The 135,000-nt window shown below is 47.4% G+C and overlaps 6 protein-coding genes across 12 annotated transcripts in view; 2 read left to right on the top strand and 4 right to left on the bottom strand.

Annotated features, from left to right (window-relative positions):
- Positions 1-28,476, bottom strand: part of atp2a3 (ATPase sarcoplasmic/endoplasmic reticulum Ca2+ transporting 3) — a 42,230-nt gene extending 13,754 nt beyond the window's left edge. For 2 of the 3 annotated variants that reach the window (XM_026998601.2, XM_026998602.2), the window contains exons 1-8: positions 28,108-28,476; positions 17,689-17,706; positions 16,753-16,835; positions 12,451-12,555; positions 11,727-11,865; positions 7,517-7,597; positions 7,193-7,278; positions 5,675-6,139 (exon numbers count right to left, since the gene is read on the bottom strand). In XM_026998601.2, coding sequence (XP_026854402.2) covers positions 5,675-6,139; positions 7,193-7,278; positions 7,517-7,597; positions 11,727-11,865; positions 12,451-12,555; positions 16,753-16,835; positions 17,689-17,706; positions 28,108-28,225 — 1,095 coding nt within the window. In that variant the 5' untranslated portion in view covers positions 28,226-28,476. Of the gene's footprint in view, positions 1-5,674; positions 6,140-7,192; positions 7,279-7,516; positions 7,598-11,518; positions 11,700-11,726; positions 11,866-12,450; positions 12,556-16,752; positions 16,836-17,688; positions 17,707-28,107 lie in introns of those variants that run through there. The other variant, XM_026998603.2, reaches the window with a different exon arrangement.
- Positions 28,477-53,408: 24,932 nt separating this feature from the next.
- On the bottom strand, positions 53,409-88,211 carry zzef1 (zinc finger, ZZ-type with EF hand domain 1). 2 transcript variants are annotated; one of them, XM_035526975.1, is made up of 54 exons: positions 87,473-88,211; positions 85,223-85,367; positions 84,595-84,789; positions 83,904-84,087; positions 83,309-83,508; positions 82,760-82,970; positions 81,960-82,076; positions 81,467-81,645; positions 81,042-81,140; positions 80,680-80,771; positions 79,666-79,811; positions 79,343-79,457; positions 78,973-79,191; positions 78,785-78,876; positions 77,748-77,956; positions 77,066-77,199; positions 76,917-76,987; positions 76,725-76,839; positions 75,718-75,877; positions 75,096-75,217; positions 74,756-74,875; positions 74,449-74,615; positions 74,243-74,324; positions 73,331-73,532; positions 72,455-72,606; positions 72,084-72,327; positions 71,882-71,961; positions 71,709-71,799; positions 71,076-71,583; positions 70,798-70,962; positions 70,551-70,670; positions 70,174-70,335; positions 69,905-70,034; positions 69,235-69,373; positions 68,747-68,912; positions 68,387-68,649; positions 67,981-68,150; positions 67,624-67,783; positions 67,236-67,375; positions 66,860-67,146; positions 66,082-66,256; positions 65,490-65,622; positions 64,892-65,091; positions 64,476-64,811; positions 64,221-64,321; positions 63,930-64,065; positions 63,072-63,431; positions 62,668-62,811; positions 62,066-62,228; positions 61,444-61,542; positions 60,578-60,734; positions 59,098-59,248; positions 56,868-56,939; positions 53,409-55,652 (listed from the first exon to the last, which is right to left on the bottom strand). In XM_035526975.1, the coding sequence occupies exons 1-54, from the start codon at positions 87,893-87,895 to the stop codon at positions 55,572-55,574; spliced, it is 9,084 nt and encodes a 3,027-aa protein (XP_035382868.1). In that variant the 5' UTR covers positions 87,896-88,211; the 3' UTR covers positions 53,409-55,571. The 2 variants fall into 2 exon arrangements, with proteins under 2 accessions (XP_035382868.1, XP_035382867.1); XM_035526974.1 differs by having other exon boundaries at positions 64,476-64,814.
- An 85-nt stretch (positions 88,212-88,296) lies between these two features.
- On the top strand, positions 88,297-90,199 carry LOC113570183 (neuferricin). The gene is made up of 4 exons (XM_026998432.2): positions 88,297-88,696; positions 89,153-89,293; positions 89,561-89,747; positions 89,850-90,199. Exons 1-4 carry the CDS (start codon positions 88,438-88,440, stop codon positions 90,025-90,027), a joined length of 765 nt encoding a protein of 254 aa, XP_026854233.2. The 5' UTR covers positions 88,297-88,437; the 3' UTR covers positions 90,028-90,199.
- A 136-nt stretch (positions 90,200-90,335) lies between these two features.
- On the bottom strand, positions 90,336-107,669 carry ankfy1 (ankyrin repeat and FYVE domain containing 1). Of its 2 annotated transcripts, none has more exons than XM_035526976.1 (25): positions 107,621-107,669; positions 105,356-105,560; positions 104,842-104,960; positions 104,536-104,671; positions 104,045-104,168; positions 98,417-98,566; positions 97,854-98,019; positions 97,534-97,738; positions 97,385-97,453; positions 97,044-97,243; positions 96,825-96,922; positions 96,476-96,686; positions 96,256-96,354; positions 95,983-96,136; positions 95,692-95,860; positions 95,478-95,596; positions 94,752-94,908; positions 94,235-94,435; positions 93,764-93,940; positions 93,148-93,295; positions 92,930-93,020; positions 92,652-92,776; positions 92,280-92,426; positions 92,046-92,136; positions 90,336-91,925 (listed from the first exon to the last, which is right to left on the bottom strand). In XM_035526976.1, the coding sequence occupies exons 1-25, from the start codon at positions 107,628-107,630 to the stop codon at positions 91,793-91,795; spliced, it is 3,504 nt and encodes a 1,167-aa protein (XP_035382869.1). In that variant the 5' UTR covers positions 107,631-107,669; the 3' UTR covers positions 90,336-91,792. The 2 variants fall into 2 exon arrangements, with proteins under 2 accessions (XP_035382869.1, XP_035382870.1); XM_035526977.1 differs by lacking the exon at positions 107,621-107,669 and adding an exon at positions 105,916-107,614.
- Positions 107,670-109,373: 1,704 nt separating this feature from the next.
- On the bottom strand, positions 109,374-116,717 carry ube2g1a (ubiquitin-conjugating enzyme E2G 1a (UBC7 homolog, yeast)). Its single transcript, XM_026998583.2, has 6 exons — positions 116,541-116,717; positions 113,273-113,375; positions 112,818-112,915; positions 112,036-112,214; positions 111,696-111,823; positions 109,374-110,250 (listed from the first exon to the last, which is right to left on the bottom strand). The coding sequence occupies exons 1-5, from the start codon at positions 116,584-116,586 to the stop codon at positions 111,737-111,739; spliced, it is 513 nt and encodes a 170-aa protein (XP_026854384.1). The 5' UTR covers positions 116,587-116,717; the 3' UTR covers positions 109,374-110,250; positions 111,696-111,736.
- A 1,813-nt stretch (positions 116,718-118,530) lies between these two features.
- On the top strand, positions 118,531-130,924 carry spns3 (spinster homolog 3 (Drosophila)). 3 transcript variants are annotated; one of them, XM_035527586.1, is made up of 13 exons: positions 118,531-118,800; positions 119,680-119,976; positions 120,073-120,138; positions 120,887-121,023; positions 122,917-123,068; positions 124,048-124,114; positions 124,694-124,836; positions 125,323-125,475; positions 125,762-125,951; positions 126,168-126,233; positions 126,419-126,517; positions 126,621-126,792; positions 129,945-130,924. In XM_035527586.1, the coding sequence occupies exons 2-13, from the start codon at positions 119,763-119,765 to the stop codon at positions 129,995-129,997; spliced, it is 1,512 nt and encodes a 503-aa protein (XP_035383479.1). In that variant the 5' UTR covers positions 118,531-118,800; positions 119,680-119,762; the 3' UTR covers positions 129,998-130,924. The 3 variants fall into 3 exon arrangements, with proteins under 3 accessions (XP_035383479.1, XP_035383478.1, XP_026854377.2); XM_035527585.1 differs by having other exon boundaries at positions 119,736-119,976; XM_026998576.2 differs by having other exon boundaries at positions 118,532-118,800; positions 119,739-119,976.
- Positions 130,925-135,000: the final 4,076 nt, after the last annotated feature.

Below are 135,000 nucleotides of genomic sequence, written 5' to 3' on the forward strand. Positions count from 1 at the left end.
CCCCACACGCCAAATCTGTTTAGGGAGACCGTGTTTCATAGCATTTGCGGAAGGAAGCAGATGAGATCATGGGGTTTCTCCTCTATGGCCTTGTCCTGAGCGGTTTCGGCCGCCGTTGTTCAAGTGTGACAGCTTATGCCCCCACTTAGGTCCAGAGCCTAAATGTTTCTGACCAGGGAAGCCAGTACTTTGGGAGGCTCCGAAGTCGGAAGGTCCTGAGGAGGGGTGGAACCGGAGAGTGCACCGAGGAGGAGCCGGCGGGCTCCTGGCAAAGGGGAGGCGGAGCTGTGGAGAGGAGAGGTGGAGCTAGGCAGCTTAGAGGCCTGTGGACCCTCCTGTTGGTGAAAAGCGCTGAGTGCAAAATCTGCCTCAACACAGATGGGCGCGAGAGAGAGAGCGCGAGAGAAGAGACCTCTCTTGACCCCTACCAGCTCAGGGTAACAGGACCCTGCTTCTTTCCTACCATGCTACCAAGATGACGAGCAGGGCGAAGCGACTTAAAGGACATTCTAAAGCACACACGGACACACAAAATCATAGCCCTCATCCTCACACACACCGAGATGCCCACTTTGTTTCTCCATTTAAAAGGCTCAATTAAAGTAGCCTGATTGCACAATTAACAAAGGAGCCATGCAGTAAAACTCTGTCCCTTAGTGCCTGAAGGTTGGGGTCTCTCTCTGTCTCATACACACTTCTCAACTGCAAGCAAAGCTTTAACTACACTAATTTGGAAGGATCCGCTATGAGGAGCCAGGCTGGGTTCTGCCCCACTGTCCCTGAAATGACAGCATTATTGAGTTAGCGTCGCTAATAGGGGAAAGAGGACATCTTGCAGGAACCATATGTGCTTTCCATTCAAACATGCTCTATAAAACATTCCACGCTGCTACAGTAACAAAAGACATGAGAAAGAAAACACAAGGACTACCCCCAAAGAACCCAACACGTGCTGATGTACATGCCAGCAGAACAATGTCGCATTTGGGGAGATTTTATTTGATTTCACACACACACACACAGCCATAGCATTAAAACCACCTCAGTGGAGGCTCTGTGGATTGGACTTGTTTTCCAAGCACATCTCACAGATGCTTTATGGGACAGATGCTTGACTGAATGCCAAGTCAACACCTTGAACTCAGTCATGTTCCACATTCCTGAATGATTATCAAACTGGTTTTAATGTAGCTAATCAGCATCTATATACATAAAAAGAATAAAAAAAATAAATTATGCTTCACCCTGCCACCATCCTGCAGACAGGTTCTGGATCATCTCAGAGGCCCGTGTACCATCTGCATCTTGGGTCTTGTCATACGACACATGCCTACTTCAGTCGGTTTAGTGATGAGTGCCTCTGTGCTGTCCTTCACTTCTGCCTTTTCCAGACATTGGTAGGATTGTCTTACATCATCTGCTATCTGTTTCTCCAAACCAAAAAGCTCATTTGTCCGTCCCAACGTCCTGCCTGAGCTTTGCGGCTGGGGGTCGCTATGGCAACAGATGCCTGCGTGTCAACCAGCGTTTTGCGGTTATGTAATGATTAGCAGACAGATACGAGTTTGATGAAGTGCGTGGCTGTCTGTATCTGTGTGCGCGCATGCGTGAAAGTAAGACTACACACACGCGCGTGTGCTGCCCCTGCATCCCCTGCAGAGATGCTGTTATGAAACCTAACAGAGAAAGAAGAGGAGGAAGACGAAGGAAGCACGTGAGCCGAAGAAGAGGGTCACGTGAGGGGAGGAGACGAAGGAAGAGGGAGGTGTGGGAGGCACTTCGGGGAAGGAGGAGCAGCGTGGAGCCCACTGTTCTGCGGGTGCTGATGGGAGAGGACTGAACTGGCCATCAGCCGTCCATCCTGAAATGAGATCTCGGAAATGTATGCGGTGCTGTTAAAGAAATACAAATACACTGCCAAAAGTGTATGCCAGCAGGCCCCCGCACGGGCAATATCAAATATAAAGGTCACCTTCAAGTTATCTGCGCACGGTCGTCACACACACACACTGCTGGAAAATGTCCCCCCGTTTTACACTTGGGCTTTCCCGGGATGGCTGAGGTGCCAGCGGAGTGTCCGGGAAGCGGCAGAGACACGAGACAAAGGAAAAGGAGCAGAAATAGCAGGAGAGAAGGGAGTGAAAGAATGCCAGGATCCCCTGAGGACAGGAGAGCGCGTGGTGGGGGCGCAGAGGTAGCAAGGCGGAACAGCCGCAAACAGGACAGTAAGTGCCCAAACAGCCTTCTTAGTGATCTCCAGCCCAGGGGACATTTGCTTTGAGTTACGACTGGCCGTAATTTGGTTTGAGCTAATAGTCAAGTAAACTGAGCACACAGAGAAATAAATGCAGGGCAGGCACACATCCAAAGGACACCCTCATTTGCATGCTTGCTGACAGACAGACAGACAGACAGAGACAGACAGAGTACATACAAATAAGATGATAAACCCTTAAATGATTTCCTCATGTGCCACTCATCACAGGGGTTTATGTATGTGTGTGTGCACGTGTGCCAGGTATCACTGTCACCTGTGACAGCATGAAAGAGGTGAGACCATGACAGGAGAGCGAGCATGTCAGACAGCCCCACGCCTCTCTGAGCGGGAACACCTGCTTCCTGGTAACCATGGCAAATCACTTCAGAGGCTCCATTTAATCAAATTATAATCAGTTCAACAATCTCAATTCAAACGACAGCAGTGTTGACACCAGACACGTGTCTCACGTCACCCAAAATGAGCATCTGTCTCATAAAACAACTGATTTTTCATTTAACATGTTACTTGCTCTTCTGACATGTTCTAGACACATGCACGCACACCCCTCCTGCCTAAACCACACACACACACACACACACACACACACACACACACACACACACACACACACACACACACACACACACACACACACACACACACACACACACACACACACACAGCTATCCATGGGTGGGAAAGCACTAGTGTCCGGGCGGTCAGTACGGGAACAGTGCTGCTCTAGCAGTGCCGGGAGGTCGTGTTGGGTCAATATTTACATCCGAGCAGTGGGCCTCTTTCCGGAAAGTTCCCAGCACTCGAGGGAGATTAAACAGGTTTCGTACACAGGGAACTCCCTGCTGTAAAACACATGGAGGCCTAGGGCAATCCCTCGCACTCACTCACTCACTCTCTCTCTCTCTCTCTCTCTCTCTCTCTCTCTCTCTCTCTCTCTCTCTCTCTCTCTCTCTCTCTCTCTCTCTCTCTGCCTCTCTAACATGCACACAAAATGACAAACACACACCTCAGGGTATTACAATAGGCAGACAACATTTTCTCCTACATGACTATGAACAAAGCACAAATACACACCAACTCCTTCGCCCTCCCTCCGTTTTTGCAAAACAGATAATCAGCGCGTATATGAGCATGCACATATCAGTGGCAGGGGAAAAACAAAACAACAACAAAAATAAACAAACAAAAAAAATGTAAAATGTAATCAAGGGCTTTCCTCTTGGAACCATAAAGGTCACATAAATTCACAAGAAGTAAGCATGTGTGCATGTGTGGGCATGTATGTGTGAGACAGGGTCTGAGAAACATCTGAATGGGAGGGTAGAGGCAGAGAAGATCAAACTTGAAACCAAAAGTTAATTCTCAGAATTTTGCCTCAATTCTTCCTTTCAGATCTTAACAGAAGCGATTTCAAGGAAGAGACGTTATTTATGAAGGTTTAGAGACGACGAGAAGCCGATCTCCAGAGCCTCTCTTTGCTACCCTGTCTACTGAAGAGAGAAATTGTTCAGCAAAAATAACAATATTTTGTACTGCAGAGGCATGCCTCTGTGTGTTCAGGCTCTCCACACACGTACACATGAACACAACTTTGCTGTAATATTGACTGTCATCACAACTGGCTATTGCAATACAAACATCACAGATCACTGTGATATGCAAATCCTGACCAACCAATCATGTTCCTGACAGATGCTTTGACCAATCACAGCATTCACTAAATAAAACTCATTTAAATAATTTTGGTCATCATTCTGCAGGTATGTTTATCCCGAGTCAAATCAGGGGTGTGTTTTTGAACACTGCATAAAGGGTGTGTATCACTGCAATAGCAACAATCACAGGTTAAGACTGGGTGAGGTTTTGATTAGAAGGGGATGTAGAGTGTTATAACAGGTGTAATTTGCAGCAGGTGTTATAAGAGTGACACAGCAGTACAGCTGAAGGACCGTTGGACTCGGGTACCACAGTGACTTGTGCTGGTCCCAGTTCTGTGTGCATCCCTGCTCTGTGGGAATGTTTGCAGATCCCGGGAAAGCAGCTGCTCTGTGTTCCAAAATAGCAGCACTGCAGAGAGCAGCGAGTCTCCAAGAGGTGCCGAGGGAATCTTGGGGGATGCGGTAGCTAGGGCGACCGCAGGCTGTACGAACGCAAAGCACACGGGGGAAGTGAGGGCAGAGGTCAACGTTCAGATGGGCTGGCATCGACTGGAAACAGCTAAGATTTAATCCATGCTTACAGACTAAAGACTGGCATAAAGTCAATACTCAAAAGCTTACCCACACACCCACACATACCCACCCATACCCACACCCACCCACCCACCCTATTTTGTACCTTTAAAGGGGACATATTATGGAAAATAGGCCCAGTGCTTGTGTACATCCATTTGGGTATCTGGAGTGCCTACCATCTCACAAACCATCTGTGAAATCAGACAACCCAATCTGTTATGTGGGCGGCCTACGAGGGCTAAAACATGCCGTTCGGATTTGGTTCCCCCCTCTCCGTCAATAGAGGACCCATCAGAATGACCCCGCCCCCATCTGAATATCTCTGCCCACAGCTCAACCGCCTTTGTGAAAGTTTGCCATTTCGGAGCCGCCAGCGTTGTGTCGGAGCTGAGAATTAAACAGGGGGAACTGCCCTGGTTGGCTGCACAGACACGCACAAACTGCCACATCAGCCCCACAAGCCTTGGAGGACAGAAGAGCTGAGTGGGGAAAGTTTATTTCTGATGGTAACATCACGGCCACAGTCAGCAGAAACCTGGACATGAGTTCTAACCACTTTGTGTCCGACTGCCTTTCTGCCTTGGGTCAGTACATCATAGCCCTGGCAACAAAACATTTTTATTATTAAAACTTTTTCTTTTTTTTAAGAGGGATCATTACTAGCTGTCACGTGAGAGTAAAAGATACTCCACTCAGGTGTGCTCCACTCAGGTGTCTAATAAGGGGTTGGCAACGTTAGCATGTTGTGCTTTATGTCTGTCTGTAATTTGGCAAACAGTCGTGCATTGCAGTGTGTAGGCCTGTATGTAGGCACGTATGTAGGCATGTGAGCAGACACCTGACCGCAGAGCAAACTGAGTGTTGTATAGCTGCAGGTTCTTGCCCAGGGTCTGACTCTTCTTCAAATGCAGCTGTTTCAGTAGCCTTGTTTCTCCCAGGGCCCACACTCAACAGTGCTTACGGGTACGTTTTACAGGCCGACAGCTGCAGACTGTAGTCAAAGGTCATCTACCCGCTCATCTCTGGCTTCAGAGCGGCACATGCCGGCTTCGGACCGGATATCTTGCTAACTAACCCCTGCACAGGACACCGCCTGCTCATCCTGTAACGGGGAGATGCGTCTGCGCTGAGCCCCGCCCCCAGCCCCGCCCACGCCGCTCACCCTGCACACGGACATCTGGTTGGTGGTGAGCGTGCCCGTCTTGTCGGAGCAGATGACGGAGGTGCAGCCCAGCGTCTCGACGGAGGGCAGCGAGCGCACGATGGCGTTCTTCTTGGCCATGCGGCGGGTGCCCAGCGCCAGGCAGGTGGTGATGACGGCAGGCAGGCCCTCAGGGATGGCGGCCACGGCCAGCGCCACGGCGATCTTGAAGTAGTAGATGGCCCCGCGCACCCAGGAGCCGCCGTGCACGGGGTCGCCGAAGTGGCCGATGTTGATGACCCACACGGCCACGCAGATGAGCGAGATGACCTTGGAGAGCTGCTGGCCGAACTCGTCCAACTTCTGCTGCAGCGGCGTCTTCTCCTGCTCCGTGGACGCCATCTGGTTGCGGATTTTGCCGATCTCCGTGGAGACGCCCGTGCAGACGACCACACCCACGGCGCGCCCTGCCGCGATGTTGGTGCCCTGTAGCGACAGAGGAGGGGTGGCACACGCACACAAAACACACACACACACATATGAGCAGTTTTTCCCAAGCCTTATTTACACTTTCCAGATCACTTGTATGGAAACAACAGCAATGTCAGAAATTCCTCAGTGCCAACGCACTTATTTCACTGGGAGTCTTCGTTCCCTGGGCCTGTGCTACTGGCCATGACATCATTAGGCAGCTTTTTCCAGGGAAGGCTATCTTTAAGAGGGGTGATGTGTTGGGAAATGCAGAAACCAGACTATAAAAAGCACCCAAATGGTTTAGGGACTAAAACAACTAAACAGAGGCATGCTCAGTCGATGTGTTCCTGCCAGGTGCAGAGATTAAAAGGTGTTCCCTTGGCTGTAATTGACCCTAACGCCATCCTGAGCGGACGGAGTGTAGTCCTGACTCGGGGATTTCAGCGCAAGCCCAAGAGAGAAGCAGGAGAGCGTGATGAATTTAGACTGGGAGCAAGAGAGCACTGACGTCTCGTGGTTACGCTGCACCATAATGCTATCTGCAAGAGGGAGGGGGGGAGAGGGGGGGGAAGGGGTGTGGGGGAGAGAGAGAGAGAGAGAGAGAGAGAGAGAGAGAGAGAGGGGGGGGGAGAGAGCGCGAGAGAGAGAGCGCGAGAGAGAGCGAGAGCGTGAGAGAGAGCGAGAGATGGCGCTTTGCGTTGTATAATGCAGGATTTGAGAGCAAATTTGGTGGTGGTGGTGGTGGTATGAGTGGGAGCGAGAGAAAGCGCTCCAACTGGGAAATTCTCAAAGGAGAAAGTGACACAAAGAACACGTGCCTGGATGGAAAGAAACAATGAAGCACAACAATTCATTGGCATATTAAAATACAAGTACAATTATGTGTGTATATTAAAAATGGGGAAAACAGTGCTTGCCTAAATAATTGAGAATGGTAAGGTTTGTTTGAAATATTGATTATAATTTTGTAACAGATTCTTTATGGAATACTGAGCAATGTGCTCACATGCATGCAAGCATGCACTCGCACACAGCTTCTCCCCTAAACAGGAAGGAAGTGCTTACAGAAAAAAGCATATTCTTCTTATCTTGATTAACAGCTCGAGGATCAGGCACAGGGTCCGTGTGTTTGATGACAGACACAGACTCGCCTGTTAAAACACACACACACACACACACACACACACACACTAAATGTTTCAGTATATTTACTTGGCACATGAGGTAGCAGATTAAGAACAACTAAAAATCTGCACTACACTTCACAGTACAGGTTTGAGAACAGTTCTAAATACAAACAAGAAGTAGGCACAAACACAGATGTAAACAAAAAGGTTGTAGTAAGGGGGAAAAAACCCAAATACAAAGTTTTGAAAAACTGTGGGATACCTGTGAGGATGGACTGGTCCACACGGAGCGTCGTGGATTTTATAGCCACGATTCGGATGTCAGCCGGGACCTTGTCCCCAACTGGAAAAAACATACATGAGCATGAGTCTGTGGGCCCGGCTCACGTTCAGAGAACACATTCATTACCTTACCAGAATTCTGGGAGGAAAACACACAGTGCAGCGAGCTTAGGTAGAAGGAAAATCACGGTCGTTACAAAACAGCTCGTTTCCAAATCAAAAGGATTGATGGAAGCTCATAAAGCAGCGGAGCCGTGGAGCCACGAAGCGGAACAGTTCCGACACCGCTCTGGAACACGGACGCTCTGAGAAGCGCGCGAGAGAGAGGAGAGAAAGCAGTCTGGCCTTCTGCAGCCCTCCAAAACCAGGCGCTTGCTTCTACACCTTTTGGCCACACGGTCCGGATAAATGTTGGATTGGGGCGGGTGGCTCAACCGAAAAATCACGGCACGCGGCGGGTCAATACTGAGCTGATGAAGGGGACCACTCCAGAGGGTAGAGAGAGAGAGAGAGAGAGAGAGAGAGAGAGAGAGAGAGAGAGAGAGAGAGAGAGAGAGAGAGAGACACACACACACACACACACACACACACACACAAGAGGTGGAAAGTGTCAAGATGGGCATCCTGGAACAACAGGAGAGAGTCAATATCTGTTATTTCTTGTCTTCTGTTTCTGGAGAGTTGCTGCCTTTTGAGGCATTCGGGGTGCTTTGAAAACTTTAAAAATGGCATTAAAAAAAAAAAGCCATTAAAAAATTAAAAAAAAAACATTTTAAAAGTCATCCTTCAACTTCCTGTGGTTATATGTAAAGAATACGTCAAAGAATCGATTCCCTTTTGCTGATTGTGTCTGCTCAGATAAGGCCTCTTATCTCCCCAACCCTGAACCAGTTGTCTTCCGCTGACACATTTTCTACACTCGAACCCTTGGGGTCAAAAGATGCGGCGGGATCGGCTGCCATGTGGAAACGGCTTTCGGCGCTCATGACCTTCGGATGACCTCCACGACCCTGCTGGCTAGGCCTCTGACAGCTGTCACCCCGTCAAGTGCTCAGTCGCAGGGGCGGGGGGGGGGGGGAGTGGAGGCACGTCTCCCGCTGATCCCGGGGACGGGCCCGACGCCGTCGCGGCAGCGTCTGCACAGGCTGCTGCAGCTAGGCCGTGGGACAGCGCGCTGCGAAACCCTAGGCAGATTGGAATTGCGAGAAAACGGCGGAGGGATGGGACTGCCGTGCTTTCCGCGGAGGACGGGGGGAGTTTAGCCTCTCCGGAGCGTTAGGGGAAGACGAGTGAAAGAAAGGCCTGTGCCTCACAGACGCTGCAGTGTAGAAGGCAAGGCGACCTCTCTCCCACGCCACTTCTTTGCCCCGCTCGCTACGCTCCCTGCCGAGCGCTTGCATAATGCCGCTATTATGCGCGACAGCGGTACTCCTCACGACCCCAGCCTTCCCCACACCCACGCCGTTGTATTGCCATTCCTTCAGTTGCCCCTCCGGCCGCAGGGATGCTCCTCCGAGCATGGGGCAGAGGGGTGGAGTGGGGCAGGTCTGAGAGGAGTCTCCTGCTTCCTGCGCAATCCTCCATGTTTCCGCTCTCTTTTTTTTTTCCCCTCTCTACCATCTCGGTCTGTAAATGTCTTCTTTTAACACTTTCTCCTTCCCTCATCTCCCCTCCCATTGTCTCGCTCTCGCCACCCTCTCGCCCTGCCTGCCTCTGCCTCACACTGCCCCGTGCAGCCAGCCCACCAGCCGGCACGAATGCCTTCAGAGTCCATCTAAGTGCTAATGTAGCCCGGCTAGAACGGCACAGACGGAGCCAAATGCGCGCGGGCTTCACACCTGGCAGGGCGCCAGGAGGTTCTGCCCTTTTTTGGGCGAGAGGGTGGGGAAAGCACTCGGAGGCGGGATTTTTCCTGCAGCGGTGGGCAGAGGTTTCTTTTGGAAACGGAGTGAAGGGCGAAGCCCTCCTGGAAGAAGGCAAGAGGACCAGTGAGGTGAGAAAGCTTGTACACAACTGCAGCTTTCAGGCGGATGCCACCGGCCATAACACGCACAGGCACGCGCACGGCTAACTTTTCCAGAATAGCAAGAGGACAAACAAATAAATAAATAAATAGATAGATAGATTGATTGATGACTCTTTTCCAAGAGGCAGAATGATGGAGGGAAACTCTCATCCCAGAATTCCTTTCCCTCAGGCCTTGTAGAACTCGGCTGTCCTGGCGTCTGTCCGTGCCTGAAAAATGGAGCCTGAAGGAAAGTTCCATTATGGATGACCGCGATACGAAGAGCAGCGCGGTCAGGAGTGGGGGGCGGAGCTGGCCTTGCCGGAAACAGATTTACACATGCGGTTCGCTTTGTGTTTTTCGAAAATAACAGCAACGGTTTCCGCCCGTGCCGACACACACATTTATACTGCCAAGCGTTCCATCGGAATGCTCGCCCAATCATAGCCGGCTCTGAGGCGGTGACGGGAAGCTCAGATGGGGGACGATGGCGAGTATGGACGTGTGGCGATTTTCCGTTTTCCTTCGTGCCGCCTTTGTTTTGTTACCAATTGTTAACGGGTTCTAAAACCGGGAACTCTTGGGGTCAAAAGCGCCCGTGGTGTCCCAGACAGGTAAGGGGAGTCTGGTGGCTGTAGTGTTGCTTTCGGGGCAACAGTGGCGGAGCGTGGGGGTGTGTGTGTGTGTGTGTGTGTGTGTGTGTGTGTGTGTTCGCTGCCTCTGGAATGCGGGCTTGTCCCAGCAGAGTTCTGAGGGCCAGACCAGAACAAAGAGAAGCTTGTTCCTGCCATAGAGGGACAGGTAACAGCCTGCATTTCGCTCTCTCTAGGACTCTCTCCACCACTTCTCATCCTCTCATCCTGCAGCTCGGCTCACGTGTCCTGCCTGTCCCCTCTGCTCGTCTTACTCTGCTCCCCCTCTCTTGTTTTCCTCCTTTGCGATTTTCCTGGTTTGCAGCGTCTCAGGGCTGGACTGTCTCACCCTCTTTGCCTCCTCAAGATGAAATGGAGGTTGTTGGCAAGTTGGTCAGTTTTAAGGCTAGGGCCTGTCTACGGCGTCTAGCGCCTCGGGCCTGTCTACGGCGTCTAGCGCCTCGGGCCTGTCTACGGCGTCTAGCGCCTCGGGCCTGTCTACGGCGTCTAGCGCCTCGGACCTGTCTACGGCGTCTAGAGCCTAGGACCTGTCTACGGCGTCTAGAGCCTAGGACCTGTCTACGGCGTCTAGAGCCTAGGACCTGTCTACGGCGTCTAGAGCCTAGGACCTGTCTACGGCGTCTAGAGCCTAGGACCTGTCTACGGCGTCTAGAGCCTAGGACCTGTCTACGGCGTCTAGAGCCTAGGACCTGTCTACGGCGTCTAGAGCCTAGGACCTGTCTACAGCGTCTAGAGCCTAGGACCTGTCTACAGCGTCTAGAGCCTAGGACCTGTCTACAGCGTCTAGAGCCTAAGACCTGTCTACAGCGTCTAGAGCCTAGGACCTGTCTACAGCGTCTAGAGCCTAGGACCTGTCTACAGCGTCTAGAGCCTAGGACCTGTCTACGGCGTCTAGAGCCTAGGACCTGTCTACGGCGTCTAGAGCCTAGGACCTGTCTACAGCGTCTAGAGCCTAGGACCTGTCTACAGCGTCTAGAGCCTAGGACCTGTCTACAGTAACCAGAGTAGTGTTTAAGTGTGCGTACACAGGTATAGGTGTTTGAAAAAAGCGATGCAGGGTCTATTTTTAGCTCCTTGCGTGCGTGTATGTGGTGTTATCCGGCGTCCAGGTAGTGGTGGCCAGTAGGCGTGAGCATATGGAAGGAGGGAACAGGCTGGAAACACAGAGAGAGAGAGAGAGAGAGAGAGAGAGAGAGAGAGAGAGAGAGAAGACTGTGTCTACACACACACACACACACACACACACACACACACACACACACACACACACACACACACCCCTGCTGCTCTGCCAGGCATTCTCCTGCACAGGAAGGGCACTTACATAAGGCAGTCTGGGATATTCCTGCTCTGTTTCCAACTCTGCTGTTGGCACACGCACGCACACGCACACACAGGGGGGGATCTGCAGGTAAACACCCGGTGTTTGTAGTGATTTGCGATTGGGGGTGGGGTATGGGAGGAAAGAAGTAGGATGCGTTGTGGGATTGGCTGTTCTGGCTGGAAGCCACACCCCCCACAACCCTGCTCACCCGCCACCTCCACGATGTCTCCAGGCACGATGTCGCGAGCCTTAATGCGCTGCACAGCCTTGCGATTCATGCGGAACACTTTGCCCATCTCTGGCTCGTACTCCTTCAGCGCCTCAATGGCGCTCTCCGCGTTGCGTTCCTGCGTGCACGCATACACACACACACAATTTTACTCAGCATCGTTATTGTCATCTGCTCAGTGATCCGTGTTATCAGTACATCACTACAGATCCAGACTGTAGCTTTGGTCCATGCCATGATGTGGGCACCCATTCAAAGTGCCGGCGCTCACCAGTTCCATTTTTCTGTCTGCAGAGGAATTAATTCAGTTTATTGTTCAGCGCCGAGCCTTTGTACGCGCTGCCGTCCGAGTGCTTGCTAAACAAACAGTGGGGGCAGAAGAGGGGAACGGACCAAGATGGGGGCTAATATTTGTCTTCTGGGGTGACGGACGCATGTTTTCATGAAGCCATAAAGATAGCGGGGCACGCCCAAGAGTGTGTGCTGCGCCATAACCAAACAGGGTGCAGATAGGGACGTTAGTGCTTGCACATTTCACGCTACTGACTGCTTTGGGTGTATTTGTGAAAGGCAAAGAAAAAACAGAGCTTTGTCTTAACACGACAACGCAAAAGGGCTTCTCTTTCGGCCTTACAGAGAGGGCATGTGACAAACGCACTCTCAAACTTCTCCACCAAACACGCACTCGCGCACGCACGCCTACCTGCCATACTCCAATGACGGCATTGGCGATCAGGATGAGGAGGATGACGATGGGCTCCACGAAGGCTGTGGTGGACTCCTCCCCTTCCTCAAACAGCGCCAGCACCTGACAGGCAAAGCACGAGACGTCACTTTCTTATGGCGCGGCCTGCGCGGACGGGGACGAGCCATGCGGGGCTCCCCCAGACTTCTCTGCGAGACTTCTGGAGAAGACATGTGAGGTTCATATCCATCTGTGGGGCTTAAAGGAGGTTCTGTGGACCTAAACCAAGGAAAGCCTGAATGAAGGAATGAATACACAGAGAAGTAAATAAAGACAAACAAACATTCATATTTTAGATCTAAAATACAAAATGGGCACCTTCTAAAAGGTAATATTTTTATGGGCCAAGGAAATTTAGGATTTTCACTATGGGGGTCGGCCTACAGTATGCAGGTCCTTCTCACTGAAGAAGGGATAATAGCAGTGTGTGTACTTGACACCCTGGCCAGCTACCATCACATTCACTAACTGAAGGAGACTCTCGCTGTGGCGTACCCAACTGAAAAATGAATTCTCACTATAATTCGGCCAGGTTGGCCAACGTCCTCTGGTAAACCATCTTGAACTATGAGAAGTGTGCCTGGCTAAGCGCTAGCCTGTAGCATACAGGTTTTGTCCACTGTAGTTGCTTTTTGAGGACTGCTGAGCTGTATTTTGAAATCTAAACAACAATTTAAGGTTGTGTAAGGAACACACACACACACATACACACACACACACACACACACACAAACAAACACAAACACAACATCGTCCTCCTAGGGGCTGGTGTAAGGACCCAACATGCACAGCCCGATTCACATCAGAGCCTTTAAGCCTGTACTTAATCGTGCGCTTTTTTTTTCTCGCCGCAAAGCCAGAAACACAAAAGCCTGATCGTGTCCCTCCTCCACGCGTGCACCAAGCCAGGTGGCCTGGGAAACAGGGACGAGGTCACTCCAGAGGGGCAGCGAAGCGTGCGGTCCAACTGGCCAAAAACACGCTGCTTCGGCCCGGCCTGGGAGCCCTCGGTCCGTCGGTTTAGCGAGTTTTATGGAGGCAAGCATAAGAATTCCGCTTTTTTTTTTTTTCATACATGCAGGCATTGGGCAGCTCCTCCAACAGCCTGTGCTCGCGAAGCTCCGAACCTGATTGGCCAGCAGGCCGGGTCTACCTGCCAGCGGCAGCAAGAGGAGCAGTGTGGGTTCGGTGTCACACACTCCTGGCACCTGCCAACGCTGGGAGCCAAGCCTGGAGCCAGGGCAGCCCTCCAACCAGATGGGCAAAGACCTTTCTCTCACTGGTTAAGCTCTCAAAAAAACTTGAAAGGATATGAGGATATGAGAGAGACAGCGAGTGAGCGAACCACAGGGAGGGAGGGCAGATATAGTGTAATGATTGTAATGCATGTCATACGTAAATATACTCATCATGCCGGCTGATCTGCTGTTCTCAAAGGCGTTTCTGTGGTAATCGTTTTCCTATGTCCCAAAAGGACCTCAACCTTTATGATCTCTGCCTCCATCCCTCTCCTTAAACGTCTCTCTCCATTTCTCTCTGTCCCACTGGCTCTCTCCATCATTTCATTGCCCATCGGTGGACACTGAGAGACTCGTCAAACAGGAAGGGTGAGGGAGGGCAAACCCGCGAGGCAGGTTAATTTAAGAGAGAAGAAGAGAAACCCATGGAGATGCACATACCCAGAAACAGAGAGCGCCAGTGGGGTGGGGAACGCTGGACACCCCAACTCAAAGCGCAGGCGTCACCCAGTGGAGTGGGGTGGAACGGCCAGAGGGGTGACTTTACAGACGCTCAGAGGCGGCAGGACGGCGCTCATCCTCCTTAACCAACTATTTAGAAGAAATACAGTACCAGTCAAAAGAATATTTTTTAAAAAGTAGCCTCACAGTTCCTCAGTGAGACTAGAACACTGAACTCATGTCAGCTTGATTATATATGTCAAGAAGAAAACTGTAAAGTCTAAAATACAACATGCACTGGAGTCCCATCCTCTCCCCCTCCCTCCCTCCCTCCTTCCTTCCTTCTCTCTACCCCTCTCTCTCTCTCTCTCTCTCTCGCTCGCTCTCTACCTCCCTCCCTCCCTCTGCAGAGAGCAGCTCACACCTAAAGCCTCCTTTGGGTTGGGGGTGGGAGAAGCACTGGCCCATCTAAACCATCCTCTCCGCCTTTCAAATACAGGAAGTGCACGCACTGTCCAGGTGACCTTTTACACCACAGCACGCTCTGCCCAGTGCATGTGTGCTCTCCCAGGCCAAAACATATCGCCTCCGTGGTTCATATAATGCATTACCAATACATAGATGAGATCATCAGAGACAAAGATGAAGTCGTCTATGGCATATGACTACATTACAAAAAAGGATCCATCCACACGCTTTCGTTCGCTGATGCGTCTGAAAGCGCATAACAGAAACTGACAAACCCTGGCCCTGCCATCGTCCTGGACACCAGAACAGAACCGAGCTCACGGTTCACAGCTTTCAGCATCGCTGCAGGTCAGCTGTTTTTTGCTGACTCGCGGTGTTCTTGTATGGAGGTAGAGAGCACAGGTTCGGGACTGGATGTCTGCACCACCTCGGCAGGAGTCCCGTCTTCCGTTGGAACTGCCTGTGCTTTCAGAACACGGCCTGCCAGGGTGACTCATGCCTGCACATCCACAGTTCGGAAGGAAAATCGCTCAAAACAGTTCAAACTTTTTTGTCTGTGCCCAGCCCCCGCCCCGGTCGCCTAGTTACCAGTGTCTTTGACCTTGCAACATGCAAAACGTCAGGGGAGCAGAATGCAAAACATTTTAATACATTCAAAAAGGCACACAAATGAGTACGGCGAGTGGGCAGGAGCCTGCGCCATCTTTCTATCACGTGTTTGCTTTTGTAGAACACATACTGTGTACATACGCACATGCGCAAACACACAACACACGCACACACGCACACACACTATCCATACACACGCACACACACTATCCATACACACGCACACACACTATCCATACACACGCACACTTATGAACCACTCCAACATACTTGTGCGGGATACCCATGTGTACTTTAATAGGAGCACAAAGAGGTCGACCTTTCACTTCTGTATGGAAACGGAGCGGAGGCCTTCCTCTGACTGGAATGAAACGTGGCTGTACGTGCATGCCCATTCGCGCATGCGCGTCTCTGCTGTAACGTGTTGAGCTGCGCTGAGGTACAACCCCCCCAGCCCCACCCCCACCCCCACCCCCCACATTCTCTCAGCCAATGTCAGATGGAAAGTTCATAAATAGGTGAATTTGTAAAAGGAGGATAGGAAAAACAGACCCCACAAGTGGGTTTAACGAGTCGGGGCTTCGGAAAAGTCTGCGGCCTGGGTCAGTGGAGTCTAATCGCGCTTCTGTCTCCCATTAATACAGCAAAAGAGACCCACCACATGGGGAGGGCCAATTAACCCAGCCCTAGCGCAGCACAGCCAACGCTGGAGCAGAAAGACGGCCAGGCGGGCCTGAAGCGGCATCCGGATCGGCGGTGGAACTGCTTCAGAACACGCCAGCGCTGTGAAGGTGAAGTTTTTCTCCCCCTCCCCAAAAGTGGCATGTTGCGCACTAAATCCAGATAGCCTCTGCGTTGGTCTCGGATATGGAGAGCAGGAATGTCACTGAGCGGAAAAAAAAAAGGATTCTCTCCCTCCGTCTCCTTCCTCTTATTCCAGGCGTGCCTGTATTCGGCGGAAAAACTGGCCCGAGCGTGACGGCGGGGTATGTGGGTCAACGGAGCCCGAGCTGAAACGTGGTGTCCCAAAAGATGATGGCTTCCCTGCGCCCTCTGAGTGTATTAAAAGGTTATTAAGTAGAACTACCTCACACAACACTCATGTGCGTGTGCCGGGCAACTAGACAGACAGACACACACACAGACAGAAAAACAAAAACAGACACAGAGAGACAGACGGGTTTATTACTGTCCCTGGCTACCCCTCTGTGCTCATTAAGGCCCTGTGGCGTGTACATGATTACACACTTAAGCAAATTGGAGGATTATGACAGAGCTTGTCGAGGGACGTGATTGCGGTTAGTTGCTGCTTCTAGAGACGCGACTCCAAGAGCCGAAGGGAGGATTAAAGATAGGTGGAGGAGGAACATGATCAGCACTGAAAAGAGTGATGGAACAGGAGATAGAGAGCACCTGGTTAGAATAAAGCAGAAGAGAGAGAGAAAAGAAAGATTAAAGTGAATAAGAGCAAGAGTGAGGCGCAGAGGAACCGAAGGATACTTACAAACGAGACGCAGGCAGCCAACAGCAGAATCCTGACAAGGAGATCCTCAAACTGCTCTACTACCAACTCCCACAGAGACTTCCCTGAAAATGGAGAGCGAGAGATTACCCGGTTGGGGTTCGTTTTACTTCATTTAAGCCAGTTCATTCCTTCAGGTGATCTCAGTCTGACCAGTCACTGTGTGCTCAGAGGCTCAACCGGAGCTCAGCGCTGCGTGGAACAGACTCGCCATGGGTGGGGGAGAGATCAAAATGAGAAAAGGATCAGTGGGGCTTGAATTGATCATTTGGATGGCTACGATAGGCAGTGGCCTCGTGCCTGACGCTAAATGTGAAATGGCCATTCAAGGGGAGAGAGGAAAGAGCACGAGGATGTCAACGAGAGAACGAGAGCGAGTTATCCTGGTCTCCTCCTCCACAGAGGGTAGAGGTAAGTCTGTGGGCAGTAATAACACATTGACTGTATTAGTCATTAACTTTCAGCTAGACATTCCAGTTTCTGCAGGGCATGCGCACGTGTGTGTTTTATTTGAGATCATCTATGTCTGCATCTGATGGTCTGAAAGTAATCAGCTCTAGGGATGCCACAATTCCAATTCATTTATTTCCCCACTTGTTTTGTAGAAACCTGACATATTTAAACATTCCTGGATACCAAGAAAGCATCTCGGTGAGCTTTATCCATTTTTGGAATTAACGGCCTCTCGCTGAGGTCTTGGGCAATACGTCAGGCTCGGCACCGACAATGCGGATTACAGAGAAAGTGTGAGGACTGTTCAGAAAGCCGTTTCTTACAGCTAAAGTCGAGTGGGTGGCTGAGGCACACAACTAAGCAGTGTGCATCACTTTGTAGTGAAATACAGCCTTGGCCCGACACAAAACTGAGCAGCTCATGAAGGGGCAACAGGAACAACATGATGGAAAGATCAATGTTTACCTTCCTCTGCCGGGAGCTCTGTCCGTCCAGAGGATGATCCGTGGAGGAATGAGAGAGAGAGAGAGAGAGAGAGAGAGAGAGAGTGTGTGTTAGCAAAGTCACAATGAATGGGCTGTTCAAACATCACTGTTTATTGCCAGCATTTGTTTGTCGTGTCCGATCTGCGCCGAGCTTACTTATCCGCTGAATGAAAGCTAATTACACGAAGACATACAGCACATAACTGATCCGGCATAAAAGATGAGGGATTATCGGTGGGATTACAGCAGGCGGATCCTCCCAGCAGCCCCTCCCTTCCCAGAATAAAAGGGACAGAAACTGCTTGAGGGTGGCCATTACTGACTCTTCCCTTGTAAGGAATTACTGTTTCAAAAACAAACACAAAAACGTGTGCTGGTAGAAGATCAATAGTAATTGTGGTTCTGAATAATAAGGAGTTTAATTCCAAACCACAGCTCTAAAGATCACCAGAATTTCAGTCAAGATGCTACTAAAGGAACCAAATTTTCACTGATCCGTGGTCATGAATAGTTATGAAAATTAGAATCGCTCAGCGACCAGCGGCCACGGGTTAGCGCAGCGACCTTTGGTCTTCCTCGCCAACCTGACCCCAACCTCAACCTCGGGCCATAGTCACAGGAACGGAGCAGGTCTCACCCCAGTAGGCCACAGCCATATTTCACCCACTCTGAATCGCGTCATTCTCCCGGAGAGCACGGGGACGGTGGCGCTGTCTAACAGGCAGTCTGCGCGGACCAAATGTGTGGCCTACACACTGCCGTTGAGTCACTTCTAGAAGGTTCTGGCGCGCGAGCGTGTGGGAGCTGCCGAGCAAGTGTGGTGCGGGGGAGGAGCCGGGAGGAGCTACGGAAGGACGGAACGCGCGCAAGCTCGCACGCGCCTGGCATTACAAAACCAACGGGGCCGGTCCCGTGCCATCAGGTCTCCTAGGAGATCTGCCTGTGGAGAAATGGCACCGTGTGTCTCAAATGTGTTCCTCACCAGGATGCATAACCAGGGGAAATCGTTCATAACCCACCCTCACACACCCTATAATTGCAGTCACATTACCTGTCCACACAGCTAATTATAGAACCAATCAAAATCACAATAAGATATAAATGAGCCCGTTGCCGTTATATTCCCAAAGCCTTGCAGTTAGGCACTCTGAGTCACCACCGTCTTCTGCTCAGTGCTGCCCACAGGTGTCGGGAACTTGTTGTGAAGGCTCAAGTAACGCATCAGCTGACAGGGTCTCTGCCGGCCCGACAACTTGCAGGCGCTTCCGTGAAGTGGGGTATTCACCAACTGTACTGAGAGTACTTGGCACAAACAGACAGTTGATCTGAGAAGACAGAGTTGGCTGCTTCCGTTACATCGGCTGGCCCAAAGGAGCCCATTCAAATCGTGTCCGATATGAACGGGTTTGTAGGGAATACAAAGGAGGGCTTCTGAAGACCACCTGAGGTTCACCTGCACCTGAGTGCAAGGGTGTAAATGTGCATATTTAGGTGACGCACCTATTTGTGTTTGTTGAACATTTTAATTATTTGAATTTGTACAGGGGGGACGACTTCCTCATGGGGTTCACCGGAGATCATGCATGAATAGCCCATGATGAGCCCTAGTGAAAAATCCTTGGAACTTTCCCAAAACTTCCTGTGTTCCAATGCTGTGCACGTGTGTGTGTGTGTGTGTGTGTGTGTGTGTGTGTGCACAGACTAGGTAGCAATGCATCGATCGTCCACTGATTCAGCGTACATATGGTGTGCATATGCGCATCTACACTGTGAAACTACACAGCTAAAAAAAAAAAATGTTTGAGTTTATTAAAATATTCAAAATATCTCCATTGCTTCCCTATTGAAAGTACACATCTTAATATCTTATGGTGCTTTTCATTAATGATCTTAATAAATCTATGTATTAAAAAATGAATTGCCAAATATCAAGTTGTGGCCTTACAAATGGAATCCCAAAGAATCATCTATGATTTACAGCTCTAATGTGTACATGCTCAGGGTTAGATATCATTAGTTTCCCAGCTCTAATCCAACTGGAAAACCCCCAAACACACTGATGAGAGTCAAGGTTTCTTTTTGTGTGTGTTTGTGAGTATCTATCTTTGCGTCTTTCCCTCTCTCTGACTTGCTCATCCTGCCTCTTTGCCGCACCCTCTCTCCCTCTCTCTCCCTCTCTCTCCCTCAAAAAACACATACGAATCAAACACACTATGACAGCTAGAACACAGTCATACTGTAATGTCTGCAAACTGAGGTTCTTCCAGACACAGACACACACACGCGCACCCCCAACCACACCAGATGGGCAGCAGGCTGAGATGCATGTGCAGTGGAAACCAAAACAGCCCATGACAGGAAAACCTGCTGTATGGGAGTAACTCAAAGGCCAATCAGCACGAACACGTTGCCACAGAGACCGCCCACAAGAGTGGCCCTTCAAGACTGCACTTTCCGCCGTCGCTCGCCTTCTGAGACACGACGAACACAACCACGAAGGTGGGGGAGACGCGCGTCCACGCTGAGGTCCCGAAAGTATGTCCTCCCCTTCGGTTTTCCCCCCACGAGGCCGTCCGGTAGTGCCAGGTCGACAGAGAGACGCGGCGCGGATACACTTTGATAAACAAAAGGCTGCCCTCCCTCTGCAAGTTGCTGAAACCAAGAAACCTGGATGATGAGATCAACGTTTGTCAACGCGAGCAAAATAAATGCTTGTCAACACCGGCGAAAATAAATGTTTGTCAACACAAGCAAAGCCGTGACGCAGTCTCATTTGGCAGCGCTGCATGTCTTTAGCCTTGGGCTCCACTTCCAGCATGCGGTTACGTAAGAACCGAGCGAAGAGGCCACTGGTCTGCAGTGGAATGAAAACATCTACTGCACTATCAGCATATCCTCCTATATATCGGTAGCAGGAGAAGGAGGGAAAGGCTGTCCCACCCCCCAGGTGTGTGTGTGTGTGTGTGTGTGTGTGTGTGTGTGTGTGTGTGTGTGTGTGTGTGTGTTTTACAGGACCTCCCTGGCATCAACGGTCCTTTTCCACTCATACAGGAGCAGTTTCATCTATTTATATGACAAACCGCACAGAAATTGACAGCGAGCGCAGTGCCTTGTCTTGTGCAAGGCTTTTAACGAGAGACATGCCGGCTGCAGTCTGAACTCTGGAGACAAAGAGAGGCTTAGTAAAAGGGAGGAGGGGCCGAGTGGGGTTTCCCACCCGGAATGTGCCAAGGATTCCCTCAAAGTCATCTGGGCCTGGTCAGCCTCCGACAGCCCAAGCAAATTCCAGCGTCCTTACTTCAGACGGCCTTCACTCTCACGCGTGCGCGAACACACACGAACACGAACACGAACACACACACACACACACACACACACACCCCTCTCTCTCTTTCTTTCTTGGTTGCTCTCTTCCTCCCTCCCTCTGTCCCTCATGAAAACAAAGACCAGCTTGTTTACACACAACCAAGCACAGGCAGAGGCAGAGAGGGAAACACTTCCTGGAAACAGTTGCCAACAACACAGGGCTCTGAACAAGTGTGCCCAGGGAAGCAGCGGTAAACGTGCTGGGCTTCGGAGCTCACCCACACACCTCCACCACCACCACCCCCGCAAAACCACCCATTGCTAACGCGCCTCACCACCTGTCCATTTCCATGTATGCAAATACAAAATAATCTACTGCTGACTTTTTCATATTCATAAATAATCCGTGTGAAAGGAAGAGGGTTTCACTTTCTAAGGTGCAATCCAACATTCAAACAGGCCCGAGATCAAAAAGACCAAATTTACCAGTAGCCTAGTAGCTGTTCTGAGATCAGATCTTACATATCATCTATTCTTATTGTTGTCAAACACTGCCTGCAAGGTTAGGCTGATCCACAATAGGAAACAATATTTAACTTAATTTAAAAAAAAAAAAAAGTTGCTGATTTCTCTCCTCCACTCTCAAACATAAATACGTTCATAAATAGTTTTTGAAAGCTGTCGCCATGACAACTGGGCTTGTGGCATCGCCTCCCTGGACATTATTGGACGATGGCCCATTGTGGTGGCGGTGGGGGTTGGTTTGTTGCCTGAAATAAGCCATACGAGAGCGTACGTAGTGCTGAAGAGCGGACGTGCTCTTCACCCCCGCCTGGAGCAGAGCTCCGAGCACTACGCCAGTCCCGCGCCACTGCAGCCACGACAGCTAGAGAAGCCGCTGCCACCAACGCGGGATCAGTTTCATAATCCCGTCTCATAATCTCATCCTAGCAGCTGGCGACGCCAAACCGAACGGCTCCCTTTGGCGTGGGAAATGGCGGGAGTTGCGGAGGGGCGACTGGGGTGGCAGCGCACAAAGGCAAATGTTTTTTCCCGCGAGCACCAGCCGCAATCGGGTCCATCTTCAGCGTCGGCACACCGATGGTCACGAGGAGCTCGGAGCGGGTCTCTTCCAAGCGGTGTGAACACATGACCCAGCTAAAGGTAACCATAGAAACAGCCTTTAATAGCACGATCTTGGTGGGGGGGGGGGGGGGGGGGGGGGCAGTTTGGGGAGGTTCATGTATTTCTGTGTGGGACCCCTGAAGCTGGACCCCAACCATGTGCTCGATTCCAGCATACGTGAGGAATGTATAAAACATTAGCATTAACGGAACACTGATAATGTGTGGAAAGATGGGTGGAAACAGAAAGACAGAAACCAGGTCTGTGTGTTAAAGAATGAAAAGGAGTCCAGATGCAGTGCGTCTTCTAACCTGCCCAGCCGCCTGGGAGGCAGAGGGCTTTGGTACTTTGGTTCACTAGGACTTTGTCAGCCAAGAGGTGTCGGATGGCCTCGTACTGTTCTCGCATACATTTGTTGCTGTGCTCTTGACTCCTTCCTTACTTGACCAAGTGAAATACTCGAGTGCAGACCAGGAAGTCACTGCGCCTCCAGAGAGACGTTACATGAGACAATGCAGCTAAAAGCGATGCCCAAATGTCAAGTCTAGTGCTGGAACTTAATCTAAAATAACCCTGCTGAAGAGCACACCAGGTGTGAGCTACCCTGTTCTGACTGCACTGGTGCCATATTTTGGCCTGCCAATGAAGGGGGCTTTTTCAGTGCTTGGCACCCTGAAGGTGTCTCCCTCCTGAACACAGGGGGCATCCTTCTGATGCAGGCGGAAGCCGAGGTCGACCTGAGCCATTATGCAAATGAGCGTGACATGAGCTGACTTGCTATGCCGTTTGAGGAAAATAAAAGCTCCGAGGCACAGAGCCCTGCATTCAAACCATACTCAAAACCCCACCAGTTCTAAGTAGTCATCTTGCAATTGTGAGTAAACTCAAATTTGACAATTATAACTACACTACATACTCAAAAAATAGTTAGCATTAGTATATAGTATGCAATTGAGATGGACCCCTGGTTCCAGACAGGGAAACTTTCGGGCCTGCGGACTGGAGATTATAGCCGGTGCCACCTTAAGAGGCGCTTTAAGGACTCTTTTGTTCCTGGATCTGAACTGACGCTACAGCACTCCACCCTCCCACCTTATCCAGGATATTTACATTAACATTTACATTAGCAAGTTTATGGTACAGTAAAAAGAGAAGAGGGGTCTCTCGCCCAGAGGGACAGGAGCTTTGCTGAAGTCCGCGCAGGAATGGATACGGCTCAGGAGTGGCCGCTCTAAGAAGCCAAATGGTGCAGGCCAGGATCACCTGTACTCATCTGTACTTACACATGTCTGTGCCAGACTCGCTCTCCAAGGGAAAACATCTGAAACAACAGGAATAGTACATGCGTGCACGAACGCATGCATAAACACCGAAGTTTGTTAATTGCTGTCAGTAAGGGAATGTAATGAGACTCACTAATTGGTATCAAAAGCAAAAGCCTCAGTAAAAAAATTCCGAAATTAGTATATATGCAAGCATGTGCAAGGCCGACAGTCACACGGCTCTGCACACTAGCAGATTACTGAGGGGAGGGGAGCCTATTACAAGGCAAATTCATTGGTGAGAAAGAGCATACAAGTTGAAAGAAAGATGTATATCACATGTATGAGCACACATCAAGTGCCAGCCTTGCTACATCTATCCACACACACACACACACACACACACACACGTACGCACACACACACACACACACACACAGTGAGTCAACAGTTTGCCAGGAGGAGGTTGTGATGTCTGCAGGGGTAGGAGGCGAGAAGTGGAGATGAGTGACAAGTTAGCACGCCTGCCCGCACTCCCGAATAAAGGCCCAAAATTAAACTAGAGGGGGAAAAACCCCATAAAACAGAGCTCAGGGATACATGGATGGATGGCCGAGGGCTGGCGGAGCCATGTTGGAGCTCACGCAGACGTGAGCTAGAACCACCAGCGCAGCAGAAAAAAACCCCACAGGCCTACGCATGACTTCCGTCTCCTCCACGCCACACCACTCCTTATCGCTCAGCGGCAGTGTTTATGAGCTGGGGGGTGGGGGGCCAGCAAGAGAGCGCGAGAGAGAGCGAGAGCGAGAGAGAGCGCAATACTGCTACAGTTGGCGCTAGAGAAGCACGCAGTGATGATAAGGGCATCTGTGGTCTAGTGCAGGAAACAGCAAGAGTGCGTGTCGCTTGAAGTTCCAGGGCCCGCTCATTACCCAGCATTCCAAGGCCAGCGAAGCAGACGGGATCGGGGCGGATCCGCTCGGCCCCGCGCACACGCAGGCGCGCCCGAACAACACTCGGACGAGACGCTAAACACGAGCGCAGATGCCCGGGCGTGCGAGCGCACGCACGCGCAGGCGCCTTCGCCGCAGAGAGGCTCCAGCGGCGGGGCGGGAGGCAAAAGGCGGCTGCGTAAAATTCACACCGCAACCATTGCAGTTCGCAAACATCCTCTGCACAGAGTCCCCAGAATGCAGCTGCTGCCAGCCAGAGAACTTCTGCTTCCTCTGACAAGCACGCGCACGCACACACATACACTTTACACTGTGTGTCTCGGCAGTCAAGAACAGAGGTACAAAGCTGCTAAGGCCGCCCTACTTACATGGCAGATTTACTCAGAGATGGGAGGAGAACGCAGGAAGAGAAGACATGACTGAAATGGACGAAAACCCAGACGCCGCTGCTTTTCATCACAACAGTTTCGTTCAACAGTTCAGGTAGCAGCTGGAGTAACGTAGTTTTATTCAAGTCCACACTGACGATGACAACAGAGCCAATGGACTTGCCTGGAAACGTAACCGCAAATGCATTTTACTTTCCATCCGTCGGCGTGGCTGAGAGTCAAACACCAGACACTGCTACCAAAACGTCACAACCCATCCACAGCCTCTTGGTACCGACCAAACCATGACAGCTGCCACGCAGAGAGCAAGCGGTCCGCCTCCAGCTAGCACGGCCCGCCCCCGGCCAGTTAGAACGTCTCGCTGCATTTATGAGGAGCCAAGGGGTAGAGACCCTCGGACCGAAAAACAAGCAGCTAGTTATCCGGCGGGCTGCTCAGATGGGTTTGTGCTCAACAAACATACCAGGAAGGGAGCAGGGCGTAAGGAGGAGGCCGAAGGAATGGAACTAATCACGCGCATGAAATCTGACAAGGTGCAGCCTACATGATGTGGTATTGTCCATTTCAGTTATCTACCAGAGCGCAGCTTCTGAAGCGTAAAACACACGAGATCCGCACCAGGCTTCAACAGTCGGGGGCTCGGCCCCACTGACGGACAAAATGATCCCGGACTGGGGGGGGGTGTTCAAGCCAGGCCCCGCGTTAATTAGCCTAGAAGGACAGCACACAGCGTCTGCACACATGGGTCCTTGGCAAGAATGGGGGGGGGGGGGCACAAAGCCCACTTAATGGTCCTAACACTCTAAACAAGTATGTTTACAGATCAAAAAATACGTGGGCGCTAATATGTACTAACGATTCATCGTATAGTGGTAAACAAAACAGGCCTGCTTGTATTAACGACATGTCACGGTGTCAAAAAATAATCACTAAAAAGGGTTTGCAACAGATATGCTTTCTGCCCACCTACCCACCCACATGTGTACATACACACACACACACACACACACACACACACACACACACACACACACACACACACACACACACACAGTCTCCTCCCCCTCCCTGTCTCGCCAGCTTTGAACACAAGCACTCTGAAACTCGAACCACATGCATATAAACAAGTATCTACAACACCAAACAAAACCCCTTAAAAAAACAAGACTGACGCTTAAGGCTCATGCAAATGGACTAATTAGGGAAACAAACCAACGCAAAGAAACCACTCTGTTCTCCCCTCCGCACTGGCCTAGCGAGCAGCCCAACGGCCGGTACGGAAGAACCTGGACGTGTCGTTGTGGTTCCCACGTTGCGAGCTCGAGGGCGCGTAATATCGCTAGGGTATTCCCTGCGGCGTTCAGCCCGCAGCGCACAGCGGCAGGAAATCGACAGCTCAAAGCGAAAAAGAGACCCTGTCTGCAGCAAGACGCTGCTTTTTCCATGAAGTCACCGGAGGCCTTAGCATGCCCCTGGGGAAGAAGCCTTACTGCCGTCTGGGAACCGGTCCGGCGCTCCCATGACTAAACAGCTGACCTGAAATCAGTTTTGTCCTTTGGCTCGTTATTATTAGGAGCAGCGGTTTGGGCAGGGCACGCTGAGCCTCCCTGGGTGCACTGAATGAGGACACGCGTCGAAGCAAGGTGTTAACTGAAGGGGAAGTACGTGTGTGTGTGATGAATTAATGAGCGCGGCGCTTTACCGAACACTTCACAGCATGCGGGGCGGGGGGGTCGAGCCTTAACGTAGCGACCTGTGGAAAGAGCATCTGCAACTGTCTATAAGGGCACGTAACCATACGCATGACTTACTGTTTACAAAGAAAAGGCAGCCGTACACACGCACGGACACACGTCTGCCATGCTGGGCGGTTTACTGCCGTATGGTACACACACACACACACACACACACACCACATACTGTCCAGCTGCGCACTAGCTCAACGAAAGCACCCAGTGGAATTCTGCGACGAGGCCAAAAAAAGAGACTTTTACAAGCATCTTACTCCATATAAATTATGACAAACGACAATACCACAACACACCAGTAACACAATGACTTTTTTATTCAAAGATCAAGACATTTTAAACTGCTCGACTTGTTTTTCATTCCACGAATTAGAACCAAACTAACGCGTGGGTTTTGGACCAAATATAAGAACACCCTCATATTTGTTTGCGGGACGCGCAGTCTCAAGGCGTTTGACAAAGTGCAACCCGTCTCCGCGACAGCAGGATGTAACCTGAAACACACTGTTGCTCTGCGAGCACTCGTAATGCCGCGCTTGAGGAAGTGGAAAACGGGTTGCACAAGTTTGTCAGTCACAGGTGCATCATTCAGCTCTTTATCTGCTGTAAAAAATAAAACAAAAAAACAACACACACACACTTCTCCGTTGAATGGATATCTTTTCGCCGGACTTAAAGCGCAAAAATGCTTTTACAGATGAACGCGGTATGAAAGTCAGGGGGTCAGGGGCCACATGACTGTGCTCTGACTGCCGAAGCATTTATGGTGTCACGACGGACACTTTTCCTTCGATTTAGCCATCATGCAGGTATGACAGCACGGCAAATCGCCTTCAGCTTCGCAGGCGTTCAAACCAGTTATCACACAATGAGAAAAGGGAAAACGCCTTCTAAACGTCAGGGGTAATATCCAACAAGTTATCCTTCCTCCACGTTGAAAAATCATAAGCATTCATGGGGAACATCTGGGATTTGCTTCGGAAATATTAACTGTATAATCTAAGGGTTTCAGCCGGGGAAGCGTTAAAGGAATATAACTCGAATATATCTGCCTATTTTAAATAATATTTGGCATCGCTTAATCTTAACACGTACTGTCTGGAGCCAAACGTGTACGGAAGCTTCGCCGATGTGCCTATTAATTATTAAATGATGAATGAAGTGGTTCAAGACATCTCTAGGAAAAGAGAAATACACCACAAACAAAAGCCAGGAGGAAACTTCGGAAGCAGATTTTTACATTGCAGCCTACCGCACGGCTTGGGCGTACATGATGATCTGTCGACACCTTATCATGTGTGGCTGAGTAATTCACGCTCACCACTTAAGCTTCACTGACAGTTTGCTATAAAGTGTTTATGCAGTCTTTCACTCATTTAGCTACAAAAGCCTTCTTTTAACTTAATAAAAAATAAGCATCGCTTGAATCAAGACACAAAAGGCTTCGCGCAGAATGTTCTTCCGTGAGAAGACACCCGACTCTGAACTTCTTTCCCACCACGTAGATTAACAAGATTACGAATGCATTTAGGAAGTTAATTGCTTCTTATCAAGTCGAATAGTTATAAATTATCATCAACATACGACCAGTCAGAAACAACCAACAAATAACTCACCGTTTGGTCCATATTTTTCCAGATTATTCTTTACTTGTTCAGGAGTCAGTCCATTGTTTTCGTTCACGTTAAAGTTTTTTAAAACTTCGGCCGCAGGTTTAGTGTGAGCGTTTTCCATTTCGGAGAATCGTTTACTTCGAAGACTTGAAAGGCATGTATTTACGAATAAGTATAGCGCCTCTGACGCTTTTAAACGAATTAGTTTGAAGCAAACAGTGGCCACAGAGGTCCGTTCAAGACCGCCAAGCGGAGGTGGGTCGGCGAAGACTTCCACCTGCACCCTTCTGCAAGCCGTGGCTTTCAAACCGTCCTAACGAGTGCTGCTTCACGCAGAGATGCCTGCTGCCGGAGCGCTGCTGTTGCGCTCGCCACTCCGTCGGAAGGTGTGCTTCGGTACCGGGCTCCGCCTCCTGCTCGCGACTGACAATGCTCGAGCGGTCCTCGAGCTCCCATTGGCTCGCGCTACCTGAACTCCGGGGCAGCTCATAAAGCTCACAGCATATTTGACTCAAAATGCGCTTATCCATGAACTCGGATAAACAAATTCGAGTGCGAATAATGGCAAGAAAAGAATGAACGTAATTTCAGAAGCATGGTTTTTTTTGTTTTGTTTGTTCGGTTGTTTGTTTGTAGCTGACGTCGGAAACCGTCAAGTTTGGCAGTGCTTGTGCGTTGGACGTGACGGTGCAAATGCTTAATGTATTAAGAGTGCGCGCGCGCATATTCAGTGAGCTCCGCAGGGTTCTTCAAATATTGCACCGTATTTACACATAATCATAAAACCACACGATTACATTCTTTCGAATTTTAAAAACGCAGATTCATAATTAGTTGTCTAACAAAACCTAATACAAAATATAAAAAACAAAAAATAAATATTGTGGGCAGTGTGACGTTTCCTCCTTTTACATAAGCATGAGCATTTACAAGCAGATGGTAGATACACCACTGTCGTTTAAATCATTTAATTTTATTGTAGCTATGGCCCTATTAGTAATGTTGGCTTAGCGGTTACAGTAATTTAGAATTTAGCTGGAAGACCTTCAAGATAAGGGACAGTAACAGAACCTTGCAACACAATTCAGAGGGATGGGCAGAGGAGCCTTAGTGAAAGTGGTAAGTGAGAATACACATGTACTTTACACAAATGTCTGGAGTGAGTGGTTCTGAAACAAATCAAGACATCCCATCTTCTCATAACCATGTAGTACGTTTCAAGAACAAGTTGCGGTCCTGAATGTGAAATGTGTCATCAGTGACCTGAATACAGGAGGATATAACCTACTTGCCATTACTGCACCATGAGACATCTTCAGTGGCCTTCACACTCCAAACCTTAGGGCCATAAACCAACATGTTAGCAGCAGTACCGCCACGGTTTCCATATGACCCAAAAGTGTTCGAGCCATATTTAAGGACCTCTGTATCGTTGGGTAGATTGGAACCATGGTTCTAATGTTTCTGGTCGCATTTCAAAGGACAAAGGGCGAGACGATCTGGAACTGGAGTCCTGATACACCTAGGGCAAGCTAGTCAGGTCGGAGGGCCTCGCCTTGCTGGGGACCGCAGAGAGGAGACACAGAGAGGACAGGGTGCTCTAGTTCTCTTCTGCCATGAAGTTTGTCCTCTCTGCACACTCCATATATGGCCCAAATACTTGACCCCTGTGGGTATTACATGAAGTATTAAACTCCTGTCCCACAGCACAGATGGGGAAGGATGTGAATTAATACTTTACATTCTATAAAGAAGTGAAATATTACTGAGGTGGTGCCTCAGAAACTGGAATACCTTTCAGCCTTGCAACTGATCCAGGAGGGAACATGGCATGACATTACCACAGCAAACTACAGCGAACTACAGCGAACTACAGCTCACGAGCGGAACTTCTGCCACTTCCAGACTCCTTGTCCATGGCAATACCTCGGATGTCAAATAGGCTTCGCTGCAGCCCCTGCAGCGGCTTGCCTGCTGGCCCCTGTTCCCCATCACACAGCAAAGAGAGGGAACACAGTGTCGGGCTGCCTGTGCTTGTGTGCCGTGACGTCCCTGATGTACGCGCAGCCTAGTTTCCCTTGTCATTCTACTGCTGTGCTTTCTCACACCCCAGGGGACTATATTTAAAGCTGGCCGAAAAGCGAACAGCTTTTCGTCTGCTTCTATCCAGGTCATTTCCGACTCAAGCTCAGACCCAAGTGCTCTGAGCAGAAGCTGCCCTGCACTCATCTAAAACCAGCTCCCTCTAAACGCATCTCCGAACCTCCGTATCAATAAAGCAGAAAAATAGGATAATTCATTTCAATGTATTTTTGGCGTAGCCTCAAACGTGCTGCCAGGAGATATGGCCATATGGAGTCAACCTTATGGTGCTGTTTGTTTGGTTTTCAAATAGGTTCCAGCCAAATCGCCTTCACTGAGACAACCAAACGAAGATGCCACAGACCCACCTCAGGCGTCAACCGATCCAGACACAACTTATCCAGCGTGTGTTCATCTAGACGCTGCTGTCTGCTGGGATTCAAGGCTACTCTTATGTCACTGGAACATGCTGTCCCTGTCCCGTCTAACACCAACATAAAAAAATCTCTTTGGTGCTAAGACAGACTTGTGTCTTCAGCACAAAGTGTCCTCAGCACATCTTAGTGTCTGTTGCCATCCCAAGCATGCACCATGATTAATTAGTTTGTTTTGGGCTGAAGACCCTCTTTCGGTGAGAGCCCATGGAGGGTTGGCTGGAGATCTCCGTGGGACCGGTCGAGGAGCAATGCGATGATGTCAGACAGACAAACACATGCACCCTCCTGGACAATGATCTTGACAGGATATCGACAACACAGTCACCAGCATCCTATTACTCATGCATGACAAGCACCCAAGTGGAAAGATGACCTCCGATCAAAAATCTATCTAAAAGCATAGAGGGAAATAATGTAAAATCTCCCTTCTGTCCTTTTTGCTGTTGGTTAAGTAACTCCAGGCATCTCAGTACTTTATATGAATGCATTTGTGTGCTTGAGGTGGTTCTGATAGACTGCAGAAACTATACAGTATGCAACCCCATGACACATGACTGAATCCAGATGAGCCGTTACTATTATCATGTCAATGTGTTAGTTAAAACACCTTATAGGTGTTAGACCTAAACTCAAGCTCCTTCACCAGGAACATGAACCAAAGGGAAATCCTCGAATGCCAAAGCGCTTACGGAAAGGAAACCCCCCACCCCCCACCCCTTGCTCAGTGATTCTGTAGAAATGTGTGTGCATATGTGTTTCACCACACTGACACACAATGGCGGTCTGTCCTGCTCCAGACACGGCAGAGTTTCCATTTAGTCTCGAGTGCCTCCTTAGTGCATTTACCTTCACCTCAGGCCTCTCTCTCTTTCTCTCTCTCTCCCTCTCTCTCTCTCTCTCTCTCTCATTCTTTCTCTCTGCATTATGGAAATCACACCATGTTCTGTGCAAGTACAAATATTTCCTTTTTCTCTCCTGCTCTCACTCTCATTTTTTATATAATAAACCCCCAACTAAACATCGCTCGTCTCATTTTGTCCATTGGCCCTGGCAGTTTGTATGTCCTAATAACAAATGGTCGTCTGGAAAATGATCTTGAATAATTTGAGTTCTTATTTCGGGGTACTCTGTTCAGCACACATGCGGTACGGTTTGAACCTCCCCTTCATGTGCCACCAATCTGCTATCGTGTTTCCACCAATCTGCAGTGATCTCCTTTGTTCCATGGCAGACACCATGCTACGTCTCCGCCACTGACTTTGACTCAAGGAGATGAAGAGGGGGACTATCCCTCAGATAGCAGCAGCCAAACCTGACAGAGCAAAGCAGACAGAAAGTGCGGGAGGGGGGTAGCGAGTAAACGAGGGAGAGAGGTGGGGGTCCACGGTTAATGATTAGAGAAGAAGCAAAGATGGAGTATGTGTTCAGGGGATATTAGAAAAAGGGCAGGGTTCTCTTTTCTTTTTCTTTCTTTCTCTCTCTCTCTTTATCTATCTTTCTGCCTCTCTACCTCTCCCTGTCTCCCCCTCCGTCTCGCACGCCCAGGTTGCCAGCAAGCTGCGTCTGTGACGCAGCAGACATTTCACAGGACAGTATCGAGGGAGGTCAGTGTGTTGTCTATCAGTTTACCTGAAAAGACTACAAAAATTAGAGCGAGAATGGCAGGGAGACAGAGATAAGGAGGAGGAGAAAAGACAGAGACAGAGAAACATAAATAAGAAAGATAGACAGGGAATGAGACGGGGATGAGAGAGAAACAGAGACAGAGCGAATAACAGGAGGGCATGAGAGAGGCGGATATTTAGAGGGATGTTGGTGTGAATCGCAGAACAGCATCCATTGGCTGGCAATAGTGGGATCCAATCATCTTGCAGAGTTTGAGCCAATCAGCTATCACAACACCAACTCCTTCTGACTGAATGAGACTCACACATTCTTTATTCAAGAATCATGAAATGAATTGAGGAGAGGAAAGAACAGAAAGGCAGATCACTTCAGTGAAGTAATTAACAGTACAGTGCCCTCAATTCTCTATTTCTGTGCCATCTTTGCTCTGCAAGAGAATCAAATTCACATATGCATCTGGCACGAAGCAACCAATAGCTGTGTCTAAATAGTAGTTTTTTAGATAGTACAGGAATATCACATCCAAAGGGCTCTTAAACATACACATACAAATCACCTGCAAGGCTGATATCTTACACACCATTACATATATGAAGATGAGTCACACATTTATGATGTGCCAGTTTTTGTCTGTTGTCTGAGTGGTTAATGGACGGTCTACAATGGGCTAATTTTCATGCACCGAAATGCATTACCTTCTGAGAGCATGCCAGCCACATTTTCCAATGGAGTTACATCTCAGGCATGTGGCCTGGAGTTATGTTAGCAGCATGCGTTGAGATGTTTTGCAACACACTCCTCCAACACCTCTCCCTGAAGACTGCAAAGAACAATACAAGTTCTTGTACCAGCACAATATGAAAACTGCACTGCAGAATAATGCGTGCTCGCACACACACACACACACGCACACACACGCACACACACGCACGCACACACAATGAGACACCTTAGTCCACATACTGAATTTTCAGTTTGACACCACCTTTATCTGTTACATTACCATCAGACTACAGCATCCGCTATGCCCTCGGCATGTTAGTACACATCAAAAAATGTCTGTGATAAATTTCACTCCTGATGCACAAGGTCTCCATAAATAAATCAATACCAATCGATCAATCTCATCACCGGGCGACGAGCTGTGAACAAGAGTCCATATGAGAGGAATCATTACCACACTGCAGGTGAGCTCACTGGCGACAACGGTTCGTTCCTGATCAGCAGTCTAAAAGTTGCACGTGCAGGACAGCAGGCACCGAAACCGCGAAGGACGACACAACACGAAGAGCTCTTCCAGTTATCCCTGCGCGGCACGGCGTGGATGAGACGTTATCGTGCAGTATGAATCGAAATCTCACGTCTCTCCATTCATCCGCTGGCCAATGAGGTAAGAAGTCAAGAGTTAAAAGTTTTGTCGTTCCGCCTTTGCTGTCATCGCTCTTCTTTCGAACTAACAGGCCGCGGGCGCAGGAGAGGGCCGTTTCACAGAGCTGTGACTTTGGGTCATTTCAGATGAATAGCCCAGGACATCTCATTACCCTCTCGCTAAGATTTTATTAATGGTGGCTAACCAGCTAAGTGTTCGCGACGGCCAGGGTTTTGCTGGCACGTGCTCTGCTGAAAGAGTCACTACCACGAGCGAGTCTGGTTTCCTGCTGTGGCCTTTTGCTCACTGATTCTTATTAAGATCCTGATTTTAGGAATAGTGAAGTTATTTCTGAAAGAACACAAAGCAAACAAAGAAGGCATAGATCTATATTTTTATGTTCCACTGAACAGTGACAGCTATAGGGAAAAGTGTGTGCGTGACAGAGAAAAAGAGTCTATCAGACAGCAGAAAAACATGAGCGATATGAACACCTGAAAGTGAACGAATGAGAAAAAGGATGTTAGCCTGCATGGTGGAATTCAAATAGAGCCAAGGTGGCAGGAAAGATGCTGAGAAAGGGAGAGAGAGAGAGAGAGAGAGAGAGAGAGAGAGAATTTGAATGAGAGAGGGAGAAAGGGATTGAATCCAAACAGGGCAACGCTGATGGCCAGGATCACCCTGACAGCATAGTAGTGTGTTAAAGAACAGGATTGGGGTAAATATCGATCTTCTACATCAGACAGGTCTTGATTTACAAGCAGAGGCTACTTACTCCAGCCGGACCCTTTCCCCCGCGTCTCTCGGCCAGCAGCGATCGCAACAGGAGAGCAGCCTGTCAGAAATCCTCAAAAAGCAAGAATGTGGACTGCCCCAATTCTGCAACAAGGTCTATTGAAGAAACTCTCTTCCATCTCCAAATGTTCTCTTGGCCTACAGTCCTCAACATAACAACCGGCCATATTTCTGTAAACCATTACTCATTTTCCGTGCAGCCTTTTAAGAAATATTTACAAACAAAAATGCAGTCGTGCAGAAGATCCAACTTCAGATGAAGATTACTACAGATTAGTGAAAAGGCAAGTTCTTGGTGCCCTGCATCAAATAAAATGGCTGCCATGTAGCTATTGCACACATTGTCACACCAGTTTTTCCATGTAAGATGAAATGAAGAGCATACGTGTGTTCAGTGTGATTTAGGGAGACTGAGAGGCTCTGCAGGTGGGGCTCCTTCCCCCAGCCGCTCCTCACAGGGCTTCTGCCAAAGCTGAGAGTGAAATGTCTGTCTGTGTAAGAGGAATGGAGGGAGAGAGAGTGAGCAATAAATAAATTCATTCTTATGCTGTTTACGCATGGGCGGAGAGGTGCCATCACTGAAAGCGTAGCGGCATAGTGCCGAATATGACAGTGTCACTTTTCTCCCAGAAGACTTTGCATCAGTTAGCCCAAGGCAGGCTTCTTAAGGCCAGCTTTTAAAATGTCAAAACAAGCCTGATCAGTTCAGACAATTCAGTACAATCATCCTGTGACCTGCTTTCTCCAGGTTTACATGAGGTTTAAGTAGTTATTAGGACGGCTGTATGCTTCAGATCCCCTTAAAGGTGGCAGACGTCTCCAGAGTCCATCAATGTACAAAGCGTACATACAGAATGTACAGTACAAGTCTACTGGAGATGCTTCACATGCAGCTGGACATACTACTTCGTGTACAGGTAATTGTTCATGGCAGATATTTGCTTGCAGTCTCAGGTCAACTGGACGCAGGTCAACTGGACCACTGTCTTCATTGCCCTCCTACTTACTGCTTTATTCCCGTTAGCAAAGTGTCCCCACTGTCCCTACTCAGTATGGGGTAGCTGAGTTTACCGGGGGCCGACGCGGTCACTAATTACCCTCCCCCTACCATTGATTACCTGCTCCAAGAGCAGAGCATGCTCTCCTGAGTGACCCCGAGTTCACCCCTGTCTGTGATGAAGTGCCCTATGAAGGGAGCATGCCTGAGAAACCAGTGCTGCACAGCAGCTGCTAATGCTGCTCCCTCTTCCACACGTTTAGTCCCTTCATTACTCTTCATCTTTTTTTACTCCCACTCTTCACTGTCACCATGTCTCCCTCACACCAAACACAGCGAAACCTCTGTTTAATGAACTCGCACTGCGGTTATGACCCTCTTGCAGTGTTCCTTGGGAACAATGATCCAGTTAATTCGCCGCTGTTGATTTCCTGGCCAACCTTCGTGCCGTCCTCGTCGCAGAGCTGCCTAATAAGGGCCAGATGGCTTCTCTCGCCACAAGAGTCTTCCTCCTTTCCTGCCCCTCTCTGTCGGCATAGAAACTGCAGAAAGCAACAGTTCCTTAATGATCTGGGCAAACTGATCACAGATCAGTTGCAGCTGCAGAGCAGCTGCAGTCTGTGCCCTTCCAGGAAGCCTTAAGGCTAATGTCTGTGGCTAGCTATCAAGACACAGATTAAGCCTAGATGCATTGTGTCAATGGGGTTTATCTGTAGAACATTGCGTAGTGTACTGCTATTTTCCTCGAGTTCTCTAGATATGTGGGTCTGTACGCATTGTATATAGGCTATGGATTATGCTACTGGCTGTAAAGTTGTTACGGTGCCCTGTCGGTGTGTTTATTTCTGTCCCCTCTTGAGGGAGGGACTGGGATGTGTAAAGGTGACTTTAGTACAGAAGATGTAAAGATGCAGCTTTGCACAGACAGGATGAAACATAGCATGATGTGAGAGGAGAGAATTTAACCTAGCTGACTTAAACTAGCGAGATGCTTCATGAGAAGTACTTCTGAAAACCACCCAAAACGAACCTCTGAGCGTTCACGGTCCTTCAGAACAGTAGGAGGTTCTTGGCTATTTGTAGGCTGTCCATCAAACAACGGTGGTAGAGAAGTGAATGTGAAGTAGTAATAAGGGAAAATGTGTCCGTGTAGATATTTCTGTTTCTCTTCCAATAGCTGGAGGTTTTTGAAAGACTATTCAGAAGGGAGCATGAAACAGCCTTTAGTGCTTATTAAAACACTCAAAACATAAAGGAAAGTCCTCACACTTCACTATAAACTGGTTATTGGACAGTATTTAGTACTTGCAAAGCTGTGAAAAGAACAATATACTCGCAGGAAAGTGTTTGAGTGGATGGAGCTCAGGGTAAGTCAACACTGTTCAGCGAATCGAATTGTTTTCAATATGCCAGGTATGCCTGCTCACGTGTAAAATGAGAATTCATCATTTGTGACCCTCGGAAAAGAGCCGCCACTCTTCTGAAGTGTGGTGACTACACACTACTAATCAAACAACTCCCAGCAAAAGTCTCCCTTAGACATTCCAATACAGCAAAGTACATTAATGAGAATTTTGGGTCTGTACAATGTGGAAAAAGCAAACCTTCAAAATATACTTTGGCTTTGTGCTGTTCAATAGAATAAACTGTTGTTGTTTTTGGTAGTTTTGCAAAACATGCACAGATGGGACATGTTTTCCAGTGAAGCAGTTTGTTTCTCCAGCCAGTGAGTGTGTAAGGTCAATAGGGTACATTTGACAGAGAAGCATGGAGTGACTGCACAAGCATTCCAGAAGAATGAAGAATCATTACGTCAGGTTCCAGTGCGAGAGGTCAAGACTTAATTCTTTTTTTTTTTTAGCGATCAACTTTTTATAGCTCTTATGTTCCAGATTCGAATATGCAAAACACATTACACCAACCCCCCACCACCCCCAAAAACCCCTCTGTGTCTCCCCTATTTACAGGACATACAAATCAACAACTTGGTGATAAATAGAAACTATAATTACAGCAGCTCCTTGATTTGATGTGCTATCTCTCACAGTGCTAAAATAATATCAGCTCTAGCACCATGCAGCTTTGCCCCTGATAGCGCCACACTAATTATATCCATATATGTGTTAATCCATTGAGCTTCTGTAGCTGTTGGCGGAGGCTTCCAACATGAAGCCAACATCCTTTTGGCAGCACTGATGCCCGTTAGCAGAATGTGTCCATTCGAATTTGTGACTCTGAATGAGGAGTTATCATTCAAGAGTAGAACAGTGGGAGAGCCTGACACGGGTTCTTCCAGCACTTCAGATATAGTAGCACAGACCTCACCCCAAACAAGCTTCACATCTTTACATTCCTGATACATATGCATCAAAGAACCTGCAAGTGCATCTGGGCATAAAGTGCAGTTTAGAGTTGATGTTTGTTTCATTAGATAGCTATTCCTAGTGTATGGCAAGATCTGTGAATGTAGTTCAAATGAATTTGCTGATGATCTGGGTTTATAGAAGCAATTATAGACAAATACCAAGTGAAGCTTTGGATCATTTAGTCCATATGGAAAGAGCTTTATAGGAAGGAGTCATGAGTGAATGTAACCGAGAAACCAAACCTGTTTTACACCCTTTATTGACCATTATGGAATGTAGAGGACGGGTGGTGAGAGCCGTGGTCCATGCCACTCCGCTTTCGAGGACAATCGCAGTTGGAGATGGAGGGAAAAAAAAGATGAGCTTCACAGTTTATAGGACAGACTCAAATCATGAAAACATTAAGACTTAAATCTTGAAGAGTTAATGTGGTGGATACACACTAGATACATGGCCCCCTCAATCTGAATCTTTTACAGGAGATTTTAGTAATGTTGCAGTGGAAGTGCCTCTGAAGAAACTTTGCTGCAGTCTCATGACAGAGAGATATAATGTTGTTCGTCCAGTTCTGCACTGCAGTAAGATTTGATTTGTTTCTTAAAGGGAGGGGGTGGGGGGGTTAACCCCTTATGCACCAAAGATTCACCAGTGTGCCCAGACTCTCATTCTTTACTTTTGTAACTTCACACCTTTCATATTAGTTTCAGTGCTGTTACTGAATCATTTATAGTAGCTGTTGTATAATAAGCTTCATGGTTAATAACTAAATGGGTATGGATCTTAAGAGGTAAAATCCATGGAGGCTTTTGGCTTTGCTGTGGCTTTTCCAGCCCTGTGCCTTTTAAACAGCACATTGTCTTTACTTGATCCCTTCTAAATATAGTGCTTGGGAATTTTGTGGAATGAGGAAAAAAACTGGGAAGAGGAAAAGAACAGATTTCTAGAAAGTTCAAGGGGCGGATATAAATTCCCCCCAGGGGTGAAAGAGTCAGAGAGCTTGGTGGCGGGGGATAGGGGGTGTGAGGGTGGGGCGTGAGTGGCTTCTGGGAATTGTCATTCTTTGGGCTGTTTGACATTTCAGCATGGACTCTGACTGAGACCTTATCCATCACTAAACAGTCACATCCACCAGCCCATGCTGGCGATCCACACAGGCTTTCTAATATCCTGTTTAATCAGGCCTTAGAGACAGGCAGCCCTGCCTCAACCATGACCATGGTCCAGTGTCCCTGTCCTACAGCTATCCTGTGCAGTTACGAAAAGGGACATGTGGCTGATCTCAGGCCTGTAGAATGTCAATGCGGGAACCTCATCAAATTACAGGAATGACTTACAGATGAAGACCGCATTGGGGACGGCTGAGGCTTTGTCACTGCAGACAACCCAAAGTCAATTAACGGAAGCCAGTGAGCCCAAACTATACTCTTCATTTATCAGGGCCCTGGCAGACACTGCATGTCACGGAGGAGAGAGGTGAAATAAACAGTGTTCCCCACTCCTCCGCTCTCCGTCAGACAGGAAACAGGGAGCACATCCCTAACCGGAGACGTGCATTCTGCGGTGGGTTCTGCATATTGCGAGCTTTTTAATTCTGTTGGTTGTTAGCGTGAAATGAACTTGAGGAGGCTCGAGGAAAATGTCCACGTGAGAAAACACTTGGCGATACGTATACAGTTACAGCGAAAAAAACCAAAGTAAAATGGTATTTTCCAATTTAAGTGAACACAAATAAATAAATAAATGGGACTGAAAGGACATAAACATACATATATTTGTTATCAGTATGACGCGGTTTGACATCCTCCACCCTCGCACTGTAGCTGTTAATATCGTGCCTGTTTGAGGTTCAAGGTGAGCACTTTGTGATCTTTCTAAACAGTCTGGTGCTGCTGCCTGCATACTACTGCAGACCATTCTATAGTACAGCGTAGTAATCTGACACACATCCTCACTGATCTAAACAGTTTTCAGTGAATGAATAAATGTAGGTGGGGTCCAAAATTAACCAGGAGTTAATTTTGGATTCTGAATGTGGGACGCTTAAGATACAGGCACTTATTATTTTATTTGATGTTCTTCTTTCATGCCAAAATCCATTTCTTGTGCACTGATGTCTAACAATGAAGAGAAATTTATTTAACTAAAGGGTCTCATTGCAGGTATGCAGATGCACGCCAATGAGCTTCGACAGGCTAAATAAAGTTGTGTTCGAGAACCTGGTTGTCAGGCTGAGAATGCTTGTAGCTCAGTTGTTAAGGTATTTGACTTATAATCGGAAGGTTGCCAGTTCAAGCCCCACTACCACCAATTTGCCACTGTGGGGCCCCTGAGCAAGCCCCTTAACCGTCAAGTTGTGTTCAGTCAAAATTGTAAGTTGCTTTGGATAAAAGCATCAGCTAAATGCCATAAATATAATCATTCCCAGACAGGAGTAGCTCCTCCCTGGGGTATGTGAAGGAGGATGTCTCCCTGTGCAAGATGGATTCCTGGTGGACATTAAGACAAAGCCTCTTATTTTAAGATGGTCAGTGGGGAATGCTCAGAATATATTCTCTGTTTGACATTGTAGACTGGAATTGTTGACATAAGTCGCAATGAAATGTGTGTCATGCAATATTTCCATGACTGTGGCAGCAAGAGAAAAATATAGTGTAGAAAACAAAATTAATAAAGCTAATATACTATTAGCTGGTTCCCAGATTAGTCTTAAATTTAAACTATGCCCAGGAGTCCATACCTATGGCCATCATTATCCTTACGGCAATCAGCACTTCTGCAAAAATTCTCAAACTTTCAAAATGGGGTTTCAAGAAGATGCTAAAATGGCTTTCTTCTTTCCAGTCACAAGCCCAAGTGCAAGGCTGCCAAGGCAGGCAGCTCGATGAGCAGGGACGTGCTCGGAGGATAGAGGGATATTTTTGGGTTCCCAGACAGGAAGCTCTGGAGGAAGCAACCACGAGCCTGATTACCATGGCCCCGCTGACACCCCGATCTGGAGGCTCGTGCATCCGCGTTCAAACAGCTGGAGCTACCAGCAATGGCCACAAAGCTCGTATGCAATCCTTTAAGGTAGCAATGTCATCGCATATGTCACCATGATTTTGCCTTTCAGATGAATTTCTAACGTGATGACCCCCACCACCTTTGAAGGATTTCCTGTTGAGGTTCAGGAAGCAGCAATGCACCAACTCCAATAATTCTATATTTAAGAGACCTACTGTCGGTGGCACAGGTTTCAATCAGCTTTGGGGGGCATTGCTCACATCACCCAACCTAACACATTACATGCAGAAACACATCCCATCCCCCATCCGCCCTCCAAAAAAATCTACTGTGCCTACTGTTATATTCACTGGGCAAGATTAGTTTAAATAAATAAATCCATCAAGAAAGGCTTTAGTAGCTTTAGAACTCCCACAAAATGGACCTGATATGCTTTAGTTTAATATCTAGGCCATGGGACATTTTAGTTGCAACTAAACTGAAGTACAGGCCTTGCAAAAGGTCATTTCATATCTTCATGGTAAATTGCCAATTACGCTTGATTCCAGTCAAGGTGAACTTTGAAATGGGATTTCAGCCAGAAAAGAAAAACTCTTTAAACTGCATGCTGAGAGTTGATGTGGGTAGAGAAAGCACTCTCAGCTTTCCATTATGTGTTACATTACCATGTTGGACTTGGCTGTCATTGCTTGGGCTGGGATACTGAGCTATTTCACTGCTCTTCGGCATCACAGCAGTTTGGGCTGCATGGTGACACACCCAATGTAATGGTTCAGCCATGCCGTTAGCTTTCTGCATGAAATGCTTATTGCGTTTATTGCAAAATGCTCATTTGTCATCAATGAAAGTTAGAAGATTCAGAAGAGTGTTAAAAGCAAACGGGTTTCCCTGCCAGCACAAACTCCGATTCCCCACACACACCTGGAGCAGACCCTGAGCAAAGGCGACTTGGGTCACGCCGGCGCATTGAACTGAACTGCAGGCCGATTCCAGTCCAGTTGTAAGTGAGACTTAAAGTAACGCGAATTTGACAGCGCAAAGCAGAGGAGGCTTGCAGAAAGATTCAGTGAGCCTAGCAGAAAGAGCCACCCCCCCAGCCTGGGTGATCCCTGGGCAGTGGAGTGTTTCCACAGCACGCACGTCTCCCACCTCCTCACAGGAGAGCAAGCTGTGCTGCGGCAGGGAGGAGACCTCCTTTCGGATACCTCCACAGCTCCGTGTCTGCTGGTGAACGGCAGCAATGGACACAAGCGCACACACACTAACGGCCATCCTCGCGTTTTGTGTGCTGGGGACACCGAAGCCTACGTCACTGCCTCGCATCGTTCGGCCGGTGGCACCGACCCCCTCCGGTCCTCCGAACACCCACAAGCCTCCGCAGTGACGTCATCCTTCCATGCTGTCTCACTCCTCTCACTTGGCTCCAGTGTTGTGGATCTGGAAGGTCCCTGTGGTCGTTGATGTTTGCGCTGGTGATGCAGTGTTTGGGCTTCCCCCCTCTCCTTCCTCCCCAGCCCAACTAAAATGACTGAGTCAGCACCAGTGACTCACTCGCTCCCCAACACACATACACATCCTCGGATCCGTGGCCACAAACACACAAAGGTTCGCGCTCCCCAACACCTGCCTACCTGGAACATACAAATGTTATGTGCCTGCAAATGAAGCTCCTCCCTCTCGCACACAAATACATGCAAACTCAATCTGGGCCCACAAATGTACATTCAAAAAATGGTCAGAAATTCTCTGATCCTCTGAGCAAGCCACGCTGAAAAAAAGAAAGAAAGCTGCAGCTGGTGAAAAAAGGCTGTTCACACTCATCATTTCTCATCTCCCACCGCATCCAAATGACACTCACCCGCGCTGCCCATGAGCTAGCAGCTTGTCACGACATCAACTCTGACTTTGACGCCTCCACACACAGTAAAACAAACACTCATCCACAGAAGCTTGCATGCGTGCGCACACATCATGTCGTGTCGTGAACATGAATGACTGATATGGTTCCCCCCATCTCACATCACTTGTATATAAATAGCCAAGTTCCAATAGCCAATATTTTTGGGCGTCTGGATTTTTATTTGTTATTTTTTTAGTTTTGTACTGGAGCTAAAAGGCTAACATTGCTAACAAGAGATGCAAACTATCCATCAGCTAGCCTTGTAAGCTGCAAGGAATCACAGAGCTGCTTCAAACTATGTCAGGCTGTTAAGTAATCTCACAAAGACTGGCTTATGTGGCATTTAGCACTGTGATATACTGACTTTAGCTAACTGCACTTTATCATATATGCATCATTATTATAGATGCCCCACAGTTTATGATTTCGGAATGCAGTTTTAATGATATTTACTGGTGTGTAAAATGTTAGTAATATCTGGACTCCAAACAATTAAGAGAAATTCAATGTATCACCAAACAATTCCTTTAAACAAATCCTCAGCAAAGCAGCTTTTTAGGGACCCATGCAAGGCCCAAAGTCTGCTGTTCAAAACTTTGAAACCAAGTTAAGAAAAGGATAAAAAGATAAAGAAGAAGCTTAGCTTGTGAAATGCGCCTTGTTTGCTCACCTCTATGTGGACTGTGCTTTGCAGCAGGGTCTCCTGAGGAACCCAGCACCAGTCTGGGCGTCTAAATAAAACACCGGCCTGATTACGTTAGTGGGAAAGGAGGCAGAAAGAATGCTAGTGAGAGAGAGCAAGCAGAGAAAAATCCATGTGCTTAGACGACTACACAGGGTGGAAAGGAGAAGCTGACAAAAAGGAGCAGATAATGCCAGGGGATTATCTGCATTCAGATATTGGACTGTGGAAACCACGGCTCAGTAGTTGAGTAGCTAAATGGAGTGTGGAAGGGAGAGGGTATGAGGTAAGGCATGACCTTCCAATTTGCAAAGCAAATGACCCGAGCACAAGGCAAGCATGCAGATGAGCCAGCCTGATGGGAAAGAAAAGCCTCCAGTTTGTTTGTTTGTTTGCTTGTTTTTAAACAACAGGAAGTAGGTTAAGACCAAGAGAGGATGCTGGGAAATGTAGTTGCAAAAACAGTACTCACTGCATGCTTTGTTCTAAAATCAAAAGTCTTGCAAGGAGAAAGTATACTCTGTTCACTTTAGATGATTATTGAAGCATATATTTCTGGTGTGAGAACCATAGCAACTTAGGATACAGTCGAGCATTACTTAGTGGTTCATAGTTAATTGTTGAAAAATCACTGTTCCTTAAGTTCAGAGGTACAGAGGTACCATCTATTCCTTTTTAAATGTATTTTCATTGATCAAGTACGGTATCCTCTTTTGATAATGTGTATAGTGGTGAGAGTATTACATTTTGAACATTTTTGAAAGATCATGATCTTTCAACTCAGGCTACATTTTATTGATCAAATTCTTATCTGGCAATTAGAACTTAAAAATGATTTTCCATGAGGAAACTGGTATAGAAATTGCAGTCAGTCATTTGGAGGTGACTGCGGCATGAGGTTTCACTACCAGCTTGTGTTGAATCAATGGTCAGTAATCTAAAGGAAACATCAGAAGAAGGTCCATGTACAGGTCAAGAGACAGTACATTTGTACATTACAAAGTTGAAAGACCACAGAAGGTCTTTCCAACAAGGACAATTATGTACTCAGCCCACGGTTCCAGTCACTGCTGTAGTTTGTTATAAACCATTGTCAATAATTCAGATAATTGCTTCCATTTTGTAATTACCATTCAACAAAACTACAGAACTTTACAAAAAGCGGCAGTGGTCAGGACTTAGACTTTCCTGGCTAACATTCCTCTCACATCTTATGTATACACTGAACAGCTGCTAATCACTGATGTTTAAGCTATTTAATTTGCCCAAATTTCACATTAAATGTGAAAAACACACAAAACAGTATCTCATGGACAGAAAAACACCAAAAAACAAACAAATTGTATTTCTGTAAACATCATTTTGTAATAGAATGGTCTAAAGGCTTAATGATATTGAAAGTTATTTGAATGAAATGTAGCAACATGAATGCAATTTCTTTCTCTTTACAGCCTACTCTTTGTTGTTTAGGTTTCACAAAGTCACGGTGCTTTATAAGACAGTGGAGGAACTGTCAACAATCCATTTAAAATGATGTTGACATGATCAGCTGACACGATCATTGTTCAAGACCCTAATTTTTCCCTCCTTTTCTCTCTCCCCCCGGGCGCACGCGTCCGTGTCCCCGCAGGTGTCTGAGACAGGTCTCGCCTCTGCCACACACAGCTGCTGTCCCCCACAGACAGCGCCAGGTTCTCACAGTCATACGAGTAGGTTCTTTTTGAGCACTTAAGCTGTTTCACATCACGGATTGTGTTCGGTCAGCGTTTGTTGTCTGGTTTTCTTTTTGTTTGTTTGTTTTTTTTCCTCGTTTTTTCGTCTTTGAGATTTCGGGTGAAATCATTGCCATGATGTACAAAATCGAAAACAGACATCTCAGCTAGGCTAATTGAAAAGTCCTGCTCATACCTTTAATATAAAGTGCTCCACTTGTCTGGTCTTTTGACTTTAATAGACCTTCACGTATTTCTTTGGAAGGCACAGCAGAATAAGGGACTTATTTAGGGACTTATTTAGGGACTTTCATTAATCTGTTCCTTCAATGTCATTGCCAAATAATAGCAACTGGATATATACTACACCCAGAGAGCCAGAGAGCATCATCTTTCAACATGTGATTTTGGACCTATCTGTAACGAAGCACATCGTATCGTGTTTTCTTTAGATGAATCGCCAGAGTTTATGGCGTCGTGTTTCCCGCTCTTTTGTAAGTAGTCAAAATGGTGTGTCAGTGCTAACTGAGAGAAGAGAAAATGAAACCTCACCGACCCCATTTGGCTGCTGGATAACATAACGGCTAAATGTGGGCTTATCCATCTGGACCAATACACGGAGTTCCACTTCCGAAAATGGTGCCGTGAGAGGCGAGGTAAGCGGCTTCATTGTGTCAAACCAGCTAGTGTTTTAGGCAGAGGCCCGCCTATTTACAACCAACTTAACAAAGCCTAGTCCATTTAACAAAGGCTCCAAATCTCAAAAGTCACTGCCAAATCCAAACATACAAATAAATAAATAATAACATTACAAAGCTAAGGGAACGTGTGTGGTTGGTTTGTGTGTGTGCGCGTGCGTGTGTGTGTTTGCTTTAACAGTGCGGGTCGTAGCCACCATGCAGAACCATAGAATTAGCCCATAACTTACAGTGTGTCCTAAAATGGCTCTCTGCTTACACGGCTCTGCCACCCCCCACCCCCAACCTCTCGCAGGCCACCTCACTGTGATCAACCGCAGCCTGTTCAATTGGGGGGGGGGGTCGTTTGCCATCTGTAGAAAGCCCTATTGTTATGCACTGGCTTTTATGCCGGCGTCAAATTCAGTGTCTCTGTTGTTCCTGCTCATCAAGAGATTCTTAGAACTTCTCTTGAATGCTTCCTTCTCTCCTTGGAGTGTCTCTTTCTTGGAATGTCTCTAATTATTTTGATCTTTGTTTTGTTTGTGTAAACAGGAACTGTCTCAGTGCTTTGGATCCATAGGGTCCATAATTGACCTTGCAGGAGTTTAGCTCCTATTATAGGCAGCTACTGCAAAACACGCACGCACGCACGTGTGTGTGCGTGTGTGTGTGCCTGTACATAAACACACACATGCACACAAATCTGCTCTTCAACAATTCCGCGTAGGTACTGGTGCATTACAAAAGGCTGCATTTGTGCTGGTTGTGGGGTTTTATTGGAGATTTGAATGGATATTTTGTTCAGAAATGATGATGTGTCCAGTGACACGTGAAAGCTGGCAAAGACCCGTCGGCCGCTCTCATCTGTATGATGGCAAGGCTTGCATAGCTTTTTAGAAACAGCTAGCGTTTTAGATGAAGTTGCCTACCTTCTTATAGAATGAGATTTCAGAGGGCAAAATTTGATGAGCTAAAAGGAAAAAAAATCATGTTCGCAAAGTAAAAGTCCCTCTCAATATTTTGTTCCAGCTGCCTGGATTGAATAAATAGCTCAAACGAGCAAGCACAATTAACGAAATCGGTTGGGCAAGGGCTTTTACTTTTTTGAAGCAGCAATTATGTTTTCAGAGCTGCTACCACATGGTTCTGTAAAAGAGAAATTGGGGAAAAAATCAAAACAGAATCAAAATCTTGCCTCTAAAAAGGAAAGTGATTAGCTTGTGTGTTCAGCCTATCAGGCTATGTTCTGAGGGCAGACAAGTTTGGTGTCTGTGAAACAGAATTGATTCAAAAGGCCAGTTGCTACCCAAAAACTATCACGATTTGCAGTGACGCTGCCATTTATAATGATCAGCTATGGCACATATGAGCAGTTAAAGGAGCAATAATGCTCAGAAGATAAACGGCTTTAATAAGACTGCAAGGACTTCACTTTATTCTTCTGCCGTTGAGGCTAATTGACTTCATTAAACAGAGCGAGCCAGTGTCTGGGACTCTGCTCTTGGCGGAGTCGGTCCGCTATCCGTGTTTGCTTCTTGTTGTTTCCCTGGCAAATCTGCTTGCTTTTGTGCAGGACAACACCGCACTGTACTGTGTTTAGGAGGCGTCTGATCACTTTAGGAGTGTTTGATCACTGAATGTGAGGGATGGCAGCAATTATAGTACTCTAAAGTGTTTTATACTGTTTAGAACACTGAATCAGATGGGGCTTGTTTTTATTTTTATTTTTTAACTGCAAGTCAGACAGACAATATTTCAATTATAATCAGATTGACACAGTGAAGTATAATCTTCAGTTGTAGCCTGCTGTAATCAAGAAACGAAGTTTATGAGCATGACGGACACGCAGGTACGGTGAAGACATCAGCTTCTCTCCCTCAGCTTTTACCTTTAGTTCGGAGGACTTCAGTAGGCAGTGGACCATCAAAGGTCGAGAAGTTGCATCTATTTTTTTTCTCCCTGTCCTTCGTTCTTCTACACACAGCATCTCTGACCCTTCCACTCCACTGCGTCTCCATGCCCAAGGAACCTCGCGGTCAACTCCGGTCCTCCCACAGACCTTCTCATCCTCATGGAAAGGCATGCAGGGAAAAAGAGCACAGGAGAAAAGGTGAGCATGAGTAGGCGAGGTTCCGATACCCGCGGGATAACGTAACCATAGTCAGGTCAAACTCATATGTGGATAGGAAAGCAATTTACACAACTTCCATGATGGTCTCTCTAAAAGAGCAACTCGACTCTACAGTGCCCTTGTTTATTTCACATCTAAACTAAGTAGAAGGTTCGATTTACCTGCTTTGCTTGCCTGTAGATGTCAAATAAGTTGCTTTATCATTAATTTTCAGGCAACATCAGGCCTACTGCCTATTGGTGGACCGCTGAACTAGAACAGCCCAGTTTTAAAATAAGACCTTTTCTTTCAGCCAATCATAAATTCACAAAGGCATAAAACGGGATTGACTGCAGTCAATCAAGTCTTCCATGTTGAAAGGGCTCCATGGTCTTAGCAAAACTTGAGATGGTTAGAACCAAAACTAGATTTAAACTTTCTTGACTGAATTGATGAAGGTATAAACACAGATGCTTTGACTTTCAGAGGCTCACAACAGCCTGGACTGAGAACTGTGTTGTTATGGTCTTCGGTGCAATAGAAGCATTTATGACCCAGATTGGTATTAGAGAGAGAGAACATTTAATGACCCAGATTGGTATTAGCGAGAGAGAACATTTAATGATCCAGATTGGTATTAGAGAGAGAGAACATTTAATGACCCAGATTGGTATTAGCGAGAGAGAACATTTAATGACCCAGATTGGTATTAGAGAGAGATAGAATGACTCCAGTGCAGCATGACAATAAGAATAATGCTTCATTTTTATGCTTCATTCTTTTGCCTAATCTAAATCTCTGTTCCTCTCCAGATTTGCAGACTCTGGGACTTAATCTGCACTTAGTCCACATAGCTAAAGGGCTAATTCTTCCATTAATCTAGGCCATAAGGATAGTAATGCACACTTTCGGGGAACTTACAGAGAGTCCGTTGGGCCTACAGACTTCAGCAGACTGCCTATGGAATAACATGAACACGGAGGTGGAAAGGGGAATTTATAATTTAGAAAGGAAAATTTTTAGTTAAATGTAACAAGCAAATATTACATTTGGAATGACAGGTGTGATGAATTTTAACTTTTTAAAATAACTTTTTTTTAAATGTATAATTTATTTAACTTCTGATCTTTGCTAACAGTAGGCCTTCTGGCTATGTAACTCATTTTGTAATCGATTATTAAGATCAGTTGCATACCTCTGACTTGTCCTAGAGAACATGAGCCTGAACAGTGGATCAGGTAATAAACCCCTCTGCCTTTGAGTGCCGGCGGCACTTATTAAATGCACATTAAAGTAAACGAGAGCAACAGTAATAACCATGTACGTTCTGTTTCTGTTAAATGTGGAAACCAGTGGAGGTGAAATTCCCCAGCCCATCCTGCACACCTGCAGCCTCGCAGATGTGACGCAATGATACTGACCACTTCAAGAAATGCCGCAGAACGTAGATCCAAAGTCAGTGAGACTCAGATCTCCACAGTCTGGAGGTTTAAACTGGGTATTTCCCTCTAGTCTTAAAAGAGAGGTTAGGCAGTATTACAGCTGCCTTATTATGGGGTCCTCACATGCCAGTGAAGCTCAGCGTATGATGGCTTTTAGCCACTGGGCTCCCAGCACTACCGTCATCAGGACTGCCCATACGAGATGGTAGATTGCTTACTGATACTTGAACGGAACAGCTTTGGGGGATTTACAGTTTGGGAAAGGAAATGAGATCCAAATGAATCAATCAGAGCAGGCCCTTGCGTCTCATGTACCCCAGTCAGACCACTCCCTAAGTGAAGAAACCCAAATCTGGGTTGAAAGGTCACACAGGATGCTCTCTCATGAGTTACCTAAACGGGGCAATTATGAAGCTAGCCCCGCAGGAAACGATACCCACTGTCCTCAGTGTCTCAGGTGGTTGGCAGGAAGTAGGTCTCATTACTATGGTGGCGAGGGCTGAATCACCTATAGAGCGGTAGGTAGGGCAAAGACGCCATTGGCTCGTGCTGCAGCGTGGAGCAGTGCATGTTGCGGAGGTGGACATTTCACATTGCCACCTGCTGCTCTGGGAACAGAGAACATGGTCATGTTTGTGGCAACAGAACATGACACTGAAACCTCAAAAAAAAACCTAAACCAACCTACCCTACAAATACAACAAACCAAGGCCCCACCCACCCCAAGTCCCCAAATAACATAAATAAAAGGTGGCTGGAAGTGTGATGGACCATTAGGCAATGCTTGCTTGCATGCGTCACGTCTGCTTTCAAGATTTTTCTGTGAGTGTGCATGTGTGCAGGGAAGGGTTGTTTCTTTGTTTTGTTTTGTATTTACGCCTGTATTACTGTGATAAATTTCCTGAAGTAGCTTTTGCTTTGGTTCTGTATGTAGTTAAAGAATATGGGTTTAGGAGCACAGTGCTGTAAAGCTCTACCTGCTGAGGAGAGATGTGCCAGTAACCTCTTTTCAGCTCTCTTATGAAGGACAAATGATCTAACCATGAAGTTTCATTTTAAAAACAGTCGAGGGAGTGAGTGCATCAATCGAGATGTTGTCTCTACTCGTGAGACAAACAGAGAAAAAGAGAGAAAGTGAGGTAAGGATGTATAAGAGTATTGAAACTTTGAATGGTTATATGCAAAAAGTTTTTTTTGTTTTTTTTTTCATTAAAGATCTTTGAGGAGAAAAGAGCCAGCGTGAGAGAGGTAGACAAACACTTCCAACAAGTGCAGCTTCTGTCAGATCCTCCAACTCCCACACTGTAGAGCTGTTCCTGAGATTCCATAAACTAAGCTGGTGAAGGCATCAGTGAGGCTACTCTGGCTCGAGCCTTCTCCTGTATTCTTCCACATCTCTTGTTCCATCTGGAGGGTCTGGGACCTTTTGGATGACATCTTCTGCTTGGTTCTTGGATCTGTATACATCTCTGCAGCAAATGTTAGAAGTCATGCTTCCACCTTTTCTGCACCAACAACACTGAACAGCCTGTTCGCTGGCCCTCAGAAACACTGTTTGGCCCACAGATGCGCTCTCAATAAAATGGCACGTTATCAGCCCTGCCCGGTCCACTAAGTGGCCACCAGGGTCACGAGAAAGCTCAACAGCTCTGAAAGGGAGACTGACTGGGCTCCACGCGTAATCATGCTAAACAACATTAGCGTTCCTCCTCCGTTCCTGGTCCGCGTCTGAAAGGCGTAGGTGCCCGCGAGCAAGCTTGGCGCCATCAGTGTCGCGCGTTATTTACAATTCATTTAACCCACCACCATACCTCCTCTTTCTCATGCCATCTTCACCACCACCATCGTCATCATTATCGTCCCACTCTGCAATCGCGACTGTGGGGTCTTTCTCATTGTGGAAAATAATGTGTGTGTGAGTGTGAGAGAGAGAGAGAGAGAGAGAGAGTGAGAGAGTGTTAGCCAGGCTGAGTGAGGAGGAGGAGGAAGAAGAGGAGGGAGGGGGGGGGGGCAGACTGATTCAGAGATGTGGGGGCTGTGTGAGTGCAGCACTACAGTGAATCACCGGCATCTTATCCAATATCTCTCTCCCCTTATTCTATCATTCCAAATATCATGTCAACCATTCACCCTGTTTGTGGATGGATGAAGAGAGGGGGTGGGATGGAAGGAGGAAGAGGGAGAGGGGAAGGACAGAATGGACAGCTGCATGCAGGTAGCGAGCAGGAATGGACTCCGGCAAGATGAGGAGGCATTGGGGCAGGCTTTTGTTGGAAGACGACGAATCCAGCCGAAAAATAAACAAATATATTATCGTAAAAACACAGAAAAGTGTTCACCTCATCATTGCTAGTTTGCTGGTTTGAGCGCTGTTGATGACACAGCCAGCTGTAGCTGCGACTCGAAGGGCCACATTCATAAAACATACTGCCAGATTTAATGCGACGTTAGCAGCAAATAGCACCGCAGTAACACGTTTGTTCATTCATAAATGTGGACTGCCAGTGAAGGCTGGTCTACCTTTTGTTTGTTAGATGGTGTTAAAGCATTTTGTCCTAATTTACATATGAGGAGATAAGAGCCAGCATGAGAGTTAGACAACACTCTCAACAAGTAGAGCTTCTTTCAGATCCTCTAACTCCCACACTGCAGAGATTTTCCTGAACTACTATAAACTATAAGCTTGTGGAGGTATCAGTTAGCAATTTATAAAAGAACAAAATACCACCTGAACCTGTCTGATGGTACATTTTGCAGTATTAGATGTGTATTAGATGATCTTCTCTCTAAGAATGTTTGGTCACATGCAAATCAACAAAATTCTGCACACGCAACTATTTAGCTGATTCAGTAAAATGCAGTTATATGGCACATTTTTTGGCCTGTTTGGAATGAGGATGATGGCAAACTCTGCAGCCGTCAGAGTGCACGAAGGTGACTTGCTTGAGCAGGATCTCAGAATGCCATGAACTTTTGCCATAAAAATTGCATTTACAGAGGAAGAAACTATATGCTTAAAATGAATAGAGGTTAGTAGTTGGTATAGTGTAGCGGGTAACAATGTTGCTGTTTATGTAGAGAACCAGGGTTCGGTCCCTTATCTGGGCAAATGTAATATGCAAATGTAATATTCTAAGTCCCTGTGGATAAGAGTGTCTCTCAAATGTGTTAAATGTATCTGCTGATGTGGACCTTTGTATATGTATGACCTCCTTTCCACCTTGAGCACAGGTGAAGTTACAGCAGCAGTAAAGTTGCACCAATTATCACCACAGTGACTTTATAAAAATAAAGGGTACAATTTACATTTACCTGACAGTTTTATCCAAAGCCACTTACAATCATGACTGAGTAAAACTTAAGCAATTGAGGGTTAAGGGCCTTGCTCAGCAGCCCAACAGTGGCAACTTGGCAGTGGTGGGGCTTGAACCAGCAACCTTCTGATTACAACTGAAGTACGTTAACCACTGAACTACCACTGCCATTTAAGAGCCGTAGCACAGATGCCGTCGGATTTTATGAATCTGGGCACACAGACGCTCGTTGGTGCAAAAACTGGCATTGCTTTTTGGGTGGGAAGGAGGCCATCGCTCTGCTCTCGGTCATTCACAACGACATTAACTGCGCACTCCAGCTGTCGCGCGAGTTCAGCTGGCTGCGTGGACAGCAACTCACAAAGACGCGGCGAGAAAATGCGTGCTCGCTCGAGCCCTTCACGGGTGACAAGCTAGTTACCGGGCAGACGGGAACTGGCCTGATGTCTAAAATGGGTGTATTGTAGACGTTAGTCCAATGGTTTACATGCCAGGAGGGCAAAAAAAATAATCATGTGCACGGAATTAGAGGTGTTGGTTTAAAGGGTGAAATTTCTGTGTTTGCCTGAAAACTCGCATAGCCGAAACAGAGCAGGCAGGTGGGGGCAGTGATATCTGGATAGTTGAACCTTTCTTTAGAAAAGTAGATGAAACATGTTAGCCTCAAAGGTGGAGTATTCCAGTGTTTGGATTTAGTTTGGATTTCCATAGATTCTTTTTGTAGACATGAAATTCATCACAAGTCCAGATGATCACTGTTCTAGTCTTTTTAGGTACAGAACATGAAACTTTACCAGAGCATCATAACAATTTTAATTAAAAACAAATTACAGATAAACTTTTATGCCATGACATAGAAAATCAGGTGTTGACCAAGAACAATATATTTTTTTTTTCCATATTTAGGGGTGAAAGTTGATGTGATTTTTCCCTATATGTGCAATTATTCTTCACAGCTACACCCAAACGATTTCAAATTAAACATCAACGAAAGTAATGCACTTTCAAAGAAACGGTTAAAGACAACATTCAAGAATATAAAGAAAATGCTTCAAATTAAGCCGTTGAATTCTCTTTTAAAAATATAACTGTTGAGTAGTTCTCTTCCAAAGAGATAAGAGTTAAATTAAAGATTGCTTCATTTCAAACATAGGCACATAAATTCTTTAATATCTGAGGCTTTGAGAGAGGCTTCGATCTGGCAGCCATCTTTATAACTGAGCTGAGGCACAGGATGTGGCTAACTCTCCAGGACTGGATATATGTAAACAAAAGCACTGAAGTCTAAAGGGTCTGTACCCACCCCAACCACTTGGGGTGGTCTTCAGTCAGCAAAGTAAAGAAGGATCTTAAGAGTGATTTTCATTCCCCACTGTCCTGATAGAAGAGCCAAAGATACATACCAGCGTTCCTGAACACAGGTCACAAATGTATGTCAGAAGTGTTTCTTATAATAGAGGTTTCTTTGGCATACTCACTACAACAAACTAAAAACAAAATATGTATGATTACTGCTGTATCACACATCTGATTATTAGGGTGCTCCATGAAAACACTATTTGACTGGGGGTCACTCCCTAACAAAACAAAAAAAAGATTTCAGTTTCGATATAGTAACTTATCTAATTCTGCAAATCGGAAAATAAACACCTTCAGCCAGTACTCAATTCCGGACCAAAAGCGAAACCCTCTATGAGACCTTCCTCGGGTTGCTGGCGTTTCAGCCCTGCACCCCTTCCGACAGTTTGCACCCATTCACAGCCGTTTGCATGTGTGCTCAATGAGAATTCCACTCAAATGCAAAACAGCTTCGCTCCCCACGCCATGCAGACGTTCATGTTGCATATACTACACCATCAGGTGCTACGTGGGGAGTGGATGCAGAATCAAAAAGGTATGTCAAGATTTTGAGACCTCAAATTATGCGATGGCAACGGTCCAAACGAGGAACAAAAAGACCTGCTCTGTGCTGGACAGACGTGCAGCACAGAGGTTCAGCAGTAGAAACCTTTCCTTTGCTCTGGGTTTTTTAAAGATCTTTTTTTATAGTCGGGATTAGTGTGAGGATTTATTCCAAGGCCGGGGGGTGCCCACCGTGTTTGCAGGGCACGTCAATCTAACGCGCACGGAACGCGCATCCGACGTTGACCAATATTGAGAAGAACGCGATATTCTTTTTTCAAGTGTAGTTACTGGTTTACAGCGTACAGGCGGAGTGACCATGTCGATGAAAGAAGGAGAGAAAAAGAAGAAGGAAAAAAAAAAAAAAGGAAAATCGGTTCCAACCCGTTCGTTTCGGTAAAAGGTGAGAAGCACATAGCGTGAAGCTCTTGCGGTCCGGGCGGCGCTTGGCAGCGAAGGAGTTTAGCTTCCCGTCGCTGTGGTTCCGAGTTCTCGCCCACGCCACCAGCTGAAGTCTCGGGCCACTCTGACGGATGGGGCCGCGCGGACCGCTCGTATTTTTAGGCTGTGCGCGTCCGCGGAGAAAGGTGACCCGCTTTCACGATGATCGATTGTCTCACCCAAGGTGCGTCCATTCCCCTCCTTTTCCCTGCCGACGTTGAAAAAGCGCTGAATAAATCAAAGAAACCGAGCGGCTTTGCGGAGGAACGCCGGCGAATTTGGCACACCGCGCCGACTCGTTTTAAACTCTGGAGCTGCTTCAAGTAAAAACGGATAAATCAAATCAAGAGAGCGCAAGAAAAACGAGAACTCTTTCTTCCCACTCTGCGCAAGGCATCCGGATATGGAAAATCCTTGGTCTCATCGTAGGTGACCGGTCGCGTTTACGGTAAGGGTTCGGACGTGCCCCACTGATTGGACCGTTACAACAGAAACGAGAGCGTCAGACGTCCCCTCTTCCTGTTCCTGAAGGGCGCTGGTCTGTGGAAGACTGCGTGAGGGGCTCCCCGGCACAGACGCGGTGGCCCACGGCCCGGCTAGGCCCCTCGCTCACGGGGTGAGGTTCAGCAGACCGGTGGATTTATTTGGATAATTGATGGCCAGACTGATGGCTGCGATGTTCTTTAGGGCCTGCACAATAAAATACAAGGGAGGGGGGCATAAAAAATAATGAGTAAGGAGAAAGAAAAGTAAAATGATGAGGTGAAGGGGTGGGGAGAGAGAGAGAGAGAGAGAGAGAGAGAGAGAGAGAAAGAAAGAAAGAGAGAGAAATGATTAAGCAAAGTATTGCAGGTAATTCATCAAACTGTTTTACACACCTGTGGTCCTCAGAACCCAGAAAAAACACCCACACAGTAATCCATCTCTCTCTCTCTCTCCCTCTCACCCCCACCCTACCTCCTTGCGTCCACTTATGTTTTTCAGGGCAGGAACAAACACAAAAATACACAAAAAAACCACAGTTTTGACGAATTTATCCTGCAGCAGAAAGTGCACTGCATGTTTGGCTACAAACTGCATTAAAGCTAAGCAGGACACAGTAGATGGGGACAGCTCACAGCATCCCACACGCCATTGGCACACGCCTGGGTCCTCTTCCGTCCTGCCCTGATCAGATCAGAGCTGCTGTCCTGCTGGCCCACGCAGGATAATAGGAGCTAATTACTACATGCATTAGAGTTAACCACAGCCCACACACACGCACACACACACACACACACTTAGGCCAGCATGAACACACAAACACGAACGCTCAGCAGTGCAGGCACACGTGCCCCGCACAAAAACATGTACATACACGCGCGCGCGCACACAATCATATTCCAACAACCTGACACAAGTCTCTCCTTTCACTTTCACACACAACCCAAACAGAATCCTTCAAAAGGCTGACTGCTTTCATCTTTAATTGTGAGCTCAAAAGCTGCTGTTCCTTCCTCCTGTCTTATCGTGTTACACACACCCACACGGACACCCACACCCACACCCCTTTCCAACAGCCAAACTGAATTAGATGCATCCTTAAACATATATGGAACTAAATCATCATCATTTCCTCTTAACAGCCAGTACCTTCCCAATTCCACTTGTTTTGGGTGGGAGGGCGGCGCTCGAAATTGCATTTCGGTTCCGCTTCTGAACCCTTTGTAAGAATGACTGCTATTAAAATCGCTGCTGCCTGGTCACCATTACTTCATGTTTTGGAACCAACGAAAACCCGAATAGAAACGGAGCCACAGCGATGACCGGGCCATGAGCAAGAACCAATGCAGGCTTCACCATACAAAGACATTCCACCCCACAGCGTTGCGTGAACACGAATGGGACAGACGCGGGCGTCCTTACCTGGGCGGTACGTACTACGAGCTGCTCGTTGGTGGTGAGGGCCAGCAGGTACTCCTGCAGAACGCCCTGCTCCTGGAGGAAAGAGAAAGAGACGCCGTTACTCCCGCCGACAAGCTGCCACGTGGGCCAAACCTCTAAACCAGATTAAAGGCTCGACTGGACAGCCGCTCAAAAGGTCAACAGGAGAGACAGCGGGCGTTCCAGCAACCCAGTTTGCTGCTTCGGAAGTCGAGTGTGCGCAGGGGGAGGCGGCTACCGAGGACCACGGCTGAGGTGCTTGCGACCGGCGATGTTATTTATTTATTTATTTTTACACGCAAGGACTCCAAAGCAGGAGTGGGATGGGGGAAAACGTCCCGCAGGAGACCAGAGCCCGGGCCTCGGGACTGTACTGGCAGAGGCGTGCCGGCCGCGGCGTCGTCCACGCCAACAAAGTTTGGGTGAGAAAATCAAAAATATTATCGTGTGCAGAATTATGGCCAGAAATGATAGGTTGCAAACGTGACCGCAATATGCAAGTGATTTGACTGCATCTTAGTGGGGGAGTGATGGCGATAGCGAGTCTTAATTCTGGAAAATAAAATGCTAGAATTAAAGAAAAAGAAAAATACTGGTTGTGTGTACATTTGCCCAGTAGTTACTATAACATTTAACAACACAGATTGCTTCAGAGACGTACAGCTGTTACTCATCATTTGTACGTTTTCAGCTGTCTATGCCAGTGCATTTCTCTGCAGGCATGACCGATCTACCGGAAGGGCGGTCATATGTAACGCTATTTCTTGGTTTCATTTCTGTGTACTCCAACATTCTTCGCCAGACTGAATATCTATATTGTAATTTTCTGATGTGGCAATGTAAAAACATACATTTGCAGTTAATTAGTAATGTTGGGTTTGTATAGTCTATAATTAAAGGCAGTCTTCTCTACCGTATAAATGATTAACTAACCATAGATTAGAATGCTTGTACAAAGTTTAAAGAGAGGTGAAGCCATGCAAACAGATGGGTGGCAGCAGTACGCGACACAGGCAAACCATGTTGGGATCTTCAGGGCTCGACCGGACCTGAAGGCGCTCAGTGAATTTGTGATCGACGGTAATGCCAGCGGTGAACGCGGACGAGGAGCTGGGGGGGGAGAGGAAGAGGGGCCGGCCCACGACTCCGGATCGTAACCACGACAGCACGCCATAGCAAAAGCCACACACCCACTTAGGCTAACGGCGATCCATGCTGTGTTAAAGTCAAGGCAGCAAACTGCGGCCTGCTCGGCAGCGCTAATCTCACACTCGAATGAGGATCAAAATAGCTATGGGCTTTATTGTGTGCTTTGCATTCCAGGCTGCCACGTGGCCCAGGTTTAGGGCACGGTCGAAAGGGCACAGATTCTCCTGCTGCCTCCGTATAGAGCGCTATAAAGTTCCACACATTAATAACATTTTTCAACTTTGACGGTTTAATATCGATCCACTTATTTTGTAGAAGAGATAAGTGATTATCGAACTTGGTGAGAGGATAGGATTATTAAAAAAAATAATAAAAAAAGCTTTGACTGACAACACACTGATCACACACACACACACACGTGCACATTTCCTAGACATGAGCTCATATTTTATTTATTGAATGAGAACATGCATCTTTTGTAGTTTTGCTGGTTCTGATGATGCAAATTGCACATTTTTCTCTAACAGAACACACCGACACAGTGAGGGAGTAGAAACTGTGTGTGAGTTTTGCATGCGTCATTACTATAAGCACCTGCTTTAGTCTACATACTGTGAAAATGTGCTGCTGCCCTCTAACGGCATAGACACTCTCTCTCTCACACTCAGTTCCTTTTGTCTCATTCACACACAGATGGCTCCTTAGTCAAACAGTACAAGTTGACCAGGTGAGTGTATGATACCCTGATTTGTTTTATGTGCTCATCTGGAGTTGTGGTGCTGCTCCCAGGAGACAGACACACACACACACACAGACACACACAGACACACACAGACACACACAGACACACACAGACACACACAGACACACACAGACACACACAGACACACACAGACACACACAGACACACACAGACACACACACACACACCATCTGCAAATCATGTAAATGTATGATACTCACTAATGTACACTTTAGCAGTGCATCAGCTTTAGAAAAGAACCACATGGGTTGAAATGGACCGTTTGAAATAGACTGCTGCTAAAGATACTCTGTTACTCACCATGGCCTTGGCCTCTGCGATGAAGAAGAGCTCGGTGAGGGCACGGTGGAGGGGTAGAAGGACCGTGATGCTGGTGGGGTCGTGACTCAAGCCACTTTCCATACTGATGAAGAGATGCCACAGGGGTCGCAGCAGAGTCAGATCACAGCTCCTAACACACACAGAGCCAATCATCAGCCTTTACCCAGCAGCGCCGCGCCTCAGAAAGGCATCATTCACAGCCACAGCTGGCCATTTGCACGGCCCGATTCTCCTGCCTCAGCCATTCGACACCACAGACCATAATATCCTCATCTTAGATCATCGTACGCACACGCGCACACAGCTGAGTTTAGAGCTTGGAGTCCATACAGCATGGAAAACATGCAAATTGTCTCACTGGCATGTGACCTTGTTGTCATGGCAACAATCAAGAGAGGAAGCATGTGGCCCGTGTTTTATGCAAAAGCTTTGTAAATCTGAAACACAAGCGCACTCTCTCGCACACCAACAAACAAACAAAATTGCCAAGTCAGTCTTTTTTGGCCAACTGCAAATGAGGTAATGAGGTAAGCTGTGTATGTGGTCTGGATGTGGGTCTCCTCATTCATAGCTCACCACGCACCCTATAACCCAAATAGGGAACACACGATCTGCTTTCTGTGCTGCGTGGTGATGCCACAGTGTTGTAATGACACACACACACAAAGTTCAGGCAGCCCGAGCAAGAATTTAGGTTGCTGCCTGAGGTTGCTGCTGTGCTGCATCTGTCGTCCTCAGAGTGCACGGCCAACCTGACAGAATCAGACTCTGAGAGGGCGGGGCTACTTTGGCACTCCCAGGAGGAGGGGCCTGAGCTAGGAGAGGCAGGACTTAAACAAAAAAATTATATTACACCTTATACTCCAGTATAATTAGTGCAGGGCTCTGCAATGAAGTAGATCACATTCATTTGCAGGATCTTGGCATTAAAGGCAGTGGATAAAAACACATTTGAACTCCGTACTAAATCTAGCAAGAGTATGTAGTCATTATTCCTCTCACAGTTTAAAATGTTACAGGCTTAATTCTGAAAGCTTAAAGCACTGAAGTCACCACTGATAATGAGGTGTTCTACAGGACCTTCCTGTACACAAGGAAGAGTACAACTAGGTAAACACAGCAAGGCCACGTTTGGGGAGCACCACATCACTGTGCCGCAGGTGTGCAGGGCTGTCCAACTGCGTCTTCTCTTTAAATAAACATTTCTTAAGCTTTTTGGTGAGGGAAGACAAGGGAGGAGAGTCAAGGGAGGACAAGACTAAGTATAAATATTTAAATCTCTTGTGAGGTTTTTTTTTTTATCATCCATTTGTTACTTGTAACGTGGACGCCTTCTGCTTTGGCCATGTTGTAACTAAATATGGTCATGTGAAGAAGGTTCCAGAAACTGTACTGAGCTGTGAGTCAATGAAATATACAGACAGAGAGCGAGAGAGATACAGAGAGAGATAACACATACCACTGAGAAGGACACTGCAGTAGCCGAAGGAGGAGGTGAATAGCCTTCAGCCGTTGGCTCCCAGTCTGCCGGCAGGCCACACCCACCTGCCACTCCCAGATGTCAGCCAATGGTAGAGCCTGGCCATCAACCAGCATCTGCTTGAGGATCTCAAAACCTGTTCACAGAAATGGAGAGAAGCCGCGCACCCGTTAGCGTGCGGACCACTCTGGTCTGAGCGAGCCATCGCACGCCCCGGCTTCTGACGTGATGAAGAGCGAACCCACGTGAAACTGAGAGGTCATCCTGGACTCTCCTTTTTTAGCCCGGTGGTTCACTTTCCACTGTTTACCTGAAAGGCTGCAGAAAGCCCGCGTTGCCAAGTTTACCTTTATCCCACTCCACCAGGAGACAAATGACTTCATGGCCCCATATAAACAAAGCATTTTTACCGTGCTTGGAAAAGTATTTGAGATTCCTGGACAGGGGAATGATTTGAGCCACAGGGCAAAGGGGTGTGAGACTTGGTTAGTTGGGTAATTAAGAGCGGCAGATGCACAGGTCAGGAGAGCACACCTGCTCCTGCGCCACTAATGACTGCAGTAATCAATCACACACTCCGGGCTTACACTCCCCACACACGCGCACAAACACACGCATAAACACACGCACACGGGAATGGAGAGAGAAAGGCTGGGGTCAGGCAATTCTGATGTAGACAGTACAGTTAACCTAGGTTACTCAAGATGTTTTACTAAATGTGCACTGAAGGAGGGGTGAATTATATATTACTGATATAGAAATTCAATCCACAGTGAGACAGATTGACAAACAGCGACAGAGAGAAAATACCGGAATGCTATCAAAACGAGTGAATGCCCACTGACCAGTCTGGAAGCGTCCGCGTTGGCCTCCGGTCACAGTGAACCTGTAGCCCCACTCCGTGTTGCTCATGTCTGATATGAACCTGTAGTACAGAGTGTCCCCTACAGGAGAAAACAAAAATGACAGTTTACATTCACACACACACACACAGACACAGACAGACACACACAGACAGACACACACACACAGACACACACACACAGACACACACACACACAGACACACACACACAGACACACACACACACAGACACACACACACAGACACACACACACAGACACACACACACAGACACACACACACAGACACACACACACAGACACACACACACAGACACACACACACACCTGTCAGTACAACAGTGAGACGACACTGCTCCCGTACCGCTGGGCTCTGCCCTCGGACATCTATTGTCCTGCAGATTTCAGCTCCAACCTGAACCCAACCCAACTCACACCCTCCTGTCCGGGACTTCGGAAGACCTCAAACAAGTGGACGAGGTGCGTGGGTGGATTAGGGCTGGAAGTTAAGTCCGCTACGTGGCGGGAGGGAGGGTGGGTGTGTGTGTGGGGGGGGGGGGGGGGGGGTATTGCTGTTGCGAGGACAGGAGGTGGCTCAACTCACCCGGGATCTCCACGTCGGCCCACTTCTGGCCACTGAAGGTGTGCAGGTCCTGCTGGAAGTCGGCGCTGCTGGCCAACTGCAGCTCGTCACAACCCTCCTCAGTGTGGCAGCGCGAATCGAACTTCACCGCCAGGTAGAAGGCCCCGGGCACATGCACCTTGTCCTGCAGGGATGGGGGGGGTCAGAGGACCGAACACAGCTTTAACGCTCGCGCTCAAGGGCAAGGCCGGGGCCGTCTGGCATGGGAACCGTTTCTCAGCCTCCAAAGGCTTCGTTAAGCTCCTCCGACGCAACTCAAGCATGTTTTGCTACGTGTTTTACAGAATGTACGGCATCCCAACAAGCTAAAAGAAAACTCTTCAGAAATATTTAAAATCTCACACTAGGATTTCTCAGAAGCTAAGACAAAACACTTCCCTTTCGTAATTCTACTTGCCAGAGTGCTGGACAGATTGCAATATTGGGATTACCTTAGCAAATATCGCCATGGCAAATATTATGCTAATGAATTACAGAACACACCCTGCTTCCTGCAAACACCCTCAAGGTTTTCATTCCAAATCTCCCTTTTTGACTGGTGCTGTGTTCGTGGGCGGATGTACCTCAAAGTTGGTGTTGTTGTCGTACGGATGCTTGGACTCGCGGACCTGCACGGCCATTCCAGGCTCCTCCATGAACTGGCACGCTGTCAGAGAGAGACTTCCCAGCATGCTCTGGGTGCAGCCTTTCAACACTTTGTGAAGAATCTGTGTGTGGGAGGAGGAGGATGACGAGAGCAGACACACACTCGCGCACACTTTGTGTTACCACATATAGAGACGTTTTCTACCGACTGAATTGTAGCCAAATGCTGCTCCACCTTAACCCTTTGTTTAGTTACAGTTATAAGGATATAAACAGGTTTGGAGCTGAAATCAGATCAGCTGTGTACCAGGAGGACATTTTGCCCTCATTAACGAGATACGACCCCTAAACCACTGCACCCCCACGCGCTCCGGTCGCTCACCCTCTCCCACAGGGCTCTCTCTTCCAGCTGCATGAGCATGTCCAGGATGTAGGCCATGTGGGAGGCTCCGCTCAGCTCCAGGTCCTCCTCCCTGATGGGGGCGTCGTCGGGCCAGTCGGCCAGCAGCAAGGCCAGCACGTGGCGGGCGTACAGGATGCTGATGGCCTCGTTCACCTTGAACAGGTACTGCCGCACCGCCTTGTTGCTGCGCGCGTCCAGCTCCTTGTGCAGGAGGGCGGAGCTCTTGGTGCGGCGCTGCTTGGCGTAGCTGAGCTGCAGATCGCTTTCCGTCACCGTGATGAGCTTCTCCATCACCACGTTGGTCTCCTCCGCAGCGCGCTCGCAGTGGCTTGGCTTAGACTGCCGAAGAGGGTGGGGGTGGTGGAGGGCGGAGAAACGGTTTAAACCAGGGAGCTGAGCTCTGGTCGCGGGAACCTGCTGCCCTGCACTGCCTCGTGTCTGCGTCTGCGACCCGACGTCCCTGAGCCAGCTTACGAAGGGCTGGTTAATTACCGGAGGAGCCGAGTCGGGTGCGTTTGGGGGCATGGAAATCTTAAAAATGTGCAGGGCAGGGGGTCACCTGAGGTGAAAGCTGGGGCTCTTCCAGCACCAGGGATCTAGTCTCCTGATCCAGCTTTTTTTGGGGACTGTACTAATTGGGCCCAGACCCTGACACACCTGAACCAGCCAATCAACGTCAAGTGTGTCATCATGGAAGCTGGAACATGGACTGGAATCTGGTGGAGGAGAGCCTGGCTTCAAATAATTACGGATTGTAAAACGGTCAGCGTGGTTCGGGGCCCGTCCTCGACGTTTATGGTTGGACCTCATCTAGCGCGCGGCGTCTCAGAGACGTACCACGCAAGGGACGATGATCATATCCGTGTCCACGGCTTTGGCGATGCGCTCCTCGGAGCGCGGCCGCTTGGCCGGTTGCCACTTCTGCGCCAGTGTCCGGATCGCCTCGTCTGTCTTTATCACGTCTCCGTCAAATCTGGGAGAAAACGGGAGAACTGCCATTTCTGCCTTTGATGGTCACTGTACCCACCCCCCCACAAACACCCCCGTTTGTTCCATTTCACTTTCGGGGATGCAAAACGAGACTCGTCAGCCACCGTGGCGACAGCCGCGATTGTAAAAACCCCTCACCGCTTCTGCACTTCCAGGAAGAAGGAGTCAGTCCTCTTCATCTGGAGCTCATACATGGCCCTCAGGATGTGCAGCGGGGCGTTCAGGGCATCGTGGGTAAGCTGGAAACACACAAGAGTACAGTGAGGCCTGGCTGCTAGGGAGACGAAGCCTTCGATTACCTTTTATGGAAAGGAGGTGAGTAATATTCCACTAGTACTTGACATCCAATTCACTTCAAGACTGCGATCACAGCAGAAGTGCCTCCCCACCCACCTGGAAGCAGGCCTTGGTCTCCTCGTCGAGCCCTTCCAGCGGGTCAGGCCGGCCAGGGTCGGCGTCGTCGGCACCGCAGCAACTGGAGTGGTCCGAGTCGCGCTCGCGCTCCCGCTCGCGCTCCAAGTCGCGCACGCATGCTCTGCTGTCAATGGCGTCTGCATCCTCGGCCATGGAGTGGATCTCGCGCTTGGACGAGTAGAGCATAACGGAGAGGACCTCCAGGTCGCGCAGGAGCCAGGTCTTGCTGAAGCCTGTGCCTTTGCTGCCCTTACGCATCAGGAGCTGGGCGAGTCCCGCGCCCTGCACAGCAGCCTGGGCACGCCTGCCGCCATGCTTCTGGCCAAAGAGAGGCGACCCTCAGCGTGGTGGTCTCTGTGTGTGTGTGTGTGTGTGGGGGGGGGGGGCGTACTCACCTTGAGGGTGTTGTAAAGGCCCTTCAGTGCAAGCGACAGTACCCAGGTGGCCTCGACGGCGTCCGACGCGTTGCTGTCCACACCCGTCTGCAGCAGCTCGCTGATGATGCTGATGAAGCTGTGCAGGTAGCGGCCTGGCTGGGCGGAGCCTGGTGAAGGGGGCGGGGTCTCCTCTGCCTGCACCAGCTGGTAGTCCTTTACTGCAGGGCGGAAGGTGATTGGTGGTGTCAGATCCAGACTGTTGTCGGATCCCTGACTGACTGACTTGGATGGTTTAATATACAACAACAACAACAACAACTCCTTACGTATGCATTCAGGTGTCATAATATTTTGCATGTCACCCACCAACTAGATTCCTGGAACTATGGATGGCAATTTAGCTTGTGGCTTGTATGCCAACCTACAAGGAGGCTTTGGTCTTATTTTGGCTAATTATTGTCAATGCTTTCATCAGTGTTTGAGAGAAAATATGTGAGTAAAATATAACCAGATAAAGCATTGACGTGGTGGGCCAGCTAGGCCAGGAACTGGACAATAAGGCCCTGGGTGTGGCCAGGTCACACGCCTCTACCCCGTTCTGCCCTCCCCCGCTCACCCGTCCTCCTTTTGCGGGTCTTCACGTCTACCACGGCCGCCCGGTTCTTCTCGGTAAAGTGCTTCAGCAGGATGACGTTGTGCCGCTCGTTGGCGTTGTCCACGAACACAGACTGCGTGCCCATGCATAGCACCTGCGCTCGAGGACGAGGACGAGGACACACACACACACACACACACACACACACACACACACACACACACACACACACACACACACACACACACACACACACACACACACACACACGACGTCCAGTCAGAACACCAGACCCAACCCCATCAGACTTCAAACACATCCGGCAGCTAAGACGTTAAAACTGCTCCTAAACTCTTCATAACTTTTAAAAGTTGTACATCGGTCTCCATCAGCCCCCGTGTGTCCCAGAGCTTCAGATAACATGGCTCTAAACATGGCGATTAAAAAAGCACAACCGATGCCAATTCAGGTCCAATTGCATTGTCCCCACTACTTAATTGAGCGATTTTCTAGTTTTACTGCCTGGAGTTTATATTAAAGGTGGTATGGCCTCTCTCATAAGTGTATTGTAAGGGATTCAAGAACAGAGAAAGGTACCCAGGTGTTGTCATACCTCAGGGAAGACCACCAGCACGAGCAGCGTGAAGACGTTGGTTCGTTTGAGCTGCTGTGGTAACTGCTGGATACAGTGGTCGGTGAAGGCCACGATAACTTCGCACCACTGCGGACACGCGTTCAGGTTCCTCAGTATGTCCGCCACTGAGCACGCCCAGTCCAACCCAATGCGGCTGTAACGATAAACGCACAGGCTCTGAGACGCATGGCTTTTGCCCCACTACCTACTGCGCCGGCGTTTTTGCCAAAATCACCCGGTCGTTTCTTTCTGCAGTAGTGAGACGCAGACAGAAGGCCAGTGAATTCCTGTTGCTATTCCTAGGATCTTGTTCCGACATGCTAGATTGTCAAGGTTCTCAGAAATATGCTGTAAAGTGGGTGGTGGGTATGGCAAGACCAGCACTGTCTACTTGTCTCGTCACGTCTTCTAAAACGTACCGGAGATGCTTTCTGAAAGACTGCTCCTCTCAAAGCTCAGTACTGGCTCACACTCAAAGCCAAGAACCCATATGGTATATGTGGTGAACGCAAACTGAAATCGAAAACTGAATACGTGATGAATACCAGCATCATAAAACTCCAAGAACAGTAGTGTCCCCTTGAGAGTAAAAGCTAACGGACAATCATTTAGCATTATGCAAATGAGGAATCAGCTTTAGCCGAAATGAGATTTGAAGTTCCACGCAAGATTATTGAGCCTGTGAAGCGTAGTGAACGACACGGAACGCCAACGGCAAACATTCGCCGCAAGCTCTCGTTTCATCGGACATTCCCACCTGTCCAGGCACACGGCGCCAAGGCTGAAGAGCAGCTGCGTGGTCTTCCAGCCGTGGAGCTGGGTGGCGCCCCCCTCTGACGGCGGCGGGAGGAGCAGCTCGCTCCTGTCGGCCAGGGCCTGGGCGGCGGCGGAGTCCGCCTCAGCGGGCGGCAGGCGCTGCAGCAGCTGACCCAGCAGGCCCAGGGTCAGGTGGTAGGCCTCGTTCAGGCAACCGGCGTTGGACACCACCACGCGGAAGAGCAGCGGCAGCACGGCACTCAGGCTGCGCAGGGGCATGGTGCTGCCCTGCCAGGGGTGGAAGAAGGGAGGGGTCAAAAGGTCAAAAGGCGTGCGCGCCGTTTTTGCAGGATGTATAATAAACGAACGGCCATTACCGGTTTGGCCGGGGGCAGCATGGCTGCCAGCAGTCCTAGGATCCTCTCCCTGGAGCACTCTGCAAACACCTGCTCCTGCAACGGCACGCCGGCAGGCCCCTCCCGCTGCCCTCGGCTCACGCTCCTGCTGGAGTCAGCAGCTGACAGGGGCAGGGAGGTGAACAGACCGGTTATTTGCATCCATTTCTGTTTAAAACCTGCAAGGTAGCTGGTGAGGCGCGTCAAAGGTCGGTGTTGATTTCCTTTTATCTTACGTTGCGTCTTATAACTCCTATAGAGCACCCACGCACAGCCACATTCACCAACGCCCACCGACTCATACACGCCCGCTCACAAAACAACCACAGCCACGTTTGACGATTTACGGTGGAATATCGAAGTGCCTTACCTCCGAGCCCGGGAGACAGGGTGTCCTCGCTAGACACTGATGGTGTCTGGCTCAGGCTGGGAGAGTCCAGCGTGTCCTGGGAAACCAGGTTCCTTTGGCCTTCTTTCTCCTCCTTTGCCAACGGGGCTTTAGGAAGAGCAGGTTCGTCCACCATCTTATTCTGCAGGAAAAATGAACAGGTGAATGACGAGCACATCAAACCCCAGTCACCGTCCCGCAATCTCAAACGAGGCTTCGCTAAAGAGAGCTTCCGGAAACGTCTAGAAGGGCCAGAGGGCAGGCTGAGTTCTATATATTCCTTATATATCAGGACGCATAAAACTTTTCAGTTTTTGAAAAGAATCGGCAGAAACTGACCTTGTCTTTAGGGGGCGGCGGCGAGCAGATGGCTGTGGTGCTGCCGGGGAGAGAGGAGGTGTCCGTGGTGCTGATCTCCTGGCTGGACTCGGGGGTGGTGGGACACAGCTCGCTCTCTGTGGCAGTCTCACTGGAGGACAGCAGGGACAAAAGGGCTGAGGCCCGCAGACCTAGAGAGAGAGAGAGAGAGAGAGAGAGAGAGAGAGAGAGAGAGAGAGAGAGAGAGAGAGAGAGAGAGAGAGAGAGAGAGAGAGAGAGAGAGAGAGAGAGAGAGAGAGAGAGAGAGAGAGAAAACACACCGATCAAAAGAAACTGAGAGGACGAGGACATCTCCTCAGCCTTCGTGCTGATCAAAGGCCAAACCCGGCGACCAGCGTTGAGAAACCCAGCCGAGTGGCTCCCTCACCTTTGCCCGTCTGGCCCTTGGTCAGGCACTCGGTGATGAGCTCAGAGCAGCGCGCCTGCAGGCGGGCGGCGTGGCGCAGCGCGGCCGCGTCCAGGGGCTCGCCCTCCAGCTCCCTCTCACTGCCCAGCTCCGAGGTGAACAGGGCCAGGGCCGCCAACAGCAGCCAGGCGTAGTTGTGCACGTAGGGCTGCACCAGACGGTGGCGGTCGCTGATACGGATGGTCACCATGGGGTAGACCGTGATGCGGTGTGTCGGTAGGTGACTGTATCCCGGGGGGGGGGAGAAACAGAATCAGATCATCAGGCCAGAACTCGCAACGTGTCAAAACCGGCCACCGTGCCATGGGGAGCCTTCCCCACCTGTCCGGGTATTTCTTGGCATTGTAGCAGCCGAAGCACAGGTCGAAGTCCTCGCAGACGTTGCAGTTGATCCGGCTGCCCACGATGAGGCCCTGGCAGTGGTCGCAGGCGTACTCCATGTTCACCATCTCATGGTCGTCCTCGTGGCCCTCGGGTTTGGCGCCGCCTGCCGAGAAGAGCGGGAAAGCGGAACAGCGAGGCGTCGGGACGCTGAGAACGAAACCACAAGGCGGCCGCTGCTGCCAAAGCAGAAGGTGCACAGTGCACGTATGCTGGGTACATGACGGTTTGTCCCAGGGACAGCTGTAGGGTTTGGGCAAATCTAAACAGACAAACTCAAGCATGTGCACATGTTCAGTGGAAATATATGCGTTCTGTCTGGTGGGAGTTACAGACTCATTCCGAACCCAGTTACAAATGGCTTTTCTCTGGTGGAGTGTAAAAAGTGGGCGTGTTTGAAGCCGGCGTGCGAAGGGACTGCAGCTCACTGAGGAAGCAGGTCTTGCACAGGTCCATGTCGGTGCACTGCAGGCAGCGGTAGCGGTGACCCGGGGCGATCCGTTCACAGCCATCGCACGAGATCTCCACGTTGAGTAAGTCGCAGTAGCGTGCGATGAACATGTGCATCTGCGGGGGGAGGGGGGGGTGTGTCAAAAGGTCAGGTGGACCAGTAATGTCGAAAAAACAAATAAATAAACACAGTGTTAATGATTTAATGAGAATATTCCTTAACAACAGAACGCTACTTAATTCTTAACTACCAACTGAAGGAAGGACAGTGGTGGTTAGAGAGAAGTGAACATCGAACGAGGCCCAGATAAGCCATTTTCCAGGGCAGGTCTTTGTTATACTATTAACTGAAGGAGCTGTACTTGCGGAGGTTTACATAAAGCTAAAAGGGCATGTGTGCAGTCAAGGCTGAATTAGTTTCAAACATTTACTAAAAGCTTACAGTGTCTGGCTCAGGCTGTGGAATCATAACAGCCGCGGACATATCCCCATGTTTACGGAGTCAGAGCCCTGCACGTTTGAAAAGGGACATCTGGGATACGCTTTAAGACCCATTTCCCCCCGGTGACATTCTTAACAGGATACCCAAAAGAGCAGAACCGGACGGAGGGGCTGATGGGAAGGGGGACGGAGGTACGCGGCATCTACCTTTCGGCGGTCCTCTGGCAAGGCCTGCGCGATCTTGTCGAACCACTTCTCGAACATGCCATCCATGGACTCGTCCATCCACTCGCTGTTCCTCTCGTAGTCGGCGATCTCGTCCTCCTCAGTCCACTGGCTGGACGCCAAGGGGGGACGAAAGAACAAACCAATATGCAACAACTCAACAACTACTGCTGGAGGTGCACCAAAGGATTCAAAAGCTGCAGTGTCAGCGCTGCGGTTCCGCCAGGGGTCGCCGTGCTCAGCGCACGCACCTGATGGCAATGTCGTGCACGCTGATGTTCTCCTGGGACATGGTGAGCAGCAGGTCAGGCAGGCGGATGGACATGAACAGCGGGAGGTCCTGGGCCTCCCAGCTCATGGACAGTAGGTGGAGCAGACATGTCTGCACACACGACAGGGCAGGCAGCAGGGCCCTGGGGAGGCGGGGAGCGGGCGGGAGGAAGAAGCCAGAGAGAACAGGGCCGAGACAACGGTGCTGAGCTTGGGGGGGGTACGACACAACGATAAAGAAGACCGCTGCTATTGTGATACAAGGCTCACGACGGGGGCAGATGTCCGCACGGTTATTCCTGTAAACAACCACCGTGAGTCATTCGACACTGCAAAGTCATTGGTTAGGAGAGCTTACTTGTCACTGAGGGCACTGAAGCCTTGCACTGCCTCCACTAACATGAGAATCAGCTGATGATACGAACGCCTGATCTGATCTTTAAGCGCCGGCCCACAGCCTGACAGCTGGGAGAAATAACTGAGAGAGCGAGAGAACGAGAGCGCACGCATGAGCTTATTAGAATAAAACCAATTATATACAATTTATGTGATTACAGGAAACATTCATTATAGTAACATTGTGAACGAGGAGAGGTCGGCCATACTTGGTGAAATCCTTCTGACACGCGAGCAGCTCCTGGAGGAACAGAACACAGGGGGCCTGGAACAGGTGTGGTTTCCCCAGGGACAGTAAACACTGTTGCACCATCTCCAACACCTTACACACGCTCATGGCCTGGGCCTTCTTTAAGTCGAGTGTCTGGAGAACGCTGCGCACGCACAGACAGAGAGAAGGAATTAAGAGTTATACTCCGCAATGCGAGATCTCAGCGCACGCGTACGTTTCCCCGGCGCGACAGAGCGCAGGCGTCGGCGGCCTCACTTGCTCTCGCTGACTCCCGTGTCCTTCATGAAGCAGTGGATGTGTTTGAGGAGGGGGTGTCTCTCCTTGACGGGCGGCGCGGCACGGTTCTCCTCCACCGAGCGGTGCGACAGCAACCGGAGGCGGCCGCGGGTGAAAGGTGCACGGCGGGACGAGGCTTGCGGGGACAGGGGCTCGCCCGGCTGGGAGGGGATGCTCTCGGTGGAGCCCCTGAGGCCCTGGGCTCCGGCAGAGGCGCCGGGGTCTGAGGCGGACGAGTCCTGGGTCTGCAGGCGGACAGGGTGGGCCTCGACTGGGGAGGCCATCGCCGCTGCCTCGCTCCCCGGCCCCGCAGGAGCCTGGGAGGTGGTGGGGGAGGGGCAAGGATGGAAATCCCCTTCAGATACGGAGACGGATCGAAGGAGGGGGCCGGCGCCCTCTGCCGGCTTGGGGCTGGGGGGCGGAGCCGAGGTGATGCCAGCAGGGGTAAACCGAAATAGGAGCAAGCTCTTACTGATGCACATCTCAGCTGGGGGTGTGTGTATGTGAGAGAGAGAGAGAGAGAGAGAGAGAGAGACACACACCATATCAGTGAGAATTAATAGCTATTTATCAGCTTCCATTTTATTATCATTCATTTTGTTAAAAACTTACCCAAAGATTCCATAGTAACTTCGCTCTGAAAATCCCCCTTCTCATCTGCTATATTAATTTGGCCCACCAGAGAGCGCTGTTTCATCTCCAACTAAAACACAAACCACACGGCATATTCACAGAGGAACTAATCCCACGGACCCGAACTGTGCAACAGCAGTGGTCCATCCTACCATCCATGTCCTGATGCCGTCGGCGAATGTGTAGAGCTGCACAAGGTCTTCGCTCACACATGTCTGCCCACACTGAAGCACTGGGGAGACACACAGGGAACGGATCACACAACGGGTGACGGTCTCCGTCACAGTCAGAACAACGGGACAAAATGCTACTCTCTTTGGTATTGTTGTTATTATTATTATTATTATTATTTACCAAAGTTCTTCAGAGAAGCATAGAGGGCTGGTGTGTGGTACACCATTGCTGCCCAGATTGCGTTCACCGCTTGATCGACCTTTGACCCCGCAGCGATCTCGTTCCGGACTGGGTGCTTCTTGCACGCTAGCATGAGGTTCCGCATGAGCGCCGCCCTGCCGTCACAGGAATCCTGGGAAGGATCCCAGTGAGCGAACTCAAGCAGGAACTCCACCAGCTCATCACCAGCAGGGGCCAGTTTTACCTGGAGGATGTGATTTTGTGCAACCAATGAAACGATCACAGGCTAATGTACTTCCTTTAGCAAAAAGAAATATGTTAATAGTTACAAAACATGAAATGCCTGTATATACACACTGGACGGCACAAACCTGCTGTGTGTCCTCGTTCAATTTCTGGGACTCTTGTGACCGGACCAGTCTGCTCAGGCCGTGCCTGAACATGGGCCTCCACAGGGGCGAGGCGAGGACGTGAGTAGTTGCGGCTGGAGGCAGCTCCTTCCCCGCCCGAGCCTCCGAGCAACCTGCACACGGCAAACCGAGGGCAGGCGACCGTTAGCAAGCATAATGGCCGACGGCACCACCGAAGAATGGGGAACTCCGGCTAACCTACACAGACGACAGAGGGCGGCTGCACTAAAATCAACAGCTCCGCGGTACCGTTAAGGCCCTGCTTGGCAGGTAAAGGACCGGTGTGTTTGTGTGGGTGACGTGGAGATCGGGAAGGAGCTTTATGACCCCATAAAGTCCTCAGAGGGGACGTGAAATGGACAGGCCATTAGCAGACCTCAGAGTCCTCTTAGTGCAGCCAAGACATGCAACTTATTCCCCTGATGAGACTTTGGAAAGGGTGGGCTTCGGCTCAGGACCCCTATGGCACCATACTGCCTTGCAACAATGCCATAGAGCGGCCTAGCTGATGGCTTATCAAGCTGGTCTGAATTTCTGACCCTTCTTAGGGCTCGTAAACCCACAGAGTAGAATGCAGCCTGATTATATTTCAAGGAACTATGACAGTAAACTCCATCAGACTCAAAACTTACCAACTTCTCAGTCCAAAAGAGAAGCTCAGTTACTTGCTTCTTTTCCCACCGCTTCACAAATTAATAAATTGCTATTTAACCTACTACGATATCAAACGATAATCAGCAAACAATGTATATAAATTAATTAAAGTGTTAATATCACTACATTAGCTACAGTACTAAAAAAGTATCCAACAGTAGCAATGCTAACCAGCAGGTGTACCTGGGACTGACTTCAGTGCCATGGCACGGGACGCCAGGCGACCCATCAGACGCGATACGAGCAGCTGCAGGTCTGATGTCCAGGACACGGCTACATCGGGCAGGCCGTACGCCGTCACCGTGAACTTATAGCCCCACTCCGTGTTGCTGCTGTCCGAGTGGAAGAGGAAGTGCAGCTGGTGGCCTGCTTTGAACGTCACTTTCTGGAAGACGGGGGGGGGGGCAGACCTCATTAGTCGTGAAATACCGAAGCACGCGCACATGTATGTACATCAACACTGTCTGCATGGAAATATGTGGACTCAAATGGGAGCTATATATCCTCCACTGCATCTTTTTTGGATTTTTTTTAAACTTAAAAAAAAGTTCCCACCCGGTTTAGAAAGAAACGTGAACGTCCAAACATCTTTGGGAATACGGGATCAGTTTGAGCGCTGCAGGCGCGCTCCGCCCTTTTGTCTCAGTACTTGCAAAACCCACATTTGCTGTACTTCTGGCAGATTTTGCTGCATTACTGACATTTTTTTCAGCAGTTGGTCAATAAGTTCTCAATAAAACCCCAGCAACATTATTTTTTGTGGGGGGGGATATTTACAAATTCAGTTTGTCAAAAATATTGTCCCGCGATTCCTTTGGACATTCCTTTATGAACAGATCCATTATTTATGTTTTGTTTCTCTTCATACTATTAAAACTATCCGGGAATTGGTGTGAAGATATTCCAGAAGCACTATTACTAACGCATATCTATGAGAACACTGATCCTATATGTGACGGATGTTGCCTACGTGGAGTCCGCAGTGTGTGATGTGGTGGTGGGGGGGAGAGATGGTGATTTCATAATCAGAACTATTTGAGAAGACTTTTATTTCCGAGTCATCATTCCCAGAGGGAGAGGAAGTCGCTGCCTCACCTTGGGCCACTTCTCGGTGCCGACCTTCATGTCATACCGTACTTTACCACCTCTGGAATCTGTAAACTCCAAATAGTCGTACCTGCCGTTTCAGGAAAACACAGAACGATTAGAAGACCTCTCCAAATGTCGACGCGGGCCCAGAAAAAGTACTCGGAGTTTTTGTGGGAGCCGACGAGGGCGGGTGGGAATGCACGGCCCAGCACCTCTTTTCCGTCTCGCAGCGCTCGTCGAACTCCACCTCGAAGGAGGTGGCCCCGGGGCAGAGGAAGATGGTGTTCTCGTGTTTGCTGTCCTCGTAGTCGTGAGGCGACTCCATGGTCCACGTCCTCAGCACCACGGGCTGCTGGGGGTGCTGGCAGGACTCCTCAACCTGCAGGACACCGTTTGGGGTTCAAGTACGGGCCTTTATGTTTACTGCCTTGCACATACGTTCATGGTTTCAAAAAAGACCAAAAACATGGGTGTCTCACAGACAGACAGAAGGAAGGACCCCCCGCCCCGCCGGCTGACCTTGGAGCTGTCCTCTGTCCCGCTGGACAGTTCCTTGAGTAGCTCCAGCAGAGTGAAGAAACTGGCAAGCAGGGTGCAGTGCGGGATATCCAGGGCACACAGCTCCAGCAGGAAGATGACCTGCATCACGTCACACACACACACACACACACACACACACACACACAATTCAGCTGACTGTTCTCCTTGCCTTCACTTCAGGTTTCAGCTCGGTGAGATTGTGTAACCATACATAGTAGCCCTGATTCTCAAGTCATAACACTTTAGCATTATAACGTACTGCATTATAATATCTCAAAACACTGGTCAACCAATAGGGGACGATGGGCGGGTTCATTACCAGCTGCCTGGTCGCCGTGGCAAGGATGGCGCCGCCGAGGTTGGTGGCGATGGCCGGGCCGGAGTGGCTCTCCAGCAGGGCGAGCAGCACGGTCCGCGTGCCCGACAGGAACTGCTCCACGTCTGGCCGAAAAGTACAGGCAGAGCTCAGGTGCAGCTAAACGGAAAAAGGCTGCTCGCAACTAGTGTGGGTTATTTGGCAAACCAAATAACCAACCAACCGAAAGGACTGTCCCCTGCGATACAGCCTGTTTTAGGTTATGAACGACTGAACATGCCACTGTCAGGGGGAAGCTGGTAACTGACTGCCTGGGTCCTAAACTTACACCACCCTTATTTAGTGATCGCATGTGGAAACCCCTGGGGACCCCAAGAACAAACATGAAAATCATTTAGGCAGCTAAAAACTACGCCTGTTTCTCTACTGTTCGAATCAATCATGTGACTGGAGTGTGAAAAAGAAAAGACAGAAGAGAACGTGAATGGTTGGGTGTCAGATGAGCACGTGAACGGGTAAAAGTGAATGAGGGTGCGGGTCTCCAGTCAGCTTCCTCTGATCACTGGGAAACGACAGGAAGGCAGAAACCGCTCTGAGGTCAGCACTGGCGCGGGCCTTTGCTTACATCGGACGAGGATGCCTCGGGCCAGCTCGGTGGCCGTGGACGCTGCGCCTTTGAGCTGCAGGAAGCACCAAGACAGCAGGCTGCCCTGCAGAGCCCAGAACAAGGAGAGCAGGACCTTCTGGCTGGGACCACCACTGGAGTCCACCATCATTACCTCGCACTGAAGCATACATGCGCAGCAAAAACAGTGAGGAAGAGAAATTAATAAAGCAATTTCTCTTTAACGTCCTAATAATAAGTACATAATAATTATATAAATAATAATAATTTAGTATGGAGCACTATGTATTAAAGCTGTTGTAAGAGTCTTTTAAGAACACAGTACTGGAAAATTATCTATAACTAAAAGAAACTGAGAAGAGGGGGAAAAAGCCTGGATTGTCCAGGGCTCTGTAATCAGCAACTAAATAATTGATCTGGTCTAACTGATCAGGGAGCTTGTCTACAACACAGTCCTCTCTGCATGTCAATCCTTTTGTGCACGTGCAGAGCATATATGCAGAGGCTCATCACTAAGCATGCAGATCTTTGGAGGGAGGGGCTTTGGAGAAAGGTTTGGCTGGACGGTGTGGGATTAAAGGGCGGGGCCATTTACGGCATTTAGCTGAGGCTTTTTACCCAAAACAACTTACAATTATGACTGAGCACAACTTGAGCAATTGAGGGTTAAGGGCCTTGCTCAGGGGCCCCCAACAGTGGCAACTTGGCAGCAGTGGGGCTTGAACCAGCAACCTTCCGATTACCAGTTCAGTACCTTACCCACCGAGATACCACTGCCCTACTCTCTTGGCAAAACCCTTTAGTGGCTATGTATGGTCAAACCTTAAGAATGGTAACGCCAGTTACAACAGATTTAAAGTCAACGAGCAAACAGCTGAGGGAAACACTGCAGACTACAGACAGTACAGGCAGAATGACAACAGACAGGGGGAAGCACCAAAAACCAATTATGCAAGTGCTGTCTCCAGCGTGTGTGTGTGTGTGTGTGTGTGTGTTACAGACACTACCTCTCGAGCGGCCACCAGGAGCAGTGTGTCCATGACGGTGAGGATGGGGGAGATGTCAAAGTCCGCAGGTGCCCCTTTGGGAGGCAACAGCAGCAGCCCACTCGGGTCCTGATCACTGCACACACATGCAGCCATCAGAGTGTGTGTGTGTGTGCGTGCACGTGTGCGTGTGTGTGCGTGCGTGCATTTTACCTGAAATAATTGCAGAGCGACTCAAATGTTAGCTTAACTGACTCTGGCTGGTCCTCTTCCGTTATGTTCTTCTGCCATAGGAGAGAAGCAAGGCATAAAACACACATGCGCGCGCACACATGCGCACGCACACACAAAGACACACCCACCATCATGTCGAACAGCTTGTCTCGTCGGCTTTGTTTGTCTGGGTAGAAGATGGCTGCTCCGCTGAGGATGGCCCTGACCGCTTCTGCCCTGAGGGCCTTCTCCACCACAGACTCACCATCAGGTCCATCTGCCACTGCACGACAAAGCCAGACACGTTACCACCGCATCAATCACTCAAACACACACACACACACACACACACACACACACACACACACACACACACACACACACTCAACCATGTCCCCATCGAATGACTGAAACATCAGCATCAGTCATATGCTGTCTGTGCCACTATTTCAGGGCTCTTGCTCTCCTCACTGAGAAACTGGAGTAATTCCAGTCCCTGTCTAGACCTTTTCTCAGACCTCTCCATGTCCAGCTTGGTCATTAGCTGTATGTGGAGAGATGTCTAGAGCAGAATGTTCTCCACTGTCCTGCTGCCAGTCTCAGCACTTGAGTCTGTGTTGGGGCGACACTGGAATATCTGTATTTGTTCTGAAACATTACTTTACCAAGCTGTTCAATTTCCTTTCTTAGCCAGACTTCCCTGAATTACACCTGAATTAAAACTGACTTTCCTTAAATCAGACCAACCCTAACCCTGAACGCCACTGCGGAACCGTCCACTTATGGGGGGTTGGGTTCGGGGTGCTATGGGGGCTTTGTGGCTGTTCGCACCCTGACACAAGTGGCTGTAGAGATCCCCCACGGCATCGGCTGGGTCCACGTCTCCGCTCACTGTCGTTCCTGCAGACGTTGACGGCAATGGGGAAGAGTCCGTGCTCTCCAGGGGGTCCCGGGACTCCGGCAAAGCGGGAAGAGCCGGGAAGCAGTTCTGGAGGAGCCGGAGCAGGAGGACCCGAGCCTTCAGTGCCTCCTCCCCAGGTCTACACACACACAAGCAAAAATAATATTTTAAAAACAGAGTCATCAAACTATACACATTACTAAAGTGTGGCAAAAACGTTTGCACTCACACCAATCTGAGCTCTCTGTTCAAGTTCAAGTTCAGTTTATTTGTCACATACATAGTCATACACAGTACAACACGCAGTGAAACACGCTGTCGAAGTGTGTGTGTGCGCTCAAGTACACTCACAGAGCTGCGATTTCTCTAAGAGTCCGTGAAGCATATGCATATGCCGTGTACTCACATAATCTGCGTAGCGTTGTGGTGTTTCACATAGACGTGTTTTGTGTTTTTGTGTTGCGGATACATTATGCATGACCGCACAATGCATGAATTCAAAACACAGCTCAGCAGTCCTCAAAATGCTATTACAGCGCACAAAACCAAAGTGGTGGGTTTGCTGCAGGCTAGCACACCTCTCATAGTTCTGAATTACTGTGACATTTCTAAGAGCCTAGAAGGCTCTGTGACATTTCTAAGAGCCTAAGAGCCTAGAAGCCCATCCCAGAAGCCTTCGTACGATCCCCATAAGGGGAGGTAGGCAGGTCCACGGCAGCGAGTTCCCACAGCCAAACTAATGAGAGGTGTGGATCAGTTCCACTCTCAGGTAGAAAATGCATGCTATAGTAACCAAGAATATGTAAAATATAGTCTATATGAGCAAGTTGATTTTTTTAATTTTACTTTATTTATGAAATATGTCTATACTATTTTCATTTTTTGTTAGCTCTGCTCTCAATAATTAGAAGGTCCTGAGTGCACACCATTGAGTGTGTGTGTGTTTAAGCTTATAGTGTGTACTCACATAGACCTGAGCTTGCTGTAGAAGTCCCAGAAAAGTACCAGGTTCAGCCCACTGAAGTCCAACAGTGCCTTCTGCTTGTGCAGCGACAGATCCTACAACAAGAGCGGAGCAGCTCCGTTACCCTGCACCCGCACGTCCCGACTACAACCCCAAGAGCCTCTCGGTCATAAACAACACACGTGCGTTACCATGTCTCGCGTGAGCTGCTTGATGAAGTCGAGGGTCTTCGTGATGAGGGCCAATGCCGTGTGGGGGCCACGCTCGGCCCCCGGGGCCTGCCCGCTCAGCTCCTCCGCCGCGTGCAGGCGCTCGGTGGCGGGGCACAGGTAGCCACTCAGGTCCAGCTGCTGCACGCCCAGCCGCTCGGCAACCTCCTGACGCGTGCACACGAACTTCACCATCAGGAACTGCAGCCAGACACACACAGACCCAAACAGAGGTCACCACAGGACGCGGCCCACTGCCTGAGGGTCATTTCCTAATGGCTCACTGAAGTTTTTGGTTTGTTTGGGGTTTTTTTTTGGAATTTGTTGAGGATGCACGTGAATGATATCCTACATTGGATACTCGGCACTGCTGCAGTTTGATCTCCATGTCATTCCAGTCTTCCTCCAGCTCAAACCAGCCCACAGGCTCCTCCTCCCTCACTTCTGTTGCTCCACTACTGCACTGTCTGCACGCGCGAGAGACAACGGACATGCGGCCAGGTTACCGGAGACCCGGCAGGAACGCAGGACTAAACATACAACACACCTCAACTCAGCGAGAGAAAAACGCCCAATTACAGCCCAGTTAACCCCGATGGCAACAGAGACACAAATCAGCCTAAACGTAAGAAAAAGCGAAATAAAAAGGAAAAAGATAGAATGCTTTCCACTTACCTGTCTTGGACAAACTCTTTGTAGTCCTTAAACGACCAGGAGTCATATTTCCTGAACCTCTTAAAGTGTTTGTCTGCGTCGAACGCATCAGGGTCGTTATAAGCGAACACCAAGCCGCACTTAGCACCTATGGCCCCCTTACGCACCTGCGCAGAAAGGACCAAACACTTAAAAAGGCCGCACAGAACAGCTGAAGGTGGACCACGGCACTCTCGGGCTTGCCCTGTGCTGTGATAAAGCACACTGAAGAACACTTATTTCTGGGGGACGTGGCCAACTCGCGCCGCATTCATCAGTGGCACGAACGTCTGCAACCTGTCAGGGCACTGTGAGCGTGGTCCCCGCACTCCATCAGCGCCCAACACAAACACTCGGTGACCGCTGAAAGCTGCTCATCGAGGAAAAAAAAAAAAATCTAGAAAATCACTATGCAAACTGTGTGGCAACCTGCTTAGGCATTAGAGAAAGTGAGTGAGTCCCTGGAGCGTACCACTATGATGCATGAGCAAACCCTTCACTGTAGAGCACTGCGTGTGCGTTTTTTTTTCTGTGTAGAGCTGTACCACCACCCAGTCCTGCCCAAGCTACCCTGAAGGACACTTTCGGCTTCTCTGCCCTCAGGACCATTGGGATCGCCGTGGCGACACCCGCACACGCTCCTGACCTTTCGGATGACTGTGGCTGTAGGTCCTGGAGTCTTCAGCGACTAGACCATCTCGCTCTCCGCTCTGACTGGGTCTACTCACTGGTTTCATCTGATTAATCTCAACACTTCTACTCACGCTCGCTGGTTTTTTTTTGGTTTTTGTTTTTTATGCACCATCATACATTTCATTCCTTAATGTGCTAATCGCAGCTTTAATCGCAGAAAAAGCGACTATTAGTTGTGTGTCATTAGTCTGCCGGGCCGGCGTGGATCACGGAAGGACTCGGCGTCTCCAGTCCGCTCTCGTCCCATCAGCCTGCTCAACGCAACGAGTCGGTCCCGCGTGGTTCCGACGAGCGCGGACTCACTTTGACCCGGAGCTGCGTGACCTGGAAGCACGTCTGGTCCTCAGTGGACAGGATCACGCTGGCCCTCCTCTTGCCGCTCTCGGTCAGGAACCCTGCGGGGGGACGGACGGAGGAAACGCATGCGACACCTCTGATGGCAACCCCTGCGAACATTTCTCTTATCGCACGTCTGAGCACGCTGGGGGATTACGACACTTCAAAAACCTTTAAAGTGCCACCCCGCAGCCGTTTATGTTGAATTTGTTGTCGTTTGTGTTTTTTGTAGAGAGAAGTTGTGTAATTGAACAGGCAAACAGAACGTCCCCGGGGTCATCCCAGTGTAAGTGGAGTGTTGATGTAAGTGTCAGGAGGTTGGGCGGTACCGTCTCCGGTGGTGGGCTCCGTCAGCATGTTCTCAGGGCCACATTTGTCATCGCGGCTCTTTGCGTCACACGCCTGCAGGTGCAGCTGCAGAGGTTTACCTACACCACCCAGACATGAGACAGCAGAGGGTTACCTACACCACCCAGACATGAGACAGCAGAGGGTTACCTACACCACCCAGACATGAGACAGCAGAGGGTTACCTACACCACCCAGACATGAGACAGCAGAGGGTTACCTACACCACCCAGACATGAGACAGCAGAGGGTTACCTACGCCACCAAGACATCAGACAGCATGGGGTTACCCACGCCACCGTTATCTCCAATGGCACACAACTATCTTCATCATCATCATCATCAGTGTACTGACGCTGCAGTAGCCACCCTGCAGTGTCCTATGCAGTAGGGAGGTGTGTGTTACCGTTGCGGTAGAGCAGGCGGAGGCGCACCGAGGCCATGGAGGCCAGCAGGGAGGAGGCGTGGTACTCTGAGCCCCCGCGCTCACACATGCCAGCCAGAGAGAGCAGGACCTTGGCCACACTGCCCCGGGCCAGGGCAAACGCCAGAAGGGTCAGCTCGGCATCTGGGGTGTCACAGCAGCTGTGGCACGGACAGGGTGGGGGAGAAGGGGGATATGAGAGAGAGAGAGAGAGAGAGAGAAAGAAAGAAAGAAAGAAAGAAAGAAAGAGAGAGAGAGAGAGAGAGAGAGAGAGAGAGAGAGAGAGAGGCAGACAAGGGAGTGTAACTGGAGTGGATGAGTAGGAGCTCGGGTAAACAACAGTTTACAGCAGTGTACAATTACACACTTCCGATCGCTGCCTCCTGCAATTACACGATCACAGCAAAAGCAAACAGCCATGCGCGGCTGATAAACAGGAGCACCGAACGGAGAATACACCGGTCCTCGGTCTTACTCTGCTATTCGGAGCAGGAAGGCGTCCACCTCCTCCAGGACGTTGGCCGAGAAGAACTTGGGGAAGTCGGTGGAGGAGGGCGTCAGGGAGAGTGGAGGCATGTGCTGCAAGGCCTTCCTGGAGGTACACAGCAGAGCGAGCACGTCAGCACACACGCACGCGCAACAGCGCTGCCCTGCTGGCAGACAAACACCCTCGCGCCTGGTGCCCCCCACCATTCAGTACAGGGCACCTTGTCGCACCTTAGGGAGCAGGAATCCAGACGTTGGCCGGATGCCCGCGTGTGTTGTTAAAAAAGGGACGCTTCCTTCCTTGTTTAAGAGGTCAGGCGAGTTTTGGTATAATCGGGTATAATCACGTTTCAAAATGTGGAAGCGTGGCTGCTCCAGATGACAGAACGCTCGACGTTTAAGCATCTGCCTGCAGGCAAAGCTTGACGAGAAATCCCATGACCAATGGCAATGGGATGAGCAAAGATTGCGAGGGAGGAAAGATCATGGCGTGCGCCTGGTGAGCTCTACAGGACCAAAACTGTCACAATTCTGTTCTACATAAATGGCGAATGAGAACACAGATGCGTTATTTCTTGGCTCACCAGGACAATGCTGGCACACACCCATCTCTGCAGATAGAAGGATGTTTGGTGAAATACATCAAATTTGCCGCCAAATTGCACATGGCTACCGTAAAGACCCCCTCACGGAGGACTGCCGGAAGGTTCCAGCCTCTCCGGTGCCACACATCCCTGCCGAGGCCGCGCTCCGTCACCTTGACGTCTGCACCCAGCGCTCCTGACTTACTGTGTGCTATGCAGGACGGTCTGGGCGAGGATGGGGTTGGTCTCCATGGACGCCGTCACCAGGGAGGTGAGGAGGGAGAGGTACCAGATAGCGGAGGCGTCTGACACGGACACCTCCCTGTTTTTGGTCACCTGGTAGCCCATGGTCTTCAGACCGTGGATGCGTGTATCACAGCCGTCGCTCAGGCAACGCTTGATGTTGATCTGAACGTCTGTGCGGGCAGAGATCAGTGGGCAAGAATGGGAAGGAGCTCTTGCGTCCAGTCAAGAAGCACCCAAAATATGAAAATATATCACAGCATAAAAAGACTTTCCAGGAATATTCAGGTGACTTCTGCTAGGGATGTGAATAGGTGAGTGAAGTGTTTTTTTGCTAACATGACTAAAAATATCATGACTAACTCTGGAGCTCTCCGATGTTAAAATATCTCCACATACTACTAAGATATTGCCATATTTCAACAGAATCCATTTTCCTATGGGACAGAACAGAGGGGCAGCTAAAGGGGCAGAGTCTGTGGCAGTGGTGTGGGAGGGGCCGAAAGCTCACAGGGCTGACTGATGTTGGCATTGTCCAGCAGGGCCACGTAGCCTGTCACGTTGCTGGGCACGCGCACGTCGCGGATCTCCTGCATGGCCCGCCGGCTCTTGCCCACCGACACGGAGACCAGCTGCGGCATGTAGCTGTGGTCACTGGACGCCACGGCGATGGCCAGCCGCCGCAGCACCACGTCCGCCTTCAACTTGAGCCTGCCAAACACCCACCCACACCCCCACAGACAGACACACACCCCCACACACACAGACACACCCACGTAAGCACATCAACAAACGCGCTTTGCTTCCGACATCCAGGCGCGGTGCCCAGGAGTGACTTGAGCACTGAACGTCTACTGTCTAGCACATCCGTATGATTGTGAAATTCTGTTTTACACGTCCAATTATCAGCAAATTATTATTTACAGCTCCGATTCCCAAATGACTCATCTGAGATTCCCGGATGGCCCACCCTTGGTTCCTGCCTACCTAATAACCCCAGTTATGAACACAATAAATGAGGTTTACTCCAGGTACCGCACGCCCAGAGGAGAGGGGGACACTGAATCCCAGTGGCTGGAGAGTGTAGGTGGGAGGAGCCGGCATGCCTGATCCAATGGGAGCGTGCGCTGCCGTCCGACTGCCAGAAGGACATCGTCTCGCCGTTGGTCATCTTGTGGACGTCGGCGGCATTGGACGAGGCCTCGATGGAGCTATAGCACTGCGAGATGACGCGCACGCGCTCGGCCTCTGGGTCCTGGCTCGGATCAGCACCGTACCGGATATCCAGGTCTGTCAGGGAGGAGGCGGAGAGGATGGTGGAGATGACCGGACCACAGAGATCGTACAAATATACCTCATGCAACTGTCAGACTGCATGTAACTGAGTGCAACACCCCGACATATGCTTATTGGCATACTAGCACTACACCAGAATTAGGGCGTGTTCAGTAAGTACACTGAACAGTAAGTACACAAAGGAAACGCAGCGCATTTACAACGCCACATAAATGAGGCACGTCCGTGCTTGGTTTCACGCAGCCAAAGTTCGTTTAGACAACGCGCAGTCCTCGGTCCATCAGTCACGCTGGACAATCCTGCACTTTTTTGTACTCGACTGATGAAAAAGGGCAAGTAGAGCGCCGTTGTGCCATGTTGGAATGATTTTAGAATGAACGTATGGATGAACTGATGGGAAAACTCCCCAAAAGCTTTTAAAACCACGATGACTTGGCACGGGCAAACTCTGAAAGCTGGCCGTGTGACCTCATCCCCCACCGGGTAATCGGCAGTGCCAACCTTTCTCTTTCTGCAGGAGGTATTCCAGGAAGTCCTGCAGGACTGAAGACCTCATGGTGCAGATGCTATTGTAGCCCTCGAGCGCAGGGAACGGGACAGCACTGCTGGGGATGCGGTTCCTGTGCAGGAACTTCAGGATCTTGGCGGCATGGGCCACCAGCCTGTCCTTGGATTTGGAGAAGATGTCCACAAACCCTGTGAAAGGGACAGCGGAATTACACAAGAGAACGGGAAGGCCAGAGGCAGTAAAAACAGTTTAAACCAACACCCTTCCTGAACAATTGGATACTGACTATTGCTAGTGTTCACCCTGCGAGAAACCAGTGTGCTTCAGGTTTCTGAGTTAGGGTACGGAGACTGATCACCTGACTTCAGACACAAGGAACAATAAATAAATTCCCCACCCTTGAGGTAACCTCTAAAGGTTATTGATCAGAGACACCCAATGAAAACAATGTGACCCTCAGCCTCAGGCTGACTTTTGCCTGGAAAACATCTCGATATCCTTAATGATTTGACCACAGGTGGGGGAAGGAAGTGTCCCTTAACGTTCTTGATGGGACGGCCATGCTAGAACTTACTGGAAGCGTGCCTCCCTAGACCCAGCCCTAAAGGCATCCCGTGTTACCTGGGGTCAGAGAGCAGGCCTGTAGCTGCCTGGTCACATGGCTGAGCTCCCCTTGCAGGTTGGCACCGTTACTGTTCTTCAGAGCCATGAGCATGCTTTCAACATCGACCACACCATCGCCCTCCGCATCGAACTGGGCAAACGCCTGCGTAAACACAAGAGTATACACATTACACAGAGAATACTGGCGAGACACCATTTTTTGCACATTCAAAGTTTTTTTTATGTTTTAATGTTGCCTTGGGATGGCTAATATGGACAAAAACATATTGCAATCATGCTGTAATTATATTGCTATCGCCACATGCCTTGTGATATTAAAAACGGCCAACTACTAACGTGACGGTTAAAGACCGGCCCGCATTACTGTGAAAGGACTTTGCTGGAGAACGTGAAGGCCTAGGTTTATTAGAGCGCCGACAGAACCCTGCTCTGTAACATCCAACACTCACAGCACCCAATAAAACACGATAAGTAGAACTCTTACAACAATGTGATAACACTACGGCAAAGGCCACTGTGATCGTGATAAGCAGCTCCTAGCCTGAATTAGTCTAATGCTGGGGCAAATCCAGTTATTGCTGCCAAACAAACATAAAACTCCATGTCCTGCAGAAGAACTAAGGATGGTAAGAACCGGTTCATCAATCACTGCACGTGATTAAACTACACAGAACACTAGCGTGACTGAAGCTTCTTGAATCGTGCTACCCAAAGTGAATAAAACACGAGGAAAACAACCAAACAACAACAACCCAATGAGAACCACAAAGGAAAGAGACATCCATTCACATGGGTGTGGTGAGTGGGAGCTCTCCTAATACACTCCCAGTGAGTAACATGCGTTGTGCATGACCGGGTCAAAGTCCGTGCCGCAGGCCCAACACGTGTTTCAGTGTGCTGACTCAGCAGAGGACAAGCTACACAGCAACACACAGGAGGGACTTCAAAAACAAAGAGCGGCCAAACAACAAACAAAACCGACGGACGCGCCACTGGCACACGTGGCAGCGCCGAGAGGTCACAGCGAAATTCCATCCTTGCTGGTATCAAAGCAGAACGGCACCGCAGGACTAATGACTTCATTCTATAACACTAGACTTCTCTCATAGCACTTGGTCCTGACAGCAGAACTGATAGAAGAATTGGCCTCTATCAGAAGACACGCGCTTCTGCCCCATCTCCAATTAGAGACGGAAACGTGCAGTAGCTCTCTCTGGAACGTCCGCCTTCAACTTGAGCCTGCCAGACACCCACACACAGACACACACACCCACGTAAGCACGTCAACAAACGCGCTTTGCTTCCGACATCCAGGCGCGGTGCCCGGGAGTGACTTAAGCACTGAACGTCTACTGTCTAGCACATCCGTATGATTGTGAAATTCTGTTTTACACGTCGAAGTATCAGCAAATTATTATTTACAGCTCCGATTCCCAAATGACTCATCTGAGATTCCCGGATGGCCCACCCTTGTTTCCCACCTACCTAATAACCCCAGTTATGAACACACTAAATGAGGTTTACTCCAGGTACCGCACGCCCAGAGGAGAGACGTCCGAAACGTGCGGTAGCTTTCTCTGGGGTCTGTTCTTTAGACAGGGCAAGTTTATTTGTGTAGTACTCTTCATACAGAGCAGCAATTCAAATTGCTTTAGAGGAACCCTCCTCTTGTTACAACTAGCTGATCTTAGATTAATGGGTAAAGGTCATGAGAAATATAGTCAAAAAAAAATTAAAAAGCCTTCATGTCAAAACCTAAACATTCACAATATTGCTGAACACATGCAAAAAAACTATATTTACTGTATCTAAGCTGTCAACAAAACAAGAACGCCATTACTATGCAAACTTAGGCCTATTGAAGATGAGATGCCATACTACTTTTGTGTTAGCAGAGTCAGGTTGAGTTTGGAGTTTTGTTTTTGCAACAGTCCATACAATAACTCAAGTGGTACCACATCATTGAGAACTTTTGCAAGTGGCCAAGGCAACTAAGAGGTCACGTATTAATGCACATAACTAATTGCCTTTCGTGAACTTCAGCGTTGGACAGGGTGTCACTAAACAGCCTACCTGTCAGTGTTTAAAAAAAAAAAAGTCGGACATGACGAACACTATAAACTGTCATTTCCAACTCAATGAAAACGTTTTATTTAAAGCTGAGGACTCTGATCAAACCGCTGGACGTTATGCGCCCTGCCTCTGGTCACTTTTAGATTTGAAACGTCGCCGCAGGGCTATAGGTACCTCCTCGCACTCCTCCCGTGGCGCGTCCCTGCTTTCCAACATTTCACAAAACTGCTCCAGAGTCACCGCCTCCTCTCCGCGGCCAAGGCGCTCCTCTAACCAGCGCACCAGGGCGCTCTCGTTCCGGGCAAGGGCCGACTCCGAAATGGCGACCATCGAATCGCTCATGCGGGCCGCCGCCTCCCTCAGTTTGACCTGCTCCATCAGGGCCTCCGGGGAGGGCAGTCCGTAGTTCGGTAACGGGGGGTGAGCCGCTCCCCGTCCGCTCCTTCCAGGGACGGAGGCTCGGCCACTGCCGGCGCCGGCGGCGGTGGCCGCGGAGGCCGGGCTGCCTTCTGCGAAGCCCGGGCTCTCGGTCTCCACATCTTCCTCGTCGCCACTTCCAGCCCCGCCACCGCCGCCGCCGCTCTCCGCGTTCCCCATGATGCTCTGTGGCTGAGGATCGACTCCTTCTTCCTCTCAGGCCGTGTTCGGCTCGTTTTGTGACCCGTTTTGCCAAGTCCGGATCGCTCGGCGGCTACTGCGTTCCTCCGTTGTCACCGCATTGATTCACAGGCCCGTTACGTCACATTCCCTAGGAAACGCCCTCGCCCGCCCCCTCGTGGTTGCCTCCAGTATTATTGTCTTGTTTTTAATTCATTTAATATAGCAACTTAATTCATTTAATTAAGCAACTTTTCCGGACTGATTTAAAGCCGCGAGGGCATTAACTAAATGGCCCATACCAGGTACTGGCCAACCATTTTTATAGCAACGTGATATCCCCCCCGCTTAGCGCACACCCTCCCAGACATGCGCATTAACAAGCTGTCACACACCCGGAAGTGTACAACGATGTAAGCTGTTGTTTATGGAAGGAGCATCTGAAACGTTTTCACATATTCAAGTTTTTTTTTATTTTTAATTTTTTTTATACATTATTATTTACCTCACCGCAGTTATGCAGTAAATACACTGTTAACACGATGTTTAAATATTTGGTAGCCCTTCTTTCGTTCGGCTTGGCTATATGGACTCTCCCTGAGTGGTTTTCCGTAGGCTCTTGTCTGCTAAAGCCATGGCTGCTCCAGCCCACCGCAGGTCTGCTGCACCAAGATGTCCTGGCGCTGTATAACGGGAACCGGAGTAGTAAAGGACTTTACCTTGCCATTTTAGGACAGGTGTTTGATGTCGAGAAGGGGCGTAAGCATTACGGTCCGGATGGGGGTTATCGTTTCTTCTCAGGTAAAAGACCGAGGTCACAAGCTGCATCTTAAATATGAAGGGGATAGCATTTATCTACTATGCGATTTTTATTCGCCTAGATGAAATATATTCCGCACTAATCTCTGAAATATGGGCGAGGTGACAGCTCCGCCACATGTGGTTCACTTCTATACTGAAAACCGCAGTAGCTTAGCTAGCGTTATGTCGGAGTCATGATGGCAAATCCTTTGTGTAACCTAGTTGATGTTCACTGGGACATTTCAAATATGAACTTGCTAACTTGAATGAAAAGGTGTACATAGGTAGCGAATACGTAGTTATGAGGAAGTCTTTATACTTGTTATTCGTAGCCCCAAGTCTTCCTTTCTGTGAAATTGCGCCTTTCAAAGTGCACTAGACAGCATTTTTGGCATATTTAGTACTGAGTGCGGGTTCTTTTAAACATACAAGGTGTTTGCGTGTTTTTTTTTCCAGGAAGAGATGCATCAAGGGCTTTTGTGACGGGTGACTTTTCTGAGGCAGGGTTGTCCGATGACGTCTCAGATCTGTCTCCGTCTCAAATAGTGGCACTCTATGACTGGCTGACTTTCTATGAGAAGGAGTACACACCAGTGGGTAATGTCTATACATACAGCTGTGTACGTTTATTATCTCCGTTCTTTGGCTTGCATGGCTATAATGCGTAGATAGTACCTTAAAAGTTCAAGACCTCTTCTAAGGTCTGCCCAGTGCCTGTTCTCTGACTCAAATCCACGTCAAATCTTGTGCTGCATACCTAATCCATATTATACACCTCAGCCTGAAAGCTTCCAAACGAACTGAAATGCATCGTCCCCTCTGCGCTCCAAACCAGCGTCCATCATTTCTTCCTCTGTGCTGCAGGCAGGCTGATCGGCCGGTTCTACACCGAGAGGGGGGAGCCGACGGAGGCCCTGCAGCAGGCGGAGGCCCACCTGACTGAGGGGTTGAAGCTGAAAGCCCAGGCTGAGGAGGAGAACAGGGTTTACCCAGCCTGCAACTCAGAATGGAGCTCTGCCGCGGGGGGGCGCGTCTGGTGCTCCGAGAAAAGGTAACGCCCCGCCCTGCTTTACCGCGTGAAGCTACTGAAAACAAACCGTCTCTGGTTCACGCTTAAGCCCGAGATGACTGCGGTGGGATCTTCTTTTCTCAGCGGTGGTGTTCACAGAGACTGGACTGGAGTTCCTAGGATGCTCTTCTCACCTGGCTCAGGGCGCACACGCTGTGTGTGCGTGCGACTAGATGATCGGACGCGTTCGAACAACCCGCACCTCCGGCAGTACAAGGACTGCCCACCCCACGCGGATTCCTGCCTCCTTAGCCAAGATTAAGCCTGGATCTTGTTCAGAAGTGCTACTAACTTAAGCTTATAGTAGTGATCAGATTAAGTCTGACAATTTTAAATGATGTTGGGAAAAATTCATTATTTTAGTTTTACCATGTACAAAGTATGCATAAAGTCTATTACATATCATCTATTTATAATATATAATAATGAAATTATTTTTCAGTTGCCATGTGTCCATTTTTTAAAAACCTTTTTTTGTTTTCACCCATCAGGAAAAAACACAAACTAAACAAAAACCAGTAATATTCTTTGCATTTGTAGGTAAGCACTTGAAGAGAATTAAGACAAGCAGAGTTTAAATGATTTTTTTAATTGTCTGATGGCCTTAATGTAAAGTTGTCCTCCCTTTCTTGAAAAGGATACTAGAGGAAGCGACAGGCTAGATATCTGAGCATACAGATACGATACAGTGTGCATAAAGGATTGAACAGAGGTGAGATTTTAGGTTTGTCACGTTGACAAAAACAGAAAAAGCACAATCTGCATCTAAGTACAAAACAGTTGTAGTGATCAAAAATATTATACAATTAACTGTACAATTTAACATTACCTAGAACACATTGTAGACTGACCCCCTTCTAATCCTTGTCACCTTTTCTTTTCAAAATATGTATATATAAAAAAAAACTGATGGTGCAACAATTTAGTGTTGCAACTGAATTTTTTTTTTTTAATTATAGAGCAACTTAAGGTGACATCTCGCAAAGACATTAAAAGGCCAAAGAAGATTAAATGGAATGTATTTTTTTGGTGATCAGTAATTGAATCATGGACCTGATAAAATTACATGTGCATGGGCATTGTAGTTAATTTCCATACTTCAAACAACCTCTGTTTCTAAGACTTCATAGGAAAGAGTTTTTAAATTTAGTTTTGATTGGGTTAGAAAATGAGACTTGGCTTAGCCAGCCACGAGTGTTTCATGAATATAAAAATGCTAATGGAATAATAAAAATAAAGTGTTTAATATGCAGATCTTTCTGTGGCACAATCCATTGACACAGCTGAGATTAAATCACACGGGGCGGCAGAACAAGTAACACGTTCCGGTTCCCATCTGAAATGCGGGTGACGCGGAGTTAACTAGGTGCTCAGTCTTACCCGAGTCCTGCAGGACACTTGGCCTTTCCTCAGACCTCGAGACGTCTTAGAAAACAGTAAATGTATATAAATGCATTGTTCTTGACTAAGACAGCGCTAAACCCAGGCCCGCATGATTAAGGCTTCAGACCATCTCAGCAGAGGGACACTCCACCTCCTCATTTACATCTCTTTACACCCAGCAGTGAATTTCCCCAACCGAGCGATCTGTGTTTAAATCTCAGATCGATTTATGGGAAAATGGTGAGCGACGATTCATCGGCGTTGTCGGATCATGTTTACGGTTGGCCAATTCCTCGGAGCATGCCCGCCGCCCCCAAACCCACCGTCTCTTTTTCCGTCAAACGGGTACAAAAAACCTGCGAAGTCTACAAATTCCACTTCAATGGCATTTTACTACTCTGACTTTGATCCTTGGTTAGACGTTGGTAACGTTACTAGAACACACGCGTTTTTTATGGATGTTTTTGTTTTATTTCCAGAAAAGACTGCGACAGTAGTAATGGCTGCGCTCCGTACAGTTAGTCCGAGGGCTCTCACCTCCAGCCTCTTTCCGTTGTTCTCGCCCCACTCTCTCTCTCCCTCTCGCTCAAACTTGTCCGGCGTGGCTGGCGCCTGTCTCTCCCATGGCGCCCCCTGCTGGCCTGTTAGGACACCCCGCCTAGTGTCAGCACGTCGAAGCAGATGTCGCACACGCGGACCGGCTTGTTGAGGTCGAACTTGATGATGGGGATCTCTTTGATGGAGCACTTATGGCAGAGCAGGCGGCCACAGTGGCGGCTGGAAAATGGGGCGGGGCGAGGAGACGAGGATGAATGGGGGGGGGCACTCGGGGATGCGACGTGTTAAAGGTTTTCTGTGTATTTGAAGACTCGATCAAAGGCCCGGCAGGGCACGTACCAGTGGTGCTTCCTCGTGGTCACCCCAAACTTGGCGGTGCACTCGTAGCAGTTGGAGCCGTCGCACCACGGGGGCTCTTTGGACAGCATATCTGCAACATGGCAGGAAAGGGTCTGAGATGCGCTCGCACACTACGCACAATTCTACACACGTACGGTTCCATTTTTTGCAGCAAACCACTCCAGACCTTTGCATCTTCTTTAAACCCTGACTCAGAGGCGCGGATCTCCTTACCGAGGAGCCGGAAGAGGAGCTGTTTGGTGGCCACTTGGTAGTTGAAGATGTTGACGCCCTGGTTGTTGTTGATACCCAAGCGAGCGCCTGCCCTCACGATGGCTCGACACAGGTTAGCGTTCCCCTTCATATATGCCAGCAGGAGGACTAAGGGCGCCCGAGGGGACAGGGACGTCATGTAAAAATGTGTCAGGTGTCAAAATGTCAAACTCAACACTTTTGGCAAACCTCACACCCACATTTCTACTCCGCAGTACTTATGTAGTACACTGAGAGAACATATTTTTATACATTAATGGCGGGGGGAGGGGGGGTGGGATATACATTAGATATGAACATTTAACTGTAAATTGTGAACTAGGCCAGTCTAACCTGTGTTTCCGTCGTTGTCTGGCTTGTCCAGAGGATACTCTGGCATGCACTCCAAAAAGAGCTCAAAGATGGCTGCTGCATTCTCCTTCCCATACTGCCCCAGCACATGCATCGGAGACTGGCCCCTGGTGGTGGAAAAGAGACATCGACAGTGTCAGAGCACGACACCAAGCAGCATGTCTCCGATAATGAGAGTCCGACAAGGGACTTAGATGGTGGACAGTTAAAGGCTGCGTCCAAGCTTTGGCGAGCTTCCAGGATGTGGTCAGGAGTCCTACCTGAGATTGTAGGCCTCCGCGTCGATGTTGGACTCCGTGAGGAGGGTGCGCACGTTATTGAGACGCCCATGCATCACAGCCAGGTGGAGGGCTAAGGCCAGGGCAGAGACATACAGACAAACACGTCACGCATACCCATAGCCCAGCGGCTAATGCTGCAACTCCAGACTGAGGCTGCGTTCGTTTGTTCGGGTTCTGGCAGTGCTCATTTAGCGTACCGTTGTTGCCGTTCTCGTCGACGGCGGTGAAATCGACGCCGTTCTCCAGCAGCACGGAGCAAATGGTGGCCAGGTCCTGCTGTGCTGCCAGGTGGAGCGCCGTCTGACGATGTTTGGTTAGCTCGTTCACTTTGGCGCCCGCCAAAAGCTACACACACACACACACACACACACACACACACACACACACAAAGTCACATGTATATACCCATCAACCATGCTGCAATTCAATAAACTGACCACAAGAATATGTAGTAGCCCCAAAGCCTTACTACTACACAAAGAAATTTAATTACACACACAGGTAACTGAGCGAGAACAGCCTTAAACAGGCACTGTGATTTAATGGCACGTTTCCACTATAAAATCACTTCAATGGATGTGCGACATGATTTAAAAGTGAAAACACAGAGTAACTGCTGGGACAAAACAACCACCACCATCTGAGAGCTAGGCAACTGGTGTGGCATTAATTCAACCAGACCAAACTGAATTATGGGCCTCAAGAAGATTATAATGCCACAAATTGCTGGAGGCCCCCCCCAGTTCTCCATGTACATGTACTTGCCTCCGCCCTTGCCCCGCCTCACCCCTAGCCCGTGGCCCTGCCCCTCACCAGGTTGCGGACGATAATCTCGGAGCCGGCCTGCACGGCAAGGTGCAATGGGGTGAGCTTGGCTGCGTCCTGCACCCGTGAGTTGACGTTGGCCTGCACGCTGATGAGGAAGAGCACGCTCTCGATGTCTGAGCTCTGTACGGCCACGTGGAGGAAGTTCCTCCCCTTGTTGTCCACCTGAGGAGGAAGTGGGGGGAGGGGGAATGCAGTCAAGGGGTATCGGAGGGGAGGGAGAAGGAAGCGACAGACGCGTTCCCTCGACTGAGACTGTCTACTGCTCTCTCCTGGTCCGATAACGGAGCAATCAAAAGAGCTGAGAATCGCTGAATTCCTGAAAATGGCCATGCTAGGGGTCGGGAGACGGCAAAGGTGCGGGCCGGCTGGGTGACCCCGACCCCTGCGGGCCGGCTGGGTGACCCCGACCCCTGCGGGCCGGCTGGGTGACCCCGACCCCTGCACCCCTGCCCCCACCTGCTCGGCAGCGCCAGGCTCCCTCTTCAGGATGGCCTCAGCTGCTTTGTTGTTCTTGTGGGTCATGGCGCAGGCGAATGGCGTGGAGCCCTGCCGATCTCGCAGGCTCAGCCGGATGTCTGGGTGGGAGATCAGCAGCTGGATGATGATGCCGTGCTGGTTGCTGATGGCCACGTGGATGGGGGCACGCCCCTCCGAGTCCTGCGGATCACAGACATAAGCGCGCGCTCTCCTCTGTTATCTATCTACGTCCTCGGTGACAAAGCAGTGATGTGAAAACTGGTACTACCAAGAAACTGTGTCATTAATGTGGTTGCCAGTGGTCAGAAGTGTAGTTCAGGTTTAAAAAAAAAAAAGTCTTTCTTTGAGTTCCTATAATTCACAAATTAATTTTACATACTGAGGAGGACTTTTATTTTGCTTTCTGAAACTGAACTGTCCACCTCTGCCACAGTCAGCCTTCAGATCACCTTAGAGGCAACAACAGAACCAAACAACCTCAAAGGAATTTTCAGACCTGCGCATTGACGTTGGCGCCAAACTCCAAGAGGCACTGCACCGTATCCTCCAGGCCCCAGCAGGAGGCCAGGTGCAGGGGGCTCTGGCCATCCCGCGCCTCCTCGTCACCCTCCCCATTGGGCCCTGGCCTCCGTGGGCTGTTCACATCGCAGCCACTGAGAGCGAAACACATACAGGCGCACGCGCGCGCGCGCGCACACACACACACACACACACACACACACACACACACACACACACAGACAAATATACATACTATAAGTAAATCCTGTTGGCCTATCTGTTTCTTCTGTTGTCCCAGGGGCTCAGGCTGTGATGTAATGTTAGAGCTACTGGGCTTAAGATTACTTCGTATCTCTGGGTTTAGCAAGTCTTGATGGAACCATGGAAAAAGAGAAACAGACCACTGCTCCTCGGACTACGCGCGCGAGAGCGATATCAACGGGTCTGTGTGTACGCCACTGTCCCAACAAACTACTACCTATGCTGAACTATGCTGCACAACCGTGCTGCAGCTTCCAGGTTAAAAGAACTTTCAGCCTCAAGAGGGGAGTGTGTGTGTGTGTGTGTGTGTGTGTGTGTGTGTGTGTGTGTGTGTGTGTGTGTGTGTGTGTGTGTGTGTGTGTGTGTGTGTGTGTGTGTGTGTGTGTGTGTGTGTGTCCTTATGTGAGGGAGAGCCCCCAGCACACACTGCGGGAATGAGCAGAGGGGCCCAGGTGCGCACCTGCGGATGAGGAAGCAGGAGGAGACCTCGTTGTTCTCGTCGATGGCTCTGTGCAGCAGCGTCTGCTGGCAGCCCCCGGGGCCCGTGCTCCAGCACGTCGCGTCGCATCCGTGCCGGACCTGCCGGCCGCCGAGGTTACGGGCGAAACGTTTAGGAGACATGCGTATCGTATCAGACACAAACAGAGACAAAACACCAGCGTCGCTCTGCTCACCAGCGTGGAGGCGATGTCCTCCAGGCCGTTCTCCAGGGCGAGCCACAGGGGAGGGTCTCCCTTCTCGTCCACCACTGACATGTCTGCTCCGCGTGTGCAGATAGCATCCACCACCAGGGGGAGCTGGTTGCTGATGGCCAGCTGCAGGGCAGTCTGGCCTTCCTGTGTCCTGGGGGAGGAGGGCACCTTTAAAGGGGGGGGGGGGGGGGGAACTGGCTAGAGCTGGCAGCGGTTGGGAAAGACGATGCCCAACGCCCTCCACGAAAGGAGGAGAACGCCCGAGGCGTGTACCTGACGTTGATGTCCGCCTGGTGCTCCAGCAGGAAGAGGGCGCTCTTGCTGTCCTGCCTCTTGATGGCCATGTGCAGGAGAGTCTGGCCGTCCGACATGGTGTCGTTAATGGCCGCGCCGGACCCCAGGAGCTGGGCGGCGATGATGTGCATTCCTGGCAACCCACACAAGCGTTTGGTCATTGCCGCCGCAGTAATAGTACGAGTGTACCCTGCCGTTACCCTACAAGGAACGCTAAGCAAGCTACAGCTGGCGGGCCCTGCTCTCGAGTACCTGTCCAGAGCGCAAGGCCGAGCACAGTCTGGTCCATGGAGTCTTTGAGGCTGAAGTCTGGGATGATCTGCAGGTTGTTGGTGGCATGGAGGGCATTGGCTGAGGGCGAAAAGAAAGGTCAAGAACGGACAGCTTAGCGTCTCACGGGGCAGCGGCTCACGCAACGCGCGGGCACTTCTGCGAGGTGTTACTGGGCAACCTCCAGTCCACCAGTCCCTACCCTTCTGCTCCAGTATGACAGACACCACGTCGGGGTGGTTGTGGGCGATGGCCATGTGCAGGGGGCTCTGCGAGGACACGCCTGGGCCGCACTCCCCGCTGTCGGGCGGGGCGCTCTGGGTCTGCAGGTTGGGGTTGGCGCCCTGCTGCAGGAGCTCTGCTGTCAGAGTGGCCAGGCCGCAGCGGCAGGCCGTGTGGAGTGGAGTCTCGCCCTGCGCTCCCGCGGACAAACGCACGGAGACAACGAGAGGTGCACGTGGGTAGCTTAAGTATCGCTAATGCAGTGCCAAATCTCACAGACGACATAAATTTGCCATCAGAGGCGGGAGGCGTCCTCGGAAAACACTCACCCATTTGTTGGCGTGATTGACCTTCGCCCCGTGGGTGGCCAGGAAGATGGCGGCTGCTTCGCTGCCCGCGAGGGCTGCCCTCTGCATGAGGCAGTTTCCTAAAGCAAAAGGCCCACCAGTTAAAAGGCTCACCACGAACACCATGGTTTTGCCCACATTCGGTTCTTCATGCCAAAGCCATTATGCCATAGGCTCTGGAAAACTATATGTTCTCCCTACCTGAGACATCTGGACTGTCCGGGTCACTCCCCCTCTGAATGAGCCGCGACGCAAAGCTATTCTCGTCAAATGAGGTGCCGTTGACCACGGGCACATCGTCCTCGAAGGGGTTTACGGACGTTTTGGAAGCCACTGTGATATACTGAAGGGCCAGCCACAGGGCTGTGCTCCCCTCATGGTCCTTGAGCTCCAGGTCCAGCCTGAGCAGGAAGGGGGTGGGTCAGGACAGGAAGTAAAAACGGCACGGGCTATTTTGTCGTTTGTGTATGAAGTAAGCGGGATTAGACATGGATTCGGCGATCCGGTAAAAAAAAAAAGAAGAAAAAAAAGCAGGCGCTCACTGTTTGCACTGCAGGAGCTGGTTGAAGACCGGATCATTTCCTGACACCACCGCTTCATGCAACGGCGTCCTGAAGGCCAGGAAATAAAGCAAAGAGTCATTTCAGGAAAGAGATCAATTACACGTCGGAATTGGAACTACGTTACCCACCGTCCCCTGCTGTTCTGCATGTTAGGGTTGGCGCCGGTGTGAAGCAGGGCCTCGGCAATGCGGGCCATGCCACTCATCACGGTGCCGCTGTGTTTCTTGGGGCTGAAGGAGCAGACGAGGTGCAGGGGCGTCTCCACGGCACCCACGGTGGCCGCGTTGACCTGGGCCGAGTGTCGGATCAGGAAGGTGGAGGCGAACTCGTCTCCTGGAGCGGAACGTTCGCATGCGACGAAGATCATCATTTACGTCATCGCAACTACGGCAGTCGCGATTCAGAGGCACGACAGACTAGAGAAGGAGGAAGTGTTCGGCATTCGTACCTCTCTGGATGGCCTTGTGCAGGAGGCTCCAGCCACTCTGGTCCACCATGTCTACATCTGCTTTGTTGTTTACCAGCGTGGTGGCGATACTTTCCAGCTTCCTCGACAGGGCCAGGTCCAGGGCCAGGTCCCCGTTATTGTCCAACTCGTTCAGCTTCCCTGGTAACTGAGAGAGCCCGGGAGATGTCATTTTACACGTTACTCCGATTTGGTTTCACCTGCATTTAATTCTTCTCCTGTACTTTAGGCTGTCGAGTTTGAAGGCAAAGGACAAAGTTTCTCATCACCAGAAATGTGGTTTTATAGCTCTGTTAACCCCCCCCCCAAAAAAAAGATTGACCAAATACATCAAAAGAGCTCCCTGAAAACAACAGGAGACACAGTCTCACCTTCATTCCATACATATTCATAACCTCATTAATTCATATACATATCATACATTTTTAATTTTTCCACATTCATATTCATGAGATTCTCCAAACACTGAGCAAACACTAGAAACTGTACGCAGGAATATGAAGGACCTTGGCGGCGGTCTTAATCTGTTCTGTGTGCGTGTGTACCTGAGCATCCATCTCTATAAGGTAGAGGAAGACCACATCCTCCCGCTCCACCTTGATGGCTTTGTGGAGGGGGAACTCCGTCTTTGATTTGATCATCTTGTACAACAGCTGGGCGCTCATGGTGCTGAAGTCCTCCTTCCTCAGGTCGTCCTGCCACACAGAGGAGGGAGTTGGAGGGTGACGACATGTTCAGTTTACCGTAGGGTGTACAGAGCCGTGAGGGCCGCACACGTAACGTATGAGACGGTTTGCCCTCACACGTCCGGATGCATCGTTCTAAAATAGATTCATCTACTCCGCTGTCACTCTTCGCTCTGTGTGGCTGGTCCCCTCCCACCCCCAAATCCCAAGGTCTGGGTGATTAAACTTAAATCAACAGAGCAAGAGGCAGCGCGCAGGAAGTGGCTGTCGTGCAACGGCAGCTGGTGCAGCTAATGACTCCGTCTGCTGACGTGCCCAGATCTCGGATGTCACCTTGATGATTGGTGAGGTTGTCCTCATGGAGATTTGGGGGTGGGGGGTGGGGGGGGTCATAAAACGGTCCTGGGTATCAAGGACAGATCTGGGACAGAGGCTTCATCGTAGGAGGGGTTGGTACTGTGGGCCACCGTCTCACACAAAGAACAGAGCACAGCCATGAGCGGATTTAAAAGGAAAATCTACGAGATGTTTAGTGAAAGGATAATGATTGTGCTGGCAATAAACCAAAACGGAGCTGTTAGAAACACAGTCCTGGCTAGTAGAAACACAAAGCCAAGAAGCAACTTTCGCAGTCTTTCAAATGCCTATGTAATAACTCAAATACTCGCTCTGAGGATGTAAAATGTGTAATGTTCCTGAAAGATGGAAAATTGACAAAATTAAGAGGTCCACTGAATAAAGAAGTAGATGAATCAATAGAGGAATGGGAAATTAAGCAGGTAATCTCCAATCTGAAAAACAATAAAAGTTCAGGACCGGATGGACTTATTCATGAGTTTTACAAAACCTTTAAAAGACGTGTGCATTTTAGTCAAAGGTTATGCCCACCTCCTGGAGAGAAGCAAGCACAGTGGTAATGCATAAAGAAGGTAAAGACGCCACTGAATACCAATCCCATAGGCCAATATCACTACTGAATACCAATCCCATAGGCCAATATCACTACTGAATACCAATCCCATAGGCCAATATCACTACTGAATACCAATTCCATAGGCCAATATCACTACTGAATACCAATTCCATAGGCCAATATCACTACAGAATGCAGGAAGATACTATTGAAAAATATCAGATTACTTAAATTGGCATGGGAAGACAACAATAATCACATCGTTAGATGCCAAAAAGGCATTTGATCATGAAGCATAGAAATACTTATTTTAAGCACTAAAAATTTTAAAAAGTTAAAAGTTTGCATTTTGACCCAATTTCATAAATTGGATACACCCACACCCAAATACAAACACTGCTCAGCTCCACAGGGTATAGACCACAGAGATTTACATTAAGGGTTGCTCTCTCTCACACCTCCTGTACACTTTTAGTATTGAACCATTAGCACAGCTCATTAGCGATGACGATAACATAAATGGAACTGAAATAAATAAAAGCTCATAAATCATCTCTTTATGCAGATGACATGCTACCATATGATAGAACCAGCAACAATGATATGAAGTTTAAAGAAACTCACTTTTCACTATAAGTGATATTATTAAAGACACAAAATCGTTGGATGATTAATATCCATTAATGGCAGAGTGAATCCCAGTGTGGATTCAAATGGCTGAGGGAACGGTGTTCAGCATGGTATTAATGGCTGAGGGAACGGTGTTCAGCATGGTATTAAATGGCTGAGGGAACGGTATTCAGCATGGTATTAAATGGCTGAGGGAACGGTATTCAGCATGGTATTAAATGGCTGAGGGAACGGTATTCAGCATGGTATTAAATGGCTGAGGGAACGGTATTCAGCATGGTATTAAATGGCTGAGGGAACGGTATTCAGCATGGTATTAAATGGCTGAGGGAACGGTATTCAGCATGGTATTAAATGGCTGAGGGAACGGTATTCAGCATGGTATTAAATGGCTGAGGGAACGGTATTCAGCATGGTATTAAATGGCTGAGGGAACGGTATTCAGCATGGTATTAAATGGCTGAGGGAACGGTATTCAGCATGGTATTAAATGGCTGGGGGAACGGTATTCAGCATGGTATTAAATGGCTGAGGGAACGGTATTCAGCATGGTATTAAATGGCTGAGGGAACGGTATTCAGCATGGTATTAAATGGCTGAGGGAACGGTATTCAGCATGGTATTAAATGGCTGGGGGAACGGTATTCAGCATGGTATTAAATGGCTGAGGGAACGGTATTCAGCATGGTATTAAATGGCTGGGGGAACGGTATTCAGCATGGTATTAAATGGCTGGGGGAACGGTATTCAGCATGGTATTAAATGGCTGGGGGAACGGTATTCAGCATGGTATTAAATGGCTGAGGGAACGGTATTCAGCATGGTATTAAATGGCTGAGGGAACGGTATTCAGCATGGTATTAAATGGCTGAGGGAACGGTATTCAGCATGGTATTAAATGGCTGAGGGAACGGTGTTCAGCATGGTATTAAATGGCTGAGGGAACGGTGTTCAGCATGGTATTAATGGCTGAGGGAACGGTGTTCAGCATGGTATTAATGGCTGAGGGAACGGTATTCAGCATGGTATTAAATGGCTGAGGGAACGGTATTCAGCATGGTATTAAATGGCTGAGGGAACGGTATTCAGCATGGTATTAAATGGCTGGGGGAACGGTATTCAGCATGGTATTAAATGGCTGAGGGAACGGTATTCAGCATGGTATTAAATGGCTGGGGGAACGGTATTCAGCATGGTATTAAATGGCTGGGGGAACGGTATTCAGCATGGTATTAAATGGCTGGGGGAACGGTATTCAGCATGGTATTAAATGGCTGAGGGAACGGTATTCAGCATGGTATTAAATGGCTGAGGGAACGGTATTCAGCATGGTATTAAATGGCTGAGGGAACGGTATTCAGCATGGTATTAAATGGCTGAGGGAACGGTATTCAGCATGGTATTAAATGGCTGAGGGAACGGTGTTCAGCATGGTATTAATGGCTGAGGGAACGGTGTTCAGCATGGTATTAATGGCTGAGGGAACGGTGTTCAGCATGGTATTAAATGGCCGAGAGAGCGGTGTTCAGCATGGTATTAATGGCTGGGGGAACGGTGTTCAGCATGGTATTAATGGCTGGGGGAACGGTGTTCAGCATGGTATTAATGGCTGGGGGAACGGTGTTCAGCATGGTATTAATGGCTGAGGGAACGGTATTCAGCATGGTATTAATGGCTGAGGGAACGGTATTCAGCATGGTATTAATGGCTGAGGGTACAGTATTCAGCATGGTATTAATGGCTGAGGGAAAGGTATTCAGCATGGTATTAAAGGCTGAGGGTACGGTATTCAGCATTGTATTAATCTTGATACATACATCCCGTGTATTTGGAGTAAGGATTTGAACCTATGATCGATTCTATTTCTCCGGGGTTTTTTGTTTTTTTTTTGGCAGTTTACCAGAGCGCCAATTATTATTCAACCCCTCAAACCACCAGAATTCTGTTTGGTTCCCTCAAGTATTAAGAAGTAGTTCCCTCAAGTATTAAGAAGATGAGGTATTAAGAACAATGAGCTTCACATGCTTGGATTAATTTTCTGTGTTTTCCTGCCTTTTCTGACTATAAAAGCCCCTCCCCAAACAAGTGAACAGCACTCATATATGGTCAACATGGGAAACACTAAAGAGCATTCCAAGGCCATCAGAAACAAAGTTGTGGAGGGTCACAAAGCTGGGGTACAAAATCCTTTCCAAGGAGCTGAGCCTACCGGTCTCCACCGTTGGAAGCATCATCCGGAAGTGGAAGGCTTATGGAACTACTGTTAACCTTCCACGGCCTGGACAGCCTTTCAAAGTGTCTTCCCGTGCTGAGGCCAGGCTTGTCCGAACGGTCAAGGCTGACTCACGGACAACAAGGAGGGAGCTCTGGAGAATATATCTCATGGCGGTGGGGACATTGGTTTCAATAAATACCATAAGTAACGTACTCCACTGCAATGGTCTCCGTTCCAGGCGAGCCCGTAAGGTACCTTTACTTTCAAAGTGTCATGTCAAGGCCTGTCTAAAGTTTGCTCATGATCACTTGGTGGACTCTGAGGCAGACTGGTTCAAGGTTCTCTGGTCTGAGGAGACCAAGATTGAGGTCTTTGGTGCCAACCACACCCGGGGCGTTTGGCGAGAGGATGGCACTGCATATGACCCCAAGAATACCATCCCTACAGTCAAGCATGGTGCTGGCAACAACATGCTGTGGGGCTGCTCCTCGGCCAAGGGGCCCGGTCATCTGGTCCGCATCCACGGGAAGATGGATAGAACAGCCTACCTGGCGATTTTGGCCAAAAACCTCCGCTCCTCCATCATGGATCTTAAGATGGGTTATCATTTCATCTTCCAACAGGACAACGTCCCCAAGCACACGGCCAAGAAAACCAAGGCCTGGTTTAAGAGGGAAAAGATCAGTGTTGCAGTGGCCTAGTCAGTCTCGTGACCTTAACGCAACTGAAAACTTGTGGAAGGAGCTCAAGGTCAAAGTCCACAAGAGATGCCCAAAGAACCTAGACAACTTGGAGAAGATCTGCATGGAGGAGCGGGCCAAGATTACTCCAGAGACCTGTGCCGGCCTGATCAGGTCTAAAAACGTTAAATAGCTGTAATTGCAAACAAGGGTTATTCCACAAAATATTAAACCTAGGGGTTGAGTAATAATTGACCCTAATTTTTATGTTTAAAATGTATTATAATTTAATTGAGCAACTTGTACTTTTTGTTTGTAATATTTAGGCATCTGTTAATTAATGCTACTCTTGTTCAAAGTTTGAAGACTCAATCATTTGCAACTTGTTGAATTTGCTAAATCTGCAGGGGGTTGAATACTACTTGGTGGCACTGTATGAACATCTTGCCCAGATGGGTGTCTTAAATATCCTAATTTAGAAATTACGAAGCTCTTGTTGACAGACCCTGCATAGTATGTGCACAAGCTGGCTTAATGATGAAAAAGGCCTGTGCCCTGAGCCCCTGTACACACTACCAAAGAAATGGGTCAACTGACTGCAGCTTCTTTATAAATGTGAAGAAAAATACAATCAGCATATTTGCTCCCCAAAAGAATCCAACTGCAAACATTGTAAATACCCCAACTTGGATAGAGGGTTTAAAAAGCATTTATTTTTGTATTTCAGGAGTATTCTAGTTCAACTTTATCTTTGACTCTAACCTACTGTACTGACTAGGACACAGTCTTTGAGTAGATGATAAAGTTCTTTTGTAAGTCTCTCTGGGTAAGAGCATCTGCTGAATGCCGTAAATGTAAAAAAAACAAAAAAAACAAAAAAAAAAACAACTTCATCAGGATATTAAACAAGGGCAATCTTAAGGTCACTTGAACAGTGAACACAATCTCCCTAGAGCAGAGGGTTTACAGTGCACAGAGATAAAGCCTGAACATGCAGAAGGCAGGGAGACACAGCGGCGCTGAGGAGCGAGAGCTGAAGACTGACTCACCCAATGGCTGGCGATGATTTCTCCACAGTAATTCATCAGCGTGGTGGCGTCCAGCTCTTCGGCCGTCTGGTAGAACCTGATGCAGTTCCTCACGTTCACCGAGGACATCACTCCCTTCTCACATCTACATGCAGGGAGGAAAATACGCTCTTAAACGCCAAGAGAGAAAGACGTATCTTGGACAGCGGTCGGCTGGTAGTCATTTAAAGAGAGCACCATGTTCTGCTCTGATGTATTTGACTGTATTTTCTCATTTACTCAGCTTTAGATACTCAGCGTGTAACACGAGACACTAAAAGACTAAATTGTGCTTGTTCCTGAACAGACGCACACACACAGCTTCCTCGATACAGCAGGAGGTTCTCCAGGCAAAGCTGCGGACTGCGAGTCGTCCCCCTGGCCCTCGCCCCGTCTCCTCAATCACCTGCTTGCACCTGACCCTGCTCCCTGTGCCACCTGCCTGGCCACGGCCCCCACCCCCTGCCGCCCACCTCTCTCGCAGGAGGTGGAGCTGGAATCGGTTTGCCAACTTCATAAGGTCAATGAGAAAGGCATCATCTTCGCACAGCTCCAGCTCGTCTGTGTAGGCCCAGCGCAGCATCGCCATGGCGACCTCTGGCTTGGCCTCTGAGGGCACGGCCGTCGGTCAGGGACAGAGGACAGAGAACAAGCACTCAGCCAGAGAGATGGCTTTCAACGCGTTTCATTGTCGAACGCAATGCCCTCTCGCTCCGTGTGGGCTAAATGGCTACGTTACTGCCATATTCGAAATGCACAGAAGCACGCCGCCCACTCACCTGATAGGTCCAGCTCGGAGATGGAGGCTAGGTTGGCCAGGCTCCAGATGTCACTGCGGGCTGCCAGCACAAACTTGTGCGCACTGAGCCACTCCTGCCCGATCTTCACCTTTAGGTCGCTGCAACATTGAACCACAATTCAAGACGTGTGGGTTCACCACTCACGCAAGGCCGCATTTGTGAAACAGTGAAGCTGATAGAACTTTTTGAAAGCCATTCAAAAAACGAGCTCGAGGCTCTACCTCAGGTCACACTTCAAAACAGGGGATGCACCAAGTTCAACATTTTCCCTAAATTCTCACGAGGTGTAAAGCTAAAAGAACCAGCTCGGACGCACGAAAAGCTTGAAGCCGTTTACCCTGGGCCTCGACAATGCAGCTCACAGTCGTGGAAAGAACATCGGAGCCTTATTTTTCAGTCTCGGCCTCAACACTGGTCCTTTGCATCAACTGTTGTTCCTTAAATCGTACTCGATTCTTATGTAAATATTACGACTACAACTACCAGCGCCCACCTGTACTGTTCTTGCCGGTAGAGGTCGGCCACGATGGTCAGCAAGCGGCTGATGAAGGAGTCGCCGGACTGGGAGGGTGAGCCTCGACCGGAGGCCTGGGCGGCCAGCACCGAGCACCTCCTCTCCGTCTCCACCAGCTTGTGCTGCATCTTGACGTACTCCTGCCGGAGCAGGGACAGGTGCTTCTGCAGCTTCTGCACCTCCTCTGTGGAGTGGGAACGGGGGGGGGGGGGGGGGGATGCAAAAGGAAAACCAAAGAGAAAGAAAAAAAAAAAGTAACAAAGGCCAGAAATAGGGTAAGGTGTGTATGCACACACATGCGTGCACATACACATGCACAGAGGTGTAGAAGAAATGTCAACAATAGAGAGAGAGAGAACAAAACAGGGACAGACCAAGATAAGAGAAAAACTACAACTCAACAGCCTGGATGGAAACTACTTCCTGAGCACAGACACACTATCTGCGAGACCTAATGGGCAATTACATTTGATTCTGACATGTTGCTGTGACTGCGTTTCCCAAACACGATTAAGACACAGGAATGCGGCAGAACACACCTTACGTCCCAGGATTCATGGGTAAGTCTTAACAGCTTTCCCCTTTCAGTCTGTAAAGTCTGTGAACGCTGAAACAACATTTCAGTCTGTGTCGATCTTGCCTACATACATACATACATACATGTACATGCCTTTGGTGGCACATTCAAAAAAAGAAAGGAAAAAATAACATGGCACGACGGCAGCATCCTGTATGTGACTGCTTCCCATACGCGAGAAGACTTGGGATTTCACTGCTTAGTGCAAACTCTGCACCTCCCGCCGCTTCCTTCCTCATTTGTGCCAGTGTGTCTGTGTGCGTTAGTTATTCCGCAGAATGCTGAGGAGACACTTCACCTTTGCCCTGCCCTGGCCCTAACCACCTGACTTGGTCTACAAACACAATGACAAATGGTATGAAACAAAAAACAAGAAACTTAGCATTAGGGAAAGGGGGAACATAACACACCATTATATCCATTATAATTACAGTGTAATAGGCTCTAACCACTAGTATCAACAATCCATTAAGACTGTCAAAACAACAGATTGGTTTTTTATATTTTGTTTTAGTTTTGCCCTGTAAGAAATGCAGTTAACAGACTTGTTCCTTGGGAGATCATTAGGCACTATAAAGCATTTTAAAGGCATGGCAGCCTGCAGTGCACAATGACCTGATTATGCAATCAACACATCCTGAGCAACGTATAATGAAAAAAACAAACTATAATTTAGAAGTCATAAATATTCAAACGTTCACTTTTAAGTATGCCAGTTTACTTAGTTACGGTTGAATGTGTTGGTTAATTTTCCCTATGCGTATGAAACGTCATTTCAAGTATTCTCCAAGACCATAAAGCGGTTATATTGAATAAAATTGAACCATTAAAGAGGCTTTGCGTGATTGTCAACAGATCTGGCTGGACACGTAGGTTCAGATAAAAGAAACCGCAATATCTGGGCCACACAGATACAATACAACGCACATTTTATTGGAGGCTAATCAAAAGTAGCCGTTAGCTGCACCACGTCTTTTTATATAACATTTACATTAATAACAAGTCTAAATGCATTAAAGAACTGCGCCCACGCACTCCTCGCATGATCGGATCACGTACGGTAATCCAGACACCATTCCGGCGTTTTAAACGTGCTCTTCGAGCTTCAGCGCATTTCTAATGTGCCTGAAATGTAATACAGCGCAAGGTAATCCGTGGTATCACGGTGGCCAGAAATTAAGGTCTTATCCCACACCGAATAAATGGCGAATAAACATGGAGACTGAGTACCGTTATGTTCTCTGAAAACAATTGTTGATTCTAGCCCAATTTAACGTGAACTCATACTGCTTTTTAGAGTCTGAACAAACCAGTCAATTACGACAAATTTCTCGAAAAATCCCGGTTTTTTATTCTGCATTTTATTCTGGTTTCTACAACCACCCGGCCAATTTACCACAACCACCGCCCAGCCCACCACTTTACTTGCAGAGAGTCCAGTTAGCTGTGCTAACGCTACATGGATAGCCATCCTCGCTAGCTAGCAGTCTTGGAGAAAATAAGACGCAATAATTAAACTGGTCATTGCGATGATAAATATATATGTTAATTTAACTCAAAACCTTACGCAAATGCATGTACAGACATGCTTGTCCATGCCAACAGGTAATTCGTTCAACATCTAAAACAGAAAGGGCGTGAAAATATGCAAGTAATCATTTTCATACCGTCCGCCATGTTGGATCCGTGGCTGGTCGTGTCCTATCGCGAGAGGATGGAGAAACGTTAGGATGAGTTTGGGAGGAGCGAGATATTTAATCAGCATAGACTTTTCTGTGGAGTCAAACCTGTAACACCGACAAATATTATTGGCAAGAACACTTAATCATTGGAAACGTCATGGATATAAATTGATTTTAAACAAAGAAGTACAGCATAATTTTTTTAATGCATATAAATATAGCCCATGCACTGCAGACACTACCTGCAGGTAGCCATAAGAATGATATATGGGATATTGTCGGAAAACAGCTTTTACTAACCATATTAAGGTCAGGTTACCGCTGTTATGTGAACGCTTCAAACTAAAATCCATGGAGCACCACGGAACCTGCCACCACTTGATTTTCTTTATGACAGAAACAAATACTGAGTGCGTAATGGAATATTTCATTCAAGACAGAGGACAGAGAAATCAATATAACATTTTCATGGCTAATTCATCTTCCATGATTAAAAGACAACCACAAAAAAAAAAACATCCTGAATCTAATGGTCATTACGTCATTTTCTAAGACCACGGTAAAAAGTATCAGTAACGGACAACCGGCAATCAGGTAAACACCTCTACGGTCGTTAAAGATTTTTTTTATGTAATCACGAGGAGACTGCTCAGACGTTGTGTATTAACATTAAGTTTATAGTGATACAGTAACATCGCTTATATTGATCTTTACACATTCATAACGCACTGCACGTTTATATTACATTAATATTTTTAGTATCTGATGCTGTTTCTTCCATGTACCTTTACAGTGTACAATTACTGCAACCGGCAGCATTTCTTCAAAAATAAAGGGGGAAAAACAACTTGCACATTACAAATGTATTCAGATGTACCTACTTCTCTTGTAATCACCTCTATGATCATTATGTCATGTTTATTTTGACTTAATTTGAACAAGCATTAAATATTTGCATTCTCCGCTTTGGTGGAACATTTAAAAGGACTTATTCAGTAAGACAACAGACCCAAAGAAATATTGGAAAAAAATTATATTTCAGAAGAACTCACTACAGAAGGTGACAGCTTCCATAACATGAAAAATATACATCAGTATTTTGTCTTTGTACATTAGGCAAGAGAAACTGCAGTAGTCTGTTGGAGCAAGAATAAAATTAAACCAAGAATAAAGGATTTTGGGAAGAATAACAGTGGAAAAAAAAACCAAAACAAAACACATTCATACGCCATTTGAATACGCACACACACGCGCGCGCACACACACGCGCACTTCAATACAAATCCCAGAACCGCTTGAGAGAAACCTACAATTAAAGCATGCTTAACAAATCCTATGACACCACACAAAAGGGAAAAAAAGCCCTGCAAAAGATTTTGCTAAAATAATGGGAGTTTATGCAAAACAAAGGTACCGTGTCCCCATCTTATGTCTACTGAATACTGGTGGATGGCCGGGGGGGGGGGGGGGGGGGGGGGGGGGGGTTTATTGCTACACCAAATTATCGATACCTTTAAGAATTCATAATGCTGGTACAAAGGGTTATAAAATAAAGCAATTCACACAAGCACACCAAGCTTGAGGGGTGCAGGGAACTCTCCATGTCTCACCCTTGGGCTCCTGATTCGACGCGGGAAGTGCAGCAAGCCAAGCCGTTTCAGTCGGAGGCACTTTTGAAAAGAAAGACAAACTTAAATACCTACGTGCTCACTCACACACATGCAGGCCGCCATGTTTGCCGGGCTCCCTCTTCGCCAAGGCTGTAAAAGCCCATAGAGCGCGTTCCCTGTGCTCAGCAGGACACGTCCACAGCCACCGGCCAGGACTCTCCCCAAGCCCTTCCCCACTCCCAAAAACAAAGGAGGCGTGTTCTAGATGACCAGTGGCTTACCCATCGTTGACCCGAAGTGTCCACTAAGCGAAAAGGTGTCCCAAATGTGACATGCGCACTATATAAAATCCAACAATAGTACTGCCAATCACAACCTCCCACCCCGAACCCGAAAACACAAAGACCCGTCCACGTGCCAACGATGAAAACATGCCTTTCTGCTGTCTTTTTTGTTGTTGTTCCTAGTTCATTTGTCATTGTGAGGCTCCCAGACACAGAAGACCTAAGAGGAAGAAGCCTTTCCACTTTCCACTTCTGTAAACCTTGCCTCTCCACATGACCTGTAAAAAAAACTGACTCACACTAGATGTAGGCTTGCAGGGAGGGGAAAATTAACTATACTCTTTAAGATTTTGACAGGACTCTAACTACAGAAAGCGCTATTTATTTGGTACTAAATGTCTTGCTGGATGTATAGGAACAGTTTAATATATTATCCAGTTATGTCTGTGCTATTTACAGGTCTTTACAATTTCTTTCCTGAAAGTTGTATCAGTTCATAGACTTGCGTAAAAATCTTGTGGTTTTTCCACTTCTGTTTTTTTTCTTCCTTTTTTGATGTTGGCACTTAAACTGGCATGTTCCGTCCATATCTGTATGAGCCGTTATTGTTCTATTGCAGCCTATCAATGCCAGCCTGTTTCTGCCAACGTTCAATCAAGACGAGTTCGGCAATAGGGTGGTAGAGTGCAGAAAAACAGTTCCATGTTTCTCGACTGGAGACCTGTTGGGAGACAAAACCAAAAATTCACAAATCTGAAAGGACACAGGAACAGACTGCACAATATGTTAACCCCATTGCATGTATAACTGAAGGGAACATTCACACTGGACAAATTTACTGCACACCCACACCAAAAGTATGTGTACAACCCCCCCTTACTATTGAGTTCAGGTGTTTGTCAACCATTTCTAACAGGTGTGGTGTAAACCCAAGCACAGTCATGCACTCTCCATAGACAAAACATTGGCAATGGATTGGGTCATACATATGAGCTCAGTGAGTTTAAATGCATCATTGTCACAGAGTGCCACCTTTGCCTCAAATCAGTTTGTGAAAATTCTACCTTGGTCAACTGTAAGTGGGATCATTGTGAAAATGGAAGTGTCTAGGAGAACCAGTTATTCCATAAAGCAGAAGACTGCAAACTCCTAGAGCAGGAGACTGTGCAAACTCCTAGAGCAGGGCCACAGGGTTGTGAAGCACATAATGCCTAAAAATCAACCCATGAAATGAGGTTGGAAGCTTCCTGAAATGGGTGTCCATGGCAGAGCATAGCACAACATTAAGGTCACTATGCACAACACTGAGCATCAGCTCAAGTGATGTAAAGCAACACTGCCACCAAACTCTGGAACAGTAAAGGTTGGTGGAGGAGGGATAATGGTGTGGGGCTGTTTTTCAGGGTTGGGACCCCTTAGTGAAGGGTAATTTTAATACTACAGCTTTCAAAGACATTATGGACAATTATACACTTCAACTGTGTGGGAACAGTTTGGGTTAAGCCCTTTCCTGTTCCAGCATGACTGCCTCTGCACAAAGCGAGGTCCATAAAGACCTAGTTTGTTGAGTTTGATGGGGAGGAACTCCGGTGGCCTAAACGAAACTCCATAGTAATGACCATGGTTTTGGAATTTGATGTCCAACAAGCTGATAAAGGCATGAAGGTTAGGTGTCCACATACAGCTCTAATGTCGAAATGAAAGCATCTCAGCTAATACCTTTAGCTTTTCAAAACTTGAGCAGAAAAGTGAATATTTGCTTTGTCTCTTAAAAACCATCTCGGGGAGGGAAGACAAATTCGGTTTCAGGCCGCGTTATAATTTAAAGCACAGATAATACAAATGGCAGTCTTTCTAAACTGGATGTCAACTGAGGTTCCGTTGAACTTGTTCAAACAGGTTCGCATGCAACCAGCAGCAAAGCCGTACACGCAGAGTGACTAATGGCTTTAGACTCACTGGGGTTTGACCCTCCACCCCAGACAGGTTCTGTTTATCATTTGTTTATGAACTATAGACACCATATTAATGACATTCTCTGACTGCAGTAGAATTTGACAGCCTTCTTTTTCTCTCAAAGCAGTTTTTTTGAGCCATGCCCCAAAAAAAGGAAAGCCATGAGAGCTTGCTGTACACACACATGGTTAAAGTGCAAACAATGCTTACCCTGAAAATAGTGACGCTACAAGCTGCTGGACGAATATCAGTCAGTCAAAGGCAGTTTCTTGGCTCTTTCGTACACAACGGGCAACTTTCCGTTTGAATTCACCGTGCCTATCTTCCCTCCACTCTTTCTGAAATGTAAAACAGATCATTAAAAATTGACGCATAAAACCAGATAAATAAAAGAAACAAACTGATTGTAAAATATCCCATTACTATTCCTGCAACCACTTTAATCACCGTTATGATTAGACTTTGATACAGAGGTTACGCCATACAGACTGAAGGAGAAAAGCTCCTTTTCCGGAAGTAGGCCACTCTGAAAACGCCGACGGCGACTTACTGCGGCGTCCACGTTGGCGGGGGAGTCTCCGTTGGGGTCGGCGAGCATGGAGATGACGCTGATCATGATTGTCTCCACGGTGTGGATGGGGAGCCAGCGCTCCTCAGGCTTCTCGTAGCCGTACTTGTCCTCCCCCGGCTCGTGCAGAATAGAAATGCAAACATCGCCGTTCTTGTCCACTGGAAACAAAGGAGAAAATTAGAAAAAAAAGGTCCCACACTTTAGGTACCAGCAGAAAAGAAAGAAGTCAATTATAATGAAGCATATATATAATGAAGCATACATTCTTTGATTTCGGAAATAGGACTACATAAGGAAAAGTGGAATAAACAAGCAGTAACAGGACCTAATGATCCTGACCCCACATTGGAAACAATAATTATTTTACAGGAACAGTAAATGAGAGGCATTCTTCCAGTGTAACCTTAATGTGTTCAATCTAATCTGACGCAAACTGGTACATCACCATCAGCTCTTCCATGCATTTTACATTTTTGACAAGAAAAGCATCTCATTTGAAAACCAGGTTTAACAGGCCTTATTCTTTACAAGGCCACTTATTTTTGGGCTTAAACGCAAAGTACATTACACCACCTTTGACACCCTAACATAGGTTGACCCTCAAAGTATAAGATCAAATGTGGAATTTCATGTCTCTGCTGGCAGGGTACACAGTAGGCAGCACAGGTCGATCACACTCGTCTCAACAAACAAAGAATGCGATCCTCTTCCAGTTCAGGACTGTGGGAGTAACTGGTCCCAGAAGCTGAAATCATTCTTACCATTTGGGTGCCATATCTCCGTAATGAATTTCATTTTGGGAGGCCTGAGAGGATAGTCTTTGGGAAACGTGAGATGGGCTTTAAACACGCCGCCTTCGCTGTAGACACAAAACATGGCATCATCAGCAAACACGTCTCAGAAGGTCTGATCTCCAGTTGCAAAATCACCCTTGTCCTTTACTGCCCACTGAGATTCCTGCACAGTGCAGGTCTAGCTGAATATATGATGGTATTAAAAATAAAATAATACATTTTAAAACACACACAGAGTCCATCAGGCATCACCTTGATTTCTTACCAGTCCTTTAACTTTTAAAGAGTCAAAGAAAGAGTCACCAATTTATATTTTGCTTATATTAATTTATATTATAAAGATTATATGCCTAACCCCAAAATCCTATCCCTGACCGCAATGACATGGGAGTTGGTAAATACAGCAGATTAGTTGTACTTACTACAGTGTATCAGGAGGACCAATTATTAGCACTTCCCATCTGTACAGGTCATTATCATCTATTAGTCCTGCAGAGAACCCTTCCACTGGGTTTTTGTTCAATTCTGAAAGGGAGAGAAAGATTTCTCAAATAATCTGGATCGGCAGAGTTTCCATAGGTAACCATACTCTGGTAACCATACTCTGGTAACCATACTCTGGTAACCATACTCTGGTTACCCACACCAAGCCACCTCTCCCTAAAAAACAAAAAAAACAAAATAAAAATTATTACTTCATAACACTTCTGCAATTTCTGGAGTTACTATAATGAAAATGACTTTTCCCAAAAGTGTTTGAAATGTGGAATAAAAGTGAGCTTTCTGAAAGCATTTGAAACATGGAAGGATGGATTTCAACATGATTAGATTAAAACAAAATAGACAGATCTACAGCTTTAAGCTTCTGATGTTTCTGGAGACATGATAGAGATTTGGGATCTGTGACAAAATGTAACTTCAGTTAGTCCAGTTTGCAAATACAAGGCTTCCACACCTGAACCATACAGTAGAGCAGCTTCTAGCAGTGGCATCGCTTTTCCACACTGACCTATGACTACACCCCCTTTGCACTAACCCATAAAGACAGCATTCATCCCTGATCTCAGATCAGAGAGGTCATACTCCCGTTTGTGTCTGTGCTCCATCTCAGATGGCCAGTCTCTTGGGGTAAATCCGTGCACGACCTCTGGCCAAGCGCAAGTGTCATGAGCTTCGGGTCTGGAACCCGCCGTAGCACGTGCTCATGCTTACAAAGAGCAGACCAAACCAAAACTAATTAGCCACAGGTTTTTCTTCCAGTTAGAAAGAATAACCATCTTGTAATTATTATCCAATTACACTTCTATTGGATGCAAGCGAGGTTGAGACAAGAGAGACTCTTAGTACAAGTAGCCGCTCTCCACCTGCCCACTGTCCTGGTGTTCAGCAAGTAGAATAGTGATTTACTGCTAAAATTCACAAGGAAGAGAAAAAGGTCAAAATGACATTGATGTGGAATTAAAGTTGCATTCAGTCATGAGATAAAAACGCATACGAACTAAATTTCAGGAGTTCGGTAATAAGCGAGGCAGCCATACTGAGGGGAGAGAGAGAGAGAGAGAGAGAGAGAGAGAGATTTGTCAACAAAGTTTCTGTTTATATTTATCCAGCATGTCTATGCATGACATGTAAAATTTAGCATATGATGCACCTACAAAAACAAAAACAACAACAACAAAAAAAGACATTTCACCCAAACAACAGAAGCACAGCTCCTGAGTGTTTTTAATGAAAATAAATCAGATTGGTATCGGGCAAGTGTCAAATGCAAGATTTCAGTATCAGATTGATACTGAAAAAATGGCACTGCACCATCTCTAGGTAAAACCAAAGCTGTTGTCCAAAAAATACCCTTAAGGCAAAAGCTTACTGACATTTCATTGATTAGCCAGAGAAGAAAGACAAAGGCAGATCTGGTTCGTAGGGCACGAAGAAAGCTAAAGCAGACGTTTCCCCCTTTTTCAGAGCAAACAATTAATTCATCAGGGACTAAAGTATAGAAAAAGATGAGAACAGTATTTGGCTTCTCAGATTTTCAGAACTGACCAGTTACATTTTGGGGGGCAACATCAAGCAGCTGCTTTGCCTCTTGGCTACTCGTTTCATGGCATCCCATTTGGTGCACGTTTTGGTGCAAAATAAAAAGCAATTTTGTTTGTCTTGTTTCCCCTTCACTAACACAGACAACAGCAAAGGGGACAACGGTGGTGTGATGGGTTTACTATTCTGACATTACAGAGAGAGAACACGACTGATTGCCAGGGGTCGGTCTGTTATTGAGAGCTCCTGCTAGAAAGCGGAATGAACACGAGCAAGTCTGGAGGCTGTCCACAGACCCAAGGTTCTCTTCTTTGCATGGTCCCCAGGCAGGGCAAGTCTCTGGCATGGTGCCAAGACAGGCTTAGGAGGTGCTCGACCTCAGTTGCGAACATTTGGCAAGAAATACCCACACTGACTACGCGTGTGTGGCAATTCTGTTGGGGGGCCACTTTATTGAGCTTTATGCTGCTGCTAAAGGGTGATGTGAGGTATCATTGCCAACATTACACAACACTTACTCTTCTGGCTAAACTGGAGTAAGAATGGAAATTCAACGCGATTATGAAAATGTGCATTTTGCAAAGACTCACTAATTGGTATGTGTGTGTGTGTGTGTGGCTACCGTCCACATGGGGGCCCAACGCAATGGTGGGCAGGTCTAGAAATACCTCGTTGCCTTGTGTGAGCTAGCAGCTAAACTGTCACTCATGGATTAGGTTGCCCAATCACTGTGAGTGTTAAACAAAGGCGACCAAAAACAATCTAAAACGGCATAGCAAAGATGAACACCTTGGGTCAACGATAAGCTGCAATTCAAAGTATGTTACAGTCCGGAAATCTTCTGGAAAGTCTTCTAGCTAGATGTAATTTGATTGCGGCTAGAGATCTCGACTTACTGGTTATCTGATGAACAGCCATATGGCTAGAGACCGAGACACTCGCTAGCACTAGCGTGCTAACTTTAGCGTGCTAGCTGGTTAGCTTTAGGATGAGAAAAACAAAGGGACTTGATAACCCCTACTACAGCAGATAATTGTCACACAGTAGCTATGCCACACAATAAAGTCGTTGTCGGGCTTATACAACACAATCACACGGCGACTGCAATCGCGATCAATCACATTACGATGACCTAAAATAAAGATACTGAGGCCTGGTGAGCGAATGAAGAAAAGAAAGACTGAGTCCTGATAGCTACCCAGCTAGCTGTAGCTAGACAGACCACAATATATACCCTGTTAGCTGGCTAACAGGCTAGCTAGTCAACTAGCAAGGAAAGCGAAGATGCTGCCGGCCGGCTGCTAAGCCAGCACCGCTGTTCGGACAGGGCCCATTTCTGTGAAACCAGCCTGACACTAAGGCATTTAGCTGAAGTTTTAAAGTCTTTTGAAACCCAATAAATTCGACTGAACATACTTGAAGGAAAATTAGCATACATCTTCTAACAGCGTAGGTTCATACACGGTATTCATAATTTTGTGCATGAAAACAAAGAGGCTTACAGGGCCGATGTGGACTGATTAGTTAGCTAGGTTAGCTTAGCCTGCCAGCTAGTTAGCTTGGATTCCCACAAGCAATTGGAGGAACACCGGTTTGCTGCTAGCTTAGCTTCATTTGTATCAATCACTTGCCAACAGTCTTACAAATTACCTGCTAGCTGTCTCCTGAGTAACAGTGCTGATTGGGGCTCCGTCATTGTTGTATATATTGTATTCTGAATCGATAGGTGTTTACTAAACTAAGGAGGAAAAGCGGCCAATAAATATCGTCGGTGTCTGTCCGTCGCTTCTAGTCCGTTTTGCTCAACATTCTGATCCGGCAAGCGCATGCGCCGTGTTTGCGATGAAGCCACGAGAAAAGAGAGCTCGAGGGCACTTATGGGCGTTGCGTTCGCGCATGTGCCAAACAAAGGCATTTATTTGGAATAAAATGAACATCGTGGAGATCGAGCTTCAGTTGATAATGGTACTAGATTACTGTAGGCGGAATATCTACATTAGATTTTGATGTTGATGTTGATGTTGGAAATTAGAAAGACGTATATCTACACAGTAATTGTTTCTTCATTCTAGTTAATTAAGAATTAGAAGTGCTGAATTGATACAAAACGTTATTCAGACATTGTCACTGTGATGCATCTGAAATGAACTAGTTTTATTGTTAAGGTAGAATAAGTTGTTTCACCGCTAGATGGAGTCATCTGATTAGAAAAAATGGAAAGATTTCTGATTCGACAATGTGACAAATCATAAAAACAAACAAATAAAACCACGAATAAATGAATAAATAAAGAAATAAATATGCAAATAAAAATTAAAATAAATAAATGCTTGGCATAAAAAGTAAATAAATAAATGTATTCATTTTAGTTTATGTTGCATATTTATTAAATAAGCTATTATGTTTTCATATTAAAATATTGCTATCTACAATTAAGATATTGATAGCTATCTAGGTACAGTCTAGCTACTACTGACTGATAGTATCCAGACTGTTGACTGAGTAAAGGGTCCATTTTAATTATTCAAGAGCAAAGAGTAGCATGCACAACTGAAATAATTCTTTATGCTTTAAAAAAAACCTAATTATATTACATCTTACAATTATCAAATGTATAATTGTCCATTTTTAAATTGGGGAGCCGAATGAATTCTCATGGTTTGAAACTTTACATTAATATGTTAACATATCGGTATCACAGGAAATGGTTGTGAATGATTATGAGTATGATTGGTCAGTTGGTTGCTGCTTTTTTTCCCCAATGGCTGACTAAAGTGCAAAAAACTACAGGAAGAGCAGGACATGGGTCAGATTTCCTAACTGCTTTGCAAATAAGTTTCACAAGAACAAAAAAGGTTTATTGCCTAGACATAGAGGCTAGAGCTGGCTTGTACAACATCAGCCTTTTCCTGTGGTGTGATGAAGTCACTCCTTCCATTTAAAACCTTAACACTGACACATTGGATGTCTTGGAACTACAGGCCATTAACGTTTCTAATTCAATTCAGAGTAACTCCCACATGACCAATTACCAAAAGTAGCATTAACATGCTACACTTGTAACTTCACATGTGTTACCATGGAACATAAGACATTGGCCCAAACACCTCCTTTGCTGTTACATAACTAGTCTTGGAATAAGAGATCCATTCTCACAAAACAGCACAAAACAAAGACATAGAGAAGAAAAAGAAGAAGAAAAAAAATCTTAGAGATCCTTTTATCTTAGTGGTTGAAGGTTTCAAGTTCTTAAATGCTTTGATATCACTCATTGGCGGACAGTGCCCAAGGGTTTGGTAGAAACAGGTGAAGAGAACAAAATGTTTACATATTATGTGGTCTTATTTCAAAGTCTACCTCAGTTAATTTTAAGCCTTGTCCTGACTGTGGGCTTCTTCAAGGAAACTGCTTTACAATCCAGTATTAAAGTTACTCTGTTAATGATTTCTGACAAGTGATAGCAAAAGCTAGACATCCCCTATGCTTTTTGAGTTTCATACTGAGACAGGGATGTATTTTGTCACCAATGGAAAACCATATAAAAGCTGTGTGTTCAGTCTAGGCCGCCTGCAGCTCACAAAAAAAACCAAAAAAAAACAAACCACAAAAAACCCCAACCCTGCAGTTGTCTGCTGGTGCACACTGCATCACAAGGAGGAACTGTTTGTACCATGTGACCAGGCTGAGAGGGCTTTGTTTTAACTTGATCATCGTGCACGCTTATCGAAGTTACTGGGACTTCTGCCACTGTTTGGCAGTGTAGAAAAATCTCTACTGCTATTCCTCACCATCCTAACAGAAACGTGGCCTAAAAGAGGAGGCCACAGGAGAAAGAAATCAAATAAACAAGCAACAAACAACAAAACATGGATTAACTTATACAAGAAGCCAGGACTCCATCCTTTCTAATGTAAGCCATTCATAACCAGCCAGTGAATGTATTTGTGTAGTATTTGTGCTAGCCGGCTAGTCTTGAAACTGTTGAATGCTTTCTTTGTCTATTCATGTAATTTACTGACAATTGGAAACATTACAAAAATGATCCAAAGAGGAACTTTGTTTGAGATGCCATTTGAACATGTCATTATCCCTGTGTCTCAAGAGCCGGCTGTGTGCTTTGTCGAGTCAATTAGAACTGATTATATGGGACCATGCAGTGGCATGGTCTGAGCTTACAGCCTGGACAATGGTGTCAGTCCTCACTGGCGCTTCTGGGCCAAGAACATCTCCTTTATGGAAAAATCCACTTCTATAACTACTGCCACCAAACTTACCAGAGCATTATAAGATGTGCCTATTCATCCTTCCAATGCATAATTGCTCTGTTGTTACGCAGTAAGATTTGCAGAGAGAATTAACTTTTTGCTATAATATTTTTGGTGTAAATGAATAGCCAGGGGTTAAACTGAGACAAAGTGCTCTTTATTGCTCTTGTAATCGCATGAGTGAAAATGTTGTGGAAGGCTGGTTTTATTGCATGTAGCCTGAAACATGATCGTGCTTTATCAGATCTAATTACATCAATGCAGGCATCAAATTCTTTAGTTTTGCCTTCTTACAAAAATCAGTTTGCACCACCCAACCACCCCACCACTACCACACATTAAAATACATCCAGTGATTGCGAGGTGACTAGCAAACAAGATTAGCTTGTTTCAGTAAATGTGAAAGTTGGGATCGATGAAGGATGAGGCTTGATCGGGAATTCCCTGCTCAGGGGTTTGGTTAGGCTTACTGAAAACAGACACCTTTCTGTTTCATTTTGGTGATATGGCTGGGAATGCTTCAGAAACAAAGGTGCACACTGCAGGCAAAGCTGTGTGATGTTAAACCTCTTGTCAATAGCAGAGGTGTGAGGACTGCTGGATAAGCATGGAGGACACGTCCCCCATCGTGACCATCCAGCCCAGTGAGGACAAGCACCCTTGCAGTAGCCAGAAATACGGCTCTGTCAGCCACGAGACTGCTGAGGGTGACATCCCCTCCGCAGATGCCGGAATCAAGTCCTCTAAGCGGGCGTATGTTGCAGTGGCTGTGCTCTGCTACGTCAATCTGCTCAACTATATGGATCGCTACACGATCGCAGGTGACGAGGCGTGGGAATCGTGGTTATTTTTATTTCTTGCCAGCCCTGTGGCCATTGGCACACCAGTCAAAAACATTTGGTATGTGTGTGTTTCAGGAGTTCTGCCTAGCATCCAGAATTACTTTCGCATCACTGACAGCACATCCGGCCTACTACAGACAGGTATCAGCATGTTGGCATTTAGCTTGCAGCCCATTAATGAATGATTGCAACACCTCAGACAATTGCTCCTGGGCATTCTTTCCATGCACTGAGAGCTGTTGGGGTGTCTGGATGCCATAGCAGAGGTTACTGTCTGTGCCTTTAACAGCATACTGTAAATGGTAGTTGATATATAAGGGATCACTATACATCTATTTTTGTAGCAACCACTTCCTGTTTAGTTGGGCGAGATAAACCTGATAATCTCGCCTCTGCTCAGCACCACACCACTGTAGTGTCAGTATTGCATCAAGAACGATCTGCTATGCAATAATGTAGTTTTAGCAGTGGTTTCATTGATGTTGTAGTCCAAAAATAACCAGTGATGATTTGGGTAAGGGGAGGCTGATGAGTCGTGGCTTCAGCAGATGGTCCGCATTACGAACCAATCACTTGCAAAATGCACTTATAATGCAACAAGCACTACATATGTAAATATGTTGGTTTAAAATTTTACATTGTTGTGCCTTTTTTTAAAGTGTGAGCTTTGATATGCATTCAAGCTCAAAGACGCCTTTAGAGTAAAACCATCAGCTATAGGAATAGGAACCATCAGCTATAGGAATTAAAAGAGGAACCAAGATATCTCATGACAGTAAAACATGACCACAGACATTACAAAATTTTTAAATTCGAAAGCAACCTTGGGTTTATGAAAGGTGATATATAAACTGAACCTATTGTTAATAAACTGTTCACGCGTTTGCAGTTTTCATCTGCAGCTTCATGCTGTTGGCGCCGGCCTTCGGTTACCTTGGAGACCGGTACAACCGGAAGGTGATCATGGTGGCCGGTATGATTGCATGGATTGTCACAACACTGGGGAGTTCTTTCATCACTGAAGAGGTAGCGTTACTGCCATTTGGCTCTTGGCAGATGTTCAGCATTTAAGTTATCTTTCACAGGAAATGTAGGCCAGAGGTGGGTAGTAACCCGCTACATTTAGCACGTTTAGTAACTTTTTGAACAAACTGTACTTTTAAGAGTTATTTTAAAAGAGTGTAATTTATACTGTTACTCGAGTAACATTTTTGTGAAGTCAAAAATTTACTTTAAAACGTTCCTAACGTAACATTTAAACTTTTTATTTTTTTAATAATTTTTTTTTTTACATTTGTACATTTTGCCACAACCTGTCAAGTGTGTGAGGTTTAGTAAAATCCCTAAAGCTGACTGAGCGAAATCTCTAAAGATGATGACTGAGTGTCGCTGTGCTTCAGGAAGTTAGAGAACTGGACAGTAGACCAACATAAGGAAAAGGGAACAAGCATGTTTTCTGGCTTGAGACTCAAATTATGACATTTATTAAAATAGCTCGAAATATATTATTTTCTTTAAGGCTCACATATATGTGTGAAGTCGATGCTGTCATTCTTAATATGAAAGTGGGGTGTGGTCCGTTATCAGTGAAATTCTAAGAAAATATGACTAGCTAGCTTCATAGCAGCTACTACACGCAGAAAAAGAAATGCAGCAACTGCATTGAACTTATGGCATGCAGGAATCCATGTGTCACGTTGAGGCATATTTTCAAGATTATAAAGATTATACAGGTTTCGAGGTTATAAAAATTGAGGTTTTTTATTGATTTCATATACTGATATTTCTTTCGACCACATACAGGCACAGCTGATAGCTAGACAGCGTAGGATATCCAACTAGCTAACCAGCCGTTCTACCTGATCGGTCACTTAATTGCAATGTATATATAACGAAAAGTAAAATGTCTAGTAATTGACCTTTGGCAAGAGCTCGGAATAGTCACAGAAACTGTACTCATCACAAACCGATCACCAAATCCAATGTGATGCTCGTGACATATGTTATATGCACAATTTTTAGTCGATTTGAAAAACCTCATGCAGTTTAAACGCATGAACTAAGTAGGACACAGACACAGAGCAAAGAAAAACACATTGTTTATAAAGTATTTTTGCACGCTGAATCCAAATACGTTTTTTTTTTTTCTTCAGAATTCTCTCAACCATAGGATTTTTTTGTTCCATTATATTTACATCTTCATGTATGGCATGTAGCAGGGGTGTGATCTACAAAAGTGCTTTTAGCTGTCAACATATATAGGACAAATAGTTTACAACCAATTATACACGCATGTCGTTATGTAGGCTGTAGCTGGCCTGTGGAAAACCGGTAACAAAAGTAGAGCCTCTCTATGTTGGCAGACTATTACTGGACACTGAAGAGGGATGTTCAATATTGTACATATTATAAGTGTATAATAACAGCCTTATTTATGAATAAGTAATATATACTTATTGTACAATTTACTTAAAAACCATGCCTGAGAGAAACATCTTAAAAAAATATTTGAATTTTTAAAAGAACTATGATGACCACATATTTTAGTTTGTGGGATAAATATATATCTCTATATATTTTGTTGACCAGTGTTATTAAATGAGTTCTGATGAAGTAACTTGCTACTTTAGTAGTCTTTTTAACAGATACTTTATTACTTTTACTTAAGTAATCATTTAAATTACTTCTACTTAATTATTTATTATTTCAAAGTAACAGTACTTTTATTTAAGTACAGTTTTTGGCTACTCTACCCACCTCTGCAACTCGCAGGCCATTTTCATATTAGTCTCTCAGTTCACTCTGTATGATGCAACATCCTTCCCTTGGGCGGAAGGTCTTGTGCTTATCTTGTGTGTGGTGCCTTCACAATGCCACGTAAGTCGCTGTGGTCTCCCACATGTGTCTTTCTGGCTGCAGTACTTCTGGGTACTGGTGCTGATGCGGGCCTTGGTCGGCACGGGAGAGGCCAGTTACTGCACCATCGCTCCCACCATCATCGGGGACCTGTTCATTGGCTCCCAAAGATCCATCATGATCTCCTTCTTCTACATCTTCATCCCAGTAGGGAGGTGAGGACAGAACATAAGAAGAAATACAAGTGAATAAATGAATTTAAATAAAAAATCTAAATCCCCATGAGAGGTGAAACTCAACAAGTGCTGAATGAAATGCTGAATTTGTGTCAGAACTGAATGCAAACCACCTTGAAACACAGTCAGCTCACAAGTGTATTGCGTCCGTCCGTGTGCTGCTGTGAATGTGACAAACCAAAACACAACAAACTTCAGTCTGTTCAGTCAAGATCAGTGTGGCATTCATGTCAGAATAAAATGTAATCAATGTTCAGTCACAACCTGCTGCTGAGTTTTAGACACAGTCCTTGATATGGGGCCGAACACACCACAACAGACTCCTACTTTCCATATTCTGCACATCACTCTTTAAACACAATTGCACATGTGCAATACATTTCACTGTGTTTACTGTAATCATTTCATTTCGGTAAGGAATCTATGTTTGAAGTGGATAGCAATTGAATTGCGAGTTACTTTTCAAGGTGGATTATATTCAATTCTGACATGAACTCACGGTTTAGTTTTGTAAATGCTCCATGTATTGTTTTACAGGTCGAATGTATTGCTGTTCATTCTTAGTGCATTCCACATGTTGCTATTGAAAGTCACATCACGTGTGTATTGCTTTTCACGTTTGCCCACCGTCACGATTGCGTTTCAATTTGGCCCAAAACAACCCTCCATAGTTTTTACTCCGCATGTTTAGAAACTTTCAGATCAGCCTTGTTGGTTTTTAGCCTATATAATTTCTATGATATGTTCTCATAAATATGAAAATAGCACAAAACAGAGGTGGCCCTGAGCTCCAGCTTCTCCGGTTTCCATTACCCCACTTAGAGTTTCACGCGTCAAACCACAACCAACTTACTGAAGGCATGCACCACACTTGCAACAAGATACTACACACTGCCAGGCTTAGAGATGTTTTTGAAAACTCCCCCTAATGACACCCCTCCCTTTGCTCTACCCCCAGTGGTCTTGGCTACATCCTGGGATCCAAAATTGCCAGTGTGACAGGAGATTGGCACTGGGCCCTCAGGGTAAGACTCTTCTCTTTGGAAGTCAGGATATAGTTCAAGCTTTAACAGAGGCTTTCAATCATGCCAGTCGCAGCTTTCGGTCCTCACGCCTTATGCTGGGTCTCCAGAGGATCACTCTCTTTAATATGGACGGTGCTCTTAACACCTGGGTGCTTTTAAACTTGGCCCTGCTAACTCAGCCTGGAGATTCTCTAATATCTGAACATGTACTCCATGTTCTTAGTATTGGAGCTATAACATTTCCACATATTTGTAGTTGTGCTATGAATAGAGTCTTCTAGAACTTCAAATCCCTTCTCATAAAATTCAACTCAAAAGGTTTTATGCCTGTTTAATCATTTGAGCCCAACAAAAATAGAGCGAAATCATTTTGTGCAATAATAACTGGTCTAAAAACACATCGTTTGCTGTGTGTCAGTAGCAACAGGGCGTGAGTTGCCATTTCAGACCTACCTAGGAGCAGCTTCTTCCAAACTCCGGGTTAGCGAGTAGTAACACCAGCTGGTGTCAGCATCAGAGAGCGAGACCAGAGCTGGATGTTGAGGTTGCGCAGTAACGCCGGCGCCGATTCTTCTGCAGCTCAACCCGATCCTGGGCGTCCCGGGCCTGCTCCTGCTGGTGTTCCTCATGCCCAACCCTCCTCGAGGAGCCTCCGAAATGCAAGGATCTGTGTGCATTGAGCATACATCTTACCTGGAGGATGTCAAGTATCTCCTCAGAAAGTGGGTAACGTTAAGCAGAACAGACCTAAGCGTAAAGGTCACAGGAGGTGCCTAGAGAAGTGTATCTATTAAAAGAACTGTTTTTGTGTGTGTGTGTGTGTGTGTGTGTGTGTGTGTGTGTGTGTGTGTGTGTGTGTGTATATTTTGAAAACAAAAATGTCCCATTTAGAAAAACTAGAGAAAAAGGGAACACAAAACAGTCCTAACGGGGTTAGGGGGTGGGGGGTAGTTCAACAAAAGCTAGTTTCATTTTTTAAACTAAAAGGGTAAAAACATGTCCTTATAATTATTGGGATGCAGATTAGGCTTAGCCGCAACTAAACCACAACTAAACGCAACTAAAGGTTAGTCTAGTAACTAAAAAGCTTAGTCTTGGAAAATACCTATTATATTGATAGTTGCATATTTATAATGTCTATATGATGTATGTTTGAGTGTATGCCATGACTCTGTATGCATGTTTGGGGATGGGGTTTTTCCCTCTAGCCGGAGCTTTGTGTGGTCCTCCCTGGGGGTGACAGCCATGGCATTTGTCACAGGGGCGCTTGCATTTTGGACGCCCACTTTCCTGTCTCGTGCCCGGGTCAAGCAGGGCATCATGCCACCCTGTGTGAAAGAGCCCTGTGACCCTTCCGACAGGTACGCGCGCCTCCACCTTTGACCTACATCTTCTTGTCTACACATGACACTTGCAAGCCTCATTTGAATATTCTGTCACAATGCAATAAGTAGAGAATGCTCCCTAATCAAAAACTAAGTGCTGCTTAAATTAAAATACCATCCTGGGCCAGACTTTACTTTATATAAACTATAGATCTTATATGACTATTAAACCTACAGACAGGTCTGGAATGGGTGTTAAATTCTCTGAGATTTTAACTTAAGGGGTTTCCCTTTTCCATGCTGTTTCCCTTTCCTGGCACAGCTTGATCTTTGGCGTGATCACGGTGGTGACGGGAATCATGGGGGTCTTTGTGGGCACCGCCATATCCAGGAAGCTGCGCGACCGGTTGCCCAGCGCCGACCCAATCATCTGCGCAGTTGGCATGCTCAGCTCCTCGCCCTGCCTGTTCCTAGCCATCGTGCTGGCGGGCACCAGCATCCCCGTCACATACGTATGCTCGGCCCAGCGCCTCAGCCCTCTTTGCCTCAGCACCCCGTGCTTGTCGGGACTCGCGTACAATCGCGGAGTGTTTTAGAGTCCAGCTCACTCCCCAAATGATTCCGAACGAATGTGCAGTGTTTCACTAGTAGGTTATAGCCAAAGCAAGTTAGCATTTTCTATTGGTCTAAGTGCAAATTAGCATTAATGTGTTTGTTTTGTTTTTCAGACATTCATTGGTATTGGAGAGGTTCTGCTTTCACTGAACTGGGCAATTATAGCTGACATCCTGCTGGTAAGACTCATGCTGCAGTTTCCATGAAGCGCACACACGCTGTCATGCTGATAAACTTGTACGTGACTCCAGATAAGATCATATGCTGAAAATGTAAATTGCAAAAGTCCATCACGGAATGATCTGATCATAGTTACACTTGAGATTGTAATGCCATGTTCCCTGTCTTTTTTGACATATTTTAGTATGTCGTCATACCAACCAGAAGGGCAACTGCCGAAGCCTTACAAATTATGGTTTGTCATCTACTCGGCGACGCAGGAAGTCCTTACCTCCTTGGCATAGTAAGCACACACAGATGTAGGCCCAAAAATGAAGCCACAGAAATCACAGTCAACCCGGGGACGCAGGTCCATGCTAACCACGGTGCCTCTATGTCGCTCACAGATCTCCGACGTCGTGAGCAAGTTACAGGCCACCTCTCTTGAATGGCGGTTCCATAGTCTGGAGTACAGCATTCTGATCTGCCCCTTCATCGGGGTCCTGGGCGGCCTCTTCTTCCTCTTCACTGCCCTTTACATCAAAGAGGATCGCAGGGCAGCAGAGGTGCTCGCAATAGGTACGGCAGGACGTGCTGGCCGACGCAGCGAGTCTCTGGGACAGTTCGATGCAGGTGGGCTCGACTCAGTGCAGCTGAGTTTGGTTGAAATGAGCCAAGCTGAATAAGTGACTAAGTGTTGGAGTACGTACTGTAGTAAGTGCAGGAGTATGTGCTATAGTAAGTGCAGGAGTATGTACTGTAGTAAGTGCTGGAGTATGTACTATAGTAAGTGCTGGAGTATGTACTGTAGTAAGTGCTGGAGTATGTACTATAGTAAGTGCTGGAGTATGTACTGTAGTAAGTGCTGGAGTATGTACTATAGTAAGTGCTGGAGTATGTACTGTAGTAAGTGTTGGAGTACGTACTGTAGTAAGTGCTGGAGTATGTACTATAGTAAGTGCTGGAGTGTGTAATACAGTAAGTGCAGGAGTATGTACTGTAGTAAGTGTTGGAGTACGTACTGTAGTAAGTGCTGGAGTATGTACTATAGTAAGTGCTGGAGTGTGTAATACAGTAAGTGCAGGAGTATGTACTGTAGTAAGTGCTGGAGTATGTACTGTAGTAAGTGCTGGAGTATGTACTATAGTAAGTGCTGGAGTATGTACTGTAGTAAGTGTTGGAGTACGTACTGTAGTAAGTGCTGGAGTATGTACTGTAGTAAGTGCTGGAGTGTGTAATACAGTAAGTGCTGGAGTATGTACTGTAGTAAGTGCTGGAGTATGTACTGTAGTAAGTGCTGGAGTATGTACTGTAGTAAGTGCTGGAGTATGTGCTATAGTAAGTGCTGGAGTATGTACTGTAGTAAGTGCTGGAGTATGTACTGTAGTAAGTGTTGGAGTACGTACTGTAGTAAGTGCTGGAGTATGTACTATAGTAAGTGCTGGAGTGTGTAATACAGTAAGTGCAGGAGTATGTACTGTAGTAAGTGCTGGAGTATGTACTGTAGTAAGTGCTGGAGTATGTACTATAGTAAGTGCTGGAGTGTGTAATACAGTAAGTGCAGGAGTATGTACTGTAGTAAGTGCTGGAGTATGTACTGTAGTAAGTGCTGGAGTATGTACTATAGTAAGTGCTGGAGTATGTACTGTAGTAAGTGTTGGAGTACGTACTGTAGTAAGTGCTGGAGTATGTACTGTAGTAAGTGCTGGAGTATGTACTGTAGTAAGTGCTGGAGTATGTGCTATAGTAAGTGTTGGAGTACGTACTGTAGTAAGTGCTGGAGTATGTACTATAGTAAGTGCTGGAGTATGTACTGTAGTAAGTGTTGGAGTATGTGCTATAGTAAGTGCTGGAGTATGTACTGTAGTAAGTGCTGGAGTATGTACTGTAGTAAGTGTTGGAGTACGTACTGTAGTAAGTGCTGGAGTACGTACTATAGTAAGTGCTGGAGTATGTACTGTAGTAAGTGCTGGAGTATGTACTGTAGTAAGTGCTGGAGTATGTACTATAGTAAGTGCAGGAGTATGTACTGTAGTAAGTGCTGGAGTACGTACTGTAGTAAGTGCTGGAGTATGTACTGTAGTAAGTGTTGGAGTACGTACTGTAGTAAGTGCTGGAGTACGTACTATAGTAAGTGCTGGAGTATGTACTGTAGTAAGTGCTGGAGTATGTGCTATAGTAAGTGCTGGAGTATGTACTGTAGTAAGTGCTGGAGTATGTACTGTAGTAAGTGTTGGAGTACGTACTGTAGTAAGTGCTGGAGTACGTACTGTAGTAAGTGCTGGAGTACGTACTATAGTAAGTGCAGGAGTATGTACTATAGTAAGTGCTGGAGTAAGTGCTGGAGTACGTACTGTAGTAAGTGCTGGAGTATGTACTGTAGTAAGTGCTGGAGTATGTACTATAGTAAGTGCTGGAGTATGTGCTATAGTAAGTGCTGGAGTATGTACTATAGTAAGTGCTGGAGTATGTGCTATAGTAAGTGCTGGAGTATGTACTATGGTAAGTGCTGGAGTATGTACTGTAGTATGTGCTGGAGTACGTACTATAGTAAGTGCTGGAGTATGTGCTATAGTAAGTGCTGGAGTATGTACTGTAGTAAGTGCTGGAGTATGTGCTATAGTAAGTGCTGGAGTATGTACTGTAGTAAGTGCTGGAGTATGTACTATAGTAAGTGCTGGAGTGTGTAATACAGTAAGTGCAGGAGTATGTGCTATAGTAAGTGCTGGAGTATGTACTGTAGTAAGTGCTGGAGTATGTACTGTAGTAAGTGCTGGAGTATGTGCTATAGTAAGTGCTGGAGTATGTACTATAGTAAGTGCTGGAGTATGTACTGTAGTAAGTGCTGGAGTATGTGCTATAGTAAGTGCTGGAGTATGTACTATAGTAAGTGCTGGAGTATGTACTATAGTAAGTGCTGGAGTATGTACTGTAGTAAGTGCTGGAACACCACATCACACAAGGGCAGAGAAAGAAAATAAATAAAAAAGTACACTTGACGTTTAACAATATAATACGTTAGATATAAGATACTCTACCACTAAAACAACCCAGCAAGCTATTGCTTCACACTAAAACACAGCAAGCAACACAGCAGATTTATAGTACACATTTTTAATAAACAGTCATTTCTAGGACATTCGCAGGATTGTGTAGCAGAATTTACAATTTATTCTCAGTATGCAAGATTGTGAAACACAAGGCCCTTTTGGTTCGTACAGCTCTGCACGGCTAAACCCAGGATTGAGCTGCACAGATATGCGACCATGTTGCCTGGGATGTGCAATTGTTTAATTCAATTACAGGTTATACTTAAGGGAGCTAGAGGAATGCAGTAAGAGAGAGAGCGATGTTGTGGGTCCAGTGCAAGACAGCACTGTTTCCTGCCCTAATCTCTCTGTTCTTTCACCAGCATGTTACCCACACATCTTGGATAGAACCCTACGATTTACAAAACGTGTTTGTTTTAACTGTCAGCTTCAACTTTTTATATCTTTAATAGAGAGAAACAAAGCAGCCGTGTTGCTCTGAGTGGACCCAAAGGCATGCTGCCCTGTGACTTTTCTCTATTAGCGAGCTGAGCCCTGCCCTACCACACGGCTCTACTTGTATTTCCAGAACTAGGATTCTTAGCGTGTGCCGTATGAATGCTACCAACGCGCATCCAGGACATGTGAGATATGAGATGTCCAGTGTACCTATAGCTTGTGTTCTTCCTTGTTTTCTTCCAGGCATCCCAGGGGAGACTCCCACCAGGACGGAGGGCACGGCAGAGTCGGTCTGAGCCGGAGCGCGCGTTCGGACCAATAGCGCCGCTGATACCGCCGCGGAGCGTCCTAAGCTCGAGCCGTCTCACGGCCACAGCAAACTTAATTTGATTTTGATTTGATTTTGAAACTTAATTGTCTTAATTTGATTCATTGATTGCATTTTTTTTCTTTTTTGCGTGCAGCTACAAACATACATACAGCTACAAACATTGTGTCTTTAACTACCCCCCCCCCCCCTCCTATTCCACAAGTGCATATCCAGTTTCTCATGTTGACCACATTCCATATCTAAGCATAAATACCTTGATCAACAGTCCGTTGCAGCTCAGTGTCATATTAAATATATTCATTATATGTGCTTAGGCCAGCTTCTGGATATGTTGATGTTCAAAATAGTTCTTACTGTGATGTCTCTTGTTGGTCCTGGTCTTTCACTGGAACTAATAGAAGCCCAGACATAAACCTGATTTAATGGCTACCAAGGCAACATAGCATATGCGCTAAAATAGCCTCCATAAGCTTCTTGATTCCAGTTCAACCACAGACTGAGAAATTTATCTGATAGTATATGTTTCTTGTTTTATTGAGATTTTACTACTTTTAAATAAATGTATAATATATGAGCCTATAAAGTTGTTAGCTTTGTTATATATGAGGTTGTTATTTTTGTTGATAAAATGGGAAACACATGTAATGCCACCATTTTACTACAAGATGGCACTGTTCTTACACATAAGCAGCCTTGCTATAGCCTACAAACAAATCAAAAATGCTTGAATATTTTCATTTGACTCAGCATATGATTAATGATTAATTACCTTTGAATTTGCAACATGGCAGTTTTAGATTCATTGCATTTAATGTTCCTCTGTGCTCAGGAGATCTGTGAAATCAGGCTCATTAGTTCACCTGATAAAAGTAATTAAAAATGTATTTACATATTAGCATACACAGTTTACCTCATACAAATAACCAAGGCCTTAGCTATCAGCGCTGGGCTAGTCAGAGAGCAGTGACCACATTTGTGTTGGAGAACTGGGTTCATTCTTCTTGAAGGTGGAACTACAGTCCAGTTTGAATGTGCTTCCCCGTCCCTGTTATAGTGAAGCTTTCACACAGAGACATTTATCTGTTAAAGTGGAAAGAACCTTATAAACTGGCCATCTATGTGGTTTCAATCCTTTGATTTAAGGAATTCTGGGTGTGTGTGTGTCTTTTGTGTGTACAGTCATGTATGCTCATGTTTAGTTATATTCTACCCATAGCATTCTCTAAAGAGATAGAAACTTGTCAATCACCCAGGCTAGCTTGAAACCAGCAACTACACATGCACACACACACACACAAACAGTGTAGATTTACATTCACACAACTGTCCAAAACTACAGCTTTCATCTCTCAACACTCAAGACGGGACAGTTCAGGGATGACAACGGCGTGGCAGATAGCAGCCGGCCTTTCCGCGAATTCAAAGGTCTCAGGCTGAAGCCACAGTGAAAATATTATTTAGGAACATTTTTGTTTTTGACTTGCTCAGGAAATGCATTCTTCTGTGACATCTGTCAGTGACACTGATTGGCTTGCTCAACAACCGCACAAGAACAGCTAATGATTCCCACCTTTACGTAACGCATCAACCCATTGTTCTGTCCACTAAATTCTTCCGTCAAAACATGGCACTCCGACTTGGCCGCCGTCAGACGCCGATGGCCAAGGTCGTGGTTTTGCGGGAAAAGTCAGCTGTTTGCTTTTCCTTATCGCTGGGACCCGCTTCCATCCTTCTGTTTGGTCCTTTTCTTCTCCGCTCCTGTAATAATTCCAAGCTCATGCTTGGAATTTTTGCAGACGTTTCCTTGGCAGACCCGGTTCCATGGACAGGGCGGAGCGTTCTCGCTAAAGGCAAAGGCAGCCTTAAAGATTTCCGGAGAGCATTCCAGCCGGGTAAGACGTTTGACCCGTAATTAGGACACAATGGGCATTGTCCACCACCCGAGCTGGTGTGGCCTTTATCGGCACGATTATGCCTTTCCTGTGAGTGACTCCCAAACCTGACAGGAAGCTGACACAATGGCTAATAAATTCAGAAGGGTGATCGATGAAAAATAGTGAGCCAAGCCAAATGTGGAGTGGGAGACAGAAAGTGTGTGTATTCGGGGGGTTTGTGTTTACTCTGAAATACTTTACATTCCAGAGTGATGCACAAGCATTCTCAGATACACACAGACAGACAGGCATATACTGAGAAAGACATGTGCACATACATGGACACACACAGGCAAACACACCAACAGCTCTCACATGGCCCGGTGCACTCATCCTCTCTCCTTCCTACCTCACAGCTGCAATGAGTGGGACACTGTAACGAGGCGCCTCGCCCAGTTACTAGACCACATTCGCCCCCTGCGTTCTGTAGCTTCTGCTATACTTTCCAGGATCCAATGGCTGAAGAATTCTGTGTTTAACCCCTCCCATACCAAAAACCCTGCCAGCACGTCCCAACTCTGAGGCCTCACTATGTAACTACATGTTTTTCACATTAGTTTCAGTGTAGTTATTGAATACACTCAGTGTTTGGTAAAGTGTTTAATAAGTATGTTTAATAAATGAGCAATAAATCTCAGGTTCATGGCCCCATGTACCACTGTGCATCTCATGCTGACCTAAGCCCTGCCAGACTTCCTTTTCTCTCAGAGTCACGCTGACCTAAGAGCAATTTTATGGCCCAGCCAGCCCTCACGCAGGCGTTATCAGCGGGCCCTCTCAGCAGGGGGGATGCGGTCACGCCCCTCCACTATCGGCCATCAACTGCAGAGGGGGCGTGACATCACTGGGGGGCCCCCTGTATGAAGGCCACCAGGCACGTGCCCAAGAGCGATGACATCAGTCTCTTTAGCTGATGTCGCTAAGGGATCAGGGACATTTGCGCCAGTGCCAACTTCAGTATCTGTTCATGCCCATGAATTTATATTTCTAAATACAGGCTTAGAATTGCCCGTGTAAAAATACAATCATGTGTCACAAAAACCCGTTTTAGTCATACAAAACAGATTAAGACATCTTTCCTAAATATGTTATAAGGTCCTCCATTATGCCTGAGCTTCCCCACATTTATTCTAAGGAGCAGTGTCATTCCTGACACTGTACGGATCACACCTCAGCCCTATAAAACATCTAATAATGTATTCAGTTGGTTTTATTTGTGCTATCTTTTTTTCCCCTGTCTGCGCCACACGTGAAGTCAAACCTGTAACTTTTCCCATACACTGCTCCAGAACCCGCTGTGTTAAGCTTTTCCACTCTTGCTAACGAGCTGAGGATACAAGACGCTTCTAACAAGAAACACTCATCTGTGACCAGTGTGAGATGTTACAGGTGGCGCCTTCAATTATACGTCTGAACAAGAATCCCAGTCCAGCATGGAAAGGAGGGTTAAAAAAAACAAAAAAGATGCCAGAACAAACAAACAAAACATTGCGATGTTACAAAGCATGACTGTGAAATTCGAGAATTGCTGATAGTGGTGTTTTGGCGTAACCATGGGAGACTTACAAGAGTTGATGCTCACAACAGAAGCAGACATGAAAATGTGTAAAAGAAAGGTGATATTTTTGAAAAATTATCAACGTTAGACAAATCCCATGGCTTGTCACTCACACACAGCCTGATCATAATATGGTAATGTTGAACACTGACTAACTTTGGGCCATATGTGAAACTGTGTACTTCTATACTATACTTAACCATTTTTAGCCTAAGCCATTAATATGCTCCCACTGCACAAATCACAATAATCCAGTATACTTAAAAGAACCTGGATCATGTGTATATAAAATTTGCCTGAAAATGCTAAAGTGCACCGTAGAAGACACATTGGGTACGTACCAATTGTGTACTACACAGTAATACTATAAAGTATATGCTACATTTTAATCTTAATAGCATGCGTTTGGCAGGTTAATATCAAATCGTGACTATTGACTTAAAAAAAAAAAAGTAAAACTAATTAAAGTGTTAAATTGTTATGGCTGCCCTGTTTACTAACCTGGTGCGTATGTTCTAGATTAGTTCTCCAGTAGGGAAGCTGACATTATGTCACTTACACAACAGTTGGTTACTCTGCAAATTTTTTTTTACCAGTGACTACTATCCCAGATTTCTCTGTGAGTTTATTTGTCATTTGTTGGCATTCTATCTTATTTACAAATGTGGATACGTTAAGTTGTCACTCACTAACATTAGCTAGTTCGTTAGCTAGCTTGCTTACACTTATGCCATAGTGGCTACTGAGGCTAGTTAACTTACACCAGACAAATGTTTCAAACAAATTTCCTACTGGAAGTATCATAGTTTTACAGATAATTCAGTTGTAGGCACATTTGTACACCAGTTCGGATTCTGCTGTTGTTACTGAACTGGAGCAGTTCTAAGTATGGATTATGGACTTGAGTATACTCAACATGGACACTTGTGACTGTACTATATACTACATACTGAAAAATTAGTTACCTTTAGTGTTAGTACACAATAGCGACAGAACATTGCACTTTTTCAAGCCGGTTATGCATCACGGAAAGGGTAGAGCTGGTGTTACAAGCAAGCAAAAAATAGAGCGAATGCACTTCCATTAGCGATTTGTAAAAGTGAATTAGAAATATAAGCAAACACTTGGCAGAGCTTGAGGTCAGTCTAATCACACAGTGTCGCTATCTGTGGTGTATTTGTCTTCATTCCTCTCTCTCGGGTGGACGCAACCCAAATGCAGGCACACAGACACTGAGGGGTAATTACAAAGAAGCCGGGGTACTAAAAATACTCGCGAGCGTACCACAGCACAGCGCAGTGGGGCAGTCCTATCGCTCGCGCGTCTAGCAGGGCAAGTCTAGGTCTTCTGGGACGTATGTTGGCTGGCCGCTCTGATTGGGTGACATGTAGGCTTTCTGCTACTTAATCATTTCGTGAATTTGTGGTCCAATCACAACACGAACACGAGAAACGAGAACAGCGTTAGTTAAAGGAC

The sequence above is a fragment of the Electrophorus electricus genome, chromosome 6 (assembly GCF_013358815.1).
Source record: "Electrophorus electricus isolate fEleEle1 chromosome 6, fEleEle1.pri, whole genome shotgun sequence".
Classification (NCBI taxonomy): Eukaryota; Metazoa; Chordata; class Actinopteri; order Gymnotiformes; family Gymnotidae; genus Electrophorus; species Electrophorus electricus.

What these genes read in the sequence shown, in the direction of transcription:
- zzef1 (XM_035526974.1), bottom strand. Translation starts at nt 87,895, where the DNA reads ATGGGGAACGCGGAGAGCGGCGGCGGCGGTGGCGGGGCTGGAAGTGGC. An exon ending in CCGCCTGCTCTACCGCAACG is followed by an intron (nt 81,141 to 81,466) that starts GTAACACACACC and finishes TGGGTGGTGTAG; the next exon opens with GTAAACCTCTGCAGCTGCAC. An exon ending in GGCGCCGTGTGCCTGGACAG is followed by an intron (nt 66,257 to 66,859) that starts GTGGGAATGTCC and finishes TTATCGTTACAG; the next exon opens with CCGCATTGGGTTGGACTGGG.
- LOC113570183 (XM_026998432.2), top strand. Translation starts at nt 88,438, where the DNA reads ATGTTTAAATATTTGGTAGCCCTTCTTTCGTTCGGCTTGGCTATATGG. An exon ending in GGGTTATCGTTTCTTCTCAG is followed by an intron (nt 88,697 to 89,152) that starts GTAAAAGACCGA and finishes TTTTTTTTCCAG; the next exon opens with GAAGAGATGCATCAAGGGCT. An exon ending in GAAGGAGTACACACCAGTGG is followed by an intron (nt 89,294 to 89,560) that starts GTAATGTCTATA and finishes TCTGTGCTGCAG; the next exon opens with GCAGGCTGATCGGCCGGTTC.
- ankfy1 (XM_035526976.1), bottom strand. An exon ending in AGCCTGGCGCTGCCGAGCAG is followed by an intron (nt 93,941 to 94,234) that starts GTGGGGGCAGGG and finishes CTTCCTCCTCAG; the next exon opens with GTGGACAACAAGGGGAGGAA. An exon ending in GCTCCTCTTCCGGCTCCTCG is followed by an intron (nt 92,137 to 92,279) that starts GTAAGGAGATCC and finishes GCCATGTTGCAG; the next exon opens with ATATGCTGTCCAAAGAGCCC.
- ube2g1a (XM_026998583.2), bottom strand. Translation starts at nt 116,586, where the DNA reads ATGACGGAGCCCCAATCAGCACTGTTACTCAGGAGACAGCTAGCAG. An exon ending in GGTCCTCCTGATACACTGTA is followed by an intron (nt 112,916 to 113,272) that starts GTAAGTACAACT and finishes TTGTGTCTACAG; the next exon opens with CGAAGGCGGCGTGTTTAAAG. An exon ending in CCGCCAACGTGGACGCCGCA is followed by an intron (nt 111,824 to 112,035) that starts GTAAGTCGCCGT and finishes TTTACATTTCAG; the next exon opens with AAAGAGTGGAGGGAAGATAG.
- spns3 (XM_035527586.1), top strand. Translation starts at nt 119,763, where the DNA reads ATGGAGGACACGTCCCCCATCGTGACCATCCAGCCCAGTGAGGACAAG. An exon ending in ATTGGCACTGGGCCCTCAGG is followed by an intron (nt 124,115 to 124,693) that starts GTAAGACTCTTC and finishes ATTCTTCTGCAG; the next exon opens with CTCAACCCGATCCTGGGCGT. An exon ending in GTCCTTACCTCCTTGGCATA is followed by an intron (nt 126,518 to 126,620) that starts GTAAGCACACAC and finishes TGTCGCTCACAG; the next exon opens with ATCTCCGACGTCGTGAGCAA.